Source organism: Melozone crissalis, unplaced genomic scaffold (genome assembly GCF_028551555.1).
Source record: "Melozone crissalis strain CALT ecotype California unplaced genomic scaffold, PUWL_Pcris_2 ptg000005l_1, whole genome shotgun sequence".
Taxonomy (NCBI): domain Eukaryota; kingdom Metazoa; phylum Chordata; class Aves; order Passeriformes; family Passerellidae; genus Melozone; species Melozone crissalis.
The window spans coordinates 46,741,665-46,884,243 of record NW_026535783.1 but is presented as its reverse complement, the minus strand read 5'-3'; the positions used below and the strand labels follow the sequence as shown (position 1 = coordinate 46,884,243).

At 37.6% G+C, this 142,579-nt stretch overlaps 1 protein-coding gene across 2 annotated transcripts; it reads right to left on the bottom strand.

Annotated features, from left to right (window-relative positions):
• Window positions 1-35,429: 35,429 nt before the first annotated feature.
• On the bottom strand, window positions 35,430-142,336 carry RFX3 (regulatory factor X3). Of its 2 annotated transcripts, XM_054283191.1 has the most exons (17): window positions 142,115-142,336; window positions 92,472-92,596; window positions 84,227-84,324; window positions 75,501-75,759; window positions 63,578-63,652; window positions 59,346-59,527; window positions 58,637-58,756; window positions 56,021-56,142; window positions 54,678-54,790; window positions 53,788-53,903; window positions 53,070-53,224; window positions 48,551-48,648; window positions 48,131-48,280; window positions 46,446-46,654; window positions 45,319-45,472; window positions 43,182-43,224; window positions 35,430-42,276 (listed from the first exon to the last, which is right to left on the bottom strand). In XM_054283191.1, the coding sequence occupies exons 2-17, from the start codon at window positions 92,586-92,588 to the stop codon at window positions 42,038-42,040; spliced, it is 2,250 nt and encodes a 749-aa protein (XP_054139166.1). In that variant the 5' UTR covers window positions 92,589-92,596; window positions 142,115-142,336; the 3' UTR covers window positions 35,430-42,037. The 2 variants fall into 2 exon arrangements, with proteins under 2 accessions (XP_054139166.1, XP_054139173.1); XM_054283198.1 differs by lacking the exon at window positions 63,578-63,652.
• Between the last annotated feature and the right edge of the window lie 243 nt (window positions 142,337-142,579).

Genomic DNA, 142,579 nt, shown 5'->3' with positions numbered 1-142,579 from the left:
GTCTTCCCGGGCGACTCAGAGGAGGAGGATATGCGCAGCTCTGTCCACAAGGGGCAGAGCTGGGGGAATCCAGTCCTCGTGGGAGCCTTTAGGGCGTGATTCCGTCAGATGGTACCTTTGCCGGCTCAGTCAGCCTGGTCTCACCGCCGGGGTCGTCTCTCTTGGTCAGGGCGAGAGGGTCCGAAGGTGTTCCGCATCTCTGCAGGCTCAGCATTCGGCTCCTCACGTCCAGACATCACTCCAGTCTCTCAACTCTTAGGTGGCTCGTCGTTTTGGGGTCTTCTCTGTACACCGGGGGACCCATGCTGCATTGTGGTCTTGGAGTCACTTTGCATAGCCCCCCCCCACCTTCTACTGTTCGGGAAGGTTCCCACCCTTCTGGGAAAGGTACAACTTAGCCTCGGGCGAGGCTCTGCTGATACAAAAGGAGCGATTAGCCACAACAACTCGTGATTACAATAACAAAACACGAAGAACTTCGGCAGCTACCCGTGGTCTGGCTGCTTTTTGTAACTTTTTCTCACAAAAAAAATATTACCCGAATTTTGTTCATAACACCTACTGGTGGGATAAGTCTGTGTTTGTGCACAGTGCATTAGGGAAAATGTGGACTCTTTCATGGAGACATGGTTCGTAAAAAGACCCAAGCTTTGCACCAAGGACTGGGTAAGGAACTTGACATCCAGTCACAGATACTATTGGAATATGAATCCCAGTATTACCAGGTAGATTGTGCCTGGGCCAGTCTGACCCTTGGCTGCTAGGCCAAAGGCAGCAACTGTGGTGTATCACCCCAGAGATACCTTTAGCTTGCTGGAGATTGCAGCTGGGCACTGAACAAGTCCAGGCTTGTTAGGAACTCCATTTACCTCAGGAGGAAAGCTTCAGGTGATGGTGAGGAGAAAAAGGAGATGGATTCTGCTGGAGGGTTTAATCCAGAGGTTTATACCATGGTTACAGAGGTCTGAATCTTGGGAACAGCTCCAACAGAATGGAGACCGCACGGTCTGATTACCTTTTTAAGCTCCCGGGGCAGGGGGAGGGGAGGTACAGGTGAGCCACCAACCAGGTGAGAGGGGCGGGGTCTCAGGGGAGGATGACACCTAGACAGGCCAATGACCTCTGGGCATAGGGGCATCTTTTGAACTTGACCAACCACACGACGCCTTGCTGGAATGTTAAAACTGATTGACAGCCCAGCAGGGGGCGAGGGGGGGGAGGGGAAGAGGGGTATTGGCACACCTGGGGAAGGGACCTGGAAGTTTAGAACAGGAAGTTTACAACACACTGCAACAAGATACTACATGGATAAATTTCAATTAATTTCTATACTGTTATTTGAGGAACATGCTGTGCTTACAACTATAGAGAGTGAAGGTGTGTTCATGTTTCACTAGAAAATATCCAATCCAGATCACCTGGAAAAGCAGAGAAGGACTGGACTGTGCTCATACTCATGGAAGGGATGGTTATGGATACTTGGGTGCTAGTAAAGGCATTGCTGTTTCTCTGTCAACCTGGTTTGTTGTTCACAGTAGCTGTGTAAGTCTCTGTGTCTGTTTCTCTGTCAGTGTACCTTGCTCTCCAGAATGCACACAAGCACAGACACACAGTCTTGTCCTTTAGGAAGCAGAGCTATACCTAACAAATAGTTCAGAGCTATCAGCTACCACAGACACTACTCATCTCTGATGTTACTTCCAAACATGAATTATCGTACAGGCCAGGCAAAGTTTATCCATCTCAAGAAGTCTCATTGTATATAAGTCAAGTTGAGAAATCCTTGTTATTGTTATGAAATGCAGAATGAGTAACAAATTGCCATTATTATGGTATGATAATGGTATGATATCATAACTAGTGGTTCTTAAGTAAAATATTAACTTTGAGTAATAGAAGAACCAGAGGGCTGAATAGCGCTGAATTTTCATTGCTATTTGTTATCTATGCATTGAGAAAGAAAATTCCTTTAGGAAAATTATGACTTTTCAAGAGCTTGCATTTCTTAGCAGCTCTCACCTTCCTTTCAGTCTCATAAATACATGCAGTGTGAGTTGTGAAAAAACATGATGACAATAATTTTCCTAAAGCAGACTGATATGATTGCTCTAACATTTTTATTGCAGTAGAAGGATGGAAAATTTCAAGCAGAAAAAAATAAATCTAATAATCTATTCAAAGGAACCATAAGCTACCATTATCCAGCAGTATCACTGAGATGCCTCTATAATGCAAAATCCATAGCAGTAAGAGTGATGCCAGACTCCATTTTCCTTAAGAAACTGCATTTGCGCTATAAACACTCTGCACATCTTTTTGAGGATATCTTATTACCACAGGAGATAACGATCAACACTTCATACCTTCTTTTCTGAAATTATACTAAACAGTAAGTTGCAGACTAAAACTACTAAGAAATCATTCACTTGCCAGAGATGATTGTTCCTTGCAGCTTGATGATTTTTGTGCATTTCCTACAGTATATTTTCTTATATTATATACTTATATAATGGCATTTCTGTTGGACATGAGGAACAATATGTAAATACATGCCCTTCTGTTGTAATTTGAACCCCTGGGCACTGTGTTAGTGTGGTGGTTTGACCGGAAATAGGATTTCTGGGATGCTGTAGTCAAACCAATGGGTGCTCAGATTTTAATATTGGCACCTGATGTGGCCATTGGGACATTTGGATCTGCCTCTGAGAACACAGGGTTAAAATCAGGGCTCTCCCATGCAAGGTTCTCTTTGGATTTCCAGCGGGAGAGAGTTGGCTGGGCAGGGAGCGGGGAAAGCCACGCGGCCCGGGAGAGGTGGCCCTGACCCTGAGGGGCCCAAGGGTGGAAGCATCCAAGAACTACTGAGAGGTATTCCCCCCCCCCCCCCCCCTTCTGGGAGACAGACAGAGAGAGAAACAGAGCCGTGCCTGCGAGTTACCTTGAAACTTGATAAACATGTGCGGCAGCAGGCAGCACGGCTCAGAGGGAGGAAAGGGGGGGAAGGAGGCAGAGGAGGCAGCGATGTGTCCAGCCGTTTGTGGGAACTTTTAACCCCTTTGTGGATAATGAAAACTTTACAGAACATTAACCCTTCCTACAAGAGTGATGAAGGTCTGGGCAGAGAGAGAGATGTGGGAGGAATGGAGAAGATGGAGTGGCATTTTTTGCTGGACTCTTTTTTTTTGTATAGCCGTGGACTGTTTCCTTCTAATACAGAGACTGCTTCCAGGGGAGACAATGCCTCAGAACCAGGAGGGTTCAGTGTGGGTACCCCTCAGCCCCAGGGGGTGCAAAAATTATAGGGGGGGACAGATGTCCCGAAGTTGAGACTGTGTCTTTTTGGAAGGAGACAAGGCATCCTTAAAAGGACCCTAGAAGCAGCCCTGGTCCATGCACAGTGGTGAGAGCACTGGGCATGGAAGCAAGATGGCACAAAGCAGGCTCCTTCTCCTCTTGATGAACTGAGGATTGAGTATTCTAAAGGGTGGTGCCAGACCAAGAGTTGGTGATTTGGGAGATGTATTGTATTGGAATTTGGTGGGGGGAGGAGGAAAATGCTTTTGTAAGGTTTTAATTTTCCTTGTGTGTTTTTCTCTTTCCTTGTAGTTTAGTTATTTTCTTGTAGTTTAGTTAATAAAGTTTTCTTTATTTCTAAGTAGGAGCCTGCTTTGCTTATTCCTGGTCACATCTCACAGCAGACACCAGGGAGAGGGTATTCTCATAAGGGCACTGGCATTGTGCCAGTGCCAAACCGTGACATGTTAGTAATTATATTTTCTTTATCCACTGTTCTTTTATAGCTTTCTTCAAAATTAATTCTTTCCCCAATTTCTTTAGGGAATCTTACTTCAAGCATAGTCTCTACTAAATACTGTTAATTTAAACAACTAGACCTGAATCATAAGAAAGGTTAAAGACAAAGCATGAGTGCAGTAAGATTTATTATTTTTACTCTCACACTACATTTGCCTGTGCTCTTGGACAAGTCTCTGAACCGCCTTTCTAGGGTGTTTTCTAGGGTACTGTTGTATACATACTTAGCAGCAGGACGAAACACAGCACTAGCTGCTGAGAATGAAATCCCAGCCAAAAACTGGGACAAATGCACTACATGAATTATCTGTTCTTGCAAGAGTGAACAGTGGGAATTCAGAACTGGAACTTAAAATAGTATTAATTTTAGGCGCAAAACTACCATGTTTTAAAGAAAAAAACCTGCAAAGAAACACAACATGCTACATCCTTTAGTAACCCACACTGATAATAAACATGCTCAAAAATCAAGCAGTTTGAACCGGACTATTTCATGCCATGACATATTTGCAATCTGAGATGCCTATATACTTTCACTGCACAACCAGTATCAAAAGAGGCCTCCAAGTTTTACAGTGCTTCTGGTACAGGCCCGTAGCAAATGGCAGGGCTGAGGAGTAATGTGCTCTGTTGATATGTGAATGGTGATACAGAGCCAGAAAATAAAGACGTAGAGTGAGGAGATAAGAAATTCAGAGTAAAACCAAGAACGAGATACTTTTTTAAGAAAAGTGTTTTATTTCTGAAATTACAAACTCTCATTTACACAGAACAAGACAATAACGTGAAAAACATCCCTGGTTTAAATGTTCATTGTACTGAAAAATTGTATTTAGCACTTGTGGACTGACATACATTTTCCTTTCTGAAATGTCCTGCTGTTCGTGTTAGCATCTTTTTCTAAAACTACAGTGACCTTATTTCCTTACTGATGGATCTTTACCAACGGCAGGATCCCATGGGGTATTCTACTGTCCCGTAGTTAATTTGAATGTCTTTGCACAGTGGCTCCAGGTATGGTCCCTGATGATAATCTTTTCTACTCCCATCTTCACAGAATCACAGAATCACAGAATCGACTAGGTTGGAAAAGACCTTTGAGATCATCGTGTCCAACCTATGACTGAACACCACTTTGTCCACTAGACCATGGCACAGAATGCCACATCCAGTCTTTCCTTAACACCTCCATGGATGGTGACTCCCCCACATCCGTGGGCAGCCCGTTCCAATTCCCAATCACCCTTTCTGTGAATATATGCCTCCTGATGTCCTCCCTCCCCAGCCTAAACCTCCCCTGGCACAGTATAAGACACTGTCCTCTTACCCTGTCACTGGTTGCCAGGGAAAAGAGCCCTACCCATATCTGGCTACACTCTCCCTTTGGGGAGGTGTAGAGAGGGATGAGGTCCCCCCTGACCCTCCTAAACAACCACAGCTCTTGCAGCTGCTTCTCATAGGACCTGTGCTCCAGAACCTTCACCAGCTTCACTGCCATTCTCTGGACATACTCCAGCACCTCAATGTCCTTCCTAAATTGAGGGCCCAAGAACTGGACACAGGATTTGAGGCGCAGCCTCACCAGTGCTGAGTACAGGGGGTCAATCCCTGCCCTGCTCCTGCTGGCCACACCATTGCTGGCACAGGCCAGGATGCCATTGGCCTTCTTGGCCACCTGGGCACTGCTGGCTCATGCTCAGCTGCTGTCAGTCAGTATCCTCAGATTCCTTTCTGCCTGACCACTGCCAGCCACTCTGTCCCCAGCCTGGAGCTCTGCCTGAGGCTGTTGTAGCCAAAGTGCAAGGCCTGGCACTTGGTCTTGCTGAACCTCATACTGCTGGATTCAGCCCACTGATCCAGCCTGTCCAGGTCCTCCTGCAGAGCCCACTATACTCCAGCAGATCAACACTCTCCTCCAACTTGGTGTCATCTGAATTTGCCTGTGGTGGACCCTAACAACTCAGCAGCTATGATATTGCAGTTTTCCTTATAAGAGGAGATGTGATATCTTGTAATATTATCAAGGGGGAACATCTTTAAACTAAAACGGGGTAGGTCTAGATGAGACATTAGGAAGAAATTCTTTACTGTGAAGTTGGTGAGACACTGGAACAGGTTGCTTAGAGAAGCTGTGAATGTCCCATCCCTGGAAGTATTCAAGGCCAGGATGGATGAACCTTTGAGCAACCTGGGGTATAGTGGAAATGGGAATGGACTAGATGGGTCCCTATCAACACAAGCCATTTTATGATTCTATGAATGTGATTAAAACTTTCAACATTACGCATTTCCTCCTATCCAAATAGTAACAAATATTAAAATGTTTTAAAAAAATATCTGTACACTTCTAGCAAAAGGGAATTACATTAGGGAGAAGAATAAGTATTTGTTGTAATCTCACAATTTAAGCAATTTAATCTTTCCTACTTTTTCTAATCCCGTTTCCAGGATGGAAATCGTGGCAAAAAGATAGAGAAGGATGTGGGCATTGGGGTTTTGGAGGTACAGGGAAAGGAGCAGGTAGGGAATCAGGTGCTGCAGAGTGATTTTAGCCAATGATAGCTCTTTGGGGGCACAAACCAAAGTGCCAGTACTGAAAAACAGGCTATCATTCCCCAGGGAATGGGTCTCTGGGGGGTAGCTGGACAAGCTGCCTCCAGAGAGTCTTGGAATGGCATTGACTCAGCAGGAGCTGAGGGAGTTGCAGGGAGGACAGGAACACCAAGGATGACTGAAGCACTGGGAGGGCACTTGCCGGGGACAGAAGGGGGAACCCTCATGCTAAGGACCTGCACCCCTTTCAGGGACAGGGTGACATCTATTGAGGGGACAGGGTTGGCAGGAGTGCTGGGCTCCCATGGCCCTGAGGGTTCCATCAAGCCCTGTTCCCCCAAAAGTGGGGGTTGTGACAGCTCTGGGGCTCCTGAAAAGCTCAGGAGCCCCCTCTCTGGTCCCAAAGAGGGGTATCCCAGAGAGAGGCATGAGGTATCACAGACCTGAGGGTCCTGATGACCCAGCTATCCCCCTCAAAAGGTGTGTCATTACCTGGTTGTCCCAGGAGAGAGGTAATGGGGGGTGTGTCATTGTCCCCAAAGTCCCACCAAACCCAGCATGCACAGGAAGACAGTTCTCGAGGAGTGGGATATCCAGGGCCATGCTGCTGCCATTCCATCACAAAAGGGCAGCAGTCAGTGGGCCAACACTAATCCCTGCCCAAGCTACCATCCCCTGAAGGTCTGAGGGAAGTCATCATTCTAGCCCTCTCCCAGTCCAACTGGTGTCCATTTTCCCAAGCCTGCACATCCTTCCAGCCCAGCCTGGCATCTACCTTACAGCCCCAGATTAGGGAGTACCCACCCCACGCAGCCAGCATTGTGGTGTAGTGCAGCACTGTGTTGTAGTACAGGTCAGATTCCAGGCCTGCTCACCCTCCAGAATGAGTTATACTCTCCATGTAAAAAAACCAATCATAATAAACAAGAGAAAACAAGACCATTCCCACACTGAGGAAACACTTCCCACCCTCCAAGCTTCAGGGTTAGGATGAAGTCCCTCCTATCCCCTGAGGTTCAGCCATAGTGGAAGGTCTCCCCAAAACCTCAGAAGTCCTTGAGGTGGCTGTAAAAATCCTACCTTCTGAGTTTACCCTCACAGGAGAAGCCTTTGAAGTAGAACTTGCACAGCCCCTCGAAGTCCATGTAGTCCGTGAGCCCATAGTTTTGGGATCTGCAGCATCAAGACACCCATGGCCCTGTCAGCATCTGCAGCACAGCCCTCAGCCAGACCCATCCGGGGCACCTGTTGCGTTCTGCTGTAGGGAACTGCGAGGAGTTCTTTTAGTAATGGGTTTTTGGCAATGAAATTAGGCCAAACGAGGCAAACATTGTATCTGGAAGCTGTTTACAGGAACAAAACCGAAAAGGAGCTGCCCAAATGAAAGACGAAATAGACAGAAAAGGAGGAAGGAAAACGGAGAAGGAACGGGGTAGCTGGGAGAGAGAGAAGACAGAGAGGAAAAGAGGGGGTTACCCTGAGCGAGCCAGGGAAGTGCTGTCGGCGTCCAGGAGCGGGGCTGTGCTGTGCCTGCCTGGGCGCGGCCCTCGGGTGGCGCAGCTCCGGCGGCACCGGGCGACAGAGATGGAGCTGCTCAGAGACACAGGGAGGCAGGGCAAACGCGGAGGCAAGCAAGAGCCGGCGAGGGCAGGAGACCTAAATGGCAGGCTTGGAGCCAGGGCAAAAAGCGTAAGACTCAAAAAGCCCCCACTCAAAAGCAAGTTTCGAAAATTCTCAAAAAACCGAGCCTCAAAAACAAAGCAGTCTCAAAAAAGCCCCAAGCTAAAACCACGAAGAGGAAGTTTCGAAAAGCCCCGGGGGCTTGTTACGCAGTTACTTTTTACGCCCCTGCCCCCTCCCCAAGCCTGCCTGCCGGCAGGAGACTGCTAGTCGGGTCCAGCCTTTCGCCACCCGAGGGAAGCAGCCTGTCCGAGGAGGTCAGTGTCCCCTCTGCCTGTCCCATGCGAGGTGTTGCCAGGCAGAGTCCTTCCCGAGACAGGGATTTTCCTATTCTCCTCCTGCAGGTGCACACGTGCAACCCCTCCCCTATCTGCCTCTGACATCCATTGCTGAAGCGCAACAGAACTGAATTGGCTCCTCGCAGCACCCATGATGTCGTATTCTGTCTTCTGTCTTTTGATTAAAAGGCAACAGCTCTCAATATGTGTATTTCCGTCAGTTCATTCAGAGCCTTTGTGACCTTTGTTCTGGGTTAGGACTCCACTAATGTTACTGTGCAACTAACAGCTTCAGCAGTCAATGGAGTAAATTTACACTATAGTTTGCACTGCAGGACTTAATTTTTAGTTGCTTTAAAAAGATTAAACTTTTTGTTCTGGAAAGTTCTTTGTTATGTGTTCTCGGGATGTGTACACAGACTAAGGATTCCCAATGCTCTCTATTCTTGTCAGAAACGTCTTTAAACCCCACTGATAAGATGTCTCCACTCAAATTATACACCTCCACGGTATGGCAATGGCCAACTGCCCTCCAATTAGTATCCAGTTCTAGCAATGGTGACCGTGAGCTATTTTCCTTACTGTGATTTCTTTAGGCTAAGCAGTGAGATGGATTTTTCTTCCAGTGTTTTTCTTGGATGCAAACTTTCAATGCACAAATTTCAACATGCCTTCAAATTCTCAGAAGCTGACTTTGCAATTTGTAATGATACTGTTTAATGTAGGGGTTGGACACAATTAAATGTTTACAGTAAAATAGACAGAATGTCCAAAAGAGCTTACATTATGGCTTGTTTCGTATGTCACCCTTAAACTTTACCTGCTGTACTGCTTTATCCACTTACAGGGCCATTAAGAAGTGTGGTTAAAAAAATGGTTTTCTGTTCCTACTCTGTTAGATGTAAGTGAATATTTATCCATTATTTTTCTAATCACAATGCTGATAAACAAATGTAATAACAGATTTATAAATAAAGACAATAGTTAACTAAATTACAGTAAGACATCACAGGTGCAATTACAGAAAATTCACAAAACTGAAGCAAAAGCATAAACACAAATAAGATATAAGCAGTCCAATGGATAATACTAATGAATAAAGGAAAAAAAAAAGCCAACTATTTCAACAGAATTATTTGAAATATTGATCAAGATGCTAAACAGCATTGATTTAAAGCTAATGAACATTTGGAATTCCAGTCTGGAATTCCAATTTGGCATTCCAAATGTGTTCTTCAGAAACAAAACCTGCTATTATGATTTTTACATTTCAGAAAAAAAAAGACAGTGCAATTATGCTTCATTCAAATGGGATAGTCAAATCTTGGGGAAAGTCAATACTCCTTTTGTCATCAGAAACACTATGACATAGTTATATTCCTTCCCCCAGCTGGATTCCATGGCACTTTCATTGATGTCATGCACACATGGCAGTGAAAACACTAAGCAGTCCAACAATTTAAAGAGTTATATTTAATAAATGATTTATAAATGGTTTACAGGTTGAAGGTGAGAATTAACCTTTTTGAGTCTTGTAGAATTTTGGCTACTGACCTTAAGTAGAGCCAAAATGTCACTGAGTCCATTCAAAACCACTGTTCTCTGCTCTAAGTCTGCCCATGACGAATGGACCTGCAGCAGACAGGTCAGCAACAGACTGTTCAATTAGAGTACATACCAGCTTCTTCTCTGGCACTTAAGGATGTTTCTTCATGTTGCTCTTATGCCTGCTGGCAAGTTGTCTAAACTAAGAAGCCTTGCCTATTACAGACGTCGAGGCGTGAGTTTTGCTTCTGCTCCTTCATAGTGTGGTGTGCAGTATGTCCTTGCTTCTTCCTTTGTAAGCTTGACAAACTCCTTCTGACCTCCCTTGTCTTTCTGTCCTGTTGTTTATCCAACTTATGTCTCTCTTTTCTAGGGGGAACACATGACCACACATCAGCTCAGCCACTGGAAATGTCCTGCACAAAGATTACCAAAGAGTCAGGTCCTTTATCTACAAGCCTTTACTGTCTACCTTTTGATTCTTGCTCCTGGGAGGTAGAAAACTTGAAACAGGATATATTGTATGCTAGCCATTGTATGCTAGTTTGGGGGTTGTAAATGTCTTAATTCAAATACAGAATGCACATTAAATGATGTTTCGAGGGCAACACTGTGACTGCTCCATCAAAAAAAAAGAGAATGTTTTATATTCTTAGGTATTTGGATTTTCTAAACTTGGCAAGTTTGGCAACAGTTTTCTGGCCACACCAATTGTTTTTTTAAATCTTTCACTAGTTTTTTTCGTTTTTTAAACTAGGTTTTCAGCTTTTTGTAAACAAATCAATGGAACTGGAACAGTCAATGGTGCCAAAGAACAATCCCTTTCTTTTAAAATATAGACTAATGTCTCATACTTTTTCTTCCTTCCCTCTGCATTTTGGCAGAAGTCTCTTCAGATGATACAGTATGCTTTTACAGGACTTCAGTGTGCTGGAATGAGGCTGTTAGGAATGGAGAAAACATTCTATTCATTCTCCCATCCATCCATCCATCCATCCATCCATCCATCCATCCATCCATCCATCCATCCATCCCTTGGGTCATTCACCTAATAGCCTACTTTTAGATCTCCAGTTACATGTTGAGCATACACTATTACTCAGAAGTGGCTGACCTTTAAGAAGCTGAAAGAAAAGTAATTTAAATAAGCCAACAAAACTTGAATTTGGCACTGAATGAACCATTGTGCTTCTGCTTCTCAGTAAATTCATAGATCAGTGGCAAATACAAAGAGCTTGTTTGCCACAGAGATGCCATGCTGGTGCCTTAGCAGCAGTATAAAGACATCACAATATGCAGCGATAAGTACTATGTGGGATCTCATGAGGCAGAACAAGAGACGGGGACATTGCATCATCCCTAAACAACCTGGTCCCCCAGGGGGTCATAGGTCGAAGTGAACTCTGCTCACTCTGCTGTGTTACAGGGACTTGGGTGAATGAAGACAGCAATGTCACAGCATTGACAGTGACATCAGCTTCAGAAGAGGCACACCATGCCTGGCAGGCAGTGAAGCAGAGCAGAAGTTTTGCTGGATGGCTGCAGTCCTAGACACAGAATAGGGCCACCAGTGTCTCTTTAAGTTTATTTCAATTCAGATAAGCATTTCTTCTTGTATGTGTCTGATTTGCCTCAATTTTTAGAAGATGCTTTCCTTCCCAGACTTCTGGGGTTTCTGGGCACTGTCTTTTCTCCTCTTCTAGCACTGGCTGTGCTCCCTCTCTTGTGGCTGTTGTCCTGCCATGATGCTTCTGCCCCCTGAGCAGAAACACTAGGATGTTTCCTGTGGCTGTAAGTGATCCCTTGCACGGTGAGTTTCCAAGATTCTTTAATGATATTACACTTAAAATCTTCTAGTAGACTGGTGGTTTTTATTTTTAAAAGCACTTCAACTGTACTTGCCAGTTGGTGTTCCCACTTGCAGCACAAAGTAAGATATGTATTTGGTGAGATGACAGTATGCAGCATTTGTCATTTTGCATTTTCCTTTAGACATCTCTCTTCTGTGTGCTTTTAAAAAGATTGAGAAACCCTCCCATTCCTTCCCTTTCTCTCTGCCTTAGAAAATATATTTGCACTAAGTACAATTAAGGTCTGACTGACTCCCCCAAAAGAGGAACATGTCTTTAGGAATGTAGTTTAAATGCTTCACATGTCAGAGGCACATTAACTGTGGTTTATGATCATTTCATGGAATTCGTCTTCTTCATGCAGGGGTTTATCATGGCCACTTCAAGTAAAATATAGATAGACAGTGTTGGTCAGAATTTACAGAATTCACAGAATCACTAGGTTGGAAGAGACCTTAAAAGATCATCGAGGCCAACCCATGCTCCAACACCTCAACTAAACCATGGCATTGAGTGCCACATCCAGTCTTTTCTTAAACACATCCAGGGATGGTGACTCCACCATGTCCCCCGGCAGTCCATTCCAGTACTTTATCACTCTTTCTGTGAAAAACTTTTCCCTAATATCCAACCTATATTTCCCTTGATGCCGCTTAAGACACTGTCCTCTGGTTCTGTCAGTTGTTCCCTGGAGAAAGAGACCAACCCCCCCGACTACAGCCACCTTTCAGGGAGTTGCAGAGAGTGATAAGGGCACCCCTGAGTCTCCTTTTCTCCAGGCTAAACACCCCCAGCTCCCTCAGCCATTCCTCACAGGGCTTGTGTTCCAAGCCCTTAACCAGCCTCGTTGCCTCCTCTTGACAATTTTTTCATTTATATCCACTATGAAGACATCAGGGGAAAAACCCCAAAAGAAGTTAGTAATTTACAATTGATGAACTGTGTGTTGCAACAATTAGACTTCTAAATCTTTATTTAAAGGAGCTCATATGTGCGGTTTTTGGCTCTGATTCAGGGGAGCTGAGCCCAGAAAGCAGCATTATGATCATCTAATCTGAACCCCAGAATCACAAAAGCCATAGAACCTTCTCTCATAGGTCCTGAACACATTAAGTTTTATATAAATTGCTCCAGCTTTTCTTTCCATGTATGGCACAGCAACTGTGACATCTGAAGAACCCGTGGTACCCTTAGTACCACGACTCAGTGACTTGCAGCAGTAAACCTGTGGAAGGACACCTGAGGCAGTGAATTAGGTGCCTGTTTGGGTACTGCACTTAAAACTCTAAAAAAGCCTTACAAGTTTGAAGTGGTATGTCTTACTTCACTTAGTTTCATTTGCTCCTCACTATTATGAAATGATCTTAAGAAGAGAGAGATGACAACACAGACAAGATTTGGGCAGGAGCTGTTCACCCAGGTGGAGCAGACAGCAATGAAGTAGTGCTGACCGTGTGAATCAGACACAGCCTTTTGCACAAACTTTACAAAACTCTAGGCTTTCTGAGCTCATTGTGACCCCAAAATTAGGAAGATCTTCTGGATTATCTCATCTCTTTCCTCTTGTTGTGCTAATGGAGGGCACCAATGTCACATCCTCTCTGCTGGGCTGCATGATGATCACTATCCTGCCTATCCTCAGCCATCCCAGTAATGGCCCAGGTAACTGTGCTACTGTTTGCCATGCCCTGGGCTGGGGAACTTTTCTTTGGATGAAAGGAGAAAAAGGTCTTTCAGATATCTAAGGTAGGCCTCATGTTAGTACATCTTAGTGTTATCAGAAAAGCAACATGGCCAAGAGCTATGTAATGTGAGTGATGTGAAATAAGATCAGAAGCTAATTTCAAACAAAATAAACAAAAAAGAGAGACAGCCTGATGAAATACTATTTGTAAGAAAAGGCAAGGTTTTGAAATTTACAAAGTATTTTTGTAATACTTTTTTGGATATATTTTCAGTTCATGTGAATGAATGTTACTTAACAATTCATATTTTAGAAAACTGGGTATGTGTTGAACAATAGCTCTTAGCATATTGCATCAAGCAACATTTTATTGAGATAACTGACTTTTCTATGAACTTCTTTCCTGAATTTGAGAACATTGAAAATTACTCAATTTGTGTGTGTTCCTAAAGTAGATCTCAAAGTCTTCCTTCCTCCTTTCCATTCTTCTCTTTGTTGTATATGGTTTCCCACAGCTGAAAATACAAGATGCAAAAAGCAGAACTGCTGCACTATTTTCTTTTGATTGGTCTCTTCATTTTCAAAGCAGACTGAACTTGTGTTTTGGGCTTTTTTTTTTTAATTACAAAGATTTTAAACATACGAAAGTATGCTTGTTGCACCTTTTATCTAAGTACAATTTGGTGTGTATATTAGTTTTAGGTCCTTGCTGGCAGTCTACAGGCACACTGAAACACTGTGAACCGTGTCATTCGTTGTAGATAATACAAGCAGGACCTGTGAGTTACACAGTGAGAGGTATACAGATATTCAGATACATATTTTGATATTTGTGTATTTATACATAGGCAGCACAGTTGTAGCAATTTGTAATTATATCCCCTGTGTTTACTGGCAGCAGATCTACCTTCCTAAAGAACAACCCTTTTCTTACACTGTGTGAACAGAGCAGTCTCCAGCAAGGGCAGGGGACTCGCTCCCCCCAGGGCAGTGCCAATTTTCCAAGCCCATGCCATCCCCAGCCCGGCCACCCATGTCCCGCCCGTCTCACCAGTCCTTCCGACCTCGCCGAGGGACGTGGGCCACAGCAGCAAGTCCCCGTCCAGTATGTACTGCAAGTCGTCGGGCAGACGGCTGGTCACCTGCAGGCCAGCGTCCAGCTTCTCCTTGTTGGCCTTGGTCAGTCTCTTGATCTTTATGAGGAGGTCGGGGCGGCCGTAGCGAAAATGCGGGTTCCAGAAGTGGTGCAGGGGCCTATCAGCGTAGCTGGCATCGCCCACCGCCGTGGCCGGCCTCGGTCTGGACCCGACCGTGCTGCTAGCCGGACTCACCCTCAGCTTGTGGAACCCGTACAGGTTGAGCTGGCGGACGATGCTGCCGAAGTTCTTGGTTCTGAAGAGCTCCTCCTCCCCGGCGGCGCTGAGCCCCATGCCCAGCAGCTCCTGCTCGAAGAGCCCCTGGTTGATGAACAGGCCTTCGCCGTGGGCGTCCCAGCGCACCGAGTGGACGCAGGGGCTGTTAACCAGCAGCCACAGCTTCATGGGGAAGGTGCAGCGCCGGGGGATGACAGGGCCGGAGCGGGGACAGAGAGCGGCGGAGGAGGGGCGGAAATCAGCCGGCAGCGGCGGCTTCGCCATCGCGCCGTGCGGCAACTGTCGCGACACGCGGCAGCGCGCGCACAACGCCCCGCCGCCCACAACGGCCGCCGCGCGAGGGCGGTGTCGCCCCCGTCGAACGCTCGCACGCGCCCGACGCACGACGCGCGCTCGGGCCGGCCCCGCGGGAGCCCTCAGGCTCGCGAGCCTCGGTCCCGGAGCGCGCGGCGCTGCCCACGGCAGTCCCGGGCCCTGCGAGCCCTGCGGAGCCCTCAGTGCCCCCAGCCCAGACCCCGCTGCCCTCCGCGTCACCGAAAGAATACAACTCTCTAGCACTGTAATTTCAGTATTAGAAAGCAGGCGTTACTTAATTTCAGCGCTGGGTGCGGGGGGGGCGGGGGGGGGGGGGGGTGGGACGGACGAACCACTCCCCCTAACACACGCCTGCACAGTTTTCCAGAATTCTCGTTCCCCTTATTAACATATACAAAACTGTACACCTTATAGCTTGGCCATGCGTACAGAGTTTGGAGAACAGTCTCAAAAGGGTCTTTGGTCGTTATTTGGAGAATGGCTCCCACCTTACTTTATCCTTTCATGGCCACAAGTTCACCTGAGGACATGACATGAATTGGCTCACAGTCTGCTGTCTTGGTTGAGCAACTTCTTTCCTTGGTAAGAAAACTTTTTTTACAACTTATGAAACTTTAAACAACGCGTCTCAATTTCTCGTCACATCTGAGATACTGCAAACAATATGCTTTTTGAGTATTTACATAATCAGTTTCCTCATGTCCCCTCAGTGTCCTCAGCCCACACTGTAATGTCCTCATCCTCTGCCCCTGCCATCCCTCAGCCCTCCAGCCTCTGCCACCCCCCTCAGCCACCCCAGAGCCCTCATGCCCACCACCTCCTCTCAGCCCCTCAGCCCCACCTTCCCCTCAGCTGCCCCCAGCCCCCTCGGCCTCCTGTGCCTTCAGTGGCTCCCCAGTTCCTTCAGACGTGACATCCCTGAGGAGGCAGTGCTGGTGCCACCACAGCTCCCACTGTTCCCGTGAGTGACCCAGCCAAGGGGGTAACGCAGGGTGGATGGGGGGGCCAGGTGGGAAGGGGTTCAGGGGACATGAAGAACAACCCTGGTGATGGTGAGAGGGCATCCCTACCTGGGCCATGGGCATGACAGACTGGCTGTGCTCACTCCAGGAGACGCTTGGGCACTGCCTGGATCAGTGCTAGCACAGACCATCAGCCACTCCTCAGACCCAAAGGTCACCTATGCCATGTGCATCAGAGCATCGCCTCTATCTCAGGAACCCAGTGCAGGTCAATGACTGCAGATCTTCAGTAGCAGCACTAAAAAAATAATGAGGAATGTTTCATGGCAGAACAAAGGGAATAGCAGTGATGTAGTCACCCTAAATTGGGGTAAGGGACTTCTGCAAAAGCCTCAGAGACACTTTATGGTCTTGACTCAGAATGTGAAAAGGAAGTGGTGAAACATAAACCAGAAGCTTGCAATGTCCTGGGCACAGTTATGTTAATAAAATGCAACACAATGGCTGGAATGCAATATGGATGACTAATTGCCCCTGTTACAATGTGGTTTCTACTTGCTAGGTGCTGCATATTTATCAGAAACTACTCAGGACCCACAATATGCTGAAGAAAGGCTCATAGACCCACATTTTAATGTAACTGCTGTGTGTTGATAATCAGAACCTGGTTTTATGCCTTGATCCTTTAAAAGGATTTTAAATCCTTTAAATTATTTTCTCTTGTAGTTGTTTTTGGGGTTTTTCATGCTTGCATGCATGCTGAATAATGCATGCTCCTTCTATAATATGGGGTATGAAGGAGATTGATTTTCAGTCAGCAGTACATCAGGGAGAAACAGTTCAGCCATTATTTGTCAAAAGAGAAACAGTCTTTTGTAATATGGGGCAATCTCTGGCTGAAATTCAATAGAACCAAATTATCTAGCCAAGAAGCTATTGAAGAGCTATGGGTTTAATCCTTTGGTGCAGTATGGTATAGACTTTGGGATCACTGTCATTGAAGATTGTTTTTCCAGCAAAAGAGGCCTATGTGCAAAATAGCAAGAGGAATGGAGACAGCACTCCCTCTGTCACTTGCAAATAAATATTGTGGTTTTCTGCTCCATTTAACCTTAGCTATGGATACTTGTGCTGGCTGTATGATTAAAGCTTATGGAAAAATACTTACCCAGCAGTCTGCCGGGGCCAGCACTTTTGCTCTTGCCCTGAAAAAACGAATTGTTCCTTGGATTCACAGCAGGAAAATCAGCCAAACCTGAAAAAATGTTACTGACTGCTGACTTTGGTCAAGGTTGCAGCCACAGAAGGAGAGAGGGTTGATGCTGAATAAACTCACAGACCAATGCTGGACCAACTGTATGTGATGGTTTTGCCTGCACATGTGGAGCAGGAAGTACAGTGGCTCTGCAGCTGGCAGGAGTGAAGTGGAGCAGCAGCCAAGACTAGCTGTGGCAATTAAATTTTACTAGAAATAGTTGCTCTTATGTTACAAAGCAGGTGGCCTGGCACTGGGCCTGCAGAGCTACAGCTTTGCTGTCCTCCCCCTAAGCCACATCACATAACTGCCTGCAATTCACTGTCCAGCCAGTCGTCTCTGTGAAGTTGATCAGAGAGAAAGGTTCCACTTGCTTTGTAAGAAATAGGCCCAACAAATTGTCAGAGGTCACAAAACACTATTTCATCATGCTGGAGTTCTCACATATGAGGGCTTTTTATCTTTAGCAAAATACTCAAATAAAATAAGTGAACCAAGCAAACTCAGTGTGCTTAGGCACAAGTTCATATTTTCAAAGGCATTGAAGCATCCAGTGCAATAGTCTGGAAGCAATATCTGAGACTTTTTCTAATGGCAAACCAAAAATCCATGATGTGCAAACTGTCTCAAACAAATTGCTGTTTACTCAGGACAAAGCTTGAAAACTGGTTGCACATTCCTGTGGTATAGCTATATTCAGATTTACTTGTGGGGTCATTTATCACCTCAGCTAAAGCTGCAGAATCAGAACAGATGCCTGGAATTCTAAAGTCAGATTTACTTTACTTATACCATATTTCACAGCCTTTCAGCAGTTCTTTCTTCCCATGTGCCCTGCTACCCTTTCTTTCCTTGTCATTTCACAAGCAAAATCAGACACTGATCTAGTGGCAGAAGGGTCCTAAAACCAACCTTACAAGGAGTAGTAAGTCATAGCTGTGCCATCCCTCAGTTTCTTCTATGAGACAGGGGTGGTGGCATTTTCTTATTTATTAAGGCAGTTGAGCATAGGAAGAGGTGGAAATACTCAGATGTTACGAGACTGCACAAGAATATTTTCTTGCTGCCATACCAGACAGAGTCTACATTTCAGGAGTCTGCAAAACTCTGAAAATCCCTTACTTCCATGAAAAACTTCCACTCTGAAAATCCTTGTGGTTAGCCACATTTGCTTTAAATGAGATAAACTTAATAAGATACAGTCATGTTTAAGAGGTCATGTTAATGCCTGGAGGAATCTAGAGGTTCTGGATAAGGCTTTGATCTATCTAATTTTCATCAAGGATTGCAAGATGTGGTTACTTAAAAGCCTTGGAACGAGGTCGTCCTTGGCACAGTTAGCGCAAGCCACGCCCAGGGCACATGCCCGTCCTGCTGCTCTGCCTGTGCTGTTCACACATCTCTTATGACCCCTGCTCAGCCTTATTGGATCCAAATTTCCTCAGACCACTGCCTTCTGGAGAGAAAGGGGCAGGTTCATCAGGTCTGGAAATGTTGGTATTAAATTGATTATGAGAATTGGGAAAGCAAGAGTGGAGTCCCTTATCTCTCCCATACCTTTGTCATTCTCTCATTGTCCCATGTCAGTTGCCTGCAGTATGGGACATCAAAGAACATTAACAAAGGTGTTGCCAGAGGTGTTGCGCAGTGTGATGCTCCCAAAACACCTGTGCTGGACTTGCAGGCCTCTGCCAGGCAATGCAAGTTCTGGACATCTAAGAACAAGTGACAAAAGCAAAAGCACCCCCGAAGCTTTCAGTGTTCCTGAATTAAGTACTTAAGATGAATACATAATAGGTATTTGTCAGTCTAGACTGCTGTTTGCTGTGAGAAATTAAACCCTCCTGAGATGTCAGCACTGATCGTTTTTGCATCCTTTAGAAACTTTCTTGTTTTAAGCAATTAAACACCAGTACTTTCATACTGTTCTTAGTATGCTTCTTTATGAGTAGACTCAGTACTGCTAAATGTGTGAGCTACCACATTCACCTCTGTTCCAGCACTGACATAGTCCTGCTGCCTGTGATGAATGAGAGGGCAAGAGCCCAGGCAAGTCCTGCCTTTGATGCAGATTTCTGAGAGTGGCTGTTTGAGGTGGCCTGTGCCAGACTGCTCTCACTGACAAGTTCTTAATAATGGTTGATTAGGTCTATTACAAGGTGAATTATTTATTGAATTAACAAAATTAACAGACATAAGACTTTATACAGACTACTTACTACACAGGAATAGAACAAAAAGAACTACTAGTAGACAAAATACAGTGCATGATAAAGGTACCTCTATTTACAGCCAGCAAAGAAATAGTACAGATTAGGATTCAATGTAATTTTCCACTGAATTGGTGATGGAGTACACTAGAATTCGTTCACTCAATTCTCAGGAAAGTATCCAGCAAATCTGCATCCAAACTCTGCTTGAGAAGTCCAACAGATTTCCAGGGTGTGTGTAGGAGGTTTCTGCCTCCATGAAAGTTTGTGTAGCTTTTATAATTTGTAAAGTAGTGTCTCAGTCAGAAATATCCAGCTTATCTCCCCACGTGTTCTCACACTCAGGTGTTTATTGGGAGTTCTACCCCTGGTGCCACAGAGAGAAATAATTCACTAGCAAGTGACAATTTACAAGTCAGAGAGCTGGCCTGGGTCATCTCATCACGCCATGTGTGGGGGGAGAATGTCCACAGCTATTGCACCAGAGCTACTGCACCAGCTGATCGACAGAGCAGAAAAGCTCTTCTGTGTAGGGGGAGGTCCTGCCACAGTGCCATCTCCTTGATTCCTCATGAATTCCCTTTCAAATTGCACATCAGTGCATGCTCTAATCTTCATCAACTGCTTTTCTTCAAAATCTGCAGGTGTCCACAGTTTTCCACAGGCAGTTAAAAAAAAATCTCCAAATAACCAGACTGAAGTTTCATACTAATGTGGTATCATCAGGCCCACTTTGAGAGCAAAGCAAGCAAACCCTATATATATTCCTGGTAGGTCACAAGGCAAATGTCCATGTTAAGGGGTAGTCATTTACCTGAAACACAGTTTTGGAAGAACTAGAAATAGCCCAAAAGACTCAAGTATCTGATGCTTGAATAGAAAAGAAGCAAGCAGAATTCCATCTAGCTGCCTTGGTGAGCAGTACCTGTTCTTAAAAGCCTATTCTTTTCAGGCCACAATAGATAAGAGACCAATTAATGAGTTGATTCCTGGTACTTTTTCCATTGGGAGCACCTGATTCATTGTACAACTAGCAATGCTTCATTGAGCACCAGAAAATACATTTCTGAAGGTGAAGAAGGGCAGTATCTACTGTCAAAGATATAATTTCCAGTACCACCTGTTCCAACTACATGCTCTAGAAATACTTCTTTGGGGTGCTGCAAGAGGGCTTTTATCTTTCACTAATCATTCTAGTGTGACTTTTCCTTTTCTTCTATTTTGAATAACTTGTTAGCCATACAGTAGCATACTTACTTGCCTTGCTTCCTTCTTGGTAAAATTGGAAATGTAGCCCTTTCAGTGAATTTTTAATATTGAGAGACCGCCAAAGCTCAGTGTTACCTAAAACCACTCCAACAACAACCACCAGCAGTTATGTACCTCAGCCACTTTATTGTATCCAGTTACAACTCCTGCAAAACCTCATACTGCTATTTGAAATTTGACTTTACATGGTTCCTGTCTACTCAACTTGACATTTAATGAGTCAGTGCACCTCCTTTGTTATACAAAAAAATCTTGGAGGGCATGAGCCTGGTATAAAGTTACCAGATTTGCAGAGAGAAGGCACACTCCTTTTCTAATTACAGAGATACTTATTTTTACTTTATTTTTCCTAATTCCATGTCCACATCCTTCTGAGAATATCATTACATTTCAACTATAGTTTTATGTGAATAAAACTTGGAGAGAATGAGCTACCATAAAACAGCGAAGAAAGAGTTGTGATGATACATGACTTCTGATCCTTTAGATAACAATATAACAAGACTGAAATTATCAGATCATCATAACATCAGCACAGATGGTTTGCTCTCCAGATATCTGTACTAAAGAGCTGCCATTTACATTCGACACAAAATAACATAATCATATAAACACATGCAAGTGTAATGCCACCCATGCACCTTCCAGGTATATGGCAACTGAAGTTAATGGCAATAAATCACAGCAGAAAAATCATTAGTATACATTTTTATAAGATGAGGATTTGTGCCTGACTCATTCAAAATTAGAAACCTCAGAGAGGCAGGTCCCAAGGAAGATGTGAAGGATCATAAAGAAAAACAAGTAATAATATAAATATGTGATAAGATACAGCAGACTTTCACTAATTTACTAACTCTTACAAAATTCATCACCTTCCATAAACGAAGACACCAACAATCTAAAAATAATCTTTCTTGCATATATAATGCCCAAATTTTACTGCCTGTCTTGACTTGACCTAACACATATAAGCACCAAACCACACATTTATTACAGATTTCCTAACCTTTTTTCAACTGTAAGTAGATAATGAGAAACTAATCTGCCACCCTCCCAGTTTTTAGGTTTGTCATTTACAACTAACAAGACTACTGCAGATATTGTTAATGGAAGGTAAGGGGAAAGGAAAAAAAATCAGTATTTCAAAACGACTGTTCGCTTTTCAAAACAAAACTAAGGACTACTCTTCCTGTTTCTTCTAGACCATCCTATCCATGTCCTTTAAATAAAAAGACAATTTGCAAAAGCAGCTTACCTAGGCATTGGTGAGTTTGCTCTGTATATAACTAAAGAGAAAAAATGCTTTATATTTTAGGCTGCTGTTGAATTTTGTCAAAATGTCTGCTGAATCAGAAAAATACTACTTTCTACCCCTCCACTTCAAACTACTAGTAACAGCTAATAACTCTTTCCTAATACCTTTCAAAGGTATCAGGGATTTTGTTTCCTAGTAACCTCAGGCAAAACAAATAATGAGTGTAGAGCTAGTGTAATAGGCTTTTGTCCAGAACTTGCACTTTAATGCAGAAATACATGGGTTCTGCAGCTGTTAGTTCTTCTTTCAGCTTCAACGGATCTAAACTTTGTTTCACATTAAAATTGCCATGACTGAGCACCATGTTATCTACTTCTGCTAGGTACAGCAAAGCTGGATGTGTTTTTAGAAGCTTAAATCCTGATGTGTTTATATCCTTGATATTTGTAAAGGACAAAAAAATACAGTAATAAATCAACAGATGAAACCAAAACCACTACAAGATTCCAAGGATTCTATCCTTGTAAGTGTATCCAAGACAGCTTATTTTGTTAGATAAGGTGGAAAAAATACTTGAGACAAACTGCAGCTAATGGTCTTTCAGAGCAATTAAGCAACAGTATAACTGAATTAGAGCTGTACCATATGCCAAACTCTGAACCTTTCAATGACTTCACTGGTCTCAGTTTAAGACCACCAAGGTCAGTTTACATACCAGTTTACGCAGGATAGGGAATCCAAGAGGCCTAGCAGCTCTGGAGAGGCCACCACACTACTATATTTGCTATCTGCTCTTAAGGTTCCTTAGATCCAGGTGGGTTGCAGCTCTGGATTTTCTCTTGGCCTTCTGGGAACACTCCTGGGACAAGAATTTTCTACTTTCTTCTGAGAAGTGCTCACTATTTTTACCAGTGTATTTACTTTTGCAATTCTGTTATGATCATTCCATAAACCAACTATGAATTACATTTTTAGTATCACACCCCAAAGCAATGCACTGTGTCAGAGAGCAGGATTTCTTCTGTTCAGCACCCATTAAAATATTTTGACTGAAGGTCCGAGTCTTCTTAGTAGCAGCTGCCTACCTTTCAGGAGTTGTTTTGCTGATTACATTTTCATTTCCAAATCAGCAGTGATGAACTGTCCCAGACAGTAATTCAGGCCAAGTCATCATCTGTCTTATTGACAATACCTCTCCTCCACAAGCGGCCTCAAGAGGCACAAGAGTCTGCAGCTCTCCTTGGCTTCACAGCTCACCAGAATCCATGGTTTTCCTGATGGATGCTCCTCCCAAAGCAGTGCAGCTCCAGCTCAGAGCCAGTCCGTCTGCTCAGAAGTACACTCACCTGCTACCTGAGGCACCTGTACTTGGTTCTTCTTTCTCCACATATATGAATACTGCATTGTGGCAATTATTGCTGTCTACTGTCCCACACCTGAAACAGGTCCATTGTCTGATAAAGCATAATGACATCTTTTTTTGTGTTTTAATATCTTGTATTTGTCCGTCTTTGCAGGAGCCAATTATTCCACTTCAGAAGAAATTCTATTGCTTCAGCATTCCTTTCTGGGTAACAGAGTGGTTGTACTTAACATCCTGTGACTTTAGACACTGTATTGCCCCAGCATGCATCCCCATGAAGGCCTGAGCTGGTGGAATTCTTACAGACAACTGCAAGCAAGGAGCACAAAGTCCAGCAGCCACTCACTTGTTGGACTTTAAAATCACTCTGAGTACCAGTAATAAACTGTATACTGTGTATTATGCTATGTAATGTAGTCTGCATTCTTAGTTAGCTCTATACTTAGTTATGATTATTAAATTACAGACAATAACACAAAAGAGTCAGACAAATGCAGTAGTGATACATGAAGTATAAAAACTATAGATAAACTGAGTGCTGTAACAACATCCAGTCCTGATGGATCTGAACTTGGATTAATTTTTGACCAGACAGTTTGACCAGGAATACTTTATGACTTGAAAACACACATAAAAAGTGCATGCTTTATTCTCTAAAAAAATATTTTCCAGAAAATATTTTCTTATTGGTAAAGAAAGAAGATGGTTTTGAAAGGTAGATTTTTTTCATTTTGTTGTTTGTTTTTGTTACCTAAATGACAAAATCATTTAGGTTGGAAAAGAGCTCTAAGATCCTTGAGTCCAACTATTAATTTTTTTTCCAGACTTATCCAATACATAGGGGACATATATTTATGTAGGAAGTTTAAAAGTAAAGTAATTTTCATCATTTCAATTTGAAGCAGGGAGGGGGAAAAAGTCAAGATTTCAAATTATGTTAATTCTTTTTATTGCTTAAATAACATATATCTACCATATGTAGTGTGTTTTTCTAGTACTAGTATCTGCTTATTAGAATGATCTTACTAATGTTTGTATTTTTTCACCCACTGGTACATTAGCAGTATTAATTACAGGCTGCACCATCTAGCTATTTGCAGACTTCTTCTCTTACCTAACACACAAAGTATTCAAGCATCAAGTTGCTGAACTACCAGCTTCCATTAAAAAGTTTTGTATTACCCATAGGGTCTGATAGGGCTTAACTTGAACATCTTCTTACGAATGGAAAAGAAAAAAGAAGACAGCCTGTACCTCAAAACAGGTTTGCAATATTCCTCTCTTTTACCAACAACAGCACACCGATGCGTCCTCACCCAAAACTTACAAATGTGGTTTTATTAAATTAAAGCCCAGTGTTGCTGGACACAAAGAACTCAATGTATGCACACTACAGCATCAAAGTTTTCAGTTGTGTTCTATGTGAGCCCTTACATTAATATAAAAAAAATTCCCCAAAGCAAGAAATTGTTAACTTTGAATTTCTCTCTGCTTCCAGCAGGTCTTTCACATGCAAGAATGTGTATAAAAGGAAACACCAAGAGAACAGTAACTACAGATCAGTCTTCTGAGTAATACAATGCAAGATAGAAGCCCATATCAGCTGTGATTAGCGGTCAGTTAATGTCACTCATGCCTTCTTAAATGACATGTTTAAAACCCAAGTCCATATGCCAGTACTAATACGGATTCATTTACATTGCTAACCAAAAACCAAGCACAACTCAGCACAAGTAAAATATCTATTCCATCAATCCATTCAGAAGTTATTGAGATCCATTTTGAAAAACTAAAGCCACGACAAGCACTGCATGTCTAGAATAGTTCCACATTGGTCTCATTTGTCCACCTCACTAACTACTTTCTGTACATATACCAATTTCAGGTGGGGTTTTTTTCACCATCTTCCCCTCACCTAGATTCAAGCAGTTGGTTTTATTTTAAAATTTCAGCTGTGCTATTACCCTGTAGAGACACAAATTTGAAAGATTGCTTTCAAGAAAGTCAGTAAAGATGTCCAAGCAGACATCACTTCTGCATCTTAAGCCAGCCTACCTACAAAGAGCAGAGCCAGAGAGAATTACTTCAGGACTAAGCAGTACCCTTCTGGTGGACCAATTTGGACTTTCCCAGCAGCAACAGTGCATCCCAACACACTGCTGTGCTCTGCTGCCGTCTCAGCACAGCAGTCCAACTAGCAGCAGCAGCAGAAAAACAAACGTAGTTATGTTCATACAACTACAGACTGGCTTCCATTACTTCCTACCCTTTCCAGCTGGTTTTCTTTCTCCCATTTGGCTTCATAGCAAGAGAAGACTCTGTCCTTCAGGTAAGGGGGAAAGACCTCTTCTGACCATCCCTACCTTAAGTTACAAACTCAAGAAGAGGGAGAAGAAACAACCGCGGCACACCAGTCTGTACCTTTCCCGGACGGAGCAGCTCCCTACAGCCGAGAAGCGCTGCCCCGCTGCGCTAGCCGGGACAGCCGTGCCGGGACAGCCGTGCCGGGGGGGTCGCGCTCCCAGCGGCTGCCGGCCTGACCCTCCGCCCGAGTGCCCGCTGCATCTTCGCCAGCAGCAGCACCAACGCCGCGCCCGAGGAAAGCCGCTCGCACAGACACGGGCTCCAAGGGTTGAAGTGACCCCGGCCCGGCCAGGCCTGCCGCTGCCGAGCCCGGCGTCCCCCGGCGCAGGGGTCGAGCCTCAACCACCGCACACCGCGGGAGACGCGGCCCCGCGCCCCCCGGCCCCGCTTAAAGGCCACCGCCGGCACTTGGGCAAGGCGAGGGAAGACGGCGGGAGCCTCTCGCACCGCACCGGGGCTGCGCGCAGTGCTGACAGCCCGTGAGCCACAGCACCTCGTCCCGCCGAGCCGCCAGCAAGAAGCACCCGGGACGCTTAGGGACCAGCTGCTTCCCAGCCGAGCGGGATGCGGAGCCCGCCCTGGGCGGCGACCCGCGGCAGGAGAAGTCGGGGAGCTTCGGTACCCACCCGAGTGTCACAGTCACGTCCGCGCACCCCTTTCTCCAGCTGCAGGACGTTCTGGCCGGGGCTGGCGAACAGCAGTCCCGCCGGCAGCCCCTCCCTAGCGTGGAGTATCCTCACGCTTCAACGCTGCGGGTGCGGAGAGAGAACGGCCGTGATCCCGTGTCCCCCGCTCGTCCCCGCGTCTGTGTCGCTGCGCCCAGGGGAGGCAGCGGGGCACGCGAGGCGAGGAGGTGGTGACGCCGTGACACCCTTCCTCCCCCCGTCCGTGTCTCCCTGCTGCATGACCACGGCCCTTGGGGCAGCCCTGTGTTGAGACCGCAACCTGAGGTTCGTGGCAGCCATGCAAGGGAGAAGGTTCGCGAGCTCCTTGGGAGTTCAGCTTTCCCCTCCCTGGCGTTTTCACCTTCGCTTTATTTTCGAGGAGCATAAGGGTGCAACTGTGATGTCCAGCAGTGGGTGTCGCTGTTTTGCTGTAAAAGTTTTTCCTGGATTGTTTGGTTTTTGTTGGGCGTTAGGTAGTGCCAGCCCCGCCCCGTCGTGGTCAAAGGAAAAAAAAAAAACAAAACCAAACCCCTGTTAATTAATTTAGCATGTACGCCAATGTGCCGAAAATATACTATGAAGGTTAATTAATCAATCTTTGAGAAGTGCTCTTGGGTTTACATACCGTGTGGATTTTAAGTTGGCCTCAGCTGTGTTTCCAGACATTTTGTAGTATGAATGTCAGTAATCTGTGGACTCAATGGTTACTTCAGCTATCCTGTATGGAAAGGAAGCAGATGTATCCACCCTGAATACATTCAAAGGATTGTGGGGTTGTACAAAGTGACAATCTCCTGCTATAGAGAATGGTTCATCCGAGAATTGTTCCTTTGAGCTTCTTTAGCCACAAGATGTAGAGACATGTGGCACACTTTGCTGAACCTCTGTTTGCACTGATGACTGAGAGGGTTCATGTATAACAATAACTTCTTGATTATTCCTGTGAGGGAATTTGATGTTACCCCTGTATGAAGGAGGAACAGAGATGTGCATGTGCCATCAGGTGCACAGCGCACTGCACACAGTCAGTACTTCAGCACTCAGCAGGATTACTTAAACCCAAACCCAATTCCAGAGCCTCTTAATTAACACCTAGTCCAAATAACAGAGATTTCTGGGCTGTCAAATTCATTCTTGCAACGAAAGGTTGAATAAATACAGGTAAGGCAACACGGCATTTGTTTAGCACAGAAGAAGGTATCTACAGGTAGCTGAAATACAGGGCAAATGCCAGCTAAGAATTGTAGAAATCTAGTGGATAAGCAGGAAAGTGACATGCAGATAGATTTTACCTCTCCTAGATGTGATAACCTGATGATGCACCAGTAATAAAATGGAGCAACAGGCAGGATGTTGCTCACAATGCTCTGAAAAAGATGGTGGCAAGACTAGTTTGAAGGGTAAGTTTTTTCAATGTACAAGGAGACAGAGGAGTATGTTTTTTTAACCAGTATCTTTACTGGATGACGACCTCACCTCAGTAGAAGTGTAACACTGACCACCCAGTCCTTGGCAGCTTCTCATGAGCATAAAACACAAATAGTGTCCCACAGAAGAGGCCAACTTCAGGCAATGGGAAGCCTCAGCTTCAACTTGCAGCCTTGGTTCCAACTTCAGGCCCCACCATTAAACCACTAAACAGCTATATGCCTGTGGCTCCAGTGCACTAATTTTTAGCTGCAACTGTGAGTCTAAGGTAGCAAGCTTGCTTCCTGAAACAAATATATGTGGTTTTGAGGAAGGAAGGGGGGAACAGGGACATGCGGGGAAGAGTTCCAAGATAATTTCTATGTTGCAGCCCTTTATCAAACATACACTGGGCAAATACGTTTTCTGAAGGCATAAATTAGTTTTAATTATCAAATCAAATAAGAGAGCAATGCGTCTGAAAAAACTTACCTGTATTCCTGAAAGTTTGAACAACAGGTAGTATGAACTTGAAATACTGAGGACAGGAAATTTTGATCCTTTCTTTTAGTCTTTAATGCACATGTTAAATTGTTAGGTGAATCAGCAAAAAAAAACCTCAAAAAGACCAAAACCCAAGTAACAATCAATTTATATTCTGCCTTTGTAATTTACGATGATTTTCCTATCCAGATTTCCATCAGTCTCTTTAAACTATGGTGTTACTCAAGAATGTGAGGAAATAACTACAAGGGTTATTGCTCAAACAAGTCACTACCATATCCCTCATGCAGTGAATTCCATCAAAATTTGACTGTAAACACTCTGCAAGATGTTGCTCACCTGAAACTGCTACCTGGTTGTGAATGCCTTCTTGTGTGTGCACCATTGGGGTTTCCAAACTGATCTGTGGAAGTAATAGGAAACCAGTTTTTAATTCAGTTTTGTCTTTCATTGGCCATCAACAAAGCAGTATCAGCAGTATTAAGTTAATGCTACCAATGAGCTCCTCATTAATTCTATAAACACTAGATTTTCAGTATCTCTTGGTAAATCAAATATTTTGTACTTAAAACAAAATTTAAGTCTAGAGATGCAACAATATGCTCTATTAAACATTATTGTTGAGCTGCTGCTTTGACATTGAAGGCTAAAACAGATCAACCAACACTTGTTCCACAGGCATACCTGTGGCCACAGCTCTGTTCAGAGAGAGCAGCAGGTACAACGTTCCCAGGATTTTCCCTGGGGAAGGCAGTGAGAAGCTCAGAGAGAGAAAACAATTCTTATCTCTATTTGCTTCTCCTGTTGTTTGGCACATGTGGAATGTGTTATGGAGATTGTTTACCAAAGAGAGATTTCTTAACTGGACACTGGTGATGGTTGTTTGGATTGATTGACCATTTAGGTCAAAGTTGTGGCGTGCCTGTCTGTAAGGGGTGACGGGTTTTTCTTTATTTTCCTATAGAGTAGTAGAGTATAGTTTTGGGATAGTATAATATAATACAGTATAGCTTAACAAAGCAATTGTTCAGCCTTCTGAATAATGGATTTCCCATTCTGGGGTTTGCCTGCTACTATACGTACCCTGGGCTGTAACAGAGAATTGGGCTTGAATGTCACAGTCTTTCCCAGCTGGACTGTTGTCTCTGCAGAGTCTCATTGCCCTTAAAGTCAAGAGCAACAGCAGGTACAATCCTGCTTAGTGGGTTTAAAGGTGTCAGATCTGGTGGTGTTAAATGAGACCACTTCTTTCCCCATCAGACAACGCAACAGGATTTGTCTACAATGGATTACCTACTTGATCACTTTTTTATTTTTAACAAAAACTCCATCCACACTTTAAAGAAATTTAAATCAATTAAATTCTCTTTAATAGGAAAAAGACAAAAAAGCTTGATTGGGGTGCATTATTCAACATAGATATTGTTAGTTATTCTGGCCAGTTTGTCAGCAGAAACATCCAAAGCCAAGTTTTTTTTTGTCTACCTGTTGGTGTAATAGAGCATAGATTTGAATTTGCCATAATGAGTGGATGGAGGTAAGGTGTACAGGTAGAAGAATTATGCTTCCCAAAGACACACAAAATAGTCCATCAAGAAGTTCACAGGAAGGTAATGGGGTCATTTATATGGTGGTGATTTGGGCTGTCCCATTTTCTTGCAATTTTAATAATTGCAGATTTTGATTTTGGCTGTTTGACTTTTTTGGGTGAAACCTGGAGGAAGAAGGGAAGTCTAAATTTTTCTTGGGCATTGCAAACCATTGCAGACCAGGGAAATCGATGAAGTGATTGCTACTGTTCTGAGTAACAGTCACCTTGTCACTCACATGGACCAGTAAATTCAATGCCTGTGTTACAATGACATTATCTGTGATCCTCACTTCAACATGTCACTATTGCAGCTTTTTCAGCTCTTTCTGACTCCCTCTGCCAGGACATCACTTATTGTGGGGAAAGGTAACATCCAGCTGCAGAGCACTGAGACAGCAGGTTTTTAATATCTCTTCCATCTAGAGCTCTGAAAATGTGTCTGTTTGACTAACAAGTAGGTTACTGGATAAGTACTGACCAACCACATCTGCCATGAACTCTGATCATAAAAGCAGCAGCAGATCTTGTGTACAGTGTGCCCATGGCAAATGCCTATACACAGAGTCACTCTTTACTAGAACAGTTCTGCTTATAAAACATTTAGAATAAAATGTCAGCAGTAGAATATTTCAGTCAATAAGGGGTTGTTTTGGTTAGTCTGACAGGTTAGTTAATGTACTGGGGAAATACATGTACAATGGGATTTAGCAAAATTTTGAATAAGAACAGCAGAGCCAAGTCAGAATATAAACTCTCTCTAGCATACTGTTAACAGTGCCAAAAATAGATCAAGGTTTCTTCCTCTTACTTGTCTTGGTCAGATGCTTTTGTGGAAGAATAACTGGCTTATATTTCATGTGGTTTTTGGCATAGACCTTGACACAGAATGAAACAGTTGATGCACACTGGATTGCTGCAGGCTCTATGTGATTTTACATAATTAAAGTGAATGCTTTAGGTAACTCAAATTAAAAAGACTTAAAATAACTAGATATAGAATGTATCTTACTTATTTGGCAGTAACATTGTGCAGAAAATTACCTTATAGAAGTAATAGAAATAATTTATTACCTTTCTTACACTTCCTTTTTCTTACAATACCCAGTATTTTCAAGTTTCTCCCACATTTTACCTGTACTTTACACTTAGAGCTCTGGATCTGTGGATCTGTGTTACTGTGAATGAAACTTTCATAATAAAATCAGTTCAAATACGAACAGCAACAGGTTGAATTTTACAGGGTCTTCCTGGTAGTACTGTCAGTAGAAAAGAGCTGAGCAATGTAGGCTGTTGGTTATTTCAGGAGTTGGTTGGTGTTTGATCCCTCTAGGGACGATGTCCTCTACACATTGCTTTCCAATGTATGTGTCAGAGAAAAGCCTATTTAGTCTCAGCAAGGCACATGCTAGAAAATGAAGCCTCGACTCAATTAGCAAACCAATTAGGAGTATTCTGTAAACATAGAATAGCACTCTTAGGGAGTGATTTGATTGTATTGAAATTGATGATTATGATGAAGATGACAAGGCTGAGTGCTTATGGTAAGACAGGGGGAAGATCAGCAGGGCAGATGTCATGGTGGGAGTCTGTTAGAGACCACCCAACCAGGATGAACAGGCACATGACGCATTCTTCAAGTGGCTGCCAGAAGTCTCGTGGTTGCCCTTTTATGTGTGTATGATTTCAGCTTGCCAAATCTCTGCTAGAAATAGAACACAGCAGAGACAAAGCAGACCGGAGGTTCTTGGACTGTGTGGAAGGGAACTTCTTGAACAGCTGGTGAAAGAGCCTGCCAGAGGAGATGCCCTGCTAGACCTGTTGTGGGTTTTTTTGTTTTGTTTTTGTTTTGTTTTGGTTTGTTTTTTGGTTTTTTTTTTTGTTTTGTTTTTTTTTTTTTTTAATTTTTGGGGTTTTTTTGGTGTATGTGCTTGTTTTGGCAGGGGTGGAGTTAACCTTCTTCATAATGGCTGCTGTGGGGCTGTGTTTTGGATTTGTGCTGAACACAGAGTTGATAATACAGAGATGTTTTTGTTACTGCTGAGCAGGGCTTGCACAGAGCCAAGGCCTTTTCTGCTTTTGGTACAGCCACACGGGGAGGAGACTGGGGGTGCTCAGGAGGAGACTCAGCCAGGATGGGTGACTCAAAGTGACCAAAGGGATATTCCAGACCATGTGACATCATCCTTAGAATGTAAGTGGGTCTGTTTGGATTGTGCATGGCTTTTGCTTTCCCTATTAAACTGTCTTTATCTCAGTCCACAAGTTTCCTGGCATTTATCCTTCCGATTATCCCACTGGTGCGGGAGTGATCAAGTGGCTGCTTGGGGCTTGGCAGCTGGCTGGGCTTAAACCATGAGACGAGCAAAGAAAGACTAGTGGATGATGCGATGGTTGGTGGCTGTCTTGGGCAGAGAGATCATGAAATATTAGTTTTCAGTACTGGGTGGATAAGGAGGGGCACCAGCAGAACTTCCACCTTGGACTTCCATCTAGCAGACTTTGGCCTGTTTAGGACATTGATTGACAGAGTCTCTTTGGAGTCAGTCCTGAAGGACAAAGGAGTCCAGGAAGGCTGGATGTGCTTTAAAAAGGAATTATTAAATATTCAGGATCAGGCTGTCCCCTTGTCTAGAAAAACAAGTCATCAGGAAAAAAGACTGGTTAAAGAGAACTTGGGGGAAAAAAAGAGAATCTATCATCTCTGGAAGGAGGGTCAAATAACTTGGAAGGACTGTAAGGATGTTGCAAGATCATATAGGGAGAAGATTAGAGGGGTCAAAGTCCTACTAGAACCTGATTTGGCCACAGCAGTTAAAGACAGCAAAAAAGGCTTGTATAAATTCAGTGATAGCAAAAGGAGGGTCACGGAGTGTCTTCATCATTTGTGGAATGCAGAGGGCAGTGTAGTGAGTGACAGGGCATGAGGAAAAGGCAGAGGTATTTAATGCCTTCTTTGCCCTGGTCTTAATTTCATTCCCACTTGTCCTTGGGATACCCAGTTTGAGAAATTACCAAAGCTGGAAATTGGTGATGGGCAGATGAGTGAAGCCCCCATAATGCAGGAGGAAATGGTTAGTGACCTGCTGTGCCAATTAGACACTCACAAGTCTATGGGTGCTGGTGAGATCCACCCAGAGTAATGAGGGAACTGGTAAAACATCTTGCCAAACCACTCTCAATCATCTACCAACAGTCCTGGTTACTGTAAAAGTTCCAGAAGAATGGAAATCAGCAAATGTAGTGCCCGTCTGCAAGGACAGCTGGAAGGATGATCCTGCAGGGCTATAGTTACCTGAGCAAGGCTGTGGAAGAGATGCACGAAGCCCATTATATGGCACATGCGGGGCAACTGGGGGATCAAGCCCAGCAAACATGTATTTACAAAAGGCAGGTCCTGCTTAACCAACCTGATCTCCTTCTACGACAAAGCAACCTGCTTAGTAGGTGAGGGGAAGGCTGTGGGTGTTGTCTGTCTGAACTTGAGTAAATGCATTTGACTCCATTGCCCACAGGATCCACCTAGGAAAACTGCTTGTGGCTTGGATGAGTGGACTCTTTGGTGGGTAAAAAAACTACCAAGATGGTCGGGCCCAGAGAGTGGTGGTGAATGGAACTAAATCAAGTTGGTGGCCAGTCACTAATGGTGTTCCCCAGGGCTCTTTTTGTTGTGTTTAACATCTTTATCAATTGTCTGGGTGTTGCAATTGAGTGTCCCCTCAATCAGTTTGCAGATGACACCAAGCGGGGTAGGAGTGCTGATCTGCTGGAGGGCAGGAAGGCTCTGCAGAGGGATCTGGACAGGCTGGATCATGGGCTGAGCCCAGTGGTGTGAGGCTCAACAAGGCCCAGGGCTGGGTCCTGCCCTTGGGTCACAGCAACCCCAGGCAGTGCCACAGGCTGGGGCAGAGTGGCTGCAAAGCTGCCACAGGAAAAGGCCCTGGGGGTGCTGGTGACAGCAGCTGAGCATGAGCCAGCAGTGCCCAGGTGGCCAAGAAGGGCAATGGCATCCTGGCCTGTGCCAGCAATGGTGTGGCCAGCAGGAGCAGGGCAGGGATTGTTCCCTGTACTCAGCACTGGTGAGGCCACACCTCAAATCCTGTGTCCAGTTTTGGGCCCCTCACTTTAAACAAGACACTGAATTCCTGGAACATGTCCAGAGAATGGCAACATAGCTTGTGAAAGCTTTAGGACATGTCACAGAGGAACGCCTGTGAGAGTTGTGTTTATTTAGTCTTGAGGAGGCTCAGGGTAGACCTCATTGCTCTTGACAACTGCCTGAAGGGAGGCTGTAGTGAGGTAAGGGTTGATCTCCTGCTGTGCTTGCAGTGAGAAGACAAGAGGAAATGACCTTAAGCTGAGACAGGGGAGATTCAGGCATTAGAGATTTTTTTTCACTGTTAGGGTGGTCAGAGATTGGAACAGTTTGCCCACAGGCGTGGTAGAGTGACTATCCCTGGAGGTGTTCAAGAGGCATCTGGGTCTGGTGATGTGGTTTGGTGGTTTATGGGTGACAAGGGTAGTGCTGAGCAGATAGCTGGACTGGGTGACCGTGAAGGTCTGTTCCAACCTTGCCAATTTCCCGACTCTTTAGCTGCAGTGGGTCACTGGTGTAGTTGTAGTCTTGTACTATGCAATGCAGGCACCGATACTGTACTATACTAAGTTTTTGGTCTTCATTTGAAATGAAAGAATAGGCAATGACTGGACCATAATTTATGGCTGAACATCCTGAGAAAAGCAAGCTTTAGGGTGCAACTCTTCTACCTTTACCACAGTTCTGTGTGAAATACCTGTTTTAATCTTGGTATCCAATAGTTATTTGATATGTTCTAGCATCTACTACTTGGTGGGTCCTCCACATTAAAATAAAATTCAGCATTTCTTTATATGAAATATAATATGAAATATATATGGTGCCTGCAATACATACTTGAGACCCACAGAATATATGAACAGGTAAGATTAGTCTTTCAACTATGTTTTGTGAAATTGTCAAAACATCTAACACATTACCATATTGCAGAATATTTACAGCAAAAACTGCAGAAGTAGGTTCTGCTGGTACCAAACTGACACCACTAATTCCTGGAGACCAGAGTCTGCATGCCTCTCACTGTTAGCTGTTAACTACATAAATCTGTAATGGGAAATTACTGTGAACATTGAAATGAATAAGTACATTACAGTCTCTATTTACTAGGAGTATGAAGCAACTGAGTTGAACCAACACTTCTAGGTGATCCTGCTTTGGCAGGGTGGGCGGGATTAGATGATCTTCAGAAGTTCCTTCCAACCCTAGCAGTTCTGTGATTCTATGATTCAAAATACTTGGGTTTTTTGCCATCTGAGACACACTTGTTACTTAGTTCTGTTGTTAAATAAGAAAAAAAAAAGTGGTCCTATTTCAAAAGTGTAAGTGCGATAATTTTTTTCTCAAAATCAACCATACAACAGTCCAAAACAGCTATACAAGAACTGAAGCCATTCAGGTATGTTTGTAACAAGAAAACAAATTTATTGATTTTAAAAGACAAGACACAATTTTGTTTTGAAAAACACAAGAAAGCTAGCCTGAGTTCAAGTCTGAAATATTCAGAAAAATCCTACTGTCTTTAGTATGTTCCAGTCATTTTTTTTTATACAACACACTAAAAGTTAATATATATTTTTATAATTATAAAAGGTCCCCAGTTATTGTACAGTACACAATACAAATTGCCAACAAACTATTATTTAGCTCCTGCCAGTTTTGAGAGGACATTATATACTAAAAGATTTAGCATTTGTCACAAAAATCACATCAGGAAATACGTATTTACAAAATCAAATACATTATACAAAAAAAACCATCACGTTATTCTGTAAAGATGTCTTCTTTAAATAATTAAAAAGTATATTCAACTGTAGCCCAAAAACTGGAAAAGAACATTACATTATCTCACACATACAATCTACAAAAAGTTGCTTACCTCATTTACATAATATATTCAGTCAACTGGAAAATAAGAATTTGAATATGTCCTAGTGTTATGATGTTTCTGTGCTGTGGGACTGGATAATGTAATCTGCCACTTACTAAGTGAAATTTAAATGATGGCACTTAAAAAAAATACAGTATAAAATAAATGCAACAAGGGAAGTTTCCTAGAAGGTGAGAAAGCCCTGAGTGATGATAAAATTACTGATTGGTAGCTCTAGAATTAACCTAATTAAAGTTTACCACCTCAGGCACAATTTTCTAAGTTTTTGAAAGGCACTCAAAGTTTCTTTAACAGCCTCATTGGTTATTAACTGTAAATCCAAATTTTCAGTGGGTATGAGTGGAAACGGGCAACTTGCTTTGGTACAAAAGTGATATTTCCCCAACATATTTTAAGTTGCTTAACTGGGTTACTTTAAAATGGGTATTTAATGTTTAAATACAAGGCAGTCACTTTAATATTGTAAGGAAGGAAACTTTATTTGGGGAACCCATTAAATATTCTTTGTGTAAAAAGCTTTTGCTGGCATCAGTGAGTCAAAAAGAATTGAACTGAGTTCCTGTTAAAACCCAATCCATTCAAGGTTGCTCCTCTGAAGTCTAAATTCCTCCTAAAAAGACATTTATTATTTCAGAGTAAAATTAATCTAGAACTGAAAATTCCTGTAAGATGTTTGCACCCTAACCAAGAAAGTGCTTAAGAACATACAAAGAACATCTTCCTGAATTAGTGTTAAGTGAGGCTCATTTGATGCCCATAGGCTTTTTCTGGGCCTTGTTTTCTACAGTGAATTTCAGCCTTAATGAGCAATCTCCAAGAATAATTCTTACCAAATATTTAACTACTCAGGGCTTCCAATCCCAAAATTCAATTTTTTTTTTTCAACAGGAAAAGGAGAAGAAAATCAGAATAAAACAAGAGTTAAAATGATAGTTTTCAAACTAAGGCATATTTTACTCCAAACAAACACTAGGCAGTCACTTTGTAAGTGGCTTTTACTATTTCTTAGTTAAACTGGTAAATTAAACTCAGGTCTACTGGCACATAAAATCACTAGCAGCAATGATCAAGGCATGCAAACTCAGAAGCATTTACAGTAAATTATGAATAAAAAAGTTGTTAAATTAAAACCCTTTGAGTATTGCATTTATGTTAATTAATTATGCATTAATTTGCATTAACTGACTAAAAGTGTTTACAACTTACTTGCACTATACTACTGACGTAATTCCCTTAAATAACTTTAAATGATACCCTTTTTCTTTGCCCTCAGCTAGACTTAAATAAGTACAGCTGCTTTAGTGTTTGCTGACTGATATTGCAAGGAACCAGTAGAAAATGTACTGTATTCTCACTTAGTAAGGTGGCATCAGTATCTCTAAGTTAAAAGCATCTTTACTTGCTGCTACACTTGTTCCCTTGTTCCTGTAAGCAGTAATTTGAAGAACAAAGGGGCTTTTAAAATTATTTGCTCGTGCAATTTCTAGTTGCTTTTAAAATTCTGACATTCAAGAAGGGCCATCCAAACTGTACCCTTGCATGTGAAATTTAATAAAATACCTTCATCTTCTAGCTAGTCATTATTGCAGTGACTGAGTTTTAAAAGGAATATTAACATAATTGTGCACTTTTTGTTCCTGTTTCTCACAAACACTGCCAAAAATTTCAATGCAAACACCTCAAATATTCTGCAAAATTTATTATTACTAAACCTTCTTTTAATCCTAAAGATTTCTCTTTTACAGTACTGGAGTATTCCAATACTAATCTATCTCAGGAAATTTTCAAAATAGCTGAATATATTTTCTAAACCTTTATCTTCTAAAGGAATCTTAAAGTAGACAACTTCCTATCTGTAGAATCATGTTTGATTTTCTTTGTATATATATATATGCAGTTATGAAAACCAGGGAGCTGAAGTACTGTTCTACATTACACAGTACATATAAATGGCAATGAATATTTTGCCTACATCTACTGAGGCCCCTATTAATAAAAAACATCCCCATATTGTATGCAAGTATTTACTTTAGACATAAGTAAAAAAAGATTTACAACACTATAAGCTATTTCAAAGTATATGCTCAGTGAACTAGTTAAATTATCTAAAAATCTTTGTTCCCATCATGTTACTTACAATGCTCAAAGGGTTAATGCAAGGCATCATATCAAATTAATTTCCTAGTACTAGAACTAAGCACTGTGTGTTTATGCTTCTATTCCAGTTTTTATTGTCAGTGTTAAATCACCAAACAAATTAGCAGAGATACTAGAATTCCATGTATCAATTTGCTTTAAACCATATACAAAGAGCATGTCCTGTTAGTGTGACAAGGGCCCAATTTTCAGAAATTCATCTTGCTCTCTCAGATTTGCACTTTGAACTCTGAAATTATTGTTGTATACTTATATTACTAATAAACCTGGGGTTTTTGTCAGCACATTTATGGCTCTCAGTGGTTGCTTTTGTTTTGTAAAAGCATTCTGAATTAAATTGGATTGCAGTGCATCTCTAACATGGATTTTTTTCTAAGCAGTGCAGATGTCAGTTGGTGAGAATGATAAAGATATCAGATAATTTTTCCTAGGGAAACCAAGATAAAACAAAAAGTGTTTCAGATATTTAAAAATACCTTGCTTTAAATTAAATTTATATATAGACCTATGCATTCCTGAATGACAGAGCTTAATTTTCCTATTTTTTTGAACTAAAGGCAGTATTGCCTTTAAAATCATCATTTTATAGGCAAATAATTTAACATCTATTTTCCAAATTTTTATGGAACTTTTAAAAAATGAAGGTGCTTTGAGCATACTACAGTACAAGCAAAAAAAAAAAACCTGAAAAAAAAAGTTTCAAAACCGATTTACCACAAGAAAGATGAAAAAGTAACAAAACGCTTTAGCATATATAAAACTTTTGAAAATTGGGCCCTGTGCTTTGAAAAGGTAGTTCAACAAGACCTCTTCCCCCACACTGTTCACTGTGCTATTTTGTGCTAATGGGGGAAATGCCTCTAAAATAATTATTCTGGATTCCATTTCAAGATTAGATAAAACACAATAAATCATATCAACTCTCATAATGTCTACCCTGTGGACACACGCTACACCTCTCCATAGCATTGACCAGAGACGTCAGAGCTGGTGTGGCGATGCAGCCGCACGCTACACATTACAGAATACACACTGAGGTATTCGCATCTCTCTACTTCAACAAGTACTAAAACCCAGCTATTAAACAGCAAGGGTGTGCAAAATGTTTTATCTAAGCATTTGATTGAAATTTCAGTAAGAACAAAACAAAAGACCCCCAAATTTGTAAGTTTACAACAGAGTAAGATAGTTGCTCTAAAAAACCTTGGTAAAATCTTTAGAATTTAAGAGTAAGAATACAGACTCCAGTCAGTTTTTTGAACCTGTGAAAGTTCCAATTTGTTTTGATAATTCATTGTTTTTAGAAGCTATGAAATACACTCCATTTTTTGTATTCAGATTTTTGTTCAGTTTTGTTTTTCACTAGATGACATTTAACAACTGAGTGGAGTGGAAAGCTAAGCAATGAAAGATACTCAAGTCCCACTATATTTAGCAATCTAGATTTACCTTTTACAATTGTACTCTTTTCTCAGCAACAACAAATTCAACATTAAACCAAGAAAGCATAAGATAACACAAACACAAAAATTAAAACAACTACTACAGTATTAAAAAAAAGCTGAAAATGAAAAAAAAGTTGAATTATTTCACTTTATTTTACTTGTAAACATCTTATAATGCACAATGAAGGGGAGTAAATATTTATCACAGCTTAGTTTTAGCATTTTTGGTGAAGGGTACAGATGTGCTGATTTCTAAGGAAAAATCAGGACACACTGAGTGATATATGTGACAACAAAATCTATAATGAGATTCAGTGCATTTATGAGTTTAGAAATAATGAATATAAATGTCACTTTTATTTTTACTGAGGCAAAAGCCATCTACTGACATTGGTAGGAATTATGCCTACACAGAATGAGCTGGATGGGTTCACAATTCTGCAAAGGAATTAAATATTTTTTTTTGTGCACCAGTAATGTTACGACATTTTAGTTTATGTGCAGCTGTATTTGGAGCATATGTAAACTCTAGCAACAAACTTGTTTGCTATAAATAAACTTCCATTTTACATGCTCTTCTCCCATTTGGTATATATGACTTTAAAGTCATTTCCAGACACACTAGATAAGCCAGAATAAAAGAATCCTATTTTTTTTTACACAGTCTTTCCTATAAAGTTGATATTTTTGTGTTCTCATTCACTTTTTGGAATTTTTTTCTTATTTAATTCTTCTACTTTAGTGTAGTAAATTCATGTGTCTGCATAATGAAATGTTTTTGAAGAAAAACTTGAGTTCTTTAATGTCAATTAATATGGTCTTTATAAACTGATATTATTTAACCATTAAAATGTAATATCTGGCTGATACACCACAAAATATAGAAATTGAAAACATGCACTGCATTATGTACCTGCTCATTTATTTCTTTTTAGTTTTTAAAATTAAAAGTAGGCAAGGGTTTAGAAAATATATAATCATGCTTGGGACTATGGTCAATCTATTTTGACATTTGAAGTTGGTATTAAAGCTAGTTTTGCTTTTCAAATTCCCAAGCAAATTTTATTTCTATTAAAGTGAAATCCAGCTAGAAACAAGAAAAAATAGGTCTATTGTCATTCTAAGAGGGATATTAAAATTATTTAATAATAAAAAAATCCTTTTATTCTTTTGAAGGCTGTGTAACCTGCCCTTACTTCTTAGGGAATTTGAAAATGACAGGCACACCTTGTTGAATTAATTTAAGAGTTAAGAATAACAAAAAGTACTAAGTCTTAGCTTCAGTTCTGTTTAAGGCACCATGTAATAGCCGAGGTACAATGATCCCTGATGTACATTCTTAAATGGCAATGGTCCATCTAGCCACCTATTCAAATTCTACACAATTGGGAATAGGTACAAGTGAGGTGTGCCAGTTACACTGCCTTGTCTAATTTTTGTAAAAATTTAAATCCACTTTAACAACAAGGAAATGTTTTTGAAAGGAAAATGATGCAGGTTGCTACATTCCTTGCATTCTATAAATCATCTTTTCTAAGAGCAGCAGATTGAACCACTAGTAGGAAAAGACCTGGAATAGAAGAAAGTCATCCAAATGGAATGTTTTCCTGTATGTCCAGTTCAGCATAAGTAGCACATACACATAAAATTAACAATAATCAAGTCACTTTTTTTTTTAGCTTCAGTTTCTAACAACTACAGTGCCACTGAACAATCAAAAGCATCAGTTCAGTGGCCTCACATATAGAATCAGTAGTCTTCAAAACAGAGGAACTGGTATGCAAATAATATCTGAAACTGTTGATTTTAAATGAAGCTTGCATTGTTTACATCATGTTCAGATAATTAGGTACATTTATGCCATACAGATTACCACATTCTGATACAATTCTGTCTTTAAACAGCTTCTTCCTCACAGGAAGAAATGAGGAGATCTTCTCAACCCTCCAGCATTATTACAAAAAATCCCCCTGAATACTCACAATTTTATCAAAATAGTGTCTTCTCGTAGTACGATGAAAAGCACCTTTTATAACAAATTTGATACATCTGCTGTCAAATAAGTATGCCTCCAGTGTAAATCAAAGAAAACAGTTCTTTTGATATTTCACAGAAGTGCATCTAATTAAAAACCTATCTATATGAAATCAGCATAATAACTAATAATTAACATTAAAATATTTTTAAAACTATGAAAAAAATTAAATTATTATAAGAGGACAAAACATTAACATTAAACTTTGCAAAAATCTTCCTTGCATTTGATACAAAGAAACCTCTTCATATTGAGTGGCCAAAGTAAAATGATTTCGTTTACAAAAATTTGTTTCTAAACAGACCTGGCAAAATACGTACACCCATTCCATTTAACAACTCCAACAAAATAATGATCAGAACAGTTACATTTGACAACAGTCAACCTTCAGACTTATTCTCTTTTTTTTTTTCTTTTTCATATTAAACCTTAACAGCTAATGCAATGGGGTGTATGTCGGAGGCCAGGGGAAGTTTCACATTAGACTGCAGTATATGTATTTCCAGTAGCACTGCATTGTCTGATAGTCTGAGTAGTTGCAACAATGTGCTCATTATGAATTGGGTTCAGGAGGTTCTGCTGTACTCCACTCTCAAGCACTGGCTGCATGCAGCCCACCTGGAATGCCTGGTTTAGCTCAGTTTTCTCCCTCTTAGCTTGTGGCTCTCCACTTTCATCCAGCTCTTCATCTATTTCACTTTCAACTTCGCTGCCCTCATCTGCACAAACAAACCAGCATGTAACTACCACAAAAGATAAGTTTCTAATACAAGGCTCTTTATTTTGTAAGTAATAGTTGAAATACAGGGGAGCAATCTGATAAAGCATAAACTGAAAATTAAAATTTTAATGGAAAAGAAGTCAACTGTTATCTCAAATAGATAAACAGATTCAGGTTTCATCACTTGAGCTACACACTTTTAATGTGAAAAAAAAGCCTGGAATCTCAAAAGGTCTAACAAATAATATTAACTTCATACTGGAAAATGTCTCATTTGCTAAACACAATGAACAAGAGCTGTTACTTTTAGGTACAGATAGGGAAACTGAGGCGAGGAGAGTTGTGGTCACTTGACTCCAAATTTTGACAAACATTCTTATATTCACTAGTTGAGTTCTGAGGTCAAATCACCCCCAATCACTCAAGTAGTCAGTATAAGAATGCATGTCAAAATAGAGCAGGAAGAGAATTTAAGGAACTAATTTTTCCCTGACTACCTGCATACAATTCGGCTTCTTGACTTAACAAAACATTCACTACAGTTAAATATCCATAAGCTTATTCTTGTCTTTCTTCCCCCAACTGTTACCCTCCTGCATCCTATTAGACATAACAAAATTTGCATAAAAATTTGAGTATTTCTTTGTGACAATAATAAACATCTTCAAAATATTCTTATTGTAAAACAAACCTACGATATTCCAGTCATTATTACATGTGGCACATTACAGACACAGCTATTGTATTATATCAATGTATCCACACAGCACATACATGCACTTTATAGGATGATACAGCTCTGAATTCTGTTTGACTTGTGTTTTTAAAACATAAGGATTTATTTTGCTCAGAGACACATTAGCTCAAAACAGAATTATACCCTGGAGATACTGAAATGCTTACCTTTATCCATATTTCCAGGGGACACAGCATTTAAATCACCAAACTGCAAAATAAACAATTAAAAAATGGACACAGTCTTAAGTAAACGTGGACACAGAATATCTATGATGTAGGAAATCTGTGCTCCACTGGTTTGATGCATTCATTCAAATGCATGATCTTAGCTGCAGCCACAGTCATAGCAGAACAATTTCTCATTCCATTTCAGTCTTGTGCTTATTAAGACAATTATCACTAAGTAAACCCTCAAAAATTAAAATGGAGAAATACAACCTTTGTAAAGATTCTCAGGGCCTTTGTTGTTTGAAGTGAGCTATTTCTGTGTCTTATAAGGCCATAAATTATAGTGGATATTCATTCTGAACTGCCAATATTATAACAAAAAACTCTCTTTAAAATTTCCCAGGCACCATTTTAATTGTGCTTGAGCAAAATGAAGTATGTACAGTGTTGTTAATCTACCTGGAAGGCAGATGAAAGGCACTGCTGATAAAAGGTTTATAACCTGTTAACTGATTTACATCAAAATCCTGAGCTTTTAAAAGAAGCTGCATGTGAGTTAGAAACCTTCTTCCCTTTCCTTCCTCCATTTCTCTTGTGTGAAATTTGGAAGAGTAAAATGCCACCAGTGGATATCAAATGAAAAGCACATTGTTTACACAGATACATTTCTAGCCATAAATGATGATACCAGTCTTTTCCAGAAGAATTTTGCCAATGCCTGTGTCCAAGGTAGGATAGGAGAGGAAGGGAGAAGTATGAGAATGCTTTTCTCAGCTGGAACCAGTTTATACTCTTTTACAGTGCTTGTTGGACTGTAATCTTCCTCATTTTATTTCAGCCATTGAATACACAGAACCATAAGAAGACATGCATTTCATGTATTACTTCTATTCTGCCCCTCACCTCCAAAAATTTTGCAATACTTACTCCCTCATAGTATTTCCATATTCAGTCTCATAAACTTGTTAGAGTTTATGAGACTGAATATGAAAATACTATGAGGGAGTAAGTCTGCTGAGACAACAAGAATGTAGTAACTGCATACTTGTGTAGTACTTTCTGCAAATATAAGGCAAGAAATGTAAGAGAATCTATACTGATGGTGGGTCTTTCTACTAAGCAAAAAAAATTATTTAATTTTTCTGAAACATGTCATGACACATGATATAAAATAATTTGAAAAAGCAATCTGAGACACCTTCCAACTTCTCTTGAAAGTATATTATCTCTTTATAATATTTAATAAGCCTATCAATATGTCTTGTGGGAAGAATGAAAACTCAACTAGCAAAATTACCTGCAATTTATAGGTAACACAGAACATGATAGAGTGACTCGCAAGTGTAAAAATGTAACAAATCCTTCCTATTAACAATTTAGCATATTTTCAAATATATCTATTTTCCAGCACTTTGAAGCATTATTATTTTGGGACAGTTCATGCTTTCCTGACTGTCTCACTCAAAATAAAAGGTCAGATGAACTACTGAAAAGAAGAGGGGTAAGGGAAACTTTGCCTTGCAAATGCCATAGCTGAGTATAAAAAAATAGTTGTGCTTTGAGATTCTAGATCTTCTTTTATAAGCCAACAGTCTTTGCAACAACTGTATGAAAATCAAATGTGTTGCAAACCTCTATGTATGTCGTCACCGGTATGCAAACAGGTCTGTACAAGCCAAAATTCTGCATGTAAACCAGCCTTCTTATGTCAAAGAGGGTATACATTTTGTGTGGGAATTATGTGTGCAAATGCATGTAAACAGATCCACAGAAGTAACATTTTTCTATTACTATGCCCTTTTTTATTTTCACATAAAATATTCAGGTCTCAAAAAGTGGACAATAGTTGCTGGTTGATCAATGTTTTTCAAACTATGCATATGAATCTGTGTGCAGATTCATAAAAGAGTAAGTTCATTTAGAAATAACTGATTTTAGGAATTCAACGTTATTTTAATACTTTTACAATGAACCAGTTAAACAAGTCTGAAACCACTGTATAGATTTGTAACTCAGTCTATTGTAATACTGCAGAACATCCGACCATTCTACATACACGCCTAAAAATGTGCAAAAAAACTTTCTCCAATTCATCACTAAATCTATCAATCTAGTCTCTTACATATTATCTTACCTCTCCCATAACTGCAATAGGTGTCTCTCCTGTTGCCTGAGCAACACGATGTTCTACTAAGTAAAACATGTATTCATCGTAAAGCAAGCGGATCAGATGAAATGAGCCAAAGCTAGCAGCACTGCGCAAGGTTAAATCCCGAATCACCATTGAGCTATTTGAAAATAAAAAATATATATATATGTTTATGTATTGTATGTCACAGCCATTTTAACATTTACCCATGTAGACAGACATTCCACCTCAAAACCAATATTCTCAAAAGTAACATTATCCTCAACTGTCTGATTTAATGGGATGACCAGGAAAGGGCAATCATTTGCTTGTCTCCTTTCTCAGAACGTACTGGTGAACACCACATAGGAAATAACCAGACTAGTTTGGTTTTGGTATTGACCTATGCATAACTACCACTAATTGAACAAATGTAAAACTTAACTTGAAAGAAACTTTGTTGAAAACAAAACCAACTAAAATGGCAAGAAAACAATTTGTTTTCAAAGAAACTGTTGCTTAAATAATGTCTGTTGCGTCAGTCTTTCTATGGCAATGCTTTTAATTGCCAGAATTTAAAAAGTTTTTAAACTTAAAATTAAAAAAAATATAGACTTATTGTGTGTTCATATTATGTCTTCATATCTTCAGCTAGCAGTCACTACAGTCAGGTTCAAAGAACAAGGTTTACTCTGATAACTGTTTCAATAAGCAGCTAACATGAAATGCTTGTCTTAATGTTCTTTTCATATATTAAAAACAGCTTTTGCCCTTCTTATCTAATAAACATTGATGCCACAAAGTTTTAGTAAGTAATACTGAAAACAGTGACTTAATAACTGCATAGTTTTTTAACCGAAACAATTCATAGTATGTTTCTAACTCTGGACAAAATTACACCTGCATTCATTTTCAGATGGCCTTTAAAATAATAAACGAGGGCCATTTAGGTCCTGTTCATTTGCTGATAGCCCTGAGTTCAAGGTTAATAACAGAAGTCCTCTAAAAAAAACCCCATGGTTTTCATGATGTACCAAGCTACTGGTTGATATTAGATTTATCAACTTCATTACAATGCACAATTCAGCAATTAATAGAATAGTTAGAATGTTTTAAAATCTATTAAATGATACCTGTAGAAAGACCATTTTAACAGAAATTGCCGTGCTGCTTTAGGAAAGCTGGGTCTTCCTTCATATGGTTTCAATGCTTGCATCATTACATTATCAAGCCAGGCAGCCCACTGCTCCAGAGTGCTCTGCTGTTGAAGAGTCATCTTGAAATCTGTTTCGAGTCTCTGAACCATGTTGTCATCACACTGGCACACCCAGGAAGCCTGCTCCTGTTACAGCACATGGCAGCTCTTGAATTGACAATACGTAAGCCAAAGCACACAATGTAATTGTATCTCAAAGGTTAAGCTGCTCAATGGATGAAAGAGACTGGACCCACTTACTAGACAGACTAAGAAGTGTTTTTTATTTTACATCTATTGTAATTTTGTTGAAAGCAAATAGGTGGGAAATGTATAGCATGAAAGAACAGACATCAAATAAAGAAATTAGAACAAACAATGTAAACAAAAAAGTTTCCTGTTTCCCACATTCATTTGTGAAAAAAGGCTTCCAATTTTGTAATTTTTCTGTTGGAATACTTATATCTTCTATTTTTTTCTGGGATTTCAGGCAGAAGAAGCAAGAAGAGTCAAATTTAGAGAACTAAAGTAATAAAAAAAGTAGAGAGAAATCAAGTGCAACATTCCTTTTGTTCTGAAGAAGTTAAGCTTAAAGACAAATCCTGTTACATGGTGTTATAAAAAAAACTTTGTACGCAAACAAGGATTGTTTGCTGACTCTACACAGCAATAGATTACCCATCGCTTAAAGACAACATGAGCTGCGTACAAGTGGAGAAACACACTACGCAGCAATCAGCAATTTAGTCAGTGTTAACAAGTTTAAATAAAGTTAACAGTAAAATTCAGAAAATGAGAAAAAAATTAAGCTCACTAACTGCAAGCCATTTCCATTTAAACTTTAGTTGTCATGTGCCAAATTAACATCTCATTCACAGACTCTGTATCCATGTCAACATATTACTGTACTTAATATAATGTATCTTTGGTCAAGAACTCTTGACTAGATTTCTGTTAAGTGTGTTAACAAGTACATTAAAACACTCTTACAACTAAGAGAAACAGAGAACTACCAGGAGCCCAAAACCTTTCACTTTGCTGGCCGGAAGGACAAAAGTATTTTTCCTCAGACAAGCAAAAACATCTGGAGAAATTAAGCTTAGTAAAAACATGAATTTATACTATATAGGTTCCAACCACACTAATCTAATCCATTATTCAGGAGATCTTGTAAATTTAGGCAGAGGAACGTAGAAAAAAAATACTAATGTATGGGGTTTTAATACTAATGTACGGAGACAGTCTCTACTGAAAATGCTATGCATTTAAATAACTTTAGAGACATTCAGAAGACATGCTACTGAGTTCTAATCCTAAAATATAATTTTTGCTATTAGTGAGACACGATTCATGGTACCCATTCTAAGAAGGTATTTGCTCTACATTTGCATAGAAGTTGGAAGAATATGTGCATTTCAAGAAAGCAAATTGAAACAGGTAATGGTTCTGAGCTCTTACTTTCCTAAAGCATAAGCTGTCACATTTGGACTGAGTCACAATGTATATGAATGAGCAAAATATTAGCACTTGTCTTTCTTGATCGAATGATGCCTGACAATAATGTTCAAAATCATAGAAGAAATCAAACTTAAAAAACCCCTGCTATTCAAAACTAAATTTTACCTGAACATTGGCAAAATCAACACGGTTGAGATCATTGAGCATCTGGTTGATTTGAGAAGTATTTTGAAGCACAGCACGAGCTGCTTGAGCCAGGTGATTAAGAGATGTGTATCTTCGCAGAGTCTGGGCAAAGGCACTTACAGCGGCAACCTATGAAGAAATTTATTATTTTTAAATATTGTGCACCAAAGATTAATTCTACAGATTGAGTCTTGACTTTCATTTTAATAGTGTATATTAATGAGTCCTCATATTTTAATTATACCATGTAGCAGATCAAATAATATTACTTCCTCTGCGATTACTTCATGCTTGATGCTAAACATGAAATTTAGCATTAATGTTAAAATGCTTCTCCTTTTAGATGCTATTGCCCAGTTGGTTTGCCATTGCAAGAATAGTACTTTAGGTTTCATCTACCTTGGTTTGTATCATCCTCTGTGGAATATTGTTCATGGCATTCGAAAGCCAACCTTCAAGGCTTTTTGCAAAATTGCGAATGGCTTGGGTCAAGGCACCTGCACATTGGAGAATAAAAACAGAATGAAAAGAAAGCAGTGCACCTGTCTTGAAACGTTTTGCATCCCCAGGACACTTGTACCCAACTTTCAAGTCTGCTGCATTTACTTATTAGACAAATCTAGTCTATGTTCAAAATGCCTCACTGAGATAAATTTTACACAATAATGTATTAATAATATAATGTAATAATTCTTTTTACTTTAGGTTTAATAAACATTCTGACTTCTTCACCAGACATTCTTCCAAAGAAATTTGTGACTTAGCAGTATTGTTGGGGGCACTCCTATACAAGAACAACACTAATTGCAGCAGTTGTGGTGGAATTTTCCATCAGAAATTTTCAGTTTTCCATTTCACCTAGACACATCTTTCAAAAAGCAAAAGTCTGGGGAAAAATCCACTTATAGGAATATTGCACTTTCCTCAAATAAGTCCAAATTAATCTTAAACTATGTCATAGTGCTGCTTAATTCAGTTTTAAAGAATAAATTCCATTCACATGCAGTCCCCTTAAGGATATCATCAATAAGCAAGATATAGGAATGTGTTTCACTGACAGAAAGTAAAATTATTGAAATGACTGTGAAATCTGTGTGCATTTTTTTTCTTTTCTATAGCATCCACAGAAATGCTGAATGGCTGACAGATTTAGAGAGACACTGAAGCCCCTATAGCACTCTGCATTACTAAAACCAGAAATTTTAATTTTTCAAAAGAGGAGGACAGGAAGTATTATCCCAAGCAACAGTATCTGGAAAAAATAAAATCGTATCTTCTGAGTGATAGAAACCTAGCTTTCCCATGCCTAAATCTTGCATGTTGACATAACAGCACTACACTCAAATTGTTGCAAAAAGTAGGCAAAACAAGAAAAAAACTAAAGGTTTCTGAAGACTACTAGAGAATGAAAGCAATGAGAATGTAGAGGAAAAAACCTAAGGAAGTAATATCTTTTTTTAATAATACCTTTTTAAAATAAAGTCTTCTACCAGAAATGTAAATTTACTAAAAGAGAAACTATATTTTTTGTGATATCTTTTTCATATGTCTTCAAACTTGCAGTCAGAAGCAGTAAAATCCATATTGGTAATCCTTATAATTCACCACACCTCTGAATGCTTAGCTGATCACAATTTGATCTTAAAAAATATTTGTGTTAGCTGAGCCCTCTTATGCTATCAGGATTTTTCCTACTTTAATGTTTACACGTGAAGAACAAGCTTTTTTCCTCAACCCTGTAAATCTCCTAGTTCACCTGTGTTGCTTTGTAAATGATTTCTGTGCACTTACTATTTGACTATGTATTCATTCACATTTTCCTACCTACCAGACAAGATGGAAGTAATAATGTAAGTACTGTATGAATAGTACTTAGATATTTAAGAAAAACATTACCACTTTTTCACTTCGAGTGTTCTCATGACTCTTTTTTACCCAAGTGCATTTATATATATGTTAGAAAATTATTTGCATCACTTTGAAAATAAATATGGAAAAGCAGCTCAGGCCTTAAGAGAGGCCTTTAAATAGAAAGAAAAAGGAACAAATAAAAGGAATTCTAAGTTCTGAAGAAATAAAATAGCTAAAGTAGCTAACCAGGCATCAGTATTGTATAGAGCCATCATGAATTTCTAATGATCTTTGGAGATATATTAAATACAGAATTTTTCACATATCCCTAAGTACACATGTAGCCATTACCAAAACCATAAGCACCTATACCTTGAACTTGTAAGTACACCTGCAACCTTTCAAAGAATCTTTGTATGATAAGCATGGTGCAAAGGGCCTAAACCATTAAGTTCCTAGTCACACACTAAAGGATGTGGCAATGGCAGTTACAGAAAGTTTGATTTCCATAAGCACCTAAAAAGCTTGACTTCTGAACCAAAATTCCCCTGACTGGTACAAAACTGAGCCTTACAGCCTTTCCAGTACTTCAATATTTTGTCTGTCTGGAATTGTGTAATATGGCATGGAAATGCATTTTGCATGAATTCTCCACCTATCATGGAAATTAACTCACAATCAAATTTGTTTCGGTCCATTCTGCCATATGAGAAGATGCAAGATGTCCACTCTAAAACATAACAGGACACTATATAATTATGGTCCTTATTCCTTACTCCAATTGACAGCATTTCACTTTCTAAGGAAACTGAATTTTCTGTTTTATACCCAGCAATTCTTCACTCATTCTGTGGGTGCGAAATATTTCAGCTGATAAATTTAATACAGAGGTTAAAAATAAAAAAATTTTTTTCCTCAACAGTCTTTTTTTTTCTAGTCCAGTAATATGTATCAACAACAGGACTTGTCTAAAAGAAAAAACACTAAAGATTTAAACAAAAAAAAGGGTCTTTCTTTAAGCCATTTTCAAATAATATTTTTCCTTATTTTGAGCAGCAGCTGCTGCTATCTTCCCACTTACTAAAAAAAATCATGAACATGCCTTTAATGAAGCATTGATGGTCCCAGCACCTCTACAGAGTCCAAACTTTCCTACAAACTGCTATTGTCCCACAGAGGATGATTCACCCAGCTGCATTTTTGTTATATTCAACCTTAACCCATTATTTTAGTCTCTTGTAATGACTGGAAATGCTTTTATTCAAAAGCAGGAGTTTAAAAAATCACAAGATTTGAACGCTTTAACAGTGAAGAAGAAACTTGGATGGCCCACCATTTAAAGGAAAGGTGCTAAAAAAAGCCATTTAGTTAGCTGGCCCTAAAGGATAAAGTAAGATAATGTGTTAGCTGCCTTCTAAAGGTAGCTCAGTGAGTGCAATTTTGAGCAGAAAATCCCTGGACTGTTCACAAAAAGTCTCTTGGGATGAATTCGTCCTGAGATCAGATGAGGTGTTTGAATCCAACAGTTTGATGACCCATCCCCAAAACAGAAATGTCAAACACAGTAGGTATCAATTATTCAAATATGACTGGTAATTTTAGAAAGAAAGAAATAGCATGAAAAGGACACGATGCATCTAGTTATTGATTAATTGATTTTGCCCATTTTCTTGAAATCCTGTATTGGCAATGCACAATGAATCTTACAAAGCAAAGCGAGAAGACAGCATGTTGTCATTTAAACATCTCTCTAGAGCCTGCCAGGCTTCACTGGAAAAGCAACTGAAAAGGAGAGGATCAAGTTTAATGAAAAACTGTCTGCACCACCATTTTATTCATAAGTTAACTTGCTTTTTTGCAAGTGAGAGTTTTCATTCAACCTATTAAATGTTATAATTTAATTTGTGGGAGTTTTTATTATTAACTAATTGTTGGTGATACACTATATTACTGTAAAATCCTACCTAATGGTATTGTCATTAGAGAAGTAAAACTTAAATATAAACCAATGCAAAATAATTTAGACAAGTAAAAGTTGTCAATAGTTACATGTATTTGCAAAAACATTTTTCCTTTATTCTGCTATATAGATGCACAAATTATGCCAATTGCTACCAAGAACTTACTCGTTCCTTAAACAAAAGGCAAAATGTGCATTGTAACTGGCAAACCTTCGTATTTTATCCTTTTCCAGTTTCAATTTTTTTGTATTATACATAAGTTGCTAAAACTTGATTTTATTCCACTGGCAAGCAAGAAGTCAATAAACCTTTTTTGCAAGGTACTACCACCAAGTATTCTTACTGAGTACTTATTACTCACTATAACAGAGAAGGTGTCACAGCGTGACAATATAGCTTTGTCACCTGCAAAACTACTTACAGCCCTAATTAAAAAAAAAAAGCAATCCAATTTTTTTAAAGTAAATACTGTGGTTTTTTTCATTGGAAGAAGATAATACATAGGAATTGTGAGGGTTTTAGTGGGTTGCTAACATGATTTCAGTGTAACATTTTGGACAGTACATGTGAGACAATAAATACTTCATGAAGTTCAACTTCCTTCACAAAAATTTGTTTTCTACCAAAAGTAGCCATAAAAATACACTGCTAGAGCAATGACAGATTCTAGTAGAATTAAATTTGAAAAGAAAGCTCTACTCCTGGTAATGGTGATATGACTGGACAATCACTCACTATTTCCTGCAGAATGTATGACAGGAAAACAGTAGATTAGAATAATAAAGTGGAGTAGGAATTTTTCATTGCCTTAACAATTACTAGAATTGATTTCAGCAGTTAGGGATAAAGGACCACGTCTCCAAACATGGAATCACAAAGACCACAGTTCTCTTCCAGACCAATCAAAGACTAATATGTGTCGTAGGCATTTGCCAGCACAACTCCTTGTACAATGAAAGTAGGGATAAATTATACAGTATTTTGAATAATTTTTTGCATAACTTTCAAACTTTTTTCTTAAGCTGCCCAATGAGGCACAAGTACACTTCCATCATATACATGCTTACAGAAAAATCTTTACAAAATGTTTCAGATGTTGAACTTACTAGGAATAGGTCTAAGGACGTCAGGAATGAGAATCTCCACCAAAGCCTGGTACATCACATGGTCACAGTTACACATCCATTTCAGAATAGACTCATTCTTGCACAGAGTAATCAGCTTTGCTTTAGGAAGTCGACTTTCTATTTCGCTCAGATTGCTGGTGTTAAAAAAATTGTGGCAAATTAATAAATGATAATGCAGTTAGGGGCATGGTTTAGCAGCTAACACGGCAGTGCTTGGTTAACAGCTGAATTTGACTTTTCTGACCTAAAGTTTCTATGATTTCATGATTTACAGTAGGTAAAAACCTGGGTGTTAAAATGTACTTTTTTATACAGGTGTCACAGATAACTCAGTTGCAGCCAATATAACTTATTTACACATTATCTCACATGGAAATGGATTTTAAAAATGTCTGTATAATTCTCCTAAATAGTGCAGACATATGAATGATGTTTCTGGCTTAGAAGTGGTGGATTGAATATTGGGAAGAGACAACTTCACTCTAGCTGTCCATGCAAAATGAACATGGATGACACCACTGTTTCAAGATGTACCTTTGGCATACACCCAGGCTATACAAAACTGCCAGACAACATAAATTTAATTTGGAAAATAATAATAGAGGAAAAAATTACTATGTTAAAACTAATATGATTTTTATAATTTCACATTTACATTATTATGAGACACATTAAACATAGAGTAACATTTACTGACCTTGGTTCATTAACAGGAGTGCCATCAGGTGGAACAGAAGGAGAATAGCGCCAGAAAGTTTGCCACAATTTTTCTATCAGGCTGAATTGAAGATTAACAACCACATCCAGTATTGCCTGAAAAAATGAAAGATGAGATCATATTGTCTTTTACCCAGAATCCCTCCACTCCCAACTCCAACTAGATCTACAGCTCATTTCCTTCATGACAAAGTGGAATCAAGGCAAACTGTATATTTCTCAAGTTTTATTATCTTTGATACCCATAAATTATCCAGCACTATAAACTGTTGTGCACAGAGACTTGCATAAGGCTTGCATGGAAGCCTCTGGGAACTAGTATGGCCTATGTTTACTACATAAACATATCACAGGAGTTAAGGCACAGAAAATATTTACTGCTACTGCAAACAGAAAAGTAAACCTGACATGTTACTCCTTTTCATAATGCTTTCTAAGTTGGAAGCACCTTCAAAAATAATTTTAAAAGACATATTGTTAAGTATCAAATGTGGTTTAAATGTCTTAATGTTTTTTTTGATACAAGACAAATATTACTGCTTTTAAAAATAAAATAAAATGATAATCTAACCTGATTTACACTTGCTGTTGACTAAACCAAATATCTCCATACACAATCTAAAGTCTAACATTCTGAGAAACATACATGTAACAACATTTTATTCTCAGTATTTATTACATATTACTCTTTCCCCTGCAAAGGGGTTCATGCAGAAAACCCTTTTTGATCTTGTTTCATTGAGATAAATAAAATATTGTGGGAAGGTCACATGCCACTTTCATGGCTACAATATATTGGACACTATTCTCCTGTACTGGCCTTCAGTAAAAGTCATAAACTTTTGAAAATAAATGGTTTATAGGAAATACCTCACAGTGCTCTCGATAAAGACTCTGTAGTGATTTGATGTCCTCAAAGGTAGTACCATCTGGCAGAGAAGATATTTCAACTTCTCCAAACTCTGGCAGTACTCGAGATGCATCTGTTGTCATGACAACATAATGAAAGAAGTGCCAATTACAGTATAGTTAAAAAAAAATCTAAGGATTATACAAAGAAATAAATTCCAAAAGGTCATAATATTCAAAGGGGAAATTATTTAATACCTGTTGTATGCCAAAATGCTAAATACATTAATAATTTTTAGTAAAAAATGAATACAAAATTACACTAGTATAGATTACAATGCTATCATGTACATAGTATACATATATGGAGAACATAACACATGCTTTTTCAGACTATTACTAAGAAAATATGTAGATTCAGTGCAGGAGAGATTACTCCTTGAATAATTTTTTGGTTGCTCAGCTGAAGAGCTTCCATGCAGCCAGGTGTGATGGGGCTTAATAAACTCAATATACATTTTTACTTGACATTTACTAGACTTTTATGTAGAGTCAATGTGTGCTTTTACTATTTGCCACAAATATTTCTGGGAGACAAGCTGGTAAGATAAAAATAATGGACTGAAAGATACCTGGAAAAGAAGATTCAAAACATTTTAATGCTACCCTTATGCTCCAAATGGTTTTAGTTACAGCAAAATCAAGCCAAAGGATTTGGTGGCTGAAAATCCCAACCAAATAAGCCTACACTAATAGCACACTCTATCAGCACAGCCAAGGATTCTTTTTACATAAACAATTAACTAAATTAAGATTTGTTTCTGTGACTGGAATACATGCTTAACTGGTCAACAAATCCACAATCTGGATATTTTTAAACATGACCTTTGAGTTTTCAGTTGAAACTATTTGTTTTTTTCCACTCACAACACTAGAACACCCTTTCAAAACAGCTAGGAGTGGCTAACCTGCATAGTAGTGCAATGCCATCCCCCTATGCCAACTTTCACAAATAAAATGCACTGTAATGCACATGAAGGAAACAACTTTCATAGCAGGAATTTCAATATGCACATTTAATATAATTATGTAAAGCAACTTCATATTTATGTAATATGAAGTATACCTCACACTGTTTTTTCTAATTTTCCTTTTATACTTACATTATGCATATTAAATATTACATAAAATTTAAATTACATAAAGCGTAATTTAAGTGCCTTTTGGTTCTGTTGAGAGTAAGGATTTTACAGAGGGCATGATAACTTCAGATGCAATTATTTTACTTGTCTGGCTTGATATTCACTGTGAAAACAAAGTTCACCTTACTTATTTATATAGCAGTATAAAGCCTGCTTTCGTACCTAGAAACTGTTGATGATGTTGACTTTGGGCAATTACAGTTTGTTCAACAGATGTGCCTGTCTGTTGACCACTTCCTGTGAAGCCATCTGCAACTCCATCCACTTTCTGCATAGGCTTATACCTGCAAAATACCAAGTACAAAATTATCCCTTCTGTTTACTTCTTCATAAATGGAACACTGAGTTTGATTTTTCCATCTCAAAATAAAATTTTCAGGAAAAGTGTCAAAAGAATTTGGAGGTTCTTACTTACTTTTTAAAAAACAGAAGGCAAAAAGCACTAAGGGAAGCCAGAGTGTTAACAATGGCTTACAGAATTCACAAAGGTGATATTCCAGCAGTACTCCCAATTTCTGCTAGAATTTAGCTTAGTAACAGCATATTGTAACACTGGCAAATTTATACCAAAAAAAATCAAATCCTTCCCTTTCCACACAGATTGACATAATTTTGTAAAACAAAGGTCATGTTTCATGACTTTTAAGAAGCAACAATACTGTCTCATAATAATGAAGACTTAAAACAAGCACTTTTTGATACTGAAGGTATGCAAATCCAAAAGCTTCATGGTTCCCAAATTAAGAAAAGGAATGAAGAAAAATGAAGCATACATTCAGTCTACAGCTTTTGCTGAAGAGAACTAGAAGTATTTATTCAACTAAATGTGTCTGATAGAGATGGTAGAATTGGTATAACTACCAAGAAAAAAAGTGTATTGACTGCAATTTACCACTAATTTAAAAGACAAAAGAACCACTAGAAATATTAATAAACTGACGAAAGAGAAATATTCCTATAATCAAGAAAATTAAAATATTCAGTTTTTTAGTTCTCTCTTAATAAATCCTGCTAGAATTTTTGAATACACGTGGATAACAATGATAAGAACACACACTGTTATATATGAAACACTGAAGTTAAATACCAAGCTCTCTATAGCACAGTACTTTTCATGTAAAAGCTACATATTGTGCATAATGGTACCTTGCAGTTCCCACCCATCACCAATACCTTTACAGATTCTCACAGCAGAGCTTGGGATTGGTGTGAATTGAGCCTGAATTGGGTGCATGTTGGTGCAGGTACATGTGTACAAGTACAAAACATGGGGCACAGAAGTGTGCACTAACTGCACACAGTGCCATATGTGTGATTTTGTTCAGATATAATCAAGGAACATACTGACTTAAAGTTAAGAAAATGATGCCAAACATATTTAGGTGAGGGAAATAAGGGAACTATGTAAGACATACAGTGGTCTTAAATAAAATAATCAAGCAAACAGTACAAAAAGAAATATCCAGTCCTAACAGTTATATAATGAAATTCTAAAATCACTTTTTCTTTGTGAATCACGAAGAAGACAAGAGATGTGGCAGTGTTGAGCTGACTGGCATCATTTTTCCAGAAATAATTCTAGTTAGACCATATGTTTTGGTGCACATATGTAATTTTGAATGCAAGTGAATGAAATGTTTAAGTGAATGAGATTGAGTGGGTAAAATAAGCTTGCTGGGAGATTTTGTAAATATCTATCATCATTCCTTACTATATAATCCTGCCATGGTTTTTGTAATAAGCGTTTTCTACATAATGTTATTATGAGACATCTCATGCTCCTGTATTATGCTCAGCAAAAGACAGTTAAGAACATATATCTTACCATGAGCTTCCATTTAGTGTTGTAAATAATCTGTACTGTCTGGAAATGACAGTAAAATAATTTCTGATCAAAATGATCTTTGTGTTTGAAGTTAAGTTTGAAAAGTTTGAAGTTAAAAAGTTTGTGTTTTCGATATTTCAGTTGTGTACAAAGACACAAAATATGCTTGGTACACTATACCACTGTTCACTCAACTGTAGGTTTTTGGAGGAGTAAGTGTTCTAAAGATGACTTGCTTGATGTGGTGCTCTTCTATTGATTAGAGTCATGAAATTATGCATCTAACGTATTTTACTTTAGAGCAATATGACTGGCTAGTAACACCAGTCAAATCAAAATTAATTTTCAAAGATTATTAATTTTCAAAGATAATTAATTTTCTGTTTAAAATAGTTTTTAATATGCATATTCACACATTCTTTCATCACCAGTACAGCCCTGTGCCGCAGTTTTCAACTACGTCTGAGCCTCCACAGATTCCTCAGGAACAACAGATACTAAGGGAATATACTTACATATACTTGGAAGCAAACCATTGAGGTCATATTAATTCTTCATAGGGACATGAAATAAATTCCAAGCAACTTAATTGTAAGTTCTCTGATAAGAAGTGCGAACATAAAATGATACAGCAATGAGAAGAAATAGGAATGTTGAAATTAAAGCTCTTACTGCTTTTACTCATCTTATGGGACAAGAATTCAATATCGTTAAGAAGAATCTGTTCATATTATAGGTAATTTGATCATTATTTATTTTCTGCAAATTTATGACAATTTCTAGGTAAATATTCTTTCACTTTGACTGGTGCCTGACGTCATTGACATCAACTGGGTATTCAGCACACTTTTGTTTTCACAGCAAAAAAGCTGAACAGGAATTTGAACTTGTCCATGTAATGAAAAGACTTGATGGATGAGAAATAGCGTGAATAGATGTGTTTCACACTTTACCTCTGTTTCTGCTGCATGGGCTGTTGTCTCATGGCCATATATTGCATGTCCTCTTGTAGTCGATTAAGAGGAGAGTCTGGCTTGACCCGAATCCCATAATAATGATACTTGGAGTTCCCCCTTTATGGAAGAGCAAGCATTAAAAGAGCAGTAATACTAGTTTTACATATTTTCTTTACATTTACTTTAAAATTTACATTGACTGGAAAACAACACACACAACAACACAAATCAGGTCTGGCTCTCCTGTCATACCTGTTTTACATGAGTGTCTTTTTGCTACCTTGGGAAATTAACTCACTCTCTTAAACAAATATTATCAGCATACTAACTTGCACTCCACTTCAGTAAGAAAAATAAAATGCAAATAAATACAATTTATCTAGTATGGGCAAATAGTATTCTTAGTGATTTCCAAACAGAAAGTTATGTTTTATTTGTAATGATAAAAATCTGAAGTGTAGTGACCAAAATACAAACACATTAACTGTCAAAAGCAGAAGAAATGAAACTATAATAGCATCTTGAAAAAACACAGAACTGTTCAACATGAAGAAATAGAACTGACAGAAAAACACTAATATTTTAATGCAGGATTCTTATTAAAAGAATTCTTATGTTTTGTATTCTTTTTCCTAGCAGACTAGTTTCTTATCCATAATTATTACCTTTATTTTTTATTATAATTCAGGATTTCAATTGCACAAACCTAGTTCCAAGTCTTCTGGTCCGTAGTCCCATGAAGATTGACCTTATGAGTTTTCCAAAGGAGGCAGCATTGACTGGATCCAACTTGTGCTCCTGACAGTGTCTTAAGTAATGGTTGTAAAGGGTACTTCTTGGAAGGCTCACTCCTTCTGCAGTTTCATAGTTGTCTAAAAGCCATTGAAGCTATATCACATACAAAAGAGAAAAAAAACCACCCTATTATATACTTTATTGAAAATATTGTAGCCATACAGCATTAACTTCTGACAGATGGAATCACTCTTCAGGTCTATTAAAAATGACTTTCTTCCTCAGAGTGTCTTTAAATGTTAGTTACAATACGATACAATAATGCTTTGATATCTCCAGAATTACCAGGGAATAATAGCAGAATTCATTGCATTTGTGACTTCAGGAAAGTGCCCTTTTCTTAAAATATTTTTGATTCAGTACCACATATCAGTATGTAATAAAGATATGTATGCTTTGGAGACAAATTGTTAGTACCACAAAGAAATAAAGGAATCATGAATGTAATACACATAAACTGCAGAAAACAAACTTCTTGGGCACAATAGGTAATTAATGTATTTGTAAAACCGGAAAATGATATTGTTTCTCTTTGTTGTTAAAAAACATTAAGATACAAATTAAAAAAAAGCTACTGCATAAAAGTCAGAGAGCTACCTAGGTAACATTGAAAATAATTGGTAGGTCTATGAATCATTAGGGATACAAACCCTTTCAGCTGTAGCCTGCTTGCCTTTGACTTCCAAATGGAACAGAATGAGTTTCTTGGAAAAACAGTAATCTTTTCATGTAATTGTGGTAGATAATTAGAAACATGCAAGAAGAGATATTATGCAACATCACTGCATGTTCTAAGTAAGCACACTCACGACACACCTCTAGCTGTTGCTAATATACAAAAAAATGTTAAAAGGACAATTTAATACTCCTAGATTTAGCACTAAAGGAAAATCACAAAATATAGCAAAACCAATATACTCTGAGAATTCAATAAATTTCACTGGTTTTGTTTTTTGATAAGTCAACATTTTCCTTATTTTTTCCTGTACTTGTCATGGATCGCTAGAGTTTTCTCACCTCTAGAAAAATACAGAAAGAAGATGCAAATACTTCCAAGACATAAGATTTTTAGCTTGGTTTGCAGGCAATTTTGCATTTCAAATAAAGAAAATGAAGAAGTACAGTTAATCATGATTTATGATTGTTTCATATGTACTAACATTCACAAGTGCTTCCAAACTGAGCATCTGTCATTTTGAAATATAGCTGAAGAAAAGGTATAATTGTTAATATTTGAGTTTTGTGTGAATGTATTAGACTTATTTCACTAGTGATCTGACCTAAGCCTGTCTCGGCTTACAAACGTAATTATAACTTTCAGTGGTTGCAATCTATCCATACTGAAAATCTGTTATTACATTTCTATTTGTATTAATACATTTATATAACATTTGTCATATATTATTACATCCAGAATTGAATAAGAACGATACAGAACTTGAAGTACTTCTGCTTTCCCCAAGGGGAAAAACTCTGTCAATCCCAAAAGACTGACAAACAAAAAATTAATTATTTTGCAATTAAGTTCTGTGTGTAGCATTAAAGATATTTTCCTCCAGATGGTTTCTAATCTATTATTAATCACTTTGAGTGCACTTCATTAATTATATGAATTTCTAACAGATGTTATTTCAAACATAACTTGCATTATTCAACACACAAAAAGCCAAATGAAAAGTTAAGTGCAATACTAGAATTTTTGCTCTTGGAAGGAGTTACTTAGTAGTAAGGGCTTGAAATCCTTACTTCATAGATTATAGCCTGGAAGAAAAAGTGCAGTTAATTCATGATTTTAAGAGAAAATTGAATCCAAACATTATTGTAAACAACTTTTTAAAGAACCCAAACACTTCTCCATCAAGCTGAAATACAATTCTAAAATTGTTCAGGTTTGAGTGGTGGGTTATGAATTTGTAGTACTGACCATAATGTAATGCTAAGATGAGGAAAGGTACGAAATATTCACAGAGCCAGACCTGTTAAATTGAGTGTGATTTCAATTAATTTGCAATGTTTATAAAACACTCAACTATCAATAGGCTGAATAAGTTGATCCCATGCAGAAATACATCAAGAAACAAAAGAAAACAGAGGAGAAATTACAAACTCCTTGAAATGAGAACTCATGTATTTAGGAAAACAAATCCTACAAAACTTCATTGAGGTAACAAAGGTTGAAAATTTAAATCCCAAACTAAAATATTTCCACAAATTAATTTATCACCTTCTAAGTGTATAAGTTAATTAAAAACACAATTTAGAATTCTGTTTTAAAATCTGTTACGCAAATTATTTAATAAATGCCAAACCAAACCATTAGAAGGCAAATTCAAGAAAAGTTTAAAGAGACAAAGTGTACAACTACGCTTAAACTTTCTTTACACTGTCCTTGAGTTTAAAGACAATAATCATTGCTTTAAAAACAGGCAAAACATCCTGTAAGCTTGATCTAGATTTTAAATTTCTTTCAAAATGACCAAAAGCAGTAAAGACTTTTTGCGATAAAAATGTGTGCAAGGGTTGTTTTAAATTATTTTTTCCCCACAGAGTCAAAGATACATCCCTAACACAGTATTTTTCACAAAGTGTTCACAGTCAAGAATATCACGGTAAGTCTTCACAGCTGGAAGGACTGTGATCTTCTGTACCAATCTTGTTATTGGGAAGACACTGTGAACAGCGCCTAGAACTAGGAATGAGTGAAACACAACTTACAGAGGCACTGCAGCTTATCTTGTAATCTTTCTTAATTCTATACAACGACTAGAGACTTCCTAACAGGTTTAAACACAAACTTAGAATAGTTCTAGTGTTTTAAGTCTTTCTAGATAGTTCTAAAACATTCCCGAAAAAGTCACAGTCTGTTAAAAATGATATTTAAACAACCATTTTGATATTATTAGTCCAATAATATCTATTATTATTTAAATAATAATTTTGATACCACCTTATCTTCAAAATAATTATTTTGTGAGCAGAAAAGGTGGAATTTAAATTTCCTTTCTGTATATAATTTCCTGTAACTTTTTATGATACAGTTTTCCTCTAAATTTTAGTTTTAAGAAAAAAAAGCTTGCCTAAATTCTCCACAAAACATTTTAAGTTCAACAAAACCAGACCCCTACAGGAAAAAAATCCAAATCCAAACCCAAACCTTCTAAAGCATGTATTTTAAATTTGATTTCCAAAGGATAATCTCTACTATCATATTCTACATTTCAGACTGCAAACTAAATTTCAATTTCTTCTGTAAAGCAATAATGGTATTTGAATTCATATAATAAGCAAAGCTGAGAAGGAAAAAAAGTAATATGAATACAAACCAATCAACATGGCAAAAATACAAAATTCAAAACCATAAGAACCAACAGAAAAAAAACAACATTTCAGAAAGACTAACAACTTACAAAGTAATAACATTATTTACATAATAAGTTTAAAATTAACTTGGTCTTTTTCCTTTATTTTAAAGTTTTACATAATGAACTTGTCACTATATTTGGAGATCATGTTTTCCCCAAATATCTTTTAGCTTTGTCTATGAAACGTTAGACTTGCAGTGTAAGAACAAAGTAAAAGGCAGATGAATAAGACATTTCTGTGTACTTCAAATTAAGGCACTGTTTTCAATTTTTACCAGGTCATCAGAAGGATCCTTAGGATTCTTACGTAATTTCAAAATAAACTCACTAGTCAGAATAAATGAAGAAACACCTAGGAATAACCTAAATATATTATTTAGGTGTGCTTTTTCTTCTCTTCCTCTTCACATGCCACAAAATTAGTATATGGTACACAGTTCTTATGATGCAGACAATTGTATTTAAAATGCCAAAAGCCACCTAATTTAGAATTAATTGAACCTTAGCTTGATATTTACACTGTAACCCGCAAAACAGTCAAATGTGTTAACTCATCCTAACACAGGTGTACAGCATAGGAAACAGGTAACACTCTGCAATATACCATAAAGACATTTAATCTGACAAAATAAAGCCATGGGAGGTGTAGTAGAAGATTACAAGCAACTAAGATGGGAAGATTAAGAGCAAAAAGTAATAATAAAATAAAACAAACATTTAGAGGCAGGCTAAGCATGCAGAACAAGCAAGAGAGAGTGTATGTGAAGAAGAGACAACTTACATGGCTGTTGAGAAGAGAGCTTCTGTGAGTGGACAGACCATCAGACTTTTGCAGTGTCTCAATCGCCATTTCAATCTGATAATAGATGTCATTAAAAAAAGGACTCAAGATGGGATAGTAAAAAAGCCTGATCAGAGAAGTTTTGACAGATTCCTTACAGATCAACAGAAATGCCTGCTTTATTCCTGGCTAGGGCATATATTTTATTAAAAAGCCTCAATCTAGAGTCCCAGTGAACACAAGCCTCCTCAATGGGGTCAGAAAGTCCTTGCACATATCCAATTTTGCTAGCATGTATAATGCAGGATCACAGCCTCAAAGTTCATTTTACCTTCCAAACTGCTCAGAATGAGCTCAAAGAAGTAAAATTACTGGTGAGCTGCATTGAAATAAAAATAACCCAGACTGAACAAAAACATAATCACTAAAGTAAAAAAAAAAAAAAAAAAATCCCTAAACGATTTTATGGAAGGCCTCCATATGTTTTCCCTTCAACTATACCAGGAAGAAACATGCAGAGCTTGCAATAAGAATTGAATTAGAAACAAAACTTTAACTATCTGAAATCACAGAATCAAATCCCAAACCAAAGTAATTCAATAGGCTTTACACCATTAGCTTCACTGGGACAGGACATCAATCCTTACTCCTGCCAGTACCCTTTGAAGATCCCCAGCTGCCAAAGTAAATGGAAAGTCAGGAGTTACACAGACTGCAGGATCCAGCCTTTGGAAAAGCAGATTTGTTCACAATAATTTTGCTTTTAAAAAGGAAAAGAAAACACAGTATAACTAAAATACAAAGGAGATTTTTTTCAAATTCAAATGTATGGTTACTCTCATGTCCATTTTCTCTCTTTTCCTTTTAATTAACAATGGATATTTTGGTTTTGATCAGTTTGGCAACAACATTAAAGAAAAAACCTAAGTGTAATTTATCTGGGGGGCCAGAAGAGCAAAAACCAACAATGAAAATGACAGAGACAATGGAATGCACAGTAAGAAAAGGCACACAATTATTAGCTACAATAAATGGCCGAAATGAAAGCAATGGAACCACCACTTAAACTTTTAAAAAAAATACTTGTAATTATCTCTGCAAACATTTTTAATGAGCCCTGTCTATCGTACTTCAAATACCACAGTACTAATTTTCATTTTAATGACATAATTTACCAATATTGGCTGAATTTACTCTCTATATAGTAGAAATGGAAAACTACTATAGCTGATATTTGAATTTACCTGTAAAACTAGTTTCTCCTTTTTTTGAGGGAAATTGACAAGTATTTTAATATATTAGCTGTCAGGAGCAATTTCTTTTACTTGTGTAATATTAGCTTTGCAAGTCTTTAAAAAAAGGTGCATTATTAAATATATACAATTACTATATAAAAAACCATTCTTGCTTGGCAATAATGTTCTTTCTTTTAACAGTCTGACTTGCTTCAGTGGAATAAACCCGAGGTCAAAGTATTAAATCACACAGGAAAGATCAACTTTTAAAAGCATGCTTCAAGAAAAAGACTACAAGGTCAAAAGATCATCATAAGGTCAGTTTACTATATATTGTAGCCAGAGAGTTTCCCTTCCTAAAAAAATACTACAATCAAAGAATTGAGAGTGTACAGACATTTAAATCCTAAATCTGAATGTTAGGTCACATGTACCACAGTGCTTAATCCACAGCAGTACTGTACACCAGGGTTACACTGCCTGCTGCTCATTCCCACTACTGCCCTACTCTCATTTTGTTGCTGCAACTTGTGGTCTTCTTTGTTCAGGGAACCAACCTGCTAAAAAATTGGCATCTCTAGTAATTTCACTTGAAAAGTGGCATTACAGATGACACTGACTTCTCACTGCCATATCAATTCCATGGCTTTTGCGGGCTTTTCATCATTTGGGAGATGTTTGTTGCTGGAGTTTCTTTTAGTAGATTTCATGACTATAGCCACTGAAGGCACAGAATTTGTGTTCACTTCTTGTACATCACATAAGCCAAGCAACACTGGTCACCACTAAAACATGTTAATTACTTTATCAAGCTCAGAAATGGGATCTATATTAAAAATGAGTCTCCACATATTCTACTAGGACAAGCTTAAAGAGAAATTGTTTTCACTACTATTTTGTTCACTATTTTTAGATAATATTTTGATAAAATGAACTTTAACTTTTATTTGACAGATGTCTCCACAATCCCAGAAACCCTCTTTGCATCTAGGTTGTAAAATTACTTTAACTACTTTTGAGCATAAACTATGAAGGAAGACAAATTTTTTAGACACTAAGTGATTCACTAGCCCTTTCTGAAAACTTATTGCTGCTTCTTGTTTTACTCTATTGGTGCCCTGCAGGGCTGAGTTCTAGGGCCAGTTCTGTGCATTTTTAACAATGATCTGGATACAGGACTTGAACGCACCTTTAGTAAGTTTGCAGATGTTATGAAACTGGGAGGCGCTGTAACTGGGAGGTGCTGTTGACTCTCCTGAGAGACAAGAGGCCTTGCAGAGAGAGGGATCTGGATAGAGTGGAGCACTGGGCAATCACCGGTGACATGAAAATGACAAGTCAAAATGCCAGATTCTGCACCTGGGACGGAGAAATGCCAGACACAAGTCTAAACTGGGAGAGGGGCGGCTCTGGGGTTGCAGAGAGGGTTCTGGGGGTGCTGCTTGGCAGCAGGCTCTGTGGCAGCCAGCAGTGTGCCCTGGCAGCCAGGAGGGCAGCAAACCCCATCTGGGTGCAGCAAACCCCATCTGGGTGCAGCAAACCCCATCTGGGTGCAGCAAACCTCATCTGGGTGCAGCAAACCCCATCTGGGTGCAGCAAACCTCATCTGGGTGCAGCAAACCCCAGCCTGAGTGCAGCAAACCCCATCTGGGTGCAGCAAACCCCAGCCTGAGTGCAGCAAACCCCATCTGGGTGCAGCAAACCCCATCTGGGTGCAGCAAACCCCATCTGGGCACAGCAAACCCCATTTGGGTGCAGCAAACCCCAGCCTGAGTGCAGCAAACCCCAGCCTGGCTGCAGCAAACCCCATCTGGGCGCAGCAAACCCCATTTGGGTGCAGCAAACCCCAGCCTGAGTGCAGCAAACCCCATCTGGGCGCAGCAAACCCCATTTGGGTGCAGCAAACCCCAGCCTGAGTGCAGCAAACCCCATCTGGGTGCAGCAAATCCCATCCTGAGTGCAGCAAACCCCAGCCTGAGTGCACCAACCTTGGCACTCTAAAGAGGTGACTGTCTCTCTGTGTCCAGCATTAGGGCAGGGCCTCCTGTCCAGTGCTGGGTGCAGCTCTGGGCTCCACCATTTCAGAACCATGGGAAGGTCTGCGAAGGCGTCTGGAGAAGGGCAAGAAGGCGTCTGGTGGAAGGACTGGACACACCAGTCACACACCATGGCCTGTGAGGAGCTGCTAAGGGCTTAGGGTTTGTCTAGTCTGGAGAAAAGCAGCTGAGGGGCAACCTCCTTGCTCTCCACAGCTTCCTGAGGAGGGGAAGTGGAGAGGGAGGTGCTGATCTCTTCTCCCTGGGACCCAGTGACAGAACGTGTGGGAATGGCTCAAAGCTGCACCAGGAGAGGTTCAGACTCGCCATTAGGAAGCATTTCTTTACAGAGAGGGTGGTCAAGCTTGATAATGCCCTGAGCCTATCAATGTGTAAGGGGCATTTGGACAGAGCCCTTAAGAGCCTGCTTTACCATTGGGTAGGCCCTGAAGTGAAGCAGATGGGCTATATTATTCTTGTAGGCCCCCCACAGCTGAAATATTTTATTTTCTTCTGCTCTGCTATTCCAGGGGTTTGGGTTTTCAGGAGGCACTGTGTGACACCCGTGTACAGGAAATAGAAGCTACCCAAGTAAAAAGTTCCTTAAATGAAGGATCTGTTCCTTCAAGCTTTTACATTCTAAGTTCTGGCCAGAGACTTTTACTTAGGCTGTAAAAAACTGAACACTACCCCTCTATTCTAATAGCACTTAAGCACAAACACGGAATAACTACACAGGTAATACAGTGTGTATTATTATAATATTTTGTTTACAGATGAAAGTAATTTTAACATTTAAAATTATATTCTCTAAAAATGCAAAAGGAAGACTGATACCCTTCCATTTTTAACAATAAACTGTGAGAGATTCCAGGCACAACTTCCTACATATTTATCTGATATGTTAAATAGGAAGAATTTCATTTATTTGAATATGTAATCAGTCATACACTCCCCCTTTTCTTGCCTTAATAAACTACAATAATTTATTTAAAAGTTCCGATAACTGAAACATACACTATCACTCACACTGCAATTCCAACTAAACCATGTTAGATGTTACACTACATGTAGGAAGACTAATCAGTTTGTACAGTTACAAACATAGGCTGTCACTAAATTAAGAGCATTACAGATTGTGAATTTCTTCAATTTACTTTGTTAGTGAGCTAAAACACTGCCATATACTCAGATACAATCAATAAGGAATATGGATAGTCTCCTGGGGTTAAAAACTTCAGCAGTTTGATCCCAGTATGTGCATCTACAATGTAATCCTTACATGATCTACTGATTTGGAAGTTACTGACTGTTTTTGCTAGGTTATGTCATGCATATAGCACAGACATAGCAAACACCTATCCCAAACCCACTTTGCAAAAAACTCCCTTCCTCTTAGGAAGAAGAAAGAAATAGTGGTTTTCCACATGATTCAGCTAACAATTTCCATGATCAACTAACTATTTAACAATTACTACAAAATGTTATCATAAGTTGCTCTGAGGAATTAAAAAAAAAAAAAGAAAACAATGTGCAGAAATTGAAGTCCTGATGTTTAGTGAATAATCTGGGTAGCCTACAATTTTCTTTTCTTTATCTGTTTGCATTTGCAAACCACTGTCCACCAGCAGCAGGGCCGGCAGGTGGTATCTTAGTATTCAATACATTGTTGCAACATAGTGAAAAAAGATAGCTACTGTCTCTTTTTTCACAGGCACCTCTCATTCACAATGCCCTTTATCCACTTCCAAAGGTTCACCCTTTCAGGCTTTAAAGGAAGTGAAATTCTAAAGCAGCTATCATCACAATGCTCCATTATGAAGGAATTACTTATTCATCATATGTATACAAGAAAGGCTGATTTGGTGGTACAGCTAGCTAAGTCCTGGGTACTTGAGGCAATTGCGCCTACCTAAATAAGGCAGAATGAATCTGAAAATACATGATAAATGGACACAAGCTTTTTGAAAATGTGATAATTTCATCCTTTTAGGATGCCACAAACATGCATGGTTCATGTTGGCTTTCAGTACTATTTCAGGACAGAGTATTCATGTATATAATACTGCTTTCTGAAACCTGCGCCAGAGGGTTGTGATAGGCCGACAAACTTGCTCACAAGAAACAAGCTTGAAAATGAAATTATATTGGCCATGTGAGGAGAACTCCAATCTAGTCTGTACAGCTGGGACACTTAAATCTAAAAGATTTGCACTCCTGACAATAGAAAAAGCTGTAGCAACACCTGCAAACAGATTCTGTGAAATTTTGCAAAAAAATATTGAAACAATACCATGAAAACAGACAGAAAGATACTTCTTTAAGTCTGTGGAATGAAAGAAATGTAAATATGCAGAAAGAGAAGAAGAAAAAAAAAGCTGTAAAATTAGTGTGGTATTTTACATAAAGCTGACCTTAAAAGAATGCTGATAAACCTTAAAGACTTAGAAAAAGACGGGCTTTTTTTATTTCTAAAAACTCCCCTGGTTAAATTCTAAATATGAAAATTTAATATACATAACAGATACGGGTCAAAACACCTGCTGCAAATGCACACTATCAGTAGTCTACAGGTACATAAAGCATGCATCCTGACTAATGAATACAGCATGTTCTCTAGTGATTATAAAAGAACACATGGAGTAGTTTGGGAGAAAAAGCACACCTCGCAGTCACAGACTGGAAAAATAAAAAATGCTTGGAGTTAAATCCAATTACCTTTTCCTTCCCAAATTTTCCAATGTAATGTTATTACCCAGGTCCCAGGGGACCTTGACACAATTCAGGCGGGCTGATGCAAATCTCATGAAATTCAATAAAGTGAAGTGCAAGGTCCTACACTTGGGTCATGGCAATCACAGGTTACAGGGTGGGTGGAGAAGTGTGAGAGCTGCCCTGCAGAGAAATATTTGGGGGTCATGGTTGAGGAAAACCTCAACAGCAGCTGGCAATGTGCATTCACAGTCCAGAAGGCCAAAGGTGTCCTGGGCTGTACCTAAGCACTGCTGCCATCAGGGCCAGGGAGGGGATTCTGTCTGCTTAGACCCCACCTGCAGGGCTGCATCAGCTCTGGGCTCCCAGCACAGGAGGAACATGGACCTGTTGGAGCGAGTACAGAGAAGGGCATGAGGCTGATAAGAGAACTGGAGCATTTCCTCATGAGGACAGACTGAGGAAGTCGTGTCTGTTCTGCCTGGAGAAGAGAAAGTTGTGTGGACACCTCACAGCAACTTCCAGGATCTGAAGGGGGCCTGCAGGGAAGGTGGAGAGGGAGAGAGGGACTCTTAATCAGGAGCTGCAGTGATAGGACAAGGAGTAATGGGTACAAACTGAAAGGAGAGAAACAAAGGTTGGATATTAGGAAGAAATTCTTTACTGTCAGGGTGGCAAGAAACTGGAACCGACTGTCCAGAGAGGCTGTGGAATTGCCACCCCTGGGGCTGTTCAAGGCAAGGCTGGATAAGGTCTTGAGCAACCTCATCTAGAGGGAGGTGTCCTTGTCCATGGCAGAGGACATTGGACTAGGTGATCTTTAATATCCCTTCCAATCCTTAACAATCTATGATTTTATGTTTAACTTCTTTGCTAGAAGTTCTCCAACACAGGGTCAAACTGACTAATTTACCATCTTTTCCCTAGATCATCTAGTTATTTGTATACCTAGTGTCTCTTACATACATCTTTAAACATATTCTAAACCTTTTTCTCCATGGTCATTTTCCCCACATTTGGAAAACAAACCAAAAAATCCCATATAAAAATCTGTTGTCAAGCTTGTCATAAAGACTTTTAAAACATATACATTCCACCTAACACTGAAAAACACATGTAAATACATCAGAGTTGTTCACACCAGAGAACCAAAATAGAGAAACTAAACAGAAAATTCAACTCAGATTACTATTAAAATCAAATCTGAAAACATTTATGGCATGACAGGCTTAGACAGAGAGGGTGGCCATATTAGGACAAATGTTTATTTAATTGAAACCAAAGAAAACCTGTAGTCCTTCAGAAATGATGCATCTATGCCATTGACAACCAGACTGTTTTGAGAACATCATCATGTCAAGTCTCCTGGCATCCAGTTTATTATGCATTTTCAAACAAAAAGAATTAACACAAAGTCTTCCCATGGATTGAAAGATACCTATTTTTGATCTCTTATGATGAAAAAATTGCATTTCTTAAAATATTTTCAAATCAGAAACTGGAATATTGCATTAGAATAAACCAAGTTTCCAACAATTCGGTTTTTTGATAAACAATACCAGAAATAAACATTAAACTGCCAAAATTGGAAACATTATAATTGATATAGGGCTTTTATGGGGAAGACACACTGAAAGTCAATGAGGCCAGACTGTATCAGAGGAGAAGCAAGGAGCATAGACAGATGAAGCCAGAATCTAGTTGGGGTAGGTATGCCTGACCTTAGTAGCAATCATTCTTCCTTTCTCCTCACATTCCTTGTCTTGTGAAGATTGCATTATCTCAATAAAAGACTTCACAGTGTAGCAGCAAGATACTCAAAGGGACAGAGCAATACAAATTATTTTGGTGACATTGCTACACTGAAACCTCTGGAAGAGAGGGGGAGAAGCCACGATGTTCCATAGCCTGAAGCAGAAACCAAAGCAAGCGATTTATCAAGGCACAAGATCCACCTGATACCCTTTTTTCACAAAAGCCACTATACTCAGTTGCAGAAATGATAAGTAAATATCTTGCCTATTTATGATGTCAGACAAAATGATCTAATAATCCTTTTTGCATAAAAGTCTGTGCATCTTTGATTTGATCAGAAATGTTTTATTTTATGCTAAAATCTATTTAGCTACCTCAAAATTACCACAAAAGTTAAGAAATGGAGGAGGAAAAAGCTCCTGTACCAAGAAAGAAATGAATACATAAAATCTCACCTCAAACTTAAATCCAAATTATAACCTTTATGCCCTTATGTAAGATGTAAAAACAGATAGTTTTTCTGAAATAGTTATAAGACTTCCACTAGAATTGTATTATCAGGATATGGTATTTGCATTGGGCCTTCTTACTACTTGTTTTCTCTCCAATAATTAGAACATATTTTCAGCAGGTATTATCCTTCCTTTCAAGTTATTCCTTTGCATGCTGTGTTTACTAGCAGAACTAATAGTTTGTGGGGATACATTATATACATATAAATTTTGGTTTTATTTTCATGCAGATTTAGATTTGCACTGACATAGGATGAATTTCTGTAACAGCATGAGTGGAGACCTCCTGTGGTTGGTGACGACTGGTGAGTGACAACTGTAAATTGAGGATCAGTCACAAAGCTTGTTAGCAAATAAGACTAATAGATGGGAGCCTCTCACTGACTGACAAGCATTACAACAAATTTATTACTAGAAACTGTATGAATTTTTTAACCTTGTGATATTATGAAATATGGTGATTAGATTACCTTTTTTCATCACAAGAACAATCCTTAGGTGTTTACATATGGGGAAAAAATGGAAGGAGATTTATATTTCATTAACATAGCAATCAATCCAATTTTTTGGAGAGTCCCTTAAATGTAGTGATTCCTATTTAATGACAGCTGCCAGTAAACCAAACAGATGACTCTTTCATGCAAGTTTCAACATGCAAATTTGTTTCAAACAGACATCCAGCTAGGCTAAACCAATTCTTCTTCAATGCAATCACACACATTCTTGACCAATCCACAAACATACTCACATGAAAATGATAATTTTGGAAATCTGCTTATCTACTGAGCATCTTATATAGAAGTTCTTATAATATGAATGCCTTTCTGGTTTTATAAAAAAACCCAACCTTTTCAGCATGTAGAGAAAGTAGTTTCATAGGCTAGCAAAGGATATAATGGAAAGAAGCAGTGAAACCAATGGAAAAGAAAAAAGTAAAGAAAAAGCTAACAAAAGTTATTCATGCATACCAACATTAACCTTTACTGTATATATGTTGGAATAGTTTTGAGAGAGCATAAGTCTTGATATTTTGGGTATAAAAGCAGTGCTACTGCATGCTGTAGCTTAATAAGGACTGCCTTCTTGTATGAATGTTTGACAGAAAATTAAACAAATTAAATATTACAACCAAAATATTAGCTCTTTATTGAAATTCTGAAGCAGAACTCAGAATTATATTAAACCATAAAGAAAAAGTGAAAATAAAATTAAGTTTAAAAGTCTATCCTTTATTGAATTCTGCATAAAACAAATAGCTTACCTGCTGAAGAGTAAATTAGATTTTTAATTTAATATATCTAAAAGACAGTTAATAAAATGTACCTATTTTATATATTTGACTTATAACCTGAAACTCGTTTCTTCATTTCTTTTAACTTAAACTAAATGTATCAGAAAGAGTTAACATCATTCATACAATAATTTGCTTATTAGATAATGTAATGATTTGATCAGTGAGGGTGATAAATGACAAAACAAGTGAAGTTATCAGCTGAAAAGAGTAAACAGAACTAGTACCTCTATGGCGAAATAAAGAGAACTTGTGATGACCACATATATTAATAAATAAATTCCTATTAATTTCTATATCCTTTTTCTCTATATGAAAATTCTCCAAACTAATCAAAACTGGGAAAAAAATTTCTGCATATTATTCTAGCAAAATAGTCTGGATACAGGTAATTTTGATCACTCTAATATATTCTCTACACAAGAATGAAAAAAGTTATGATGGTAAAGATCAAATGAAGATCACAACTGAAACAAGCTCTATCTATCAAAGGTGCAATCCAATTAAAGTACGACATTGCTCTATTTCATTCAGTTTAGTTATGCCGCCTAGTAAAATTAAAACAGACGTGGTGCTTTCAAGTGAGCTTAAACTGAACCTTTAGCATTTCAATTAATTCTTGTATGTTTCAGCTGAAACACACCTAGCCTAAAATTATTATCTAAAGTCATATTGTGTCCCACTTCCTTAGCAAGAAACGTACTTCTGATTACTCTAATGTATCATTCTTATAGAAGCATACTATACAGAAGAAATTATACACTAAGAAACAGAGGAAATTATTATAGTGCCAAAATGCAACTTAGTAATTGTTGTTTAACTAGCTGTATTTTCTCCTATTCTTATCTTCACTTATCAAGTGAGTTGATATAGCAGTACAGAATTTATTTTGCGCAACTAAAACAGGCTATTTTACTGACACACAGGGAAAGAGAAAAATGCTGCTGAAGCCATGAACTGTAGCTTCCATTCAAGGTTGGCAAATTCTACTTTTAATTTTTGAAAAAAAAAATCAAACAAGTTTTTAATTTGCAAATATAGTGTAGAGTTCTGACATTCAAATAATTCTAGGATTTTCAGCTTCAAAGTAACTCTACTACTCATCATTTGTGTTTACTGGATACATTTAAGCCTCAATTGTTTTCAGAGTCAGTTAAGCATCTGAAATTTGAAAGAGGAATGACACTTTTTTCAGAAACTCTGTTCTTCTATTAAGTCATGCAAAATACAGGGAAATGTTAATATACACTCTTTTTTATAACCCAAGTATAAAATTCTCTGTTGCTATGAAAGCTCCCCTTATGTCCAGATGGGATAGTTATACTATTCATAAATTATGATTCTTCACAATTTTTGTTTCCCCGAAATAACACTGCATGGGTTTTTTAGATGAAGTAATAATTTCCTGCATGGTACCAAAAATTGTATTTATTCATACCAATCACTTTAAGATTCAAATTGGAGAGAATTTTCAGATCATCTAAATTATACAATGCTTTTACATTTGTTCCAAAAAATTAAGTCCCCTAACTTTATTGCCTTTTTGAATATTGATGAATATTACTGATGTTTTATCTCCTTTCTATATCTTTAAACTGTTGCTATCAAATGTTTCACAATTCTCTTCCCCATTACTTTCAAATCTCTATGTGCAGACCAGAATACTCAGAAGCATGAGGTAAAAGTACTCCTTAGGGCAGCAAAGGTAAGAGTAGTATAAACCCATTTCCCTAATTGAAATATAGGCTGATTGAGTAAGTTCTTAGGTAAAGTTCTCCATGCTCATGTTTATGTATCCACAGTATTCTATACCATAGTTGTAACAGAATGCATTTTCCCATAGCACTGTCAGACATTCCCAAAAGAGCTTTTAATCTGAACACAATGTAGAGACATACCATAGATAAGTAAGAATGAAGTGTTAAAACATAGTACCTTGGTATTCTGAACAGTGGGAAATTTTTTGAAATAAGCTACCAAAACTATACTAATATCAGGCAAACAAACTGATTATATGGAGGCAAGTTAGATATACTGATCTGTAACTTACATTATTTAACACTTACGTCTAACAGTTACACTCAACAACACTGTATTTTTCTAACGTTTTCGGAAAAATTACAAAATGTTTAACATATGAAATATAATTATTCACAAGCTGTCAAGGGAAAGGTATGCCTTCATGATTAAGTTTTCACAGTATTCTTACTCCTGTATCTTATACATATATAGGGCTTCTTTCACAAAAAGTACTATGTAGTCCTTATTCTGACAACATAATACCGCAACGCATTCTGTCACAAAAACCGTGTCAGTCTGCAAGAACATCTGAGTGACTACGAGACTAGTCTCAAAGGTTTTGCATCAGTCTGAAATACTTACTGTCGCTGGGGAGGCCCGCGTTGTGTGAGTCACTGTATGACCAGAATTTTCCATTGAATTGCCAATCAGATAGGTTCCTCCTGAGCTGCTAATGAGTTGTCCTCCTGTTACGCCCATCTGAATCCCTCCAGTGCCCACCATGCTATGAGACGAGACCACTGTTGTCACCTGTGCAGAACTTCCTTGAGTATCAAAATAATTTCCCCCAGTGTTTTGACTGTACATCTGGGTTTCTGTGTAAGGATAAGTTGTTGATCGGCTTCAAGAAAAGAAAATAAAAGAAAAGGAAAATACATTATTTGTATTTCATTTAGCTGAGGGTAATGTTATAACTCAAGAAATTGATTTACAAAAACTAAAATCAAATAAAATAAGATTGGCAAACAATCCCTGTCTCCTCAGAGAATAACAGTTAATCAAGTAAAAGATTTAAATAACTAACTTGGTGTCAATGGTAAGCCAATTATCCACTGAACATTATAGAAAAAATGTCAGTCTTACACGAAGAGGAAGAGAGAAAGGAACAACAAAAATTGAAGGCAGGCACACAGAGCTAATCTAATTATTAATATATTGCAAAGTAATTTCTAAAGCTCCGACTGCATGAACATTTTTTTAAATTTGACAATAGAATTTCAATTTCAAGTTGCATGCTATATGTTTTGCATAATGTGTAGTCTGCAAAGTTACAAACAATTCACACAAATGTCAGCTCACAGAGTCCAATGTTCAAGAACCTTCTGTTGTCTATTGTTTTTAAATTCACTGAAGCTTGAAAATCTGAGTCTGCTGGTATTTTGGGAAATGCAGTTATTTTTACAGGGCAAATTCAAAAACTGGACATGAATTAATGCAATGATAAAAAAAGCATTTAAGAAATAAAACCAAACAGAACTATAACTTGTAAAAACATTGCAAATATTAGAGAAGTTAAAGGAATGCAATAGTAAATAATTATTAAGTATGAAACATTTACATGTCATAAAACATTTCACCCCAATAAACTACTCAGCTACTGAAACCTTCTATCATGTCTTTCATATTCTTATTTACTTATTTTGAATAATTATTCATCATGTGTTATAATCTACTTATAATTTTTGAATTTGTATATGTTCCCACAAACTAAGTTTTATATTTAACTCTATATATTTCAAAATTATAATAAATATAATTAATTATTTCAAAGACTGGATCTTTGTATGTTGTCAAGCATGATAACAAGTAAAAATCAGTCAGCTTACCCAACCAATAATTTTCATATTTAAGCATAAAAATCTGTAACATTTCTTGTAATCCACAGGCATTATCAATTTAAATGGCTTGTAACTAAACAAATTAAAAAAACCACAACAAGCAAACAACAAAACCCCAGATACTTTTGTACAAAAACACAAGAGGTGGATGCAGCACTCATGTTTTATGCTATAAACTGATGATCAAGACACATATGCAAGAACCTGAAGTCAGATTTTTCTTCCCCTTTATCTATACAATATTTATTTTTAAATTAATATAGAGAAAAAGTCAAGGCAATTTACTGGTTTTTATTTATGAAAACTTATGTAAGATTACCTAATTAGTAAACAACACACCCAGAAATTATAATTTCTTGTTTACCTTCAGAAAAGCATTACTTCTAAATGATTGAGGAACATAATACTACCACATCAACAACCAAAGTCAGAAATTTTGCTTTGTTAACTATGGCTACAACAGTTTCTCTCTTCCCCTGCTGAGACTTTTAGAATCTCCAAACATAGGTTTCAAAATCTGAAATGTTTCATAAGCCTCATACTACCTTATTCCCTCTCACCCCCCTTAAAGCTAATTATACACCTTCCATTTTATTTTGACTATTTCAAAAGCCTCAAGATCAGCTGCAAAAAACCCTTGAAGCTAATCCAAAAGAAATGCCTTGCAGTCTGCTGAAAACAAAGCAAAATAGTTCCTTGAGGGACTAATGCTCAAACAGACATTTAATCTATTAACCTTTCTTTTGAAAGTTAAAATCAGTTGATCTTTGCATTGCAATAACACATGTATGTATTGAGGTACTGTGCAGGTCCTGCTTAATCTGTTCTCTCAAACCAAGGTATCATGGTGGTATCTTGTCATACCTTCGGGATACTGTTTATCCTAGAACCATAGGAAAGCTCTACTGAGTTGTTAAGGTGCAAAAAACAAAAACAGTGAACGCTGCCACCTTCATCCCTAAATCACCTCCCCATGTGCCACATCTAGATGTTTTGTGAACAATTCCTGGGATGGTGGCTCCATCATTTCCCCACACTGCCTGTTCTACATCTTGATCACCCTTTGCAGCAAAGAAATTTTTTCTTAATGTCTAACCAAAGTGTCCCTGGGTGCACCTTGTGGCCATTCATTTTGTGATGAGCACAATAACCACTAGCAGACTGGATGTTGCCTCTGTCTTTACATCTGTGAACAGTGCTGTGCAGCAGAGGACAAATGTAGGGAAATGTTGTGATGTAGGCTCAGGGGAAACAGTTCATGGAAATGATCACCAAGTGACTGAGACTGTAATTTCTCTCACAAGAGGAAAGAAAAATCTTGGTATCAGCTGTCAGTAAGGAAAGTAATGAAAGGATAAAATCATTGTTCTTGCAATGCTGCAAGTTCTTGCTGCAAGTTCTTGCAATACTGCAAAATAGACATGGCTAGAGGAAATACGCTGTACAAAAGATGCAAGGAGAACAACTCTCACTTGCAAAAGTGGAATTGAATATTGGAAGCAATGCAAATTCTAGAGAATGTTTCCAATTTTGAAGAAAATTTAGTCACAGATTTGCTGTGGAACAGGAGATGAAATATATGTTCGCTTTTACCTTGTTAAGGTACATCATATGTATCATCTGTAGACCTCTATATCACACACAGTCCCTAAATAAGGACTGACTGTAACAGAGCACCTATTTCTGCTTATAATAGCACTCTGTATCAGTGTATCAATGGGACACACATCAATGGGTCTGACTGCAAAATAAACACACTCTTCTGTTTGGTCCAACCAGGTTTTCTAGAACACCCAATCATTGGAGATGATTTAGCAAACCTTTCAAAACAGAGATCAACAATGTACTTAAAAGTGAGATGAAACTATTATTACATGCAATAATAATTGCAACTTAGCAAAAAGACATTTAATTTAATCAAAATTATTCAATCTGGAAATTAAAAATGCAGCTGAATAAGATGATTTAGACAGCAGTTTTAAGAAACCATGTTTTTAGAAAGCAGACTTAAATGTTTTAAGGTCATTGCACATGGTAAAACAATCCTTTAAAATAAAGTTGCAGCAAAGAGGAAAATAAATTCAAATGAGGAAGTGATCTTCTATTTCTTCACAGCACTTGTAGCACAAATACATTATACTTTCTTAAACAGCCTGACACATATCATAGTCAGTTCCTTCCCACTGCAAAGATTTTAAAAGCATTCTAGCATTCCTAGCTCTTCTCTCCTTTAACAGCTACATATAAAATCACATAGGGAGTAATCTCAAAGTTTTCTTGCTCTTTATGAGAACACATTGATGATTCACTCTTGCTTGTGATAGCAGAAAGGCAAAAGAACCTGATAGTTCCTACTACTGAAACACTGTGAAGTGCTTTACTAGAACGTGGCATTAGAAGAAAGCTTACCAGTTACAAGTAAATTGAAAGTTTAAGTAGTTAGGCTGCAGTATCCTAATTTCCAGAAAGCTGTGCAAACTAGATCATGTTTACCCTGAAAACAAGCCACAAAAAGTCAGGCACTGTGTGAATTCAGATCAAGCAAGCACAGAGCAGGTGCCTGATGTTAAGATGCCACACTAGAAATTAACAATACCAGACTATAGTCAGACAATAATCCAAGGCATTTCCTCTTATGCCTCATTGCTTGCTTACATATATTTTATAATGATTTACAAAATATAATGTTAGAAATAAAAAATATGGAGTTGTAGTAAAAATTCATTTAAAACACTTTTTTTTTGCACATTTAACCAGAAAATAATTAATTTCATTAAGCGCCAGCATTACCACAGAAATCAACTGCAATGTCTTACCCTACATTACTCTAATATAATGTTACTGAGCTCAACTTTTACAGACACTTCTCTCTCCTCAAAGATACTGACATTCTGAAAAAAACACAACCCCAGAACAATGGCACAGAAAGAGTAAACTTGTTCTCATCCTCCCTTAGTTTACAGCATTCACATGCACACACTGGAAATAATTTATAGCCATCTGCACCTATTATCAGATTCTATGTAAATATCCAATCCATTTGGCCACTATGTATGAGTGTGCAACCTTAGAAAACCTCCAAACAACTAAATTCTTTCATATCAGAACAATATCCTCAAACTCCTTTAAATTTTTAGGATAATTCTGTGGTCCTTAAGCTAATAGAGAGCTTCACAGAAACTAGAGAGAACAGAATCCTGTCTAATACTGAGGGAAGGCCTTGCCACAGGCCAGATTCTGGAGGTGATGTATCCTAAGCAAAGGGAAGAAAAGAAAGTGCCATACACCTTGAGACTGTCACAAGAGAATATCATACAGCCATTTAATTATAATAGAGAGGCATTTATTAGCCATAAAAGAACTGAGATCTTCAACACCCAGTCCAAGACCATTTTCTACATGTAAACAAAGCAATAAAAGCACACACAATGCACAGCTACAGAAAGTCATGCAAGCCAGGGAACACAGTAAATAAAACAAAGGTGCCATTCTATAAATTCTATTCTCAGGATCTGTAATTTAGACAGTCAAAGAAACATTAATTACATATTTCTAAAATTCTAATTAAGTACAGCAGACCTATAGTCCAAGAAATACGGTATTGCCACTGTTAGGAACATGTCAAAGGGTACACACTAAATCTGCAAGACCTCAGGAGTTGGGCTTGTCAGTCTCTCTTTGTCTAGGCTTCTCTGTCTTAGTCTAGAGTTTTGTTCCAGTAGTGATTACTGAACAATTAAATAAATGTTACTTAATCTTTTTCCATTTTATCTAAGCTTTCTATGATTGTGTGGTATGAAACCTATAATTAAAATTCTGAGGCACTGCTCTAACAGATGTTAATATCAAATAGCTATTCTGTACAGAATAAACAATGACCCTAGATCAAAACTGTAGCAAAGAGAACCATGAGGTGGGATAACAGTATTGAAGAAGTATTCTAGCATTCTAGCAAAAATAGACCACATAAAACAAAATCAGATAAACTACGGAAATGGAAACCAGTGAATACACTGATATGGATAAGGTATAGAGTGCGCTAGAACACAAAAATAGCTGAAAGCACATTGTTTACACGTAACACCTGTGTTAGTGGTAAATTGCTGTAACTCTCTCTAACTCAGACAGGAGCCATTCACTTTAGTAAGCATAAGGGTAGTAAAAGGAAAAGGATAATGTCAGAGAAAAAGGGATAGATACTAGTAACTAGTAGGATGATAACTATTTCAACTATATTGATAATAATTACTTTATTTAACCATTAAGATTTTAATTAAGGCAATAGTAAATTCTTGGGTTTGTATAAATGGTGCATTTTGCCAACATAAACACCACAAATTGTTGTACAATTTGGTGAAGAATGTGGTTTGGATCCAACAGCAATATCAATCCTTGCACAATCCCAGCAATTAAAACTCTGCTTGCCGCATCAGAACTACCAGGTAAATAGCTACATTTTATTTATCTGCTACAATCTGTAAGAAGAAAGTTCACGTTTAGTATGTGGAACCAACTGACTTGTTAACATAGGTGTAGCAATAATAGTCCTAATATATTCTGAACAGCCAGGTAAGCCTGTACTTGCCATTGCAACAACAATGCGGTGTTGTTTCAGGATACAGTGACATACTTGACAAGCAAAACTGTTGCTAACTAGAGACAAATGCACATAACATAATTCAAATATTCTCATATCATACAATGTATGTGACAAGTTGTAGGCTACACCCCTTGTATAATTATATTGCCTCCAATTATAATAAAACAAAATAACTATTAAGTGTAGACAAATAATGATATAAAATGTGTGGGAAGAATTACAGGAATACAACAATTACACTTGACAAAGAATGTGAAACCTGACAAACTTCTTAGTTTTATAACGCAAAGAATTAGGTAACTTTTTCCTGATATATATTGTAATGGCATTCTCTGTTGCTACTGTATATGGATTTAAATCAGTGCTAGTTTGCAAGTGCTTTATTTTAAAATAAAGGTTAATTCTTTCACAGAATTGTAGAATGGCTTGGGTCAGGAGGGATCTTAAGGATCTTCTAGTCCAACTCCCCCCGTCATGGGCAGTGAAACCTTCCATTAGTCCAGGTTACTCAAAGCTCCATCCAACCTGGTCTTCAATGCTGCCAGGGATGCGGCATCCACAGCTTCTCTGGACGACCTTCTCTGCCACCCTCTGAGCCAAGAATTTCTTCATCATATCTGTCTCATCTAATCTAAATCTCTCCTCTTTTACTTTAAAATCATTGCCTCTTTAGCCTGTCATTATCTGCCTGTAAAAGAAGTCCCTTCTCCTACCTTTTTTGTAAGCCTTCTTTAAGTAATGGAAGGTTACAATAATGCTTCTCAATCTGTCCTCATCTGTCCTCATAAGAGAGGTGCCCCAGCCTTCTGGTCATCTTCGTGACTCTCTTCTGGACCTGCTCTAAAAAGCCCATGTCCTTCTAATTGCTGAGGACCCCAGAACTGGACACAGCACTCCAAGTGAGGTCTCATGAGAGCAGAGTGGAAGGCAATCTTTCATCAGGCATGCTGTGACAATTTATTACAGAGATTCCTGTATGAATTAATGTCTTCAGCCTAACTATGATTTGCAGACTTCTTAATCTGTTGCCAGAGCAGTACTGTTGCTTGACAGATCACAGAACAATCCTATATCCAATTCTGAGTTATAATTAGGGTTCTGATTTATCAAAAGATATCAAATACATAATCATAGGAAGACTACCCAAAATCTGGTGTATAAAAGTATATGGAAAATGTGCTTCACTGTATAGAATCTTTGAAAAGTCTGAGTAGAAACACAGACTGGTTCCCATCTCCATCAATAAAATTACCATCTTTAGAAACGCAAATCTTCCTGTAAGGATTGAACAACAAAGTCCTTGTCCACTATACTGCTGCTCACAACATAGGTAAGATCTTTGTAGGAGATAAAAACAATCAGATTTGGCTCACATGCTAAGAAGAGCTTTCTTCTTTTATATCCTATTGACTGATTTTGCAGCAATTGACAGAGGGATGCAGACATAGAAATACAGTAAAATAATGGAAAGCTGAAGTTTCATACCAAGCAGTTAGTGACATCTGCTTCTGTTTTTCCCTTGGACTGTAATAAGTAGTGTAGTACACTTTTTATAACTGCCAAAAGTCCCAACAGCACACATAAGAATTTAAAAGTAATGAAAAGAGAAATCTGAAAAATAGCATATTTAAGAATGACCTCTTTTGGAGGCTAATAGGCTCTATCATGGTCACAAGGACATTATGCTGCTGTACATGTGTGCTGACTTTGGCTGGGGTAGAGTTACTTTCTTCACAGTAGATAGTATCGATGCCATTTGTAGCACAAGTCCAAAACACAGCTGTGTACTAGCTACGAGGAAGAAAATTAATCTATCCCAGACAAAATCAGTACAACAGAGAAGTCAAATGCATATTTAAAATACATTGTTTAGCATTTACAAGTGAGAAGAAAACCAGAGAAGTACATGAAAAATTAATAAATCAAAATGTGCTAGTAGATATGACCAAAGAACACTGTCAGTGTCAGCAACCAAAGTCCCTGAACCCAAATAATATTACTCTTTTAAACTGCTTTTGGATTACCATCAATAAATAAGTATCTTCAGACAATCAATAGGCTTTCTAAATTGTACTTCTTCAAAAAGCCAGTTAGAAAGCAAAAATGGTAAATGAGAAAATAACATTGAGAAGTTCCTTTCCAAGCAATACACTCTACTTTGAAGTTTGAGCCAATTTCAAAGGTGGTGTTGCTCCACGCCTGTTATTAGACTAGGTAATGTGCACAGGCCAGATCAAATCTAGATTTTTTCTTAGTCTTTCTTAGCTTGCATATTGAAGAAAGAAACTTGATGATGAAAAAGCTTGTTCAGGAAAGCAGGAAATGCACAATCATGTGAAAACAAGATGTTAAAGAAGCAGCAAATGAGACTGTTAATTTCCTTCCTCTGCTTTTCCTCATTCCTTTTGAAAAAAAAAACCTGATCTCATTTTATGAAACACAAAAATGAAATTAAATTACTAGATAGTGACTACAGCTGCTGCATCTTTCTATCATTTGCCACTAGGATTGCAGCCAGGAAGAAAGAAGGCCTGCCTTTTGTCCCGAGGACAGAAGCTATACAATATGTCTTTCAGACAGAACGTACCCATGAAAATACTTTTTCAAACAACACTATGCCATACAGGGGGCAACTTAAACAATTACAAGAATTCTACTTACACAAAACTTCTGCCTTAATAAAAACAAACAGTGTGAATTCACATTTTAATCCAAAAAACTATTCTGACACTGGAAGAACTGCAATGGAATAATTTTTCTTTCTAATTTAATATACAGTAGTTGATAGAATCTAACTGAAAATATTTAACTGAAAGTATTTAACTTCACATTTTAATGAACACTAAAATTCTGACCATTTTCCAACTTACATAGCTCCATTAGTGTAGACTGTGTCACTTCCCTCCACATACTGAACCTGGGCTGGGTAGACATGCTGTACCTGTTGCACAGTCTGTACTTGCTGTACCTGAAAACAAGAAAACCGAAAGTTTGGGATATCAAAAGAAGTACCAATGCTCCAGTGCACCTAGTGGATTCTAAACAATTTGGGGTATCTCTGTTCTCAAAATTACTAATGGTGTATCACAGCACTAGCAAAGAAAATTACTGTTCTTACACAATATTTGTGCTGTAAGTTTGGTGAACAGAGGCCTAACACTGAAGATGCACACTCATACACATCTTCAGTGTCAAAGGCAAAACTGGAGAACACAAAGATGAGATGAAGTGTAACTTTGTTTTGCACCAAGCTGAAGAACTACATTTACTACAGAATAAAGTATAATTTCATTTCATTTATTCCTTTTCTTATTCTGTTTAAGTAGTAAACAGTACAAGCCTTAAAATCATAGCTCAAATATGTTGCAGTAGGTTTAGAAATAAATGCTCTCATTAAGATGCTTTAGCTCTTGTTTAACTGCAGTTAAATTACAGTGATACAGTATTTTTTTTGGGGTGTACAGTTATGGGCCAAAACCCCCAGTCTGAGTAACCCCCTTCCCAGAATACTATCAGCTATGAAAAATTCCAACACAACCTGGTTTTACTTCAATGAATTAAATAACAAGAGGCAGTAAGGGCATGGATTATCTTCACATGTATCGCTAAGGACAGTTACTTATCAACTCCTTTGATTCATATACTATTGTAGGAATATTTCAGGTCATGCAAATTTTCTCTCCAATCCTAATATTTTGTTTTCTTCCATCTTTACTAGATGAAGAACTTCAACTTTTACACCTTCCAGTTTTCAGAGAAGCCATGTTTTGGTCCAAGAGCAGTCCAGAATCTAAAACATTCTAAAGGACTTATTTGACACAACTTTACCAAGGAATTGAATCAAGAAAGTATCAATGCACTTATTTACCAAATAGATTTAACATTAGGTGACAATAATTTTTCTCACATTTATTGTTATAAGGCTACTTCAATCTAAACCATTTGGTTCTAATGACTGCAAACACCTAATCCCAGATCAGTCTGGGTTTCATGCACTTGATGAACCCCCCGCAAGAGATCTTTAAAAATATCCTAATCTAATACTTTCACCTGTGTTATGTTTTAAAAAGTTATGCAAATAAGCACATTTCCTACTTTTCCATAATATTGACTCTGATTTTAAAACAAAAATCTAAATTTTTACAGAAACCTTCCCTTAGGTTAACAGTAAAACCCAAAGTCTGAAAAAGAGAGAAAACAGCCAAAGTTTAGAATGCAGCTATATTACCATGATGAAAAATCAGATGCTTCTGTCCACTAACAGAAATAAGACAGAATATGATAGCTAAGGTATCTATTAAAATCTAAACTTTTATGATTTCCCATATGAATCATTACATAAATTGAGAAATACACCTGGTATACAATCTCTCGACTTCAAAAAGTATACTTTGAAGATGTCTCCTTAATTATTAACGCATGGTAACTGTGTACATTTCTTCTCCTAACAATATTTAGTTATTTAAAAGAAAGGTTCAGTTCTCAAAGTCATCATAAAAACTCTAATCAAAATTGTGCACATTACTACCTTAGAAAATTCTCTGAATTAGAAAATAGAAATAGCTGTACAGCAAACATCTCCCAAAATTAAATTATTTATATTTCCATCACTTTTGACTTCATAACTTAAATTAATTCAAACCATCATTTCATGGAATGGGCTTGACCCAAATCCACTGTAAGAAAGACCTGTAACCTTGTTATTAATCTGTACTACTCAAAATTTAGATCTGCCAAACTCTGACAAAATGACCCACTCACGCAATAATTGGACAAAATACGTATGTGCTTTATTGTGAAACATATATGCAACTTACTGTTGCGCTATTTTTAAAGTTTAAGTCTAGGCATATTTATTCCTTTTGGGTGAGTCAACTCTATTCCCTTCAATCAATGGGAGAAGGAGAGTCATTGTTGATCAGTCTATTACAGAACACCAAACTGATCTACTTGACCTATGCTGTGAGAAAACATCTTGAAAACGGGCTTTGTTCCTAAAACCAGTAGCTTGTCACCTGGCATGTAATGGAGATGCCCCATTTTTCTCTCAGTAGCACAGCTGGGGAAACACTGTGGAAATGATGCTGTTGTTAGTATCAATTCCATGTTCTCACCCAACTACTCCCAAAATGCACTTCGTTCCCTATTCACACATACTGAATATGGCTTAGTTCCTATTAAAAATAACCCACACTATTTTGCTGTTAATAAAGGAGACATGGTTTTCTCCCTATAACCTGCATACACTGGTAAAATGGAACTCTATATTGTGTACAAACACAGCATTAAAACAGAGAGGTCATATTCCCCTTGTATGTAAAAGGCATTATTATGTCCTCACATTATTCTTGAATACAAGCTGCTATCCATTTCAAAAGCATCAGATTCGGTAAAGTGCAAGACCCTTCTGTCAGAAATGAGATGATACTGCAGGGACAAAGTGTGTACACAGTGCATCAGTGTTTGCTGTCTATTGGACAGGAAACTGAAAAATTCCAAAATATGTTTCTCTTCTAATATGGAGCAAGAACAACAAAAATTTAATTTACCGTGAAACAAAATACCAATATCTGTTAAAATTAAAACTTTCATTGCTTAATTTCAATTTTCCAGCAGTTTTTATCTAAGTTCTTTAATAGCCTAACATGTAGTACTACTAGAAACATCAGGACTTCTTATGCATAGAAAGTAACTTGTTTTTAAAACCAACATTTAAGAATGGATATGCTACAGTGCTATTAAAACATTTTACCTACTTTTGAAAATCAAAATGTTTTTCCTTTAGCACTGAAGTTCAATACAAAGAGGGCCACTGAAGTTTTTTTTCAATACAGTAATTTAAAAAGTTTACAAAAAAACTTACTTTGCATCAGCTTCTCTGAAACTCAGTACTGCTACAGTTAAATTCATTATCCTGCCAAAGGAATCTGTAGTCACTACACAGTATTGCAAGGTACTAAGAACTTTAGAGTGAGGAAGGTTAGAGGCAAATATTTCTCCTGTCAAGCTCTGACAAATAAAATAAGGAAGGAGCCTTTAGGATGGCCTTGTACATGAAACCTCTGCCATGATGAAAGTCTTTGTTGTATGATATTTCCAATACTAATTTTATTTCCTATTTTATTTAATTTTTAATTTTTTAATGAGAATTAAATCTAGTACCTCTGAATCTTCTTTTTAATATTCAACAGAAAGAAATTAGATGAGTATATTTACTCTCTATGAGCACAAAATTATTTGAGAGAAGTCGATAATGAGGAAACAAAACACCATGAAAAATTTTGGAAAATGTGAAAAAGGTCGGTTTTTTCTTCACAACTGTTTTATTTATCATTATCTTTTCACCTCTTATTAAGCTGTTAAAGGAGTGGTATCAGCTAAGTCACATAGCTTTTGGGGCAGAGCAGAAATTGTTGACTATTCTTGCAGTGCTGTCCAGAGGCCTAAAACTAAATGGCCTTCTTATATTAAAAAATTCTCTAATAATTAATTGAAATGGGCTCAAAATAGAAAACACAATAAAATATTTATGAAACAGCAACAGTATGCCTGTTTAAAAATTATCTTCTAGGGTGGACTGGTGAATTTTCTAGCCATGGTAATTTTCATTATTTTCTGGCTGGAAAACAGAAAATTAACAAAAAACTTTTGCAATTTTTGACTTAAATAACAACAGATAGTAGAGCTTTCATTCCTCTTGCTTCGGTGACTCTATCCTGAAATAAAAAAACTGGAATAGGATTAGAAGCAAGTAGCTGAAATGTTGCAGGACAGCAAGAGGTGAATGAAAACTTATTTCAATATACATGTGTAGTTACATTTACTAGTTGAAGAAGAAAAAAAAGGCAAAAATAAATTGTATTCTTAATTATACTACCTCGGAGGGACAAATAAGGGACTATTGATGAAAATTTGTCAACAAAATAAAGCATATAAAAGCATACTGAAATGCTGAAATTACACTGAAGCATGAATCAAAATGTAAGAGTAAACTTTGATTTCCAATAAAAAGTGCTTCTGTTCAAAGTACTACTAAGCAAAGACTAAAACAACAGAGCAATATATATATATAAGGGTTTTTAAATTCCGTTTTAAAAAGAACATATAATTATCCACTGTGTCTTTGCAAACAGCATGTATGTGCAACATTTTCTGTCCTTGGAGATAAAAATAATTTTTTCCTTCATTAGTATGGATTACTTTTGGCAAGTAACATATAAATAGCACATGCTGTAATATTCTAAGCACATTCATATTTATATAATAGCTAATGTCAGCTCATGATTATGTGTTTCATATGCTAAACATGAGTTTGCATTAGGAGCAATTTTGATTAGCAGAAGTCTGCATCTCCAGTTAATGAATGACAGAATGCTTTGTGAATGCGATGGCCACTGAATTCAGTGACTGTGAAGAAATGCTTTGCCCAACTTGAGTTGCATGGACATATTTTTACAAAACCTCTTAATTTTATTTTTCTTTCCCCAATTCTTCCATATCACATGGCATAAACTCAAAAATTAGTTTAATTTTGAATCCTAAGAAGCTTACTGCACTGAGCTGAAGACTGCCTGTTGAAAAAGCAATCATATATTAATGAAAAATCCCACTATTCAAGGAAACAGAAGACAAAGAGAACTTCTTAGGCTATTTAAACAAAATTTAATTACACTCCCACATTTTTGGTCTTACTGTTGTTGCTTTTTGCTTCTTATTCCCTCTATCCCATCTCAACAGTGACTTCCGCTGTGTTGCATGAAACCAGTTGCTACTAGAGCCACTTCTGCAAGAGGAAAAATCCAGGTTTTCATAAATGGTACCTTTATTGTTCCTATTCTTGTAGCTCTACAGCAGACTTTTATGAGCTGCATATTAATACCAGCTATATGGAAATTAGGGATTTGTTTTAGCTGGAAATATTAAAAGTTACTAATTTGTTGATTGCTTTTTCAAAAGACAGGATGCCTGAGTACTAAGACAGCTGCTGCCCTTCCACTTATTCAGCTTGCTCTTCTTCTGGGCAAAAATATTTCATTTTGAAAAAATGAAAATTTTTTGTGCATATAAGAAACATGATGTCGTGAAATCAACCCCAAATTAATGCATTCAGGCAATGTCATTTAAACATGACATACATACAGGAACAGAAACTTCAGAAACAGAAACCTCCCTAGAAAAATGAAATACTATACATTTAATAGTAATTAAAAACAAATTAATCTAAAATTGCATTATTCACTAGAAAGTACTAATAAATTACTGCAAAACATGATATGTACATTTCAGCTTACACAAAATTGTTCCATATACATGGAAACTCATGTTACACTATCCTTGAATTTAACAAAATCCCAGAAGTGTCCCATTGTTTTTAGCAATGTATATTCACAAGAAAATATAATCAAAATTTGAATATTCACACATAATTTGGATACAGTTGAAATCATTAAGCATGTCCATTATAAATCATAGAAAAAAACCCCCACATTTTATATACTCTTGTCTAAAACCTTCTCTCCAGCTTTCAGCATTGGTAATTTTGAATGTGCAGAAATAATAAGTCCTCCCTCAGCCATCAAAAGAATGTCATTAAAATAGTCATTATAATGGCTCTTTCTCCTAATTTTCTTAACGCAAATTGACTTATTCCTACTAAAGGTACATAGAGGCAATATTAATTTTATGCCAATGAAATTTATACACAGGTAAATCCTCACGACAGATCATACCTGCAATTTCCTCAACACAGTGATTGTTTTTATATTTGCTATTCTTTTTTTTCAACTCTGGAATTGAAATTACCTATACCACCTACATTCTTCATCACATTTCCTGCTGGCATACCATAGTCACATCTTCACTCTTCCCTTCCTCCTCACTGCTTCCATAATCTAATCATCTGTCTATACACATATCTCCCATACATACGTGTTTCAATCACTGCAATACTGTCTGCACTGGACTTCTGAACATTCTTGTTGGATCTTCAATCCCTGTTTCTTTATATTTCTTTTCTCAAACATTATGCTGATTATACAGTCAGTGTTAAGAGTCAATTAGAAAAATATAATTTACTATGTCCACAGGGAAAAACATTCCAGTATAATGACGGTGCATTCAACACAAGGTGATACTCAGAAGTACCAGTACTAAAGGAGATGTACAAAAAGGTGATGAGAAACAATTTATTTTGTTCTATTTGAGTGTTGTTCTATTTGAGTGTAGTTCTATTTGAACTACACTCAAATAGGGCAACAAAAATACTGCTTGCTGTTCTTATTAAGATATAATCAAAGAGGGAAAAACCAAATCTCATCCTTGGCTTCTATATTTTGACACACATGTAACATTATTAATGGACAACTAGCATTACTTTAGAAAAGATATAGACAGTTGGTGACAAAGATTAATGCATTATTTATGTGAGAAAATATGTTAAGGAAAACTCCCAGTCTTTCCATTCATGAGACTCTCTGGCAGTCACACTCCCACTGCAGAGACTTCAACTGCTGGGCCTGAGGTTCCTTCAGGAGGCATCTGCACTCAACAAACAAGGAGCCAATTCTATCCTAGAAGTTTTCAAAAAGGTAGAAACTTTGCACAAACAAAGTTTACAAATACCAAAGTCCTGCTCATTCTCCATTTTTCTGTAGGAGTAGAACACAAACTCATAGAATCTGACCATACAGTTCAATCAATACAAATACTAGAACTGCTATAAAGTATCCTATATGACACTAACTTTTTCTTACCAGTTTTTACCAGTAAAACTTTTTTTTACCAGTTTACCAGTTTTCAGTCCTTCACACTGACCAGTGCTTCACAAACTCAGTATGTAATATTAGACCATTGTATATACATCTGATAGGCCCAAAACAAGCAACCATCTAACACTACCAAACTGCCATCTTGTATTTGAAAAAGCGAAATACAGAAATAGCAAGGAACAAGTCATATAAATAACATGTATTAACATTTGTCATCATAAAAGAAGATATAAATCAAACAACTATCCTTTGTATTTCACAAAGGAAAATAGTCTTTCACTCAGAAATCTTACAAAAGAGTTATAGACAAATCTCCTACAAAGTGTAGCTAAGACTAATCATTGTACTATAGTAATGGAACTACAAGGCACTACAAACTGAGTCTACACAACAGGAAAAAATATAACTGAATGTATGAGACTGCAAAACACATATATGAAAATGCACTGGAATGTAAGAACTTAACAAATGCTTAAGAGTTTAATTGAGAGAGAAGCACTCCGCCAGCACAGAAATGAATGGCACTGTTTAATAAAATACGTCTAGTTCTCATATTATTCTAATTCTCTGATTCAGAAAATGGAAAGTCAGATTTTAATGAAAAACATCAAATATCATCCAGAATACCCATCACAGGACAGCTAATTTCTGTGCTTTCTGGAAAAGTCTTAGACAGTTATCGTGGCTTTCACACTGAATCCCCATTTTCTACCTCCATATTTTCCTTTTTAGCTCCCCATTCTCTTCTGCCTCCATTTCCTCTAAAGCTCATGGGGGCTGCATAGGAGTAACCACCTCATGTAACAGAACAGTGCATTGTGCTGGCTGCTACATAAATCTGCTTCCTTCCCTGGCAAATTTACATTATGAGTTATTGATTGTCATATCACAAAAACTTTCATGACATTGTGCATATATCTGCATGCATTGAAGTCTAGAAGTGCAAAGAACTGTGCTTTTCTTATTTACATTTGTATTGTACTTACTTGGACATCCAAACAGATGAAGAAATGATATAGTCAATAATTTCAGAAACATATGCATTATTTAAAGGAAAAAATGTAAATATTCAATAACATGAAGCAATTTGCTGTGAGCTACTGCATGAATTATATAATAAATAGAATCATGTATGAGTACTATCAGAGCTTGTCAGATGCTCTAGTTAAGGAACGGATCCTGAAAATAGCTTGCTTTTCTCTGGTTATTTTAATTCCAGCAAACTAAAATTGATAAAAGCAGAGCAAAAGTTCCTTTAGCAGTCTTGCACAAAATCAAGTTCTTCATTATATTGTAAAGAATTATTATTAGGATTTTTTTTTCAGTCTTAAAATTAACAGCCACATACCTGTTGCTGAACTGGTACTTGCTGTACTACCTGTGTGGGAACTGCTGCCTGGCCAGCCACAGACGTCTGTAAAGTCACAGTTGAACCTGTATCCGCCCCAGTCTCTGATGTCTGCATTGTGATCTCTGAATAAAATTAAAATATAAAATCCAAAAGTTAGTGCATAAATGTTTTTATTTTGCCACTTACATTAGCACACTAATTCGTCGTTTATTTCTATTAATATTTTAAAATTAGTTAATACTAATCTTGTTATGAGCCCAAAGATTTTTTCTCCTACTAGCACAAGTGTTTGTATAAATAGAGTTTTATGTTATTTTTATCTTATATTTCAAATATCTTTTGCTTACATATGAACAAGTGTGTCACTTATCTGAGCTTTGTCCCTTTAGGAATAACTCAGAAAAATCAGCAGCAGATCTTCTTTCAGCTTGTAAATAACTGGTCAGCATTCGAAACCATATTTTCTCTGTCTTACTGAATTACACTAAAATCTCTATACATTCAAATGCAAACCTGAACTTGAAGCAGGCCACAGAACGAAGGCCTCTACTTTGGAAACGTTTGGAACCTTTGAAAAGCATTTAATGAGTCACAGTGAAAAAGCCACTCAAATAACCTTCTTTAGTAGAAAGCATTAAAGCAATTATTAAGAAATTTTTGTACTCTAAAACCATTTAGAAATATATAAATGGTAGACAAGTGCCTATTATCGTGACCCTGATGTTTTAAGGAAACAACAAAATTTGGGTAGAATGAAGAAATGGTTCATTCTTCATTCTTCTTGATGAAGAATCAAGGAAAATGCCTGACAAAGAAAACTTATCAGAAAGACAACCAAGAATGACATCTTCATATGAAACATAGACTGTGAGGTGCAGATTCCTCAAATTTGCACAGCCAAAATGACAATACAATTTAATGGTGACAAACCAAAATGAATTCAAAATTGTGAATCAGTCTTTTATTTCCTTTTCTTTGTAAATTTTTTAAAGCAGTGGATTAACCAATGAAATTAATAAACAGATGAGGCAGCTTCTTCTTCACCCGGTACCTTCAAAACAGAAGACTGTATGTGTCTGTGAACAATCATAGTGAACAAGCACAAATTACTGGTCTGTAATCCAAATGTTCTGTGAAAATTTTACTGGCCTCAGTCTCTATTAATCTACATTAGCTACAAAATACTTTGGCAATCTGAGAACCACTGTCAGTAAAAATTAGTAGCTCTATCATGCATAATAGAAGAGATTTATATGGGAAAAAAATTATAGATACTTAGAATGACCTATGCAAAGGATTTTTTTCAGTTTAACTCATGCAATCCAGATGGCTGACACTGAAGAAACTTTAATACCTACCACCACCACCAAATAACTAGCTCCTCCAAAAACTCAACAATTTTTTTTAGACAAAACCATAATAAAAATATTGAGGGACGTACCACTAGATAACGGGAGGAATTAATTCCTGTATGAAAAAAAAATTCACTGTTCTCCTTACAGAACCAGGTGTCAACATCAAACTTTCCTCTCAAGGCTGCATTCCACAGCAGTTTAAGCTGATTTAAGACTGGGTTTCTGCAGTTCCTCCCTCCAACTGTCTCTAGTTCACTTTGCATTCAAATGTAGCCACTGCAAAGCAGGAAACAGGTATATAAATTTGGTCAGGTGATTGGGCAAGGATCTTGCCAGTTGGGACCATTCTTGGTTTAAATTCCAGGAAGCCATGCCTATGGAACACCTGATCGATTTAAATTCCTCTTCTTAAATATTAAGAAAGACTGATAAATTCTTGATCAAACTAATTTCAGATTAATCAACAGACTCTCAGAGTCTCATGTTAACTGAACCCTGTACTTTTAAGCAGTGGATGCACTTCAGGACCCAACACACCTGACAAAAATATCAGCATACAAAAGAATAAAGAAGCAGAACTTCAGATTATATTTATATGTTAAAATCTTAACAATTAAAATGGATGTTCACACAATAAATATGGAGGAGCTGGAAGCCTCAAGGCTGCTAGAAAATCACGACCTAGTTGTGATTTACTCAGAGTTGGTGAGATGAACCCCATGGCTGTAGTGCAGGCTGTCCAGAAAGAACAGGTGAGGAAGAAGAGATGGGTATATTGTGTTTGTCTGGCAAGGCTTGGGTAGCAAGCATGGGGGGACTACATGGGTGGCTTCTCTGAGGAGCTGCCACAAGCTTCCCCTGTGTCTGATGAAGACAGTGCCAGCTGGATCCAAGATGGAACTATTGCTGACCAAAGCTGAGCCCTGAGCCCATCAGTGACAGTGGTAGTGCCTCTGAGATAACATATTGAAGAAGGGGGGAAAAAACTTACTGGGCAGAAGGACATTACAGTCACAGAAGAAAGGAGTGAGAGTATGTGAGAGAACCTGTAGACACGTCAGTGAAAGAGCAGGCTTCAGAAGGTACCTGAGCTGAGATAGGAGCAGGTTTGCTGGCAGGACCTGTGACTCCAGGGGAAAGTAATGCTGGAGCAGCCTGGTCCTGAAGGGCTGCACCCCATGTGAGTGATCCATGCTGGAGCAGTTTGTTAAGAACTGCAGCCCACAGGAATGACTCACAGAGAAATAAAATACATGGAGGACTATCTCCTGTGTGAAGGTCCTTACACAGAAGCTGAGGAAAAGTGTGAGGGAGGAGTTCACCACCTGAGAAGGAAACAACCACAGAAACAATGTGTGAAGAACTGATGGTAATCTCCATTCCGAATTCCCCTGCACTGCTGGAAGGGAGGGGGTAGAGAATCAAGAATAAAGTTAAGCCTGGGAGGAAGTGGAGAGTGGGAGGAAGGTTTTTGAAGATTTAGGTTTATTTCTTACTATTCTACACTGATCTGATTGGCAATAAATTCAAATAATTTTCCTCAAGTCGAATCTGTTTTCACTGTCATGGTAATTGGTGAGTGATCCTTCCCTGTTGTTATCTTCCTCAATGAGCTTTTAGTCACATTTTCTCTCACTTGTCCAGCTGAGGACTGGAGGAGTTACAGAGTGGTTTTGGCGAGCACCAGGCACTCAAGCAGGACTGCTTCCATTGTTCTGGTTTAAGTCTCTATTCTAAACACAAAATTTTATTATAGTTCGGTACACTGTACACATTTTTCCCTCTAGGTGCCATACAATATGGTCTGACAGTCAACCAAAGTATCTTCCTATTTACTGGAAGTTTTTCTAGCACCACATCAATGATGCAGTCAGCATAATTCCTTTACATTGCATCAGTATTGAGAACACACTGCTGGTTTTGGCTAGGATAAAATTAACCTTCTCCACAGAAGCTGGCACTGGGCTGTGGTGAACAGAGGGTTGATAATACAGAGATGTTTTTGTTACTGCTGAGCAGGGCTTGCACAGAGCCAAGGCCTTTTCTGCCTTTGGCATTGCCACACTGGGGAGGAGACTGGGGGTGCTCAGGAGGTCAGGAGGAGATGCAGCCAGGACAGGTGACCCAAACTGACCAAAGGGATAATCCAGACCCTGTGATATCATGCTCAGTGTGCACGTGTGATGGAGCTATCCAGGAGCTGGCTGAACACCTGCCTGTACAAGGGAAGCACTGAATTAATCCCACGTTCTACTTTCTCTTGTGTTTGGCTTCTGCTCTCCCTTTTAAACTGCTCTTATCTCAACCCCTGAGCTCTTCAGCTTTTACCCTTCTGATTCTATCCCCAACTCCACCAGTGGGAGAGTGAGTGGCTGCAGGGGCTTGGCGGTTGGCTAGGATTAAGGCCAAAGAAATAATCTAAATGCAGACTCTCACATTTTTTCACTGATACTCCATGTAAGTAAAGGAAGTGAATATTACAGCAGAAAAGACGTCATCCTTGCCTAATTGGACTGTCAGGTGTATGACAAACAACAGATGAATGTTTGGCAAGGTCCTTTTTATTCTGCCTAATCAAGCAGTTGGACACACCCATCTGTTAATGGTATTGCTTTGTATAGCCAGTGCTTGTTGCATGATGTGAATGTAAGCTAAAAAGGCCGAATTCTGAAAGAAGACTAATTAACCTCTCCAAGTGGGAAAAGATACTGTCAGGACCCAGCTGCTGAATGCAACAAGGTTAGTATTTCCTCAGTATAAAGGGCAGAACTTAGGCACAGCTGAAAATTATTCCTTTCCTATATATTCCGTACCATTTTGTGTTGTCTGTTAAATTTCTTAAAGATTTTTTAATATACCCAAATTCTCAGTTGGAATCCTTCTGTTTTTGAGACTTGAAATATGAAGACAGAATGATTTAAGAGTATAACTTGTTCTAATACTTATCAAAAGGGACTGTTAAAATGTGTCAGATTACGGTTTATTTTGCTCTTGGACTACTTCACACTGAACTAATTTACTTTTTTAAGCGACCAGAGTTTGCAAAGTTTTGTTCAGCTACATATGCTTTATTGTCTAGATCAAATAATGTAGCAGTCTTTAATTCAATACAGAAAATGAAAGCCTGTAATTTACTTTCAAGTGCAGCAGGAAATTTCTTTTTTCTCCTCTAGAAGCCTAAACAAAACATCACAGAAGATAAACTGAACTAGATCTCATAATCACATGCAGTAATGGTAGGCTTTTAATAGTCAGAATAAAAGGCTGATCTTAAAATCTTATCTATTTATAATGATGAATAGCCAATATACTAATTAAGAATTTGCAGCAACATAATGTGTTTCACTATAAAGGAAAACTCAAAACATTGTTTCAACAATGAATACAGAATGCTTGGCTCCTGAACAAGAGTATAAATGGAAACAGTTTTCAGTAATATACTAGTTTCACATAAGCATTCCTTTTCAATTTTTGTATAAACAAAAATTTTATTAATAATTGACTTCATAACTGTGTTACGTAACCCAAGAGCAGAAGACAGATTACACAAGCTATTCACAGAGGATGAACAGAATATTACAATAGTTTCTAGATACTAATGTAATTCCATGTTAGAATCCCAGTGTCTTACTAAACACTACTTGATTGTTTGTCTTTTCCCAAGGTTCTTGAGAATACCAAAGTAGGCAGCTGGACTCTCCCTGGTATGGGTACTAGTTGCTAAATACTGCAGTTAGCAATACAAATTTCCTTACTCTTTTTTCAGCTTGTCACAGATTTATGGAGGAGTAACAGTTAACTGATTGGCACAGAATGAAGTTTAGAAGCTGCCTCTCGGGACTTCCATAACTACCTCTGATTAGTAAAACCCAGTAGAAGAGTAACAAACAGAAGGGTGAGACACAGAGATGCACATGGGAAGAGACCTGTGCAAGTAAAAACTCCTGGTAACTCCCTCAAAGAAAGTTCATAATATAAAAAAGCATTGTCTTTTGCTGATGATCAGTTGTTTACTACGTCCCTAAGAATGGTACAGTACTAGTCAACAACAGTCACAATGAAATCCCATATTGCCAGGAGATCACAGCACATGGGTGCTTAGATTGAGTGACTACTTCATGACACTCTCACTTTGATCTACTTACTAATTTTACCTTCAAAATCGCCAAAATTGTATCTTCTCTTGCTGGAAAATTAATCAGTATTACACAGCAGCCTTACCCATTAGCTCACACTAGCACCAAGATTACATTTACTTACAGGCTAAAGCTGCTCAAAATTTTTTTTGAGAGAAAACTAGCAAACCATCAAACAATTACATTTATGCTATTCTAAAGCATTAGTTTGCCCACTAGAGAGTCTGTGAGTAGAAAAGTCCAAGAGGTGCTTTCCTTCATCCTGGGTCAAAGGGTGTTAGGAAGAGGGCACTGATATTGCATGTCAACACTTCATTATAGAACCAGCATTAGCAACAGGGCTTCGTTTTTTTTTTTATGACTATAGAGCCTTCTCTGAGGTTAACAACTTGGGAGAGCTGGGATATGCTTCATTAATTGGGGCAAAGATATTTCTGCCAGCATGATTGCTGACCTGGTAGGAAGGGACTGGAGCAAGAAGGTATGGGGAAGAAAATATTTTCCAGCAGCCCAGTGAAGGAGTGGTGGACACGTTCAACAAGCAAAGGCCTAGGGTGACATGAATGAAAGGCAACAAATAGTCAAATAATGAGGCTTAAGCAGGGTCACCTCCAACATGTGCGTATGAGCAAGGAAGCAGCTACAAGGCATGTTTATGAGGAAGCCACACAGATCATTTTTCAGAAATCAGCATGCTGAAGTGCCTGACTGAAGAGCTCATATGTGAAGGCATATACAACGGCCCCACACTCAGCAGGGTGAATAAACATGAGGAATAGAGACCTCTGTGCACTTGCAGGACTATCGCCTTGTTAGATGACAGTCATGTGCTGGGACAGCAAACAGGACTGAATGGCAGCAATGGAGGGACATTAGCTATCTAACCTTACAGTTTGTTTTTTTCAGAAGTAAAAATGTCTTCAGGAAACAATCTAGGATGAAGTTCACAGGAACTTCCTTGTTGGGATGGTGTTTTGTAGTGTTTAACCAGAAACGAGTTTTGATAAAGAATTTTATTACAGAACATTTCTACAAGCTTAGTGTGCTTTCTAAGTTGCTATTTACACTGCTAAGTCTAGTATATTATGGCTTTTAATTCGCACTTAATCAAGCATCCATCTTTAATAGTATCCATCTTTAATAGTACTCGAGTAGTTTTCAAATACTGAGGCATCTGTCTTTATTATATTAGCATAACTGTCACGAGGAGCTGGAATGAGCATGTTCACAATCTCCCAAAAATATCTCTATGCAGAATAATAGTTACAGTAGCAAATGAAATTTCTAGCTTGAGCCAAGATCTTATTCTAGGGCACTAATGATAACAGCCGAATTAATTATAAAGTCTAACATGTATAATGCTACTTCTTCACACCTTTCAAAATTATTGACAACACAATGTATTTTGATTACTGTCTGAGGAAGAACATGAAAGCAGGAGAACCACCTGAACAAAACAGCTTTTTTTGCTTCTGCATAACTTATACAGTTATGGAGAAAGTAGATCTCTAGGTTATTTAAGAAGTTATGGGTGTTTGGGTGGGTTTTTCTCTTCTAGTATGATACTGTGCTGCAGTCCTTTCATCAAAAGATTGAGCATGTACCTAATAATAACGATACAAAGGGAGAAAAAGTGATGTCAAAATGGAGACTCTATTTATTTGGACCGCTCAGTAGATCAAAACATAAAATGAAAAAGTAAAAACATTATCGCTGGAAAAATCTACTTTATTAACAGAATGAGCAGTATTAGAAGAAATAGCTTATGTTCTCCCTGTGTCACCTCTGTGTCACGAATTTTCTGTTTGTGATTCTTACTACTGGACTTTCACCAAATGGCAGAACAGTCCCAGAGACTGGAAGGGACCTGCTCAAGCAGTGCTACCCTACCTACCTGCTACTCAGGACCACGTCCAGGTGACTTTGAATACAGCCAAGAATAGGAATTCCACAGCCTCTATGGACAGCTCGTGCCCATCCTCGGTCAGCCTCACAGAAAAAGCCTTGGTTCAGGTTGAGAGAGGACCACCTCTTGTATCTACACTGGGCACCACTGAAAAGAGTCAGATCTGCTTTAACCCATGTCATAACCTAATACTTAAAAGTTATGGTATTATTAATACACTGGCAACTTTCAAATGCTTCAGAGTTAGCCATTTCCTCACCAGGTACAAGAAGAAGGAAAAAAATCATGCCACAGTTATTGCCCCAATGGCTCTGTTGATAATTTTTTCCCTCACCCATCACCTTAGCAGTAGTTAAACAGATGGTGAGACAGGTGACAACACACAGTTCCCCTATGAATAGGGGCAGGGGATGCCAATTAAGAAAAAAAAAAAAAGAAATGAAAAAAAAAAAAAAAGAAGTGGAAAAAAAAAAAGAGAATGTAGAGGGAGAGACACAGGTTTCACCCAATAACAGCCTACCACATCACATTTAGGTTATCACCAATATCATTTGCCAAACTAGAATTTACAGTCACTGGATAGGAAAGAAGGCTTAGGATAAAAACTGATGAAAACTCTTAATGGGCTATTTAGAGTAGTCTAGAAACTAAAAGTGGTTCAATATTAAAATATCTTTAAATTTTGGAAAATGTACAGAATAAAAGGTTCAAGAGAATGATCCTGTCTTGCTACATCATATTAGAGAACAACAGCTCTAATGTAAGATTGTGCATCTATGGGAAAAGAAAATGAAGAGAGGCATCTTTTCCCTTATTCTGAACTACAGCAAAGTTTGCTTCAAAATCCATACATCACAAAATTATCAGATTCCAAACAGGTAAAGCTTTGGTTGTTTCACTTAGGATGCATAAATCTTAATATTTCAGTTTTTGAGAAGCTGAAGCAGTTCAAAACATTGGAAACAGTGTTACAGGCTCATACATACTTGACGTGACTTTAAGCAGACAGCATGGATACTGATATCCAAACCTAATCCCCACAATATTTAACTTGTGCCTAGTACACATACTACAGTAAGCAGATAACTATGTGATGGCACCCTGTGTATACAACACCTTTGAATTAGATGAAATTCTGTATTTTTGCTGGAAGTATTACATTACAGTAGAATTAAAATTTTAAATTATTTAAACAGGAAGTGTTTTGATAGTAGCACACAACAAAACTAAGCTTATGCTAGAACAATTTACTAATATGTACATGTTAAGTAGATGTTTAAATAAAAAAAGGGATCACACTGTCTGGCAGTATACCAAGTTTTGGACATATACCTCTGTAGCTCCTGTTTCTACTGCGTGATACTCTTCTCTTTACTAAGATACAGAATACTGCTCTGAGATTTGAGAATCCTAGTGAAAAATACTGTTGACACACTGAAAGTTATTTGGAGACATATATTCTAAACATCTCAGATTTAGGGTCTGAAAAACAATGATAAATTACCACAGAATTGTAGAATCATTAATACTGGGAAATATCTCCAAAATCAAGTCTGACCTTTGATCAAACACCACCATGGCCACTAAACCATAGCACAAAAGTGCCAGGTCTGCTCATTGTTTGAACACTCCCAGGGATAGTGACTCTACCAGTTCCCTGGTCAGCCCATCCTAATGCTTAACCACAGTGAAAAAATGTTTCCTAATATCAAATCTGAACCTCTCTAGGCAACTTGAGGCCGTTGCCCCTTGTCCAGTCACTTGTTCCCTGGGAGAAAATGCTGCCTCTCATCTTGCATTGTCTCCTTTCAGGCAGTCATAGACAGTGGTAAGGTTCCCCTGAGCCTCCTTTTCTCCAAGCTTGAACATCTCCACCTCCGTCAGCTGCTCTTCACAGGACTTGTACTCCAGACCCTTCCCCAAGCTCCACTGCCCTTCTCTGGACATGCTCCAGCACTTCAATGTTCTTATATTGAGGGGCCCAAAACTGAACACAGGATTTGAGTTGTAGCCTCATCAGTTCCAAGTATGGGGGGACAATTCCTGCCCTGCTCCTGCTGGCCACGTCGCTGCTGATTCAAGTCACGATGGCTTTCTTGACCAGATGTGAAATCCATCTGGTTACTAAATACAAAGCTACAGCCGTCTTTTATCTATGAAAGTACAAGGAACAAGACTTCAACAAGAATATTATAACTCTGCCACTAGGAAGGACTAGATTGCCTTAAAACAAAGAAGCAAGCTAAGACAAACCCTTTCTATGTTGACGAGGGAAACATGCAAAATAGTCTTAGAGCTGGGATATCCGCAGGATTACTTCAGGGATAACTATATGTAACCGACTTAAACAATGAATGGAGCGGATAAAATCTCACCAGTTTCTCCCATTCCTGTCTTCCTCAACCTGCAATTTTATTTTGTAAGAGAAGGATACATATCATGCATGTCAAGAGACAAATTAGTGACTATTTTACTTTGCTAATGACTGAGACATCATCTGAGGCATATCCTTCCTTGGATCTTTCCTTCCCTGTACCGAGACGGTCTATTTGTGAAACATACCATTTTATTCTTGCTCTGAGACATTACCTTGCTTGCTTAAAACAGAAAAATGAATAAATTGTTATTCACCTTATACTCAGACACCTAAAAAGAATGAATTAGAAATCACAAGTACAGTATTTTATCATATTGGCTTGTATGCCAGTCTCCAACTATTTGCAAGAAACAGATGAATGGAAAGATGTCTGAAAACAGGTATCAACCCTCAGAAGAAACCCGAGGACCAGTGTATTTGACTAGTGCTAGTGATTCTTAGCTTGTAACAGACTAGAAGTAGACCATAAAAATTGTGTGTCTGAAATCTGGAGATTTGATCAGTGCCTCTCAGAATATTACAACAGTCCCAATTATCCAATAATAATAGCTGCAATAATTCACACCTTAGCTGCAACTGGCACTCTGCTTGGTATGGTGTCAACACACATAAAATGGAGAAGAAAGTGCTGGGAATGCAAGATAATTCTGAAATACAATGCAATTAGAAAATAATTAAGATGTCAATAGGCAGGGAATGTAGAAGATGATAAGGACAGTGCATCCAGATGAACTTCAGCATTCTCATTTACATCTGTCATTCTGCACCTAGCAGCTGTGTAGCCAAACAAGCCTTGCTTATTACCCTCTTATCCTAAATTACTCTTACTCATGCTTATATTCCTACTGAAAGAGGATTAACTGAAGAAAAAAGAAAGGAAAAAAAAAAAAAAGAAGTCTCTAGTCATGATGTAATTTTGGCTGGAATAAAGTTCATTTTCTTCATGGTTGTTGGAGTGGGACTACTTGTTGGATTTGTGCTGAACACAGGGTTGATAAAATACAGCTGCTTTTGTTATTGCTGAGCAGGCTGCTTACAAAAAGAGACAAGGCCTTTTTTGCTTTTGACACTACCATGCTGGTGAGGAGACCGGGGGTGCACAGGAGAGAGGAGACATGGCTGCAACATCAGCATATAAAATGGGGGGGAAGAAGGAGGAAGAGAGGGACATTTGGAACAATGGTTATTTGCCTTCCCACATCACCACTATGTGTGATGAAGCCCTGTTCTCCTGGAGATGGCTGAACACCTGCCTGCCCATGGGATGCACTGAATTAATTCCTTGTTTTTTTATTCTGCTTATGTGTGTGGCTTTTGCTTTCCCTCTTAAACTGTTTTTATCTCAACCCATGAGTCTTCTCACTTTTCCAATTTTCTTCCCAATCCCAGTGGCAGGGAAGTGAGTGAATGGCTGCATGGGGCTTAGCTGGCAGCTGGGGTTAATTCATAAGAGTCCTTTTTGGTGGCCAATGTGAAGCACAAAGAGTTCAAGACAACAACAGATTTGACTCAAATGTACTAGATCAAATTTATAGCTAATGCCATTTAGCTAGTAAAGAGCAGTTTCCTGTGCTTGCCATGTGGCTTGCTTGCCTGACTGAATACTAAAGTCTAGTGCTCATTAGTGGCCACTTGTTGTCTTTGCTGCTCGCTGCAGTGCTGTGCTGCTGATCACCTCACTGTGTTGTGCCTGAGAGCATTTTGAAAACAGCCATGGCAAAGTGCCTGGGCTGGCAGGTGGCCAGGGCATTGTGGCAGTTTTCTGTGATGCTGTACTGGAGAGGCTGCAACACCAGTGTGAACTTGAGTAGAAGGATGAGTCCACTTTCAGTCCATGGAGGACCCCACGGTGGAGTAGCTGGATAACTGAAAGCAGATGGGACCCCACAATAGGCTCATGCTGGAGCAGGTTCCTGGAAGGACCTGTGAATGCACGGAGACAGGAGCCCACCCTGAAGCAGGTTTGCTGGCAGGACTTTTGACCCTGCGAGGGATCCATGCTGGAGCATGCTGTTTCTGAAGGACTGCACCTTGTGGAAGGGACTCAGGCTGGAGCAGGTCATGAAGAGCTGCAATCTGTGACAAGGACCCATGCTGAAAAGGTTTGTAGAGAACTGTCTCCTGTGATGGTACCCCATGATGGGTAAGATATTCCCCAGCAGCCTGTTTTGCTGAAGATCATGGTGAGACATGCTGTCTCTCTGCAGCCCATGGAGGTTCACGGTGACCACAGCAGGAAATCCTTGCTGGTAGGCAGGGTAGAAACAAGTGAAGGAGTTCACTGCAATGTTGAACCATAAACCTGGCCCAAAAGGATGAGAGACAGAGCTCATAATTGATATACCTTTAAACTGTTGCTGTAAGCCATGATTTGAGTCGCACCTTACAGGAATTACCATGACACTAACAACCCAAATCAATGGAAAAGAAGGAGCTTCAGTGCAGCAGGGACCTGACCTGAGCTGGCTTTGGTGCCCAGTTACTCCATGCAACACACCACCTCCCCTAACCCAAATGACCATCAGAACCGATGGAGTCCAAAGTCACAGACTAAATAAACTCAAAGGCCCTTTTGTAGACATTTTATGAACATCTTGCTGAGGTGGTTCTCAGACTAAGGCAATGCTATCTGTGTATTATATCCAACGGAAAATTATTACATCAAATGGAAAGCAGGTTGTGGTTAATAAGATCATACTGAGTAGTATGGCACCCGAGCATGATGTAAATGCCAGGAAATAAGGGCTGGAATGTGCTGGGTTTAGCTGGGGCAGAGGTAATTTTCTTCATAGTGACTGGTATCATACTGGGTTTTGAATTTCTGCTAAACAGAGGATTAATGACACAGAGATATTTTTCTTATTGCTGAACAGCGCTTGCACAGAACCAAGACCTTTTATGCTTCCTGTACCACCCTACCAGTGAGTGTGCAAGAAGCTGGGAGGGGACACACTCAGGACAGCTGACCTTAACTGATCACAGGGATAACCCTTCTAATTCTCTCCCCCATCCTGCTGATGAGAAAGTGAATGAGCACCTGCATGGGATTTAGGTGCCAGATGAATTTAAACCATACTTAAACCTAAAAATATTCCAAAGAATAAAATGCAGTGCTTCTGCATTCTGTCAGCACTGACAATGAAACCATGAAGAAAGAGCCAAGTTTTGTGAACGCTTCAGTGCAAAGCTTCTTTACTGATCACATTCAGCCATAAATTATGCAGAATGCTCTGGGCAAGGCATGCAAACTCTTCCTTAGCATCAGAGTAATTAACTCTGCCTTGAAGCCTCAGTCAGCCCTGAACATTGGCATAGCTTGCTCATCATGGTTTGCACAACACCAGGCAGATTTATCCTCTGAACTGCCTAAACTGAAAAAAAATTTCTGAAGTTATTTCAAGGACATTAAACTTTCAGACCTAGGAACTGATAAAATAATTTACAGGAAGGTGTGGAACCTGAAAATATGGAACTTGCAACGGAAAAATTTTTAAAAATTTAATATTTTAGTAACTTCAAGGCCTAGATCAACCACAAATTGGTGGCTTAGTATTTCTGACTTACCAGAAGGCTTGTAGGCTCTAAAACCATCTGATATTTTGTGTATCAACGGATAACATTCCTCTCTCTTCCTAAGACTACTTAAGAGTGTTCATGTCTTGACAGCATTTGGTATAGTAGAACACTTATCTTTCAATATACTTTGATAACTTTACTTCATATTGCAAAAAGAATGTGCAAGGACTAAACTTTTTAAAGAACAGACAGTGGAATGCATTTTAATTTATATTTGTGATTTTTAAAAGGTAAAAATCCCAGCATATTATGTGCTCTTTATTTTAATAATATTAGTAGAAAAAATATTCTCATATATTTTATTTGTGCTGATAGCTTTAATTATGTATAACTTTAACTTGTTTCAGATGAGTCTTTCTGATCTCCCTAAACAACAATACACTGGAACACATATTAAGTGCTGACATGTTAAAAATTACTAAGTATTTAGACACAACTGGAGTAAAGAAAATGGGAACTGTAGATGGATATAGCCTTTCAGTAAAGACAGCCAACAGCAGATTTGACTGTAACAGCAAGTGCCTCAGTTCCAGACTTTAGACTGGAGGTCATGAAATGTTCTATCCATCTGAAATGCTCTATCCATCTATCCATCTTTGGATTCCACAGGTAAAAAGAAAAAAGAAAAAAAGAAAAAAGAAAAAAGCAATTATATTTGATGTGGAAGGAAAGGCCGACCAGAAGATCAGAATGGATTTGTTCAGCCTAATAAAAGAAGTTTATTAAGTTCAGATACATATAATTTCCTGAAGAAAGACCCACAGGTAAATTGCCTCCTTAATTTCATGACATACCTTTATAACTTCAGAAACATCCAAATACTTTTAGTGGTAAATATGATCAACAGTGTTTCTCTGAGATAGCCTCTCCATACACTCAATCTAAGAAGCGGCCAATTTCCAGATTACTTGTGTTCTAAATGCTAAAGATTATGCTTATGCTGTAGCACAAATAAATCAGTAATACAGTAGTTTTTAAATCTCATTAAAAAAAGAAAAAAGGAAAGCTTAAACAGAGTGCTTAGATTTTCTTAATTCCACCTAAAGAAAAATTATCGACCTTCTTCCCATAACTCATTTATCTTTTCTTAGAGAGATAATATCTAACATCTTGGGGAAAAAAATCAAGTAAATCAGTAGTTATCAAATTATTAACCTATATTCAGCTTAACTAGACATTCTTGCTTACCTATTGGTATCTTCCAGGCATCAAAAGTGCAAAGATTTTTATAGGAAAACTGAAATGTTTGGTTTCTCAGATAGGTTCACTTACATTTAAGAAGTCTGTACATAGAAAAGTGAAAAAAACCATACTGACTGGCTGCAGCAACTGACAAATTGACTACAAGAAAGAATGGACTCAAATCAAACTAAGGTATTGACAGTATGGTTCCAGGTTCAACAGTCCGCACCTGATCCACTGTGGTTGCACACAAAAGAATAGTGCAACCCAAAAACAATTTTGGATTGCAAGCAGACTGGAAGATGAAGTTTAAAACACTATACATAAGAAAAAAGATGTAAGTTTTTGAGGTAAGAAAATTTCCTATTAAGAATGAGCTTGGATCTGTACACCATCTTCACAAATAAGCAATTAAAAGACAGCTCTCAGATAAGAACAGAAATAAGAAACAAATTTCTCCACCATCTGACAGACGGAAATAGTAAGATTTAATTCATATGGTTGGTCAGGTGTAAGAAATAACTTAACATACTTCCTAGTTCACATAACTTTGCCTTACTAAGAATGGTCTTCACCATACACAACAATATTATTTGCCTGGCTTGGATTACAGCATGATACCTCCCCGTCTCCAGTTAAGAGACATAAAAATTATTTGTTCTTTCACTGCTCACATCCTTGTAGCATTACAGTAGTAGTCTCGTTATCCTTACTAAAAAAACTGTTTAATTCCTACTGCAGCTTTTCTTACAGCTTTTGTTCCTTAAGGCTTCATCCTATACTATGAGTCTTTCTCATTTTGTAAAAATTACACAGGTGCTACTATGCTGGTTTCTTTTCACAAGGAAAGAGAGGACCTGGATGCCAACATTTGGAACTTGCACTGTATAAAAAAACATATACTGCCTTTAAATATAAAAAAGTTTTACTGCTATAGAGTTAATATTCCAAGTCTGTCTACAATTTCACAGCAAATAGTTCTTACCTTACCTGCAAAACAAATCAGTACTGATTTTTTTTCTTTTTGGTAACTTTAGGAGAACAACTGTAGCATGAAGAGCTGAAAGCCTGAGCTACTCTCAACTATTCACTCATTTAGCATATGGAGAGACAAATATTACCAGTATTTCTACCAGAGTTCAACAAAGCAAGCTAAAACTATCAATCATTGTAAGGCAAGTTCCGTGACTGCAAAAAAAACTTGCCTGTCAGACCCCACAAAATTAGCTGTGTGTTTTAAACAAGTTTGCTGAAGTGTTACTGTTCACAGCACATATGCCAATGCAGCTGTTATATTTACATTTAATAGCTGACATGAATTGACAGGTATCACACTGACTACGTCATGCTTAGATAAGTGCTGATTTTTTACTTCTGGTAAAGAGCAGCTTTCCTCTAACTCTGTACATTGTAGTTCACGTTTCTGATACCAAGCAGAAAAATGTGCCTACCTACTGCAAGATTTATCTTCCCTACAAATGCGCCAACATTATGTTATATTTTGTTATTTCTATGTAAACAAAACTGCCCACTTAACCAAATATTTATTTTGTCTTCATTCTAAGAAAAAACCAGAAAGCCACAGAAGCCTACATCCATAATTAAAATACTTACTCAGTTAAAACGTCCAAATCTGGTATGCCCGCAAGTGATTCTCCATTTTTGGTGAATCAAGATAATGACACAACTATCTCAATTGCTTTGGGAAGGCAGGACGTAGTTCAAGTCACAGCAAATACAAAGTAAGATCAGTGGCAGTACTTACAGGAGTTGAAAAATGGACAGATTTTGCTCCAGTTCCTGCTGTATCCACTATACTTTCACAATATATTTGCAAACAAGCATAATCTAAATGGTCTACTCACATTTGAAATGTCAAGGCTGCTCATTAACCAATGAAGAAGCCAGTCATATTGGCTACTTTTTTCAACTACAGTGTTTAAATACTTCAGACAAGACAGAAATTTCCTTATGAAGTACAAATTACACAAATCTAGAACACCTGGGCAAGCCGCACAGTTACCACACGCCGAACAAAATACTAATGAAATATTCTTCCCTTCTTTTAATTTGTTTACTACAAGAGAGATGGTGTATCTCCTAGAATAAGAGGAAGCCACAGCAGTATCCTTAACTCAGTTTTGTGATATTTACAAGAATTGCTAATTTTCTTTTCTCTCCCTTCCTATCTCTCCTCACACCTTCCTACGATCCTCAAGCTCCTGGACAAAAGTCCTCTACACTGCAGAAGACTACCTGCATGTTACTCCCACCTAACACAAACCTTTAAAAATGCATTAGTTTTGCACTTTAAAATGTGCCATATTTTATATCAACAGAAATAATTCAGCATTTGCGTGGTTTTCACTTAGAGACGGTGCACACAAAAAAACTATTATACAACTACCACCTAACAAGACACAGCACAATAAAAGGAAAGGTGTCTGAAGTTCTCAGTGCAAGGTGTATATGACAAAGTTAAAATCTTTCTGTTAAGACTTTGCTCTAGGACTAGAAATTTGCTTTAAAATATAAACAAATTTCATGTATTTTACATGCCATGAATATGATGAGCTATGACACAGAATATTAAAATATTAAAAAGAAAAACCCAGGAAGTTCAGTGCAGACATAAGAGAAGTAAGTTCCTGACCTACAGGACAGAAGAAATAACTAGCAACCTTTACATACATGTATACACATATACTTGCCTAACCTAAAAACAACACAAAAACATTATAAAGTTATTTTTAAAGTTACTGTCTCTAACTAATTCTGAGATAGTCCCAATATGCTCAACAGAACCATCTTCAAAACACCAAATATTTAAACTTAACCTTGCTACAGCTGGATGTTACATTGCTACAGCCATGTAACCTGAGCAATTCATGTGCCAAGGAAATACTTTCATGTTTAAACTATCGATATGCACATATAAATGCACAACAGGTTCCATCCTGAATTTTCCTCCTTGAAAGAAGCTAGATTGTATTTTGCTACAAAAATCCCCAGCTGCATTATACAAAGTATTGAAGACAAGAAAACAGAGGTCATCTCCGGCCTCTGTTCAGCACTGGTGAGGCCACACGTGGGAGTGCTGTGTCCAATTCTGGGCTCCTGTATCAGCTGGGTAGCAGGGGGGCTACAGGGTTGGCTTTGGTAAGCTTTCAGAAACTCTCCCCATGTCAGAGAGAGCCACTTTCACTTGGTTCCAAGACAGACTCACTGCTGACCAAAGCTGAGCTGAACACCAGTGGTGGCAATGCCCCTGTGATAACATAATCAAGAGAGGGTAGAAAAAGCCATTCAACAGCACATGAAAAAGACAAGTAACGCTGCAGACATCAAGGTCAGAAGAAGGAGGAGGAGGTGATTCAGGTGCTGGAAGAGAGATTCTTGTCACCATGAAAAAACACATGGTGACACAGTTTGTGCCCCTGTAACCCAGAGAGGTCCACAATGGAGCAGATATCCATTCCGCAGCCTGTGACTGAAATACAGGAGGATCCTTACCGAATATCAGGAAAAGCTTTTTTTTTTTTCTGTGAGGTTGAAAAACCACTAGAAGTGCTTGCGTTATCTCCATCCTGAAGATTTTCAAAAGCCATCTGCATATAGTCCTAAGCAACTGTCTCTTAAGTGGCCATGTTTGAGGAAGGGTTTAGAAGAGAAGCCCTCAAGAGTTTACTTTCCGCTTCTGAAGTTTTTTTACCACAAGCAAGGGGCCTGGGGAGACTGAGGCTTATCTTAGCTCAAAAAGCCACCACAACAGGATAAACATCCTGTGATTCAAGGGTTTTCACCCTTGAATGTTTGCTGTCCTCCTCAGGTGCTGGTTGTGGTGCAGGCCCAAAGACATACATGCTATCACTGAGGGGCAAACAGCCATAAACGCCCAGCACTCCAGTAGCCAGTGCATTGGGTTCTGGCTCCTGAGAGTGCTCTGGGGCCTTCGGCATCACTGAGGGCTCCCGGCCACTTCCTCCGTCCCGGACGCCTCCTGCAGGTACTCTGTGCCAGCCGAGTCCCGCTGGCTGGGCGGGAGCAGAGTGGAAGGGAGATTTCTCCTGCCATGGAGAAATTTCTCCTGCCTGGGGGAACGGAGTGGGAGGCAGGTGTCGAAGGCAGCTGAGGGGCTGCTCGGTCACTTTCCAGTAAAGTCTCCTTAGCCTGCAAGGAGACCCTTCGGGAGGCCCCCGTCTCCCCTCTCTGCCCCACACCGAGACCCTTCGGGAGGCCCCCGTCTCCCCTCTCTGCCCCACACCGAGACCCTTCGGGAGGCCCCCGTCTCCCCTCCCTGCCCACGCTCTGGGCCTTCTCTGCTGCCCGCTTCCCGGCGCCAGAGCAGCTCCGGCCCCGGGCCCGTCTCGGGCAGCCCATGGCGCGCGGTGCCGCCGAGGCTCTGCAGGAGAGCGGCTCCGCCGCGCCGGCCGCCCCGAGCGGGGGGCAGCGGGAGGCGGCGGCGGCCGGGCTGTGCCCCATCTGCCTGGGCGACCTGGACGACGCGGCGCACGTGGACGCCTGCCTGCACACCTTCTGCTTCGCCTGCATCCGGCAGTGGGCCGCCGTGCGCGCCGCCTGCCCGCTCTGCTGGCAGCGCTTCGGCCGCATCCTGCACTCCGTCAGGGCGGACGACGACTACCAGGAGTACGTGCTCGGCCCGCCCGGCTGCCGCCAGAGCGCCGCGCCCGGGCACGGCGCGCTCGGCCCGTCCCCGCACTGGCGCTACCGGCTGCGCCCGCGGCCCCGCCGCCATCCCCCTGCCAGGAGAAGGGGGCGGCCCCCAGGCGACGGACGGAGAGCTCCAAGCAGCTCCGACACCTCTGCCCGATAGGCTCCGGGCAGCGCCCGGCCCGCCCCGCCGCTGCACCTGCCGTCCTCTCGCACGTGCTGGGGGCGCGGCTTGCGGCCCTCGTGCGCTTGGAATGAACATCCAGAGGATTCCCGGAGCACGCGTCTCTCACAACCCTTTGGTATACTACACGCTCTTTTTCTTTACTAGTAAATTATATTTTGTTTAAATTAATGAAGTGTTTATTTCCTTAACCGATGGAGTTTAACTTTCTCCCTCAAAGTGGATGGGTGCAGGGAGGCAGTAGTTGGGAGAGGGGAGTGAGTGAACAGCTTCATAGTGCTTAGGTCTCAGCTAGGGTCTAACCATCATATTCTGTACCTTTTAAAAATGAGTCATGGTGGCTCCTAGGGGCAAAAAGGAGGAGTGAGCTAAAGCTGTGATAGTTTTTAGGGGGCATATTAATATTTTCAAGAATCTCAGTCTGTCTTCTTAAGAGAACTTCCTATGTGCTGCAGATACTGAAATGAATTACATTCCAAAAGTACAGTCCATTTTTTCTTTTTTTGTTTTTACATGAGCATTCCTTGACGTGTATTAGATTGTCTTATACAGATAAGCTGCACAGGTTAACAAGAAGATGGATTTTGTTGTTTTCTCTTTTTATGAGGGTTCCAACAAATGCTAGTAAGTTTCTAGATATATCTAAGCAAGTAAAAGGCAAAGAAACCAACAACAAACAAACAACAAGAAAATTCCAAGTGATATGTATCGCCAAAGAAAAGGATGATTTTGACAGAAAATGTACAGAAGCAGTATACAAAGTGCAAAAGCTGAATATGACCTCAAACAAATACGGGTATACTTCCTTTATCAGGCTGTCATAAATTAAACTGTTACTGTTAGCATACTCTGCAATAAATGTCTGATAAGAGCACATTCAGGAGTTAATATATTACATCAAAGTCACAATATATTAGCACTTCATCATTTCAGTCTTAAAAGTTATTGTCTAACTTTTGCATGAAGATTGATGTATCTTCGTGATAAGCAAATAATTAGAAAAATCTGTTGTGTCTTAGTTTAGGATAAGCAGCACATTATTTGAAACCCTATTTTATTAGAGCCAAAAACCAGTCTGACAAAATGGAAGAAGGTAATAACCAGTAACAAACACAGACTCTGAAACAAGACAAATAGCAACTGTACCATCGGCAATATGTCTCATGGACTAGAGAACATGAAGTGGTCTTCACAAAAGCACAATAAAACCTTAATAAAATATAATAGCTTAAGAGCTGATTCTGTCATCAAGTTTATAGGATATTTGGTCACTACCAGCAATATATTGAGACTAATTCTTTTCAAAGTTAAAACCCATGCAGATTTGCAATTTATTGCCACATGCTGTAGAGAAAGCTTTAAAACAAGAAATAAGGGAAGTTGAGCAGGATTTATGTAATTTCACTCATTATTTTAAGTAAATTAGAAAACTAGCTAATAATAATACAATATAAAAGCAAAGGGAAGAATACTACTACTGATGAAAGCACAAGGCAAGGAAAGTGAAAATTAATGAAAGGATTGTGTCCAATCTGTTTAAAAAATGGATTTGGATAATTACAATCTCATGCATCAAAAAACCCCAAAGATTTAGTATCCTCCTCTCCTTTCTTGCTCAAAACCACAATACAGTTATTTTGGGATACACCTGAAACCTGGTACTATAGTATCACCTGGAACATAACTATCATTATAGGAAAATAAAAAAATAGTGCTGAAATATGAAATTTGCAAAAAAACAGGCATTGAGATTATAATCAGCCTAAGACATGCAGTAAGAATTTCACAGCAATGCCTGTAATGCAACCCTTACGAACCAGTCAGTGAACCAGGGCCCACACAACTCTGAGTATGCCCTGTGAGACTTTTTATACAACCATGTAAGTGCAACATTAAGGCCCAAGAGAGAGCCTGCCCCATGCGTGACTTCATGGGACTAGAAAGCATGCATACTAAAGTCTTTGAAGCTCTGAAACATGTATTTGCTGATACTGACATTTCAAAAGAATCCTGAACACAATTTAACAAGAGAGGGTTGTGACCAATGGCATGAAGTTCAGCAGGTTGCCAGTCCAGTTGCAAGGATCAATAGTGGATACAGTAGTGTTTAATGTCTTCTTTAATGACCTACAGGATGGAACACAGTGCATCCTAGCAAGCTTTTGGGTGACACACACTGCAAGGACTGGTTTGTAGATAGTGGTTGATAATGACTAAAAGTCATCAGGAAATCAATCTCCTTTTAAATTATTTTAGCAATTTACATTTTTGCATTGACAAATGATAAGGATCAATCTTTGTGAAATAAAGGGGTAAGAAAAAGAAAAAAATCATTTGAATTACAAAATATTTTTCTGGAGACTGATAGATGCCAAACAATTTTAGCCCTCAGTTTAGCCTCATTTCTTCTCTGATGATTAGGATATTGTCAATTTTATACCAATATATTCTTTTCCTCAGATAAAAGCTCTTCAATCTGATTGAATAATACTCCATATAAAAAGTATTAAAAAATAAAAAAGATAAGTCAAGACTGGTATCTCTTAAATCCTAGACATTTCCTTCTAAATTCCACAACAAATTCAAAGTGCTAAATCTCAGTATGTTAAAAAATCTCACACTTTTGAGAAAAAAAAGAAAAACATCACAACCAAAAAAACCCCTAATACTTAGAAACTCTGACTAAGGATCAGCTAACAAGAAATAGATTTGTGAACACCTTCAGGTATCTAGGCCTAAACAATTAATTCTGGACCACACTCAGAATTTGCAACACAGGGACAGACCGCAAGTTTCCAGATTAACACCCTTATTTCTGGATCTTCTTTCCTCTTCAACAGACATGACAGATTCGAAAGGTAAGCCATCAATTTAGAAAAACACATTTTTGTACTTCATAAGCATCTCTCACAAAGTATAACCACAAGTCCTACATTATTTCACATTAAAACAGTATGTTTTTAGCATATTAGTTTCTTTTCCTGTGTCTTCCACTTTACCTATTTGGATTTGACAGTTTTGACATTGGTTTATTTCAAATGGAGTGAAATGTTATTTCAGAGTATAAGATAAATTTTCTTTTCTCTGTAATTTCTACTACTGATACTGCTGTCAAAAATTAAAAAAAACCCACCAAAATCACTAAAACAAAACACAATTTTCAAAGTAATATTTAAACAATTGTTTCCATACTAAAAGCAATCCAAAGTAGCAATCATTTTTCAAAGCTAACTTCTGAAACCTGAAGTGTTAAGGTTTATACATTTAGGACATTCTTTAGGCTCCACCATATGCTTGCTTTTTTTTTTTCTGTAGAGAGGAATGTAGGTGTCAGTCATGCTTTCTCTTGCAACACATATGTTTTGCAACTTTTACTTATCACTTCCATTACATGCAATGTAGGAAGGTTAGCACTAAAAACAACTGAAGAACCTGAATAAGTTAAATACATAAATTATTATTAGAGGACAGAAAAGGTAACAAGTGTCTTGTGACTCCATTTGCTTTGTTTGTTAAGGAAGAGAAAGTTAATTAACTGCAAACACCAACCATAAAGACCTAGACCTGTTTATGTCAACATAACCTTTGAAGAAGCTAAAATATATTTTACATTCAAACTTCATTCCCCCTGCCTTTTCTCCTTTCTGGAAACCGGGATGTTATTACAAAACAATAATTATCTACAAAAGAGTGAGCACATTAGGCATAAAAACTAGAATAATTTATTTTTAATAAACAATTTCCTGTATTATTTTAAATATGCATATGCAATATGAAATAAATATATTCATTTTTTGATTGTCATATCTAAAATTCTGTTGTAAAGAATCACTCTGTATAAAAAATTTAATCTAAAAATCACAGCAAGAATAGTGCTTGCAAATTTAAACTTTATGCGGCATTATTCAGCCTTTAGACTAGAAAGGCTGGATATTGCACATAAAAAATGGAAAATACCACAATTTTTATTTAATTTCATATTTCAAAGAGAAACCTAAAGTCTTTTTAAAGTATGTATTTTAAGGACACTTACATGAAGTGAAACTTTAAAACTCTCTTCTTTCAGTGTGTTCTGCTATTACAGTTTCTTGTCTGGCAAAGTATAAGAAAGGGAAAAAAGCAGAAAAGAGGAGAAAGCAAGGGCAAAGGAAGGGGTGGTGGACAGACAGGAAGAAAAGAATGAAAAGTACTTTCTGTCCTCGTTTTTGTAACTGTTTAAGGTACAGAAGTCATTGCCTCTAGAGCTTTCATGAAATCTTACTTAGTTTTTACTATGTATTTTTGAAAAATTAAAAATTACTATCTTTTATAAAAACCTATCTGTGCTGCAATAGTTCTCAAACTTTTCCTTCCCTATTCTTGGTGTGAATGTCTTGATCCTTTTCCATCTCCATCTACATCACATTCTTATTACAACATGCTTTCTCAATCCTCCATGCTGTAATCAAGGTGTCACCAGTTGGCTTCACCCTTCTTCGTGTCTGCTATCACAAACGCATTGATTCCCCTGCACAAAATTTGATTTTCCAAAACATCTTCCATTTAGAAACTGCTGTAAGAGTCAACTGTCCATAAAGAAAGGTGTCCAAGTAGAGAAAAAGACCACATTCTCAATCTGAAAATTGAAACTCCTGGCCATTTTTAATATCTTTGTTCTTAAGCAGACACCATGTGCTACGAAGTGAGCTGAAGAAAAAATGTGTTGCTAGAATCTTGAGAAATTCCAGTCACTGATAGTAGAAACTGAAGTGATCAGGTTCCTAGGAGAGTTAGTACTGATTTTAAAACACTAGGAGGAGTTTTGTGCAACTTCAGCTCAGAAAACAAAATTAGTAGAAAACAACTGCATAAAAATCCATGCAAGAAAAAATATAACTGTTCCTCTCCAGGAAACAAAAGAAGAACTCATTCTAGAAAAAAATAAATCAGCCCACAGGGTGACAGAAAAGACACACACACACACAAGGTGTAACAATGAGGTAAGGTACTAATTTATTCACGTGCCTTTCTTACACGTTCTTCATAGTGTGGAAAGCTAGGTAAATAGTATATTATAATGTTGTAACTGCACAGTTTTAAGAATACTTCCTATATATTTTCTACAAGAACTAGTATCTAGATATGCAGTTTAGCAAGCATAGCTCTTTCCCAAAGTGTGTTCTGTCTTACCCTCAAGTTAAAAAACTTGTTCATGTACTCCAGGGTTTCTGATAAATCTTTATTACAGTGAATGCTGTCAAGTTTTTGTTCCAGTATACCATTGGTATAGTGGTATTTCAGTTCAGCATAAAAAAATAATCAGGACAGGGGTCTGCATGTGTTCAAGCAAGGTCAAAGAAAACCCCAGACATACGAAATTAACATTTCCTAACTAAAATGCCCATCACCACTACTACCATAGTATCTAAATTATATAACTACAGTAGCAGTACAAAGAAAGCAAAACAGTTATTTACATAATCATACTTAAACAGCTAATGGCATGGAAGTTGAAGTCTTTTAACTCCCTGAAACCTTAAACACCAAGTGCATAAAAATAAAATAAGCTACTGTAGAGATATATGAAAACAGGCTGAGACACCAATCCTTGTTTCTATGACAAGCACCTACTAGAAATACTGCACACACCTGATAAGTTTTTAACTCCAAATGCATGCCTGAGAGAAATCCATTACCTAATTTTTTTCCCACCTTCTTATGATTACTGATAGAGACTGACTGATACCTATAGAGAATTTGAAGCCAAATGGTATTTATTAAATTTTGCTTTTTAAAACATCTTTCTTGTTGTAGTATGCAGAAATTTCTTTAAAACATGAAACATCTGAAATTAATAAAATGTAATGAAGATTAATATAATCGCTAGCATGATCTTTCTTACCCACATGCCATTTTAAATGCTTTGAGCAGTTATTTCTCTCATACTATTGGTCAGATCTGACTTGATGGTCAGATCATATTTATCTGACCATGAAGTTAATGTACTACATTAAGAATTCCTCTACAGTGACTTAGCTTAAGAAACTTACTTTAAAAAATTCAGTTAATGATGATGTTATTCGGTAAACTCCAACAGTATAATTGAAGACAAACTGATAAACCAATGTAGCTCTATTATGTTACAGTCATGAATGAACATAAACTTCAAAAATTACATTAGCTTCTGAAATACCATTAAGAATATGTCCTTAATACACTAAGAATGTTGCTAAGCTGCAGCTAATCCTAGAAGTTCTAGTCCATAGAAACTCTACTTTGGCTGCTTACTAACTTCATTTTAGTACAAATTGTGGTGGCTTATTATACCCCTTGAGTAGATTTACTGATTTGAAAAAGTGCAAAATCATTACAGAAGGCGTGTGCTGTACAACGTGATAAATAAATCTCAGGTTGATGCTAACCAGTTTCTTCAAAATACAACTAATGTACTAATCCTCTTGCTTTTCTCACCCCTTTTTAGAATGTTTACAATTCAACCCTGTAATAGGTGATATATAAGTGATTATATTGATCTTGTCAAAGGGCTGAATTCAGAGCTAGCAGCAGAACTGAGTCTCTTAAGCTCTAGACTCTAATAATATACACAAAATGAACATCTATTTCCATATAGCCATTTACTGTTTTGTATGTCCTAAGTATTTCACTGACTTAAGCGTAGAAAAAAAACCTCAATATATCCAGCAGATGTTTCATTCCCTACATAATGTCTAGGTTAGAAAAACCAAAACAACTCTCAGGCATCCTGGCCCATGCAGTGAAGATCGTTGTCTAAGAGCTGAGAATCTTTAAATTCAGTACTGTTTTCCCACACTCTTTTTCATGATCTTTGATATCTCTTTTTGCCTTTTCAACCATTCAATCCTCTTCATCAACCTTCCTATCTCTGAAGTAGTAACTTCCAGCAGTAAAGAAATGGCAATATACAGCACAAAATGAATTATTCACACATTTGTAGGACTGAAACTGTTGACTGTAACAATTAAGTTATTTTTGAGATATTTCCTACAGATACAAGATCTGGCTAATGTTTATGATCAATAAATCAATTCCCAAATACCTAATCATTTTAATTCAAATATTCCCTGATGAACAATAGACACTGACAGCAACTGTATAGTTTACAAAAATTAGATTTTCCGTTTAAAAGTAAATAATGAGGAATAAGCTCATTGCCGAACAGCAGGTCACATAGTAAGTTATGCAGTGCCAAGCCACGAGAATGTTGACATGGCATCTTTTTAATTACACTAGCATTAATGAAAAGCAAGGAATAGTTCTATGCAACTTACTTTAGCATCTAGACTATCACTATGCTCTGGCATTTAGTTCAGATTTAGCTCAATAGTTTTTTTAATTAAGGTATTTAACTGACTAAATTAATGAAATCCAACTCACCATGAACAATTCTATTCTTTAATTACTTCCTTACATTAGTCTTTTACTAGTAGAGGCTATACTATCCTAAAGCATCTTTAATAAACCAGATAGCAAAACAGCATTGAAAGCATTTTAACTAAATCACATCATGTTGCCTTCAGAATAAATGTTCTGAAAGTGGTAGCTGAATAGCTTAATTATCTAGTGCTAGTATCTGTTTTTAGTCAGTATTCTACCAAAAAAGAAAATACAATCTTAAGCAAAAGTGAACACTACATAGATCTCTATTAATTTGAAAAACAAAAAAAAAGGTTCAATAAAATGGAGTAACACATGTGGAAGAATGTGCAGTTATTTTCAGTAAGAATATATATAAAACAACTGCATTTCTGTGGTAATTGTCTACAGACAGAAGCATGGATCAGAAATGTAGTAAAAACACATATCCCCAGCCCCACATCTGGAACATCCCCTGACCACCATGACCTTTCAAACAATCAAGAAGGATCTCCTGGTGGCATTGGTGAGCTCCCTCAGCATTCCTGTGTGCGTTTTCCCTGAATCAATGGAAATTTGTATGTCATGTTTGTTTAAATCATCATAACCTGACACTCCTCCACAGAGGGAAAACTTTCCATGATCCACAAGTTTTCCACTGGTACCTGCAACATCTGAAGGAAGTTCTTACCAATAAAAACCAAGGTGAAGAATGTACCTTGGGTACCTTGCCTTTGTCCTTTTCTACCAAATCTGCCCCAAATTTCACTTTCTAGAGAACTCATTTTCAATTACTCTCTGGACATTTCAAGTCTCTATTCTCCCTTCCACACATTTCTATTTTTAAATAATCCCCAGAGAGAGCATTGATCGCAACATATTTTTCACAGTGATCAGCTGCTCCCTTGTGACCCAACTCACTGCAGGGTATGCAAGACTGTGACATCACAATAGTTTTAGTCATACAGCTACAGTTTGATATTTTGTTGATTCATCACAAAATTAAACTACTTGCTTTTCTCATTACCCATCTGTCTCACATACTGAAGAAGAAGTACAGAATGGAAGTGAAAAGTGTAGGAAAGAACTGTAGTGTGCAGCCAGAAGTGACTAATAGTACAAGCCAGGAGTCAAACTCTCCACATTTAAGGCATCATTAACTGGTAAAAGATATTTTTTCAATACTACAATGGTTTTATTTCAGATATTAAAAACAACAATATCAAAGAAAGCTGAATAGTACTAGAATACATTTGGGAATATTCCCTTCCCACCTTCCCCCAAACTCAAATACATAACACAATTGACATGTTAATAAATTTCGATAAAATTACCTAGTTAAACACATTAAGGAACTGAAACTTCTTAAAAGAACTCATGTATGTCTGAACCTATAACACTATGTTTTTACAGTGAGTATTATTACAGTTATAAAATAATACTATTTTGAAATAACAACACCAGATACATCCTACATTTGCCACTTTTATAAGAGCATTGGCATGCCAATTAATTATTCCAGGGAATTACACTGATTTTAATGTCACATTTGTTATGTCAAAACACCTTCTAGTTCAAAAGGTATTATCTTCTACAGAAAAAACAGGCCTAACTACTAAGATTTCCAGTAATTGCAGTATTATTTATCTAATGATTAGAGACTTAATATATTTTATTTCAATGAGGTAAATGACTGTAAGGTGGTATCACCACTAATCTCTTACTCATTTAAAAACTGAATGGCATATTATCTCAAGTCATGAATAACTTGATATTACTAACTGATTTTGGCTTGGTAGTTATATTCCTTGATCAAGTAAGAGAAAATTAAAATAAGATTTGCTTTATAGGTCGGCACCTTCCATGACTGTAACAGAAAATTTCTCTGCTTCTAGAAAGACCTAGAAATTACCCAAGTTCCAAACACTGGGCCTTTTGTTCTAGTATGCTTCAAAAATTAAATCATGAGAGACAGCAATTCACACATATATCTGTAAATTTCTTAAAAGAGAAATCCTTAATGACAGCTTTCTCATCAATAACTAATACAAAATAGGAAGTCCCAAGGGCTACATGGAAGATTGTCTGATCATAGTCAGCATTTTCAGAATAGTCAAAAATTCTATTAAAAATATGAGACAAATGAAACATTAAGAAACATTAGTACATGAAAGTATAATGTAAAGCTGTATGTAATATTTAGCAATACTATTTAGATGCTCTCCTATTTACTACAACATAAAATGCATTTGAAAGAAAAATGGCAAAAGAGTATTTTTTTCTCAGGATACCACAGAAATCTTAGATTCTTAATTGTCAGATACACAGGAAAATACCTAAGAAAATCCATAAATCTTAGGCAGCTTGGAATTTTCCAATAATGAAACTCTCGCAAAAAAAAAAAAAAAAGAAAAAAAAAAAAAAAAAAAAAAAACCACCCAAAAAAACCCCTAAACCGTGAGCATTCTGAAGAATTACTTTCCAGAAATATAAAAATACATAAATCTTATATATATAGGCTTAAATCTCATAACCTGAAAATTCCATCTCTCTCTTCAAAAGGTCACAATCAAAGATTAGTTTTGTCCATCTTTGTCCTCTCTAGAAAAAAGCAGGTCTGATTCCCAGGAATTCTGCACAGTAGCTTCCTACACCTATCTTTCCAAAACAAGTAACTTTAAGATCTTCAAGGGTGTATCAAAAAGAGAGATACTGAACACACAAGTTCAGGTCCAACGCACAAACAGCATTCTGTACTTATCTGATTAAGTTATGTTTACATGATGTAGACCTATTAAGTTGAGTGTTAAGTATTTAATTAAGCAGAAAAACATCTCATTGACATTCTTCACTCTTCTTGGCAGATAAATGTGGCATAAATAACAGTATAGCATCAAAGAGTGAATATTGTACATGGGTAAATTTATGGAAGAATACAATACATACTCCAGTAGCACATAAATAGCAGTTAAGTCCAAAAATTTAGTTAGATCTTGTAGTCCTCCACAAAAGAATTACATTTAATGCTAATATAGCTTTTTTCTTGGAAGCTTTCACTACTTCTGGCTGTTTCTTCACCCATTAAAAAAACTCTGCATTTTTAAACATCTTGTAATTTTCCACAACATTTCATTAACACTACATAAACCAACATTATTGCTTGTATTTGTTATTTAGTCTTAGTTAGTGTATTGAGAAAAGAAAGACATCACTACAAAAAATAAACAGAAAGCATATGCGATGTTTGCTTCAGAATTGGTATCTGGTAAATTATTCCAAACTACAGTTTTCAACTTACAGATATTAAACAAAAAGACAATCATTTTGACTTCTTACACTAAATTGTAGTGTAATTGTTCTTACAATAAAACAATATGAGAATAGAATATGTTTACATTAAATGGAAAATTCTGAAAATAAATTTGCATATCAACAGCACTAATTAAAACAAAATAGGATTAAGCATTCAATGCCATGCCACAATGCATTACATTTTGTGGTAATTTAGTAGGAGGATAAATGTACAGCCCAATGGACTACACAGATTTTTTGCCAAACTTCTTGTTCTCTATTGTCCTTTCTTCAATATTGTACAGCCCCCAGAGTTGCCCCTGTTATCAGTAATTAAAGATTAATATTTTATACTCTTAGAGCAGTTTTCATCTATTCAGAAAACAAAGAGTGCCATATTAATGGTATATAGCAGATTACAAATAACTAATTTGTCCTTTTTGTTAAGGTAACTGGCCTATACTACAGCGACACTTCAACACCATCCCAAAGCCACATATAGGAGCTGAAGAGTGGTGTTAATCTAGTGTCAATCTACGTCTTTATTTAACAACCAGTGTTACAATTTTCAACTGTTAGCCAGGTCAAAATATTAAAACTGAAATGTAATCATCTGGAATTACAACTATTACTATTTAATGACATTATTTCTGTCTCATTCCAAGTCACTTGCTTATCCATATATTTCTACCTTTCACACGTAACAGGTCCTGAAATACTGACAGATTAGTGCCATGAAACAAATCTGTTACTCAGTTTTATTCATTACCTTTTAACAGTATACTGACAATGTATTTCCTAATTTTTCTAAACAATATGCATATCAGTACAGCTAGGGGTTTTTATGAAGATCCAGTACAGGTCAATTTATAAAAGAAGTTGGGATTTAAAAGCAATGTAAAGTGGTTACTAAATACTCTTTTTTATTAACTTTTTTTTTATTCCAACTAATTCAATGTTTCTTTGTTTGCCCCAATGTTCTGAACTGCTAGACATCAAAGTCACTCATTTTAAGCACTTTGTCAGGGTTTTGGTACCTCAATTTTCAAAATTACTTTCATTTTTCCAAAGAGGTTCACCACTTCAAGAAACAGAATCTCCCTAAATTCAACACTAGTTTACTGTGAAAAGAAAACCATGACAACTGTTTGTACTCTTGCTTTATTATTACATCCGGCCTGGTCACTATTGGAAATTCAATCTATTATTGTTGCTAGGAGCCTGTTGCTATGCAACCTAAAAGGGTTATGCGGCACTTTCAGGCTGAGAAGCGTTGAAAACACCACAGGCCCTCTCCTATGGCTCTAACCAGTTTATTTAAATAGATTAACACTCTCCTTAGTCAACACCAATTCCAGGCATATACCCTTAAAAAAAGTTACAATGACAGGTTTGAATACGGTAAACAAACACAAACTCCAAAAAATTACAAATTACTCCAAAAATTACACCGCACACTACAACAAAGCAGAGAGCAGTATTTCCTCTAATCCATAATTTAAATTAGCAAAGCTAAAATCTGTTAACTCCAAACCCTGTCAAATTCTAACCTTCACATACTAACCAGATAGTATAATGGAGTGGATAAACATGCTCTGCAAAGATATTTTATAATAAACTTTTGACAGAACAATACATTTTCATACAATTTTCATACTCTAGATCATAAATGTGGAACTTAGAGGAAAAAAAAACAACTTAATTAACTCTGAAATGGCAGAATATTTCTTATTTATAATCTACATCAAAAGATGTCCAACAAACCTCTAAAGAGATTCCAAGTGAGTTCTAGTTTTGTGCGTCTTTGTGACCTTTACACATTCTATGTATTAGAGATCTATGTAAATCTCTACAGATTAATTTCTCTCAGCAATATTTCTGTAAATCTGCTGAAGAATGGCTAAGAAATGACATGAAAAAGAGCTGATTATTATGGCTTTTCTTTTTAATTATCTGAGGCAGTTCCAGTCTGCATCAAAGAACAAGTTGTTCCATGGCATCAGAATTAAGAAAGCAGCATTTCCTCCAACTTGGTCCTTTAAATGGATCCATACAACACTATAGATTAGATTGTGAGGTTTTGCTGCCTCACTATCCAGTCAGGAGTGAATGGATAGGATAGAATGTTGGGAGTGAAAAGTAAGTTGCAAATGCCTCTTCTTCAATGGCAGCATCTATTGTTTCTTACCTTTTCAAGCTAATTATTTTGTTAGTATGTTTTTCTGAAACTTCTAATTATCTTTTGAATAAGACAGACAGGCATAACAGGAAAAAAAAACCAAAAAACCAAAAAACCAACCAACCAAATTTATTTTCCTAAGAGTACAAATTTAAGAAATTAATGCACTGTCCTAGTATTGGAAATGTTAAGATGTTAAGATGTTAAGTATTGGAAATGTTAAGAAATGTTAAGATCAGTTATCTAGATGTAAAAGACAATGCCACAAAATTGATTCCAGTAGTGATATAAGGAAATGCTAGGGTTTATCCTTTCCAAAATGCTTTGTACTACTTAGTGGCTGATGTTTTTTAGCGGAACAATGAAAACAATAACAAATATGAAGTGTGTTCTGAAGACAAAAATCTCAGATGATTGGGAGTAAACTAGCAAGTATCAGCAGAATGCATTCATGAATTCAAACTCTTCCAAGTACAACTTTTTTACTTTTCCAGAATTTTGAAGTTTGCAAAATCTATTTCAAAGGCAAAACTGAACTTTTCACCTGTGTCAGATAACACTCAAACAACAAAAAACCTGCATTAGCCCCTGTATTTGAGGGATTTAGCCTGGAATAGTTGACAGCCACAAATCTAGTAGAGTCTAAAGGAAAATGCCAGAATGAAACACATTCTAACCACATCCATAAATCGAAAGAATTGCTGTGTATAACCACCATTGTTAGTTTACTTTCTATAATTTTATTAAAAAAAGATCACTGTAATATGTTACCCTAGACAGCATGACCTCTAAGATGACAGGGTGCTAGGACAACACCAACAACTAGCTACAACTAGAGAAGTAATAGAAGAATGTCATGCTGTAAAAGTACCTAAGGTTTACAACTAAAAAGTAGGTACTGATTATCTAAATTAAGTTCTGCAATCAGCATTTTGTTAGATATGTTTTGTAACATACGTCTGTGTTTCCCAAGAATTTATTAGAGAAAAGGAGGACTTTGACAAAGAGAACGGATCCAAAGCTACATCCATCCACCATTTTTCATTAAATGTTCTTCTCTAAGTACATTTACTTTATTGTTACTGAAGGAAATTAGATTTGCAGACATCAGTGTTTTTTTACACAAAACATGCCCTGATGCCTTTAGTCTGGTGAGACACTCTGGTTGTCTTCTCTGACACTTTAGTAAAAGAAACTTGACCAGAATCTCACTATAATTAGCGTAAGGAGGAGCCTAAGATTCCTTCATCCTTTATTACAGAAGATAACTTGCTTGTAAACTGGCCATTTAGATTAATTATACAAGCTGAACGTTCCCTTGGCTCTAGGAGACAATTCCACATTAGTAAGATTACTTATGAAGGTAATGTTTCTCCCATAAATCTAAAATCCTATTCTTAGGATAGAATTCACTACCACCACAATTAGTGCAGACCAAATGCATGGTCCATACAACTGCTCCCCTGAGTTTACTGAAACAACAACAACAAGTATACCTCTTCCACCAAAACCCCCAAATGACTCAAGATCTTATTTTAAGATATTCTTCAAGCATTCCACTCCTCAATAACTGGGGTTATTTTCTACAGGATCTGGAGATTTACCTGTTCTCATGTGGCGATTAAAAGAAACAGATTCTGAATTTCTCAATTCAAGTTATTTCCAATTACATCAAACTGGCTAGAAGAATGTTCTTCCAAACATATTTTTAAGTATCAATTCTGTATACATTGCCATGAAGCAGGCTAAAGCCCATGGAGAGAAAGCTAGAGATTAGCAAACATGAAAGCAAAGTGGCTGTTGGCAAATAAAAAAATCAGGCAGTCCCTGAAAGCCAATCTCGGCACCTGTAGGCAATCCCTACAACCATGTCAGCACTGTGTGAAGCTTAGCAGACTAGTCATACCCCACTATCTCAGGTAAATTGTTAAATATTAAACCACATCCAAGCCAAGCATCCAATAACAACAGGGGAAAAAAAACCAAATAGCCCCAAACTGTGGATACTGAACTGCAGAGCTTAATAAGTAAAGGTAAGTGCCACAAAAGTACGTAAAAAATAATTACAATTGCAAAATATACGTAAGCAGATATAACTGTCACTAATGATGATATAATAAAGCAGTGAAAAAAAGAACTACATTTATAAACACGAAGGAAGGAAAAAATGCTGTCATAAAAAAACCTCAAGACTAGCATATACTTTAATTTAAAATAAAGAAAGAGAAAGGAACATTTACAAACTTAGAAATTTAGAAACCCATTTAAAGAAGGCTGTCTCGTTATAAAATACTGCTTTATTTCCTAAACATATCGTTTACCTTGCCCTACCATCTGAATTTTAAGTATCTCTTTAGAAATCTACTTAGCTTTGTAACTATGTATTTGAAGTACTGCAACAAGAAAATGAATATTTCAATATGTTTACAATATTCTTTCTTTTTTTTTAATTTAAGAAATTTATACTCAATTTAAGAGTAAATTCAGCAGCAGCAATTCTACAGGAAATATACAAGAAATGCATTATGTTGAAAGCAATGACCAAAAAACCTCTCACTACAAATATGCTATTTTACCAAACATGTTTGAAATTTACTATCACACCATACAGCATTAAGATATTAATTACAAATTTGTTTGCCTTCCTGTGTGACCCTTCCCAACACGTTAGCTTTCACAAGCAGATATTTATTCACAAGACACTGTTACTACCAGTGTTGCTTTTTATGTCACATGAAATGAAATCTATTTTAATATTTAAAATACTTACAAATCGTACCAAAAAACCAAAAAAACCCAAACAAACAAAAAAACCAAAACCAAAAAATCCTATAAGCCAAACATACAAAAAATCCTTCCACATGGCTTTTTGTTGACCTCACTGTAAAAGACACTCAGTTCCACAGCACATTCTGTTTGGCTTTTCCAACCTAACAGTACCAAGCACCTGAAAAGATAGTGATTTAGCAAGCCACAGCTTGTGTTTCCTGGATAGATGCCAATATTTTATTTTTATTCCATGTATGACTTAGAACAAATCATTTCAACTTATATTTTCAGCCTATAGGCATTTATTTATAAACAATATCCTAAAATTATTAAACTCTCTTTAGTCACCACTACCTTTTTCTCAAAGAAACAGTTCTCTAAGCTCTTAGCTAAGACTGACTCTAGAAAGCATTTGAAAACATGAAATTGTAAAATGAAAACATGCATAAGGATTCTTATTAGCTAGGTTTATCTACCATGGCTTTCTTGCCCTCAAATAAAAAACAATGAGTTAAAAAAAATTAGGTACAATGTAAAACCCAACTGAAGTAAAGAATAATGAAAAGCATACCAGCACACAGAAATGAAACTAAAAAATAATTAAAAAGTAAAAATTTAAGGGAAATTAATTAATTGGAAAAAGGAAGAGGAAAGAATGCCATTAATCAATGACAATGACTAGAACTGTACAACAGTGTGTATTTAACTAATCTCTCTGTTTACAGTAATTGTACTTATACAAATTGAATATTGAGAAATTGAATATTGAGAATTGCACAATTGGATCCAAAGCATATTTGTTTTTTGTTTTCTGGCTTCTGATGTTACAAAACATTCCTAGTGGAAATTTTCATATAATCTGACAAAAGCTTGATGCTCAGGAAGTTTAAATAATATTACTTTCAAAAGATAGTTTGACAAAAGGTGATGGTAACAGATTTTTATAATTATTTGGTAACTTTTTTTAATTTGGCTCCAGCCTACTGCACCTACAGAGAATAAAAAACCAATTCAAATATAAAGAACATTCAGCCACAGTATTTATGCAAGATTTATGTAATGAATAGCAGAAACTGAAATTGATTTCTAGGTCTTAAGATAAAGATATACAACTATATAACATACCATTTCATTGTTCATATTGCCAAGTAACAGTAAAAATAATATCAAACAGATATCACTAGCTATCTCATTTATAATATGGAAAATAGAAATATAAACTGACACAACAACACTGAACACAATTCTATAAATTTTGATATATGTTTAAGTTTATTTCACTTGTTTTCTTTATTGCAGCTCATTGTCTTGCCCACCAGGATTTCTACTACCTGAATTTCTTGCTATTCATTTTAATCACTGACTGAAAAGTCAGGCAAGACTTTACAGGAACATTCTAAAGTACTAGCACATTAGAATAGAGGTATTTGAAAAAGGTACTGACTATGTCATGGTGTTAGATCGTTTAGGGCACTTTGAGTTTTATTATGCATTCATGTACTTTATTCAATCAGAAAAATTATTTTTCCTTGGAAAAAATTTACTGGAAACACTTTATGGAAATCCTACCCCCCTCCTTAACTTAAATTCTCAAATTTGACAGAGGTAAGTTTAACATATTATGAATAAGATAAAAATACATTGTAAATAATTTATTTGCTTATCCAGGCTTAATCATTCCATTCAACTCAGCTTATTAGCTGATATGAAACATCTCCATTTAAATAAAGGAATTACTTTCTAATACTGCCATGATTATCAAGACTACATTTATCATAATTAGTAATGTATACATATGTTTTTGCTTATCCCTCAAGCAGTGCTAAATAAGAGTAAGAGAAATCAAAGTACATTAATTTTGCTATGGATCTGAATGTCCCATCATAATAAATTCCAGCCAAAACAACCAAAAGACCGCCAAAGAGAACCACTTCAGTCAACAGAAGCATTGTTTATCAATCTATTTTTTCTGATTTCACCAATAATAGTTACTGCAATACATACTTCCTTAGATCCTTGCTCTTGATCTCTATCATTGCTAATAATTTTACATCTGTAGCTATATGATAAAGCAAATACTTTTTTTAAAACAAACATCTCTTTACATACACTCAAAAATGATCGTGCGTCCTTCTGAAATCCTTTCTTTTGGACATAGTCCAGTTCTTATCAAAGTGAACAGAGATATAGTCAAGTTACACGGAAAATATTTTAGATATCCTCATTACAAAAAAGATTGATATCCTCTTCAGATTGCTGGCTGTTATGTACCACTTACAAATCACCAGGCAGTAAGCCAAATATAGAATGTTTCATCAACACCCCTGAACTTGCTTCAACAAAGAAATTATCCAGTTTATTTTAAAATTCTGAATAATTTCCAATAAAAATGTCATTTGCAGTTCTTCCACTTTTAGTTTATTCTTTTCTTTTGCTACAACAAAAGAATTAAAAGCTGCAAATTAAGACTTTGATAGATACACAATAATGTCCACAGAATCAGCAACTGGGGTTTGGTTTTGCCAGGTATTCAACCAAGGTCCCTTCTTCTTTCATAAAACCCTTTGTTCATCATTGTCTTTTCCTCGAGAAACCTAAAAAATTTTGGTTTCTTGCTACTGCTTTTATTTTTTCCCTTGGCAGGAGTCCAGTGAAAAGTCTCATGGTTTCAATCTAAAATATTGTATAAATAAATGTGAGGAGTCCAGTCTATGTCAAGACCTAAGTTTGCAGAATCCATAGAATGAAGTGTCGGACCAAAATAACAAAAGTTATTATAGAAAACCAAAGAAAAAAGGAACCCATGAGTTGTGTTGTTAGGGAGATCATCTCCTGGACACCCAATCCAGGTCTTTGTGATACATGTCAAGAGGACAACTTTGTGACTCTAGCTCTATCCCTCCATTTATACTTCCAGATGTGAAGATTTAAATACAGTCCTAGGAAACTGAGCTGGCCAACAAGACTAGAAGTCAAACTAGATCATGTCTAGGAACTTCTGCTGTAGAGCAAGAACCCAAGTAAAATTATAGTATAGCTTGGGCTGCCATAGATACCAGGAGCTGCCAAGTCCAACTTCCTTCCCAAAGCAGGTTCAGATTTGGCATTAGACCACCTCCCCAGGGCTTTATCTAGTCAGAGGCTGAAAATCTCCATAGATGGAAATGGCAAAACCTCACTTAGTCCAAGGTGCATTGCTGGGCTGTCCTCATGGGGAAAAAGGGTCTCCTTGTGTCTAATCTAATCCTCTTGTGATTGTCTCTCATCCTTTCACCACACACTTCCATAGGAAGTGCACTTTCAGGGAAGGCTGCTGTTGGGACCCCTGTAACTCTCTCTTTCTAGATCCATGTCCTTCAGTACCTATTCATAGATGTGCACTCTAGTTCCTGACCTTCTCAGTGGCCCTTTGCACTTACTCCAACCAACATCTTTCCCATAATTGCAGAAGAGTGATAGAAAACAAGAAATGCATGTGAATGTTGTATAATAAATACAGAAGAGATGTGGATAAACATTTATCTCAATTCCCTGCCTACACTCATGTCCACACACCCCAAGAGACATCTTTCGTACAGCACAGGCACACTGCTTGCACATGTTCAGCTACCTGACAACCATGGACCTCAGGGTCTAATCCAGCCTGTAGTCTCAGACACTCGGTCCCCAGCCTGCAATCTCCAGCTACAGGTCTGTGAAGTCCTAAAGAGCTTCACAGGACTAGCATTTCTGTCTCTTTTGTCGAGAAGATTCTTGTAGAAGCAGGTTTAAAGAGTATTTTTTTCAGTGACTGCTTTTGTTCTAGATTTCACTAAGATGAGTATGTTTATAATAGGTAATCTGTATGTTTGCTGTAAGAAAAGACAAGCTTTCTAATGCCCTGTGAAGGATGACTAGCAGATTATTTGAGACAATATGCTCAATACAGAAATGACATACCAGTCAGTGATGTAAAAACCACCAGTTTTACTGTTTGCTCTAACACAAGTAACTCCATTTGACAAGCTGAACCATCTAGATTAAAATAAAATGTCTTGCTAGATGATTCTTATTCCTATGAAAGTATCTTCCACATTTCTTTTACTCTTAAATGAAAAATACCCCAAACAAACAACCAAATACAAAACCCCAATCAACCAAACCAACCGCAAACTGCACACCATACTACACTGAGTACCCTAAGCATCTCCTGTTCCTTTGGTTTTATTGATGCCTTAAAGATCTATGAGCAATACACTTTTGAGACAATATTAGTATAGGAGGTAATATAAAGGCTAGTCTTTATTGGAGGCCTGCAAGGGGCAGGTATGTAAAAATGCCAATCCCGCACAGGGTGAATACAGTTTTACAGGTTTAGCAAATTAGCAGAATTGAAAAGAATGTCTATTTAGAAGTCCAAGTGATGAGGTAATTCCCCCTGGTTCTACCCTTTACTGAATTCCCCCCCCAGCTCAGATAGGAACTAAACTTTATTTATGAAGATGTGTCTCCAAGAGCTGTTTTGAACCTTGGCTCCCAAAGAGAACCAAGACAAGATAGGGGCCTTCAACCCCTGGGGCTTGGAGCTTCAGGAATTTGTTTTGTCTTTCTGTCTATCACGGTAGAGAAAAGTACTGGAGCTAGCTAGGAACTATATAACTATACAACAGTAGTCTAAATATAGTCAAAAAATATATATAAGGAGGAAACAAGAAAGAAAAAATCATTGTGGCATCATTACAGTAAACTTTACCATTTCTATACTAGCAAGTTAAATCCTGTAACTAGAGCACATAAAATGCTTTTGAATCAGTCTGTGGAAGACAGAAGTACTGCATGTGGAATGAACATATTTTTAAAAATGAAATCTAAATATTAGTCAAAGAGAACAGATCAATGGGAAGTCAGAAGCATAGCAATAAAACAAATTTATACTTGTGACCATGCAGTTTGTTTTATGGAGATGACACATGTAATTTTATTAGAGGACGTAACACATTATGAATCAACATCTCAATTCCCACTATTAACACACAATTACATCTTCAAGCCATTTTTAAGGGCCGAAACCTGTTACTTTCCCTTTCTTATACTACAGCTCTGGGACAAGTACTAAAGCATTTCTGACCAAAACTTACACGCACATACACAGCTTTCTTTATCACAGATGACAAAAACATAACTTCTATTTTCCTATCAGCCAGATCCACCTGTTTTTCTGACTTGGACATTTTATCTTTTCCCATTTTATAAAATATGGGAAGAAAATGCTCGTAGTTTTTCAAAATATTAATTATTTTTAAGTGCAGGAAAAAAAATTAACTACTGGCTCCAGTTTAACCCTTTTTTCAGTAGGATACAGATGGACGGTCTGTTGATGTTGATCTTTCAAGAAATTCAGCTGTGTATGAAGAGTTACCATCCTTGGATCATACCATCTAACAGAAAATACAACTATGCTGACACAAGAACTTCTGAATATCTCAAACTTACATCTGTGTTTAGAACACATGCCATTAAAAGCTTCTGAGACTTACAGCACTGAGTTGTTACAAGTCATAGCCAAATAATCTAGTATTTTATCCTGAAATCAAATAGTGGGTGCCCTTATATGTCAATCTTTCACATGGAAAGTAATCCTAAAACTTCTCTTCATCTCAGTTGCCTGAAATATGTTTGTGACAAGCAAACTTGTAACCAATGATTTGAGACTGCATTAAGAATCCATCTTCATCAGGTCATGAAAGTTGGTCACTGCACTGAAATCATGATCCTGTGTCCAGCTCTTCCCTGAATTCAAGAAATGTCAGTTTCTTCAGAATTCAATAAGGAGAAATCAATAGTAAAGTAGGCCAAGGAGTGAAGATACTGAAGACCTTCAAGCCCTATTAAGGACAGGAAATTTGACTCAGCGGCCTTATCAAGATCATGGCAGGAAATTTTAATATCTGGAATTTGAATCTGCCTCCACAGGAAGTATGGCTACAAAACAGTAACATAAAGTCTGGATATTCCAGACCACACAAGTTCATAAGTTTATAGTGTTTGTCAACTGACCATCTGAATGACCTGAAACAACAGCAGTAAAAAACTGCTACATCAAACAGATACAACTGAATCAGTGTAAACCCACAACTTTTAAAACACTGGAAGGTCTGTTTCGTAAGACAGAATAATTACTTACATGATAAATTGTGCTATTGCTTTGTAGGACCATCTCTAATTCTGAGTTTACTGCAAAGAAACCTTTCCTCAGCGTGACTTAAATTTGCTAGCAAAGGGTACTTCAGACACAAAACCTAAATTCTGTGAACTAGCCTGAGGTTTGCAAAACCCTAAGCCATTCTCATCTCCACACCACTACAGAGCCAGCATGCTGAACTCTCTATACATTTACTTGCTCACTACTGTTCCATGCAATACCCTCTCAGGACTGTGCTCCTCACCCTAGAAAGGAGTTTCAAAGTTAGAGAAAGCCGGAGCAACTCAGGACAACCTTCCATCAGAAAGCACTTGGAAAGAGACAATGAAGAGCTGTGTTCTCATCTTAATTGCCTCACTTCACTCTTGCCTCACTTCAAAATCAAGACTTGCAGCTCAAAAATTTTTCTACAAAATAAGGGAATGAAGCTATATTTCTGTCCTACTTACCTCCACTTATTATTAAATAATAATTATATTAAATTACATTAAATCTGTGGTTTAACACTAAGCAGATTCTATTCTCTAAAGAACTGTAAGGATGATGTAGCTCACAGAAGAGTTTCCATGTTTTTTTCAGAAAGTCTAATGAATAAACTTCCTAGAAGTTACAGGGAATTGCTATTAATATTAATCAGTTTCAACTCTGAGGAATTAGAAACACCCTGGATTCTACACTTTTCCATTTACTAAATCTGACAGGAAAACAATACGATGAATATGGAAGAGTTATTTATCAATTCCTCTGCAAACTGCAACTCAGTTGAATTGATTTAACATAGAGTGGACAAAACAAAATAGGAGTAAACTAAAGCTAAAGACAAATACAAATGTTGATATGATAGTTCAGCCTGTCAAGCTTAGCTACCACAGTGTGTCAACTCACATCATAGCTAACAGTCAATTTGATAAATCAGCTACTATACAGGTAGCTCAACTGCTCCTCACTATCCAAGGCTCATGTAACTTTGAAAACAGCTGGACTTTCCTATAGAAGTAATCTAAATAATTTACATGCATTGTAATAGTTTTCAAGTAATGTATTTTATAAATGACTGTTATAGTCTCTTGAACTATATAAACAACACCTTTCTATAACTTAACTGTAAAATGCATATCAGATAATCATTAAATTATTCCAGATTTTTCCATCAGAAATTTTGAGACAATTTAGTTTTTAAATGGCAATTATGCAACAACTATTTTTCTTAAAAACATTGAAAAGGAAGAATAGGAGTTTAATTAAAGAAAGTAGTTCTAAAGAAAGGTTAATTTTTTATTGTATCTTCTAAATTCTTTGGGATACAAAGTAATTAACACTGACTTCCAATAATAAACACAATATATAAAATATTAACTAGAAAGACAAATTAACAATCCTTTGTGTATAGCCACATGTCCTTCCTAATGGAAGAACTACAATGTGCATCTCATCAGCAAAAACAGGAGGTAGGAAACATTTATTCTTCCTTCATGAAGTCTGTAACTCTATTGTATCTACTCTCAAGCCACAGAACAAAAAGGAGGTAAGAATACAGCAGGTATCTTACTAGGAAAATAAAACAGTTAGGATGGAGAATTTTGAATACTTTTTGCAGCAGTTAAATAGAAAATAAGTCTTCAAATTTATGAGACATTTAATGTAAGACAGAAATCCTGACATTGATCGCTGCTTCCAATGGCATGAGAACTACACCTATTTTGGGGTTTTTTTTTTGCTTTCCCCATACCAAAAATGAATATATTAAGTCCTCTTTAGATAATGCTAGTTACTTTTTACCATTCAACTCTGTTAGTTTCACTGCTAATTTCATTCCCAGCTCTTTGCAGTGCAGAATGATGCAAGGCAGAAAAAGCTCAAGTGATAAGACTAATTTTCTTAAGATGATGCCACACAGTACAACAGCAACATTTCAAAATGCTTTGTGGATAATCTGCAAGAGATCACACCAAAAGACAACAGTACAAATTGACAGTCCTAGTCATCTAATGCACTAGGAAAGGAAACTTCAGAAATTCAATAAACCTCCAATATCATTGTCAGATTAGAGAGATACATAAGCAAGACTGCTTGCCATCCTCCCTTCTTCCCACCCCAGATTTAGGAACTTTTGGGGAGAGGGGAAGAAAATCAGACCAAAGGTATTAGAAAATCACCTAAAAATTTAGCAGACATAAACTGGACAATTCACTGGAGCCAAAAATGTATTTTTAATAAATAAATAAATAGCTATCTATAACCTTGATAACTGTCTTGCAAATAGTTCTGTCACAGAATCCTATTATGCTATTAAAGTTGCTTGTAAAGGATGTACAGTTAACAGCACATAAAAAAGTAATCAGACAAAAAAACCCCAAAACCCCAGAACACCTTAACTGAGGAAGAATAGTCTGAGTCAATGGCACCTGCAAACTGACATACTTCACCTTTTAACAGACATGCCTCTTTCTATTTCTACTTTGCAATGTTGCATGATTTAACTACACTGTTTCAGAGTTTAGAAAATAATCCCTGAGGTGGTATATAAGAGAAGGCATAGTTGGATGAAATATAATGAGGATGTAAAACAGAAGAGAGAATCTACTTACTTGGTACATTAACAGCAAACACGACTTTGAGTCATTAGTTGTAGTAACAGCATCCAAAGCCTGAACAAAATCTAAATACATGGTTCTTGCCTTAAAGGCCTTATAAACTTACTTGAAATCAGTCTTCAAAAAGAAGAAATGAAATAACTAAATATATTGTTTATTCAGTGATGGTCTAAGAAGCTGAGATGGACTCAACATACTGGGTCTATAGGTGAATGAAATGACCTTTAAAAATAGTGTTAAATTGCTCTTTCCTCTCTTTGATGAATAAATAAAATCATAAATGCTATAAGTACACTTCAGTTCAGTTATTCATGCACAATATTTGGCATTCTCATAGCACTGCTGTGAATGTCATGCAAGAATTTAAAGAAGACAGGTTAGAAATAAATTAGATATTCAAAGAGGAAGTCTAAATTGCTAGAAATTAACCTATCAAGTCTCAGTAAAATTTGTATTGTAAAATTTGTATTGGAAATTTCTTTATCAAACAGAATTTACAATATATTCCATCCACTACCTCTTGATTTTAGGAAGTTGCTAACTAACCAAACACCTTATGATAGTGGAACAGGTAGAACAACTAAATTGTTTGCAACAGTGTCCAAAATGAAGCAATTTAAGGTGTACTACCCTAGCTACACTCTGCATCTTTTCGCATGTTTCCAAAAGGAAATTACACTAAATTCGACATCATTAACCACCTACACATAGGGAAAAATATTACCTTATTAATTTTATGGGGTATGATAAAAAAATAGATATTACTAAATGACAGAAGTTACTACAATTAATTTCTAATCTGACAGGTTCATATATCCATAGAGAATTTTTTTAAATGAAACTTAGTGGAACTTATAAATATGTAGAGGCAGGGGCTGGTTTAGGCACTTTTTTTGGGGGGTTTTGTTTGTTTGTTTTGTAGGTTTTGTTTTTTGATTGTTGTTGTTGTTGTTGTTTCTTTGGGGTTTTTTTTAGGGGGTAGGGTGTGAGGGGGAGGTGGGTTGGTGGCTTTCTTTCCCAGAACTACTGATCAATGGAGAAAAGCATCCTGTCCTTTTTGCAATTCATAAGTACATACCCTCCCATGCCCACCTCAGTTTCATCTAGGAAGAGCTTCAGTGAAAAAGGAAAAAAGTTGTATATACAGCAATATATTTTTTAAAAAGAGTTCACATATGAGCAAATTGGCTATATAAAATGTGAACATAGACTTATAAATGAAAAATATAACATACAATAAAGGTCACTCCAAAATGCATGTATGCCTCACATAAATTCATGTAGTACTTCAATAAGTATACAGCTTATATAATTTTAGCTATATGTTAAACAGACATAATTTACATATAAATATGTTTTCTTTTGATGAACAGAAATTGCATTTTAAGTGTGTGAATCTACATACACAGACATAATCCGATTCAGAACAGCCAATTTACTCTATGATTTTTAACATAATATTGTCAAAACAGTAAGTTTGCTATATTGCACTGCACAGAAAAGAAAAGTGTAAAAATTTCAGTAATGTTTATTCAAGTCTTATATGCCTTACCAATGCATTTCAATGAACAAACTTTTAGGATTTTCTCTCCTTTTTGTATTTCAAATAGCACAGCACCCTCTGGTGCATCTGCTAGAAAAAGAAAACAACTAACAATAAACACTAGTCATTGTGATAAAAAAGTCAACATAAAAAGAAGAAAAAAGGAGTCCTTAGAAACAAAAATATAAAAAAAAAATTAGAAAACTAACTTCAATTTCATTCTTCCCTATTAAAATCTTTTGTAATTGAGGAAATTATAACTACTGAATAAAAAATTTTAGAAGAAACCTGTAGATATGCTAATACAGTGAGGTGCCAGAAAAATAAAATTAAACATACATTTGTTTCACACTAATGTTGTGTTCTAACTAGTAATTCATTTGTATTAAAAAATATTCCAAAAAGAAATAATCTTTAAGTAGAAAAGATAAGGTAGTGAAACAAAATGTTACACCAAGCAATATATCTGCTCTTGGTCTTGCAAGAGTAACATTTACTAGGTCTACAGCTATCCACACACTCAAACTGCTGAATTTCACACCAAAATACTCACATCTCCTTTCAAAGTCCAATGAGAAAACAAAAATTTAAAATTATTGTATTATATGAAACATTTCAAATTCTGCTGACATTTTAAGTATTAAAGCATAAAGTCTAGTATGACACATCAAACTATTAAAATACACCTAGTCACTAGGAAAATAATTTCCTACAAAAGTAAATTTTTCTAATCACAGAAGTGGAGATCACCATCTGCTTTAGGAAGCTCTTTTGTAAACCTCTGGAAGTTTCAACACAAGGCACAAAGAATGAAAGTGACACCTGTTTAAATCAGCCATCTGTCCCTAACAAACTAGATTTAGCCAAATCTAAAAATCAAAATCTCAGATGAGAGAAAAGAGAAGTATTGTTTTGATTGACAACCAACTGTAGGCAAAATACATAGACAATAAACTTGTGGCTAATTGAAATAAAAGGTGTTAAACTTCAGTTATTCATTTTAAAAGCCTCATTAAGTTTTCAGCCCTAATTTTTGGCCAAAAGAAAAAAAAATCAAAAAAATTTTCATTGATAAATTCAAAACATTCTTCTTTTTGTATTCTAGTACATAAATTTAACAAGGAGCTCAATTTTGAAATGGAATTCCAACTACAAGGATACTACATTGCCACTGAAAGCTTATTTTTTATTCTGTATTGTAGAGCATTCATATGTCTTTCCAACTGACAATGATTTTTAAAGAACATTTTAATCGTCATATATATTTTTTAAAGCCTATTCATTTTTTCAGCATTCTGCATGACACATACCTGCAGGTGGTAAGCTGTTGAAGACTGCATGTAAAAAATAAAACTAATACAGAATATTTTCAGAGGGAAGAAAGCCTTTCAAATTAAAGCATGAAAATGAGAAAAACTAACTACAACACTAAAAGGAACTACAATGATAAACTATTATTGCATTTTAGCCACTGGCTTATGTTTCAAGTAAGAGAAGCAAACAAAAGCAGCTGGACTTCTCAAAAGTTTAGTAAATGGAAATAATGTGCAACATTTATTTCTCTAGGCACTTTTTGATTAACAATACACTGTCAGGAAGGAACAAGAAATGGGATAGTGCTAACAAAGCTGAACCTAATTATCTAATAAAGCACCATGTCTTTAAAATCTTCAACAGCTTTTGACAGTATATTTGACGCTGATTTCTTTTACCTACACTACCTTACTGAAAGGATTTCTTCAAAGTAGCATAATGTAGGTTAGTTTACTAGTAGCACAATAGAGCAGCTGATCCTTACTGTTTTGTTTGGATATGTTGAAACAAAACTAGATAGTCACACTCTGTAAGTCATGAAAACCTATACATTTAAAATAAATAAATAAATAAATATCACAAGTCATGTCATTTTTAAACACTAGTTAGCATTGCAAACACCAACTATTTTGTTAGCTGTGGTCATTAGGGAATCAGAATGTATAATGCAGATCTCGTCTGTGATCACTGCAGTATCTCAGAGAGAATAAAAAGTCAATACTTTTCTCAGTGAAGTCCATAATATTAAAAGCAGTGATTACACCTTCTTTATTATTTTCGAAATTGTAGTCACTGGCAAAGGAAAATGCAGCCAAATAGTACTATAAAGGTCTTTGGTTTTAGACAAAAACACGTGCTTTTAATATGATTTTTCAGAAACACCTGTATACATCACCCAGCAGAATTAGAACAGAAACTTTGTCTCACACACAGGCACACACTTTCCTTTGCTACCCAGTGGCCTGGATATATGTTCTGCAAAGACAGATTTCAGTACCCAGGAATAATCCCATCCTGAGCAGTATTCTGTCCTGCTCTAAGAGAGCTTCTCAAGAAAGGTACGGTACATCTTTTCAACAACAGTAGATGCCAGGAATTATTTCAAAACCAATTAATCACAGAAACTAACAACAAATTCATAAAGACTTAGATGTGCCAAATAACTGATACCCTACTAGAACTCACACTGAAAATTCTTAGTGTATTTAGAATTATTTACACCAGGGCCTACAAAATTAGCACACAGTGGCTTCATCTTGGAGTAAAAAAATTAAATGATGATGTAGGGGCTTTTGGTCATTATCTAAAATAATTTATTTTCTAAGTTCTTGTGAACTATGAAATATTAAAACACATTTAAAAAAAGATCCAACATGCCTTGCCCCGAGGAAAATCAGTATCAAACAATGCACTAAGCACTTAGCAGATCTTTTAGTTAATACCTGCTTGAAAAAATTGCCCCAGTCACACTCATTGGTAGTTCCAATGTGAGACAACTCCCGTATCTTACACTGGATATCTAAGGATATAAAAATGGAAAAGGTGTATGCACAATTATATGTAGGTTTAGATTAGAAACAAGAGCATTATGTTTCCTAATTATATTACTAAATAAATAAGGAAATAAATAAGTCACCACTTCAGATCTACCAAAACAACACATGATTTGGCAAGTCAAAGGGGAGAGTGGAAGTGGGTATGGAAATGTTAAGATGTTAAATGTTTCATTGCCATAAAAGATGCCAAAAATTCGCTTCATCCAAAGAATTTAAAAAGTATATGAAGTATGATTTGACATCAATGACAACACAAATCTTTAGACCTTAATAAGCAGTCACAAAATGGATGAAGAAAGCAAGCATTTTGGATTAGAACTAAGAAGGAAGTCATACTCATTAATAACATGAGTCCTCCTACATCTCTTTGAGGGGTAAATAGCTGCCCCTTCCCTCTTTCACAAAAGTATTCCTGAAAAGCAGTACCACTAACAAAATCACACAGACTTCATTTTCATACTGTTTTTTCCTCCTTTCTTTGCTGCTTAGCGCTGAAACCCACAGTCAGTGTCTTGAATTTCCTTCATCGTGGAGAGTTTAAGGAAACAAATGGATTCTCTCAACATGAACGTAACTCACTGTGCAATAAACTAGACCTACACAGGCACTGTTCCATGCTACACTGTCACTATGAAAGCATAATTTAAAAACAATTCCCTGCACAACGAGTACAATAAGAAAAAACCCCAACCTGCTACTCTATTTATGTATTAGTGGGGGTATTGAATAAACAAAACCCCACTTCACAATACAAAGAAAATATAGCTTACACAAAACCAAACTGCAGCATTAATTATGAATAAAAGAAAAAATTACACAGAGAAAGCACAAAAAATAAAAGGGGGTTGATATGATCGATAGTACGAGAGTCTCATTAAAAGATATAGCAAGTTCACAAAAACCTGCAACATTTAGTCATTTAGTAGTCAAATCAAATCAGAACAAGGCCCCTCTAAGTGAAAGAGGGAAATCAACCCCTGCTCTTGCTGTCCTACAGGATTCGTCTCCGACTGCATCTTTCCTCTCGACCCTACGCCTTTTTTCAGGTTTAAAGCCATTAACCTTTGACTGCGGCCGCAGCGCGTTCCCTGATTTCTCCATTTCCCGACCCGTACAAACGAGACCCAACTCAGACGCACACCCACCGCATCCCAGCGATTGTCCTGGAGGTCCCGCAGCGTGCCTGCGTTCTCGGCATCGCCCAGCCTTTCCTCCTCCTCGGCCCGCACGGCGGCCGGCCCCGCTCCCCGCCCGACACCCCCGTCTATGCCCGCCGCCCCTCTCCCCCCGACCGCACAGCGCTCCCGGGAGGGCCCTGGGGGTTCTGCGGGGAGCTCCGCGTCCCCTGGCCGCCCCGCGAACACGGGCGCAGCCCGAGGGCACAGCTCGGGCCCGGATGCCTCAGGGAGAAGGAGGAGGGAGGGCCGGGGTGCGCCCGCCGACCGCATTCACCTGTGCCGGGGCGGGCTGCGGCGGCGCTCCCGCTGTCGCTGCTGCTGCTGGCGGCGGCTGCGGTTGTTGTTGTTGTTGTTGTGGTGGGTGACGGTGAGGCAGGGGGTGCGGAGCAGCGGCAGGAGGAGGAGGAGCAGGAGCGGGAGCGGAGCGGCTGTTGTTGATGGGTAACAGTCGCCAGGACTACGGTGACTATGGCGCTCGACTCACAAGGCAACGGTTGCTATAACTCACAAAAGGAGAGCGGGAGCGGGAGGGAGGGACCGACGGGCGGACGGAGGGAGGCGGGGGCGGCGGCGCGGCTGAGCGCCCCGGAAGGGGCGGGGCCTGCGGTAACGGCTGGCGCGCGGCGGCTTTCCCTGCGCCCCGGCCCGGGGCGCGCGCCCGCCCGGTTCTCGGCCCGCGCGGGGGGAGCGCGCACGGCGGGCCCGGCGCCGTGCGGGGCGCGCGGCGACCGCGCGAGGC

Excerpts from the sequence above, each read along its gene's own strand:
- RFX3 (XM_054283191.1), bottom strand. The coding sequence starts at position 92,588 with ATGCAGACATCAGAGACTGGGGCGGATACAGGTTCAACTGTGACTTTA. Across the intron at positions 84,325-92,471 it reads AAGTACCAGTTCAGCAACAG|GTACAGCAAGTACAGACTGT; the intron begins GTATGTGGCTGT and ends TCTTGTTTTCAG. Across the intron at positions 56,143-58,636 it reads CCCATGCAGCAGAAACAGAG|GTATAAGCCTATGCAGAAAG; the intron begins GTAAAGTGTGAA and ends GGTATTTTGCAG.